At 42.4% G+C, this 138,705-nt stretch overlaps 3 protein-coding genes across 3 annotated transcripts; all 3 read right to left on the bottom strand.

Moving 5' to 3' along the window:
* Positions 1-8,986: 8,986 nt before the first annotated feature.
* LOC134640841 (alpha-2-macroglobulin-like protein 1) lies at positions 8,987-20,188 on the bottom strand. The gene is made up of 28 exons (XM_063492845.1): positions 20,107-20,188; positions 19,912-20,021; positions 19,664-19,828; positions 19,312-19,539; positions 18,862-18,925; positions 18,621-18,766; positions 17,726-17,875; positions 17,431-17,574; positions 17,250-17,337; positions 16,995-17,163; positions 15,938-16,163; positions 15,637-15,763; positions 15,343-15,468; positions 15,185-15,232; positions 14,946-15,029; positions 14,475-14,651; positions 13,780-13,855; positions 13,391-13,547; positions 13,055-13,129; positions 11,686-11,833; positions 11,405-11,592; positions 10,971-11,231; positions 10,316-10,440; positions 9,870-9,960; positions 9,712-9,780; positions 9,525-9,630; positions 9,256-9,291; positions 8,987-9,072 (listed from the first exon to the last, which is right to left on the bottom strand). Exons 1-27 carry the CDS (start codon positions 20,186-20,188, stop codon positions 9,257-9,259), a joined length of 3,465 nt encoding a protein of 1,154 aa, XP_063348915.1. The 3' UTR covers positions 8,987-9,072; position 9,256.
* Positions 20,189-20,738: 550 nt separating this feature from the next.
* On the bottom strand, positions 20,739-23,468 carry LOC135933780 (alpha-2-macroglobulin). The gene is made up of 9 exons (XM_065471954.1): positions 23,383-23,468; positions 23,060-23,243; positions 22,620-22,776; positions 22,328-22,380; positions 21,991-22,011; positions 21,567-21,732; positions 21,407-21,491; positions 21,159-21,321; positions 20,739-20,753 (listed from the first exon to the last, which is right to left on the bottom strand). The coding sequence occupies exons 1-9, from the start codon at positions 23,466-23,468 to the stop codon at positions 20,739-20,741; spliced, it is 930 nt and encodes a 309-aa protein (XP_065328026.1).
* A 21,542-nt stretch (positions 23,469-45,010) lies between these two features.
* On the bottom strand, positions 45,011-101,110 carry LOC134641556 (chloride channel protein 2-like). The gene is made up of 24 exons (XM_063494032.1): positions 101,060-101,110; positions 95,798-95,933; positions 92,514-92,645; positions 91,049-91,177; positions 84,253-84,386; positions 83,507-83,581; positions 81,897-81,975; positions 81,295-81,420; positions 80,345-80,429; positions 69,515-69,616; positions 65,238-65,322; positions 62,818-62,973; positions 60,863-60,932; positions 59,623-59,733; positions 53,645-53,858; positions 52,859-52,992; positions 50,727-50,923; positions 49,928-49,988; positions 49,550-49,614; positions 49,122-49,160; positions 48,542-48,646; positions 47,735-47,821; positions 45,404-45,523; positions 45,011-45,112 (listed from the first exon to the last, which is right to left on the bottom strand). Exons 1-24 carry the CDS (start codon positions 101,108-101,110, stop codon positions 45,011-45,013), a joined length of 2,595 nt encoding a protein of 864 aa, XP_063350102.1.
* Positions 101,111-138,705: the final 37,595 nt, after the last annotated feature.

The following is a 138,705-nucleotide window of genomic DNA, read 5'->3' as shown; positions in this document are numbered from 1 at the left end:
TATCTTTAATTGGTCATATTAATAAACTAAAAATGTCAATTTTGCCAAAATATCTTTACCTTTTTCAGTCAATACCTCTCTCTCCACCAAACTCTTTCTTTTTAGATTTGCAAAAACTGTTCCGAAACTTTATTTGGAATAACAGAAGACCAAGACTCAGAATCTCATTACTATACCTTCCTTATGAAAGAGCGGGTTTACAACTTCCAAATTTAAAGTGGTACTTCTGGGCTGCTCAAATCAGAGCGGCAATGTTTTATTTAAGATAAGATGACCTTTATTAGTCCCACACGTGGGAAATTTGTTTTGTCACAGCAGGAAGTGGACAGTGCAAAAGTTATGAAGCAAAAATTAGAATAAAATAAAATAAGAATAAATACAGTACACAACTGTACAGAATAGAATAAAATAGAATACTATATACACTAGAATAAAATAGAATAAAATATACAATAAGATAAAAATGCTATATACAACTGAGTAAAAATACAACGATGCCAGAAAAGATTATTGCACTTAGTGTTATTGCACATTTGTGGATGTGTGTGTTTGATCAGTTAAAGTCTTTGTTGTGGAGTCTGACAGCAGTGGGGAGGAAAGACCTGCGAAATCTCTCCGTCCCACACCGTGGGTGCCGCAGCCACTGAAGGAGCTGCTCAGTGCTGTCAGAGTCTCCTGCATGGGGTGGGAGATGTTGTCCAGCAGGGATGACAGCTTAGCCACCATTCTCCTGTCACTCACCACCTCCACTGGGTCCAGAGGGCATCCTAGAACAGAGCTGGCCCTTCGGATCAGCCTGTTCAGTCTCTTCCTGTCCCCAGCAGAGATGCTGCCGCCCCAGCAGACCACACCATAAAAGATGGCTGAGGCCACCACAGAGTCATAGAAGGTCTTCAGGAGTGGGCCCTCCACTCCAAATGACCTGAGTCTCCGCAGCAGGTACAGCCTGCTCTGCCCTTTCCTGTAGAGGGCGTCTGAGTTATGAGTCCAGTCCAGTTTGCTGTTCAGATGAACACCAAGGTACCTGTAGCTGTCCACAGCCTCAATGTCCATACCTTGGAATATTTATTTTTGTTAATGAGCAAACTCCAGTTTTTACTCAGCCGACAGGAAGACACTAAATAAGCAAACTAAGAGCCCCTTTTTAAAAAACACTATAATGATCTAGTTTGAAACACATAACTACTTGGGAGAAATGTTACAACTGTCTAGGTTTACTCCGATATTTGGAAATAACAGCTTTCCTCCTGGTAGTGCGGATGCAGGTTTGAAATTTTGGTTCGGTCAAGGTATAAGAAAAGTGTCTGATATATTTAGGAATAATACTCTTATGTCTTTTGAACAACTTAGAAGTACTTTTTCTATTCCTGTCAAACATTTTTTTTAAATTTCTTCAATTAAGAAATTTTATCTTAACCACACAAGGTAACAGCTTAGAAATCCCCACCTACTCCTCTCTAGAGAACACAGTTATAAAGCATCTAAATGGGAGAGGCCAAGTTTCTGCATTGTACAAATTATTTATGGAAAATTCCAAAGAATCAACACAGTCTATTTTAGAGGCATGGAGGAATGATTTGCAAATGGATATATCTGATGATGAGTGGTAGTGGTGCAACGGATCACGGTTGATCCGAAATCCGAACCAATCCCACTCCACGGTTCGGTACGCACGTGATCCGAAGATTCGAAAAAGAAAAAAAAGTATGTGTATGGTGCGCGTGGTCAGTCTGTCAAGCGGTAGTTATGGCCCGCGCTAGCGGTCCAAGTGGAGGAGCAGAGGAGTTTGCGGTATTTAAGCAGCCCTTTGCTGCCCAGTCTGACCGGGCTAAAGCTATTACAAAAGCTATTGGGGTGTTTAGTTGCAGACGGGAGGCTGTATTCCGTTGTGCAAAACAAGGGGTTTAAACTGTGATGAACGTGCTTGAGCCACGCAATGATATCCCGTTGCGCGTCCACTTCAGTGTGACAAGATCGTTCCAAGCATGCATGAGCAGGAAAAGTTTAAAGTTATGGCTGAACTGTCCCAGGCATCTTCTGTTGCTCTAACTACAAATGGGTGGACCTCCAGGGCAACGGAAAGCCACGTGACCGTGACCGCTCGTTATATCAAAGCCCTGTACTGCCCTATAGATTACATTAGATTAGATGAAACTTTATTTATCCCTCCTGAATTTCCCGGGTTCCTCCAGGAAATTCAGTTTCCAGTAGCACAGCACCGACAGAAGTTGCAGAATGTGAGCAGAAATATACCATATATACACATATAAATACAGAGAATACAAAAGGGATAAATAGAGTAAATAGGAATAAGAATACAAGGGAACGGCACATTTCAAGTATTGTGAGTCTATTACACCGTTGGATATTAACAAATCACTTCCGGCGCCCCCCGTGTGCGGCAGCCTCATTCCGAGTTTCTTTCTTTCTTATCTTTTCTTCTCGTAATTTTTCTATAACTAACGTATTAGTAATTAGACTCTGCAACCATGTTCTACCGTTTTGTGCTAGTTCTGGTCGTTTTTCTTAGTTTTTTTCTACTTTTTTCACCCGTGTGTGGGGACCCAGAGCAGGGATCCTTTGTTTACAGTAAGGATCAGCTGTTAGCGCTGCGTCCCGCAGCGGTACTGCCGGCGGACAGACCCGACATTCCCAGCGAGCTGAGGAGGAAAAGACGGGGGTGTCGTGCTGGGAAGGAGCGCCGTCGCCCGAGAAGGAGACGTTATCGACCATCTCTTCCTTCTGTAATTATTGGAAATGTACGGTCTTTGCACAATAAATTGGATGAGCTCACGTCGCTAACCTGGTCACAGAGGGAGTACCGGCAATGTAGCATCATGATGCTAACGGAGTCGTGGCTAACACCGCTAACTCCGGACACGAGTGTGACACTACCGGGATTCCAGCTGCTGCGAGCGGACAGGACGAGAGACAGCGGTAAGAGGAAAGGAGGGGGACTGGCAGTGTTTGTGAACGACAGATGGTGTAACCCTGGGCACATCACTGTAAAAGAACAACACTGCAGCAGAGACATTGAGCTGTTAGCCGTTAGCATGCGTCCGTACTACCTGCCCCGGGAATTCTCGCATGTTATCGCGATAACAGCGTATGTCCCCCCCTCGGCCAACGCGGATGCAGCCTGTGACACTCTCCACTCAGTGGTCAGCAGACTGCAAACACAATCTCCGAGAGCCCTCCTCATAATATCAGGGGACTTTAATCATGCCTCACTGGACTCCACACTGCCCACCTTCACCCAGTATGTGACCTGCCCAACCAGAGACAATAAAACACTGGACTTACTGTATGCCAATGCTGAAGAGGCATACAGTTCATCACCTCTCCCTCCCCTGGGCAGATCTGATCACAACCTGGTGCACCTTGTCCCTGTGTATGAGCCCTTAGTGCGCAGGGAGCCACCAGCCACCCGCACAGTACAGAGATGGTCGCAGGAGAGCGAGGAGGCTCTTAAGGATTGTTTTGAGTCGACTGTGTGGGAGGTGATCTGTGACGACCACGGAGAGGACATCGACAGCCTTACTACATGCATTACGGACTATATTAATTTCTGTGTGGATAACACCGTACCTACCAGGACTGTACGGTGTTTCTCCAACAACAAACCTTGGATTACCCCGGAAATTAAAGCTGTCCTCAAGCAGAAGAGGAGGGCCTTCAAATCCAAAGACAAAGAGGAGTTGAAAAGGGTGCAGAGAGAGTTGAGGGGACTGATAAGGAATGGGAAGGATAGCTACAGGCAGAAGATGGAGAACCAGCTTCAGCAAAATAACGTTGGTGAAGTCTGGAGAGGCCTCAGAACCATCTTGGGCCACAAACATCAGAACTCTCTGCCTGGGAGGGATGTGAGGTGGGCAAATGAACTGAATCATTTCTTCAACAGATTTGATTCAGCCATGAGGCAGTCTCCAACATCGGCTGCAGACTCAACCACCCCCACTGCTGCTGTTCCACCTCAGACACTTCACACCTCCTCTATTCACCCTGCTCACTCCTCCCCACCCCCAACAACAGCATCCAATACACAATCAACACAAGGCTCCAGACTGTCTCTCTCAACCACCCAGGTTAGGAGGGAACTGAGGAGGATTAATGGCAAGAAGGCAGCGGGTCCAGATGGCATCAGCTCGAGGGTCGTCAGGTCCTGCGCGGACCAACTGTGTGGTGTGATGGAGCACCTCTTCAACCTGAGCCTGAGGCTGGGAAGAGTCCCACAGCTCTGGAAAACCTCCTGTGTTGTACCAGTGCCAAAGACTTCACGCCCCAAGGACCTCAACAGCTACAGGCTGGTGGCTCTGACATCCCACCTGATGAAGACCCTGGAGCGGCTGGTCCTGGCTCAGCTTCGGCGCCTTGTGAGCTCATCACTGGACCCACTTCAGTTTGCCTACCAGCCTGGCATTGGAGCGGATGATGCCGTCATTCACCTCCTACATCGCTCCCTCGCTCACCTGGAGACCGCTGGAAGCACTGTGAGAATCATGTTCTTTGATTTCTCCAGTGCCTTCAACACTATTCTTCCCTCGGTTCTGAAGGACAAGCTGGAGAACTCTGGAGTGGACCATCACCTCACTACCTGGATTTTGGACTACCTCACCGACCGACCACAGTATGTGAGGACTCAGGGCTGTGTGTCGGACAGGGTCGCCTGCAGTACGGGGGCCCCACAGGGAACGGTTCTGGCTCCGTTCCTCTTCACCATCTACACTGCAGACTTCTCCCACAACTCCACCCAGTGCTTCCTGCAGAAGTTCTCTGATGACTCTGCTATAGTCGGCCTCATCACTGATGGGGACGACAAGGAGTACAGAGGACTGACTCAGGACTTTGTGGACTGGTGCCAGCTGAACTACCTCCTGATCAATGCCAGTAAAACCAAGGAGCTGGTGGTAGACTTCCACATGCACAAACATCCTCCACTGCAACCACTGAACATCCAAGGTATGGACATTGAGACTGTGGACAGCTACAGGTACCTTGGTGTTCATCTGAACAACAAACTGGACTGGACTCATAACTCAGACGCCCTCTACAGGAAAGGGCAGAGCAGACTGTACCTGCTGCGGAGACTCAGGTCGTTTGGAGTGGAGGGCCCACTCCTGAAGACCTTCTATGACTCTGTGGTGGCCTCAGCCATCTTTTATGGTGTGGTCTGCTGGGGTGGCAGCATCTCTGCTGGGGACAGGAAGAGACTGAACAGGCTGATCCGAAGGGCCAGCTCTGTTCTAGGATGCCCTCTGGACCCAGTGGAGGTTGTGAGTGACAGGAGAATGGTGGCTAAGCTGTCATCCCTGCTGGACAACATCTCCCACCCCATGCATGAGACTGTGACAGCACTGAGCAGCTCCTTCAGTGGGAGACTGCGGCACCCACGGTGTGGGACGGAGAGATTTCGCAGGTCTTTCCTCCCCACTGCTGTCAGACTCCACAACAAAGACTTTAACTGATCATACACACACATCCACAAATGTGCAATAACACAAATGTGCAATAATCTTTTCTGGCATCATTGTATTTTTCACTCTGTTGTATATAGCATTTGTATTCTATTTTTATCCTATTGTATATTTTATTCTATTTTATTCTACTGTATATAGTATTCTATTTTTATTCTATTCTGTACAGTTTTGTACTGTATTTATTCTTATTTTATTTTATTCTAATTGTCCTTCATAACTTTTGCACTGTCCACTTCCTGCTGTGACAAAACAAATTTCCCACGTGTGGGACTAATAAAGGTCATCTTATCTTATCTTATCTTAAAAACTATTGCACAGTGAAAAGGCACTACAGCTTACTTGTTCCCCCCTCCTTTGTCCCCGTTTCCCCTCCCTCTCCCCTCCAGCGAGGAGTTAAACAGTTTGATGGCGTGTGGGACAAAGGACTTTTTAAGTCTGCTGTCCTTGACTTTGGGAGAAGCTACCTGTCACTGAACAGACTCCTCTGGTTGTTTATGGCCGTGTGCAGAGGATGCAGAGGATGCCCAGCATGGTCCATAATGTCCATATTGCACCTTAATTTGTTTTTATATAAGTGAGTGGAATGAGTCTTCTGTTGAATGTTTTTTAATAGGCAAAAAATACTTAAGTAAATGGCGAGTCGAATTTTTGTCTTTTTTTTTTTCTATTTTTGCTGATCCGAAAATTGATCCGATCCGTGACTTAAAACCGTGATCCGATCCGAACCGTGAGATTTTTGATCCGTTGCACCACTAATGAGTGGTATAAATCAGACTCCTTGGCCCAGAGTAAGACAATTAATGTGCAATCTAAACTACTTCAATATAAATGGTTAATAAGACAATATCTCACTCCATCAAAAATGCATTATTTTAACTCAAATATCCCAGACACCTGTATTAAGTGTGGAGTGAACAGGGGCACTTTATTTCACTGCATATGGGAGTGTCCACATGTGAAAGTCTTTTGGGAAAAGGTAATAAATCTGTTGAGTCAAATTATTGGTGATGTGATTCCACTTCATCCTAAAATATGTATTTTAAATATATACCCGAATAATTTTGTACCTGCTGCAAACAATAGAGCTCTGTTAACGATTGGATTTTTGGAAGCCAAACGCTGTATTGCTCTGTGCTGGAAAAATCAAAAAATCTCAGTGGCTTAATGGACTGATATCTATACTAACTATGGAGAAAATCACTTATGCATTAAGAAATAAACTGGACAAGTTTTGGGCTACATGGTCAAAATTCTACAACTTTCTGGAGAATTGCAACGTACACGCTGTGTCACGGCGAGTGAGAAGAGCCGTGTGGAAAAGGGAAAAGGAGGATCCAAACGCAGGCAGTCGTGAAGGTGATTTATTGAACACACAAAATAGAGAGGCAAACGGCAAAAACTGAGAACTAAACTATACTGGGACAACTAAACTACTGAGCACGAACAAGAACCTGAACATAAAGGAAGGAAGACGATGGTACATGATGATGACGGCAGGGAACACACGCATGAAACATGGTGGATACACAGACGGACCAGCAACTACAAACACAGAAGACGCGACTTAAATACACTGGGTAGTAATGAGGGAATGGGCAACAGAAGGGAGACACAGCTGGGAATAATCAACAAGACGAGACAGAGGTAAAACTGAACACACTCACATGAGACGCAGACCTTCACAATAAAACAGGAAACGAGAACACTACACAAAGACGCAGACCTGACACTGAGAGACAGACAGAAAATAACAAATGGAACCTAAATGCTAACATGAGACACAAAACCCGAGACACAAATAAACAGAACATGGAACTCTAATAATAATCTATCATCATAATAATCATCACCACCACCACCAGTATAACAGTGAAAAATCCATCATTCAAAACCAAAACATAACTCAAAATACTGGGTCACACCGACCCAGAACCGTGACACGCTGTGGACTTAACGGCCTGAAACTCTAACTTGATTTGTATATCTGCTCTTCCCTTCTGCTATGGTTTGCTTTGTTTTTGTTTCTATTTCTATGTTGTTTTTGTTGTTGTTGTTGTTGTGGTTTTGTTTTTATTTTTTTATTTTTTATGTTCACGGTGCACCATGTAAAACTGGTTAAAACCAATAAATAAATGTAAAAAAAAAAAAATCTCTACTTTCAAGATTAGGCTTCAAACTTTCCTTTTTGCTAAAGCATATAGTTAGGGCTGGACCAGGTGACCCTGAATCCTCCCCTAGTTATGCTGCAATAGACGTAGGCTGCTGGGGATTCCCATGATGCACTGGGTGTTTCTTCTTCACTCACTATGTGTTAATAGACCTCTCTGCATTGAATCATATCTGTTATTAATCTCTGTCTCTCTTCCACAGCATGTCTTTATCCTGTCTTCCTTCTCTCACCCCAACCAATCACAGCAGATGGCCCCGCCCCTCCCTGAGCCTGGTTCTGCTGGAGGTTTCTTCCTGTTAAAAGGGAGTTTTTCCTTCCCACTGTCGCCAAAGTGCTTGCTCATAGGGGGTCATATGATTGTTGGGCTTTTCTCTGTATCTACTGTACAATATAAAGCGCCTTGAGGCTTGTTGTGATTTGGCGCTATATAAATAAAATTGAATTGAATTGAATTGAGGTGTAACATTGCAAAGACTGAACGATTTGAAGATAGGGGTTTGGTCTTGACTTGGACTGGAGGTTTGCAGAGTTGAGTCTTCTGATTTGTGTTTAGTTTTGTGAATTTTTTTGTATTGGTTTTACATTTGACAACAAACTAAAAAAGAAAATCCACTGCAGATGTACTCATTGTTTTAATGTTTATAGTGTTATGTCAAACCACATGGATCCTCTGGGCATAGGCATAAAAGACACCTGATACCAAAGTTGCAGGTATGAAAACCCTGTACCAGACGTGAAAAACTAGGTGGCTGTAGCTCAGGAGATAGAGCAGATCGTCTGCTGATTGGAAGGTTGATGGTTCGATTCCTGGCTCCCCCAGTCTGCATGCCAAATATCCTTGGGCAAGATACTAACCCCGACTATGAATGTGTGTGAGTGTAAGTTAGTTAAAGCACTGACAAAACCTATTGTGTGAATGGGTGTGTTGTATAGTGCTTTGAGTACTCCAGGAGAGTAGAAAAGCGCTATGTAAGATAACGGTACAAGTTAGTAGCATGTTTGTACAAACACTGCAAGTTGACTGCAACATAAAAAAAAGTTAGCACCTTACTCCTCTTGATGAAAACTCAGGAAATAACTGCATTTGTACTTTCCCCAATCCACCAACTTGCACCAATGGGTTTATTGGCGTATGGATTAAATACATGATGTGAAGCTGTCACAGCTGATGAGAACATGGAAGAACAGAGACCGCTTTTAAGAGCAGGATTCAGATCAATTTATTGTATTTCCATCATGCATGCATTTCATGCTGAATATGTGCAATACATACACAGGTGTATGGTAAGTGTGGCACAATACCAACAACATGCTATTTGTATAAACACAAAAACATATGGTAATAGCCAAAGGATGTGACATTATATCTGAAGTTTGTGAAATTATTCTGAAATTGATGATGACGTCAGGGTTTCTCTCTTCAAGCTGCAAAAGAAGCAAAAGAAGCAATAATTTAGTGAAGCTACAGTAATCATTTGTTGCTTTTTCATTTACCTGGAAAACTGTATTAAAATATCAGGTTATTGTCAAATTGGTGCACATTTGTTGGACAGGCAAAAAAAAAAAGGCTTCCTGTAGGTGTTCCTGTTTGTAGTTCTAAAGTATTACCTCACGGGTAGAGGTATTCCATCTCAGACTGCTGACCTTCACAGTGTGGATAGAGGTATTCATCTTCAGCCCGGTCATCTGAGAGAAAAAAAGAGCCTGTTAAAAGACTGAGGCTGACTCTCTTTACATGTCCAACACATTTAAAACTTCAGTGCTTTTTCTTTTCTTTTCACACATGTGAAAACAGTTCAAGTCCTGTTAACTGCTCAGTTTGTTGTACAGCTCCACTAAGGAGCAACATGTGTTGGTGTGCTGTGCTCGAGTTTTACTTGGCTCATAGTAGTCATAGAGCATGACCACAGCAGGCTTCAGGTTGTCCACTGGGAACTCCTCTATGAGGTCCAAGCTGTGTTCTACGGGTGTGTCCTTCACTAACTGCACAGGAAAAGACACAACGCACTCGTTAACAAGTACAAAGATCACCATCTGGTATTTCCCACTGTGACGTCCTCTCACCTCTCGTAAGTACACCAGAACATGATCTTCCCTTTGTTCAACACGATCCACCAGCAGGGCACCTTTGAGCTGTGAGGAGACAATGTTTAGTTCACGTATCTTCACTCTCACTGTGGGAATTCTTACAAAATTCCTGTGAGTAAAACGTCATAACTCACCTTCTTCAAAGACTCTGGGTCTGGGACATGTCCAGAGAGCAATTTGATATCCAGGATCACCATGTTTGTAGTGCTCTGCTTTCCAGTGTATCTGCAAAGAATCACTCATGTTACTGACTGGTGCTAAGCATAGGCTATCTGCTGATTTAGCATGCTGCTAAAACAATAGCTTACCCTACTCCCTGGATAGGTTTCCAACAACTACGCCACAGCAGTCAGTTACACTTGCACTTTAATGTGCATCAATTTTACATCTGCAGGCTGCTGTGTGATCCGTTAGCATAACTGAGACTAGCCTCGCCCTCCAGACCAATCACTATGTTTGTGATTGGAAAGGAAGGTTGTTGTTGGGGTTTGGAGTAGAAACTACTACATTTCTCAGATGCACATCCAGCAGGCCCTTATATTCCTCTACTGTAGCAGTAATGTGCTTATTGAGTACTTACCGGGACTTTATCAGCAGAGTGAGTTTGGGTCGGGAAGACTGACTGCTGTGGTTATACTGCACGTTAACCTCCACGCTCAGAGTTGAGGAATCATAAGGATTTGGGATGTTGTACCGAACAGTAATCTGAAACAAAGTTAACCAAGAAAGACTTTATATTAGGATTTCTGCTCTATTTTCTTATAAAATATGTTAGAAGAAACATGGGACAGTATGTAGCATAGATTAGGTGGCTGTGGCTCAGATGGTAGAACAGATCAGCTACTGATTGGAAGGTTGGTGGTTCGATCCTTGGCTTCCCCAGTCTGTATGCCAAATATCCTTGGGCAAGATATTAACCCCAAGTTGCCCTCCGATGCGTTCATCAGAGTGTGAATGTGTGTGAATGTAGTTTAGTTTGCACTTGAGTTTAGAAGTGCTTGTATGAATGGGTGAATGAGGCATGTTGTATACAATGCTTTGAGTACTCTGGGAGAGTAGAAAAGCGCTATATAAGAATCATTACAGTAATACATAGAGTAAACTTGGCTTAAAAGAAAAAAAATCGCCATTGGCTGCAGTTTTGATTACGCTAACATTTATTTATTTAATTTAAATGAAAAGTGAATAGTGACTTCATCTGTATTTGGAACAACCAGGTTGATATGGGCACTGACCTGCACAGAGACACTTGTGCTGCCTTTCATCTCCACGATGTACTTCCCTGCTATGTTCTCCACTATTATCTCCTCCTGGTAGAGCAGTCTGTTGTTTCGATTGACGTGGAACGTAACCTGGCCACCAGGAGTAGCAACTGCCACTTTGCTTGAACCACCTGTGCTTGAGCCTCCTTTGCCTGAGCCGTCTTTGCTTGAGCCCTTAAAACCGAACACTTCAGTGGAGTAGAATGCCAGAGCCTGAAGAGCCACCACTGTGTCCTATATAAGATGCAAATACAAAACAGAAACTACTTTGAATACGGTATATTCATATTAATGCGAACATTCTCTCTCTCTCTCATACACACAGTAAACAATGGACTGAACATCATGGGTCAATGGCTGACCTAACTGAGGCTATCTTTTATATACACTCTATGGGAGTTCACTACCTGTGTTGAGGAGAAGCCTCCATAATAGTTCTGCTGCTCAGCCAGCCACCTCACGATGCTGGAGGCATAAGCCAGCTCTTCATTGGTCGGGGAAGCACTGATTTGGGCCAACAGCACGTAGGAGCTGATCTCCACTGACAGGGAGGCGGACGTTTCTGTTGATTTCTGAGTCCAGTAGATGAAACTGCCTGAGAGCCGCAGACAAACAGACACAGAGACACGACGTAAGCTGCACTTCTGATGACGAGGGATTTATGGGTTCCTGCATGAGGCACCTTCACCTTGCTTTACTGCAACCTTGTCGAGGTACTCCAGAAGGTGAGCGCGGGTCTCCACGTCTCCTGCCAGGGTGAAGACGTACGCCAGCAGAGCTGTAGTGTAGGTGTTGCTGAGGTCATTCATGGAGTCCTTGAGGCAAGCCAGGCTCTTCTTCACCACAGAATTCTTTAACAATTTTCACAATTAATGTGTCAGAACAAAATTCAGTATATTGATCACAACCACAGGAACAAGTTTCAGAGTTACATGTCAGCAAACATGGTCTTATCTCCTTGCAGCAAAAATGGACAGATGTTGATGTCTTTTATGTGCATAATAGCAGTCAGTGAGAGAAAGACTTTTTAACCCTGGAGAAACCATGGGGTCAAATCTGACCCCATGGTTTCCCTAGAAAACCAATGGGGTCGGCTCTGACCCCATGGGTTCTCCAGGGTTAATTATCACAGTGAAGAATGAAAGTGTTTTTGTTATAAGATTTTTATTTTTAAATAAAGCTTATAGTTGAGGCTGGATCAGGTGAGCCCTGCTGGGAGCTTCCCATGATGCACTATTACTCAATCAGTTTCTTCCCCGGGATGTCTTTTGGTCTGTTTTCCTCCCCATGCCCATCCGTTTAGGGCAGATAGCCAACCCTCACTCAGGCCTGGTTCTGCTGGAGGTTTCTTCCTGTTAAGAGGGAGTTTTTCTATCCCACTGTTGCCAAGTGCTGGCCCATAGGGGGTCATCTGATTATTGGGTTTTCTTTGTATTATTGTAGAGTCTAAACTAAAACTTAAAACTAGATATGAAGGAAGCAATGTAATTAACCAAACTAAGAACAACAACAACAACAACAAAAAACTAAACAAGACTAGAAAACAAGGAAAAGTAACTAAAATACAATTAAAGAAAATACATACTGTAGTAGAACTGATTTTATGGATTTAGCTTTTTTTTTTTTTTTTAGATTTTAGTCAAATGTGGTCAAACACAAAAGCTTAATGACATATTGCTGCATATGTTCAGACTGTGAAATTAGATTGGGATATTTGATTGCACCACTGTCAGCCAGCTGTCTTCAGAAAGTATTGCCTTGATCTTATACTTTCTGTTGTGAACCTCTTAAAACGTCTTCCATCATACTGCTATAAAAAAATAACCACAAATTAACAGAAAAACAAATTCAAATTACACATAAAAAGACTAAAGTCAAACAGGGGGGGAAAGCCCCCAAAAGACAAACGCAACACGCCACGGTTCTCTGTCCACAGATGTCAGCATTATAAACCTGTGGTGTGACCTAGTGAGCTTTTCAGTTCAGCAGGATACGTCGTCATCTCCAAAGGAAGAGCACACACGTGAACTCTTTGAGCCACAGGGGCGTCTACTTACTTTTGCGTATTTCTTATTCTCCAGAAACGTCGCAGTGATGTACGCAGTGAGAGTGACTTCGTCCGACACGCCACCCTGTGGATAGAAACCATCAAACAAACTTTATCATCAATGTGCCTCCAACATGCAGGGATGTGAATTTCTAACCTGCACATATTGTAGACGGTGTGAGTGTCGTGTTTCAAAAATGTGTCCTAAATATTCTAATAAATTTAACTTCTATCTCCAGATCCAGTCATTATTTACATATTGTAATGTGATCTAGGCTGGTGTTATTTATGGATTATTCTATGAGTAATAGTTTTCTAAGTTCTGACAGGCAGTTTCATGCTATACCTTCATGCCAATGTGAATGAGTCTCCCTGATATTTTAAAACAGCCATTTTCCCGTTGTTGATTTTCCAGCCATGTCTTAGACTCTTCAATGTTTCTGGGATCGATGTGAATGAATTTCTCAGCTCGTGCAAAACATTTCACCACAAAAGCAGTCAGCCTGAAGACAAGTAAAAACACACAAATAAGCTACAGTTTTATTACAGTTTAAAGGTAATTTAAATATTTTTGGAAATGCGAGTGAGGATGATAACAGGATGAATCACATTTCATGAAGAGGCAACAACCTCACAACAATTTCTCCTGTGTATGAAAAGTTCTCTCGTTTAGGTAAACAGTGTCTTAAATGTGGGACACCATATAACTGTGTGAATGACGAGTAATGTTCTCACCAAGTGCTTCCTTCCCCTGTTCCAAATGCACTGTAAGAACCATCAGTATGTTTGTAGTTCAGCTGATTTTGGTAGCCTGTAAAAGAAAAGAAAACTGATGTACGTGACAGAAAAACAAAAACATGAGCCTCTTTGGAAAACTTATTTTCTTATTTTGGTTTAGAAATTCTTATCTCACTGAGTGGATTACTTCATACTAGAAGTGAGGAAAAGCAAAGCCCAAATGTAAGTGAAGGAGGGTGTAACATGGAGATTTCCCTGCACACATGCTAACAGATATCAGGTTTAAACTGTTTTGATGGGCTTCAGAAAAAAGCACGGCTGATTGCGCAGGCTGGTCTGTGCAGAGTGAACAACATCAGACTCCATCTCGTTAGTCCGGTGAACAACCAGTGCACAAATGATCTACAAACCCTGACATTATTGCAAGTAGGTGAATTCTCCCATTTCATGTGTTCATCTTCATCTAGTTATGAGCATGTGTGTGATTTGTATATAGAAAATCCTAATGATTGTCTCTGTAAAATATCTTTAGCTTTTAATTTGGTTCACGAAACTTCAAGATTTTATTTTCAAGATTTTCTACTTAAAGTATGTTTAACTCAGCTGGTTAAACATACTTTAAGTAGAAATGTCCTGACCTAGGCATGACTTTCGCTTTCCTTGCTTTAGCTTTAGAGAAGTGCTGCACTCACCAGTGATTAGATAACTGGTAGCCTTTTCCTCGATGGTTGAGGTGAGCTGCTGTGTGTCTTTCAGGTACTCGAGGATGAAGATGTTGGGGGCGAGGAGAGCCATGTTCTGCTCTCCACATCCACTTGGCAGCTGCAGCAGACTGTCGAGGTTCTTCAGAGCCCGACCGAGAATGTCACCTGATGGAAAAAAGACTCACTAAAGCTGAACATGTAACTAACCCAACATCTAATTTCAAATGAATGAAAACATGCCAACAACCTAGAAAAATACCAAATGCAGTACTTTGTTGTAATCTGATGGTACTTTGAGTATGCTTGCTAAGCTTAAAATCTACTCATGAACTTCTAATAGAGTAACAGGTAGCAAAAACAGCCTCACAGCATTGTCTTTTAATATTAATTGAAACATTATTTATATATCATGTATAATTTTGCATGTATTATTATTTCAAAATAAATGATCAGGTTTACCCAGGACTGATATGAAAGCACGGGCAGAATCTTCAATCACATTGTAAGGAAGTTTGACCAGAACTTCCTCCCTCACAGTTTTTCCTGCGCACAGACAAAAACAGCCACATTACATGGGGAAGAGTACAAGTGTGGTCAGTTCTTCTATTAGTTTAGTGAAATAAGTTAACATTTATTGAAATAGTGGTATTAAAAGAAAACTGCTCTACTAGGCGATAGCCTTAGAAAACCATGCTGACCTTTTGGGAGTAGTAGCAAGTTGAAGGTCTTTGTCACCTCAACTCCCTCTGGCTAAGAGACGTGACGATATGGCATTAACATTTATACCAAGATGGATTGACTTTCTCCCCCCCCAAAATAAGGTGGTGAACACGTTAACATCTTGTGTTTATGGCACCAACCTTCACTATGAGGGATTTTGTCACCACGTCGATGCGACCTCTGTCTGGAACAGTTACGGCCCCAGAACCACATAAATCCATTGAAGCCACTGCCTCAGCAGACACAGTCACATTCACAACCCCTAAAACACATCAGCGAAAATGACTTTCAAAATCCTGCAAATGATCAAACCCTCGTTATTCAAGGGATCTCAGTGTCTAATGATTCAAAGGAGAAGTGCTGGGAAAAGGGGCACATGGCTCCCTCACACAGATGCCCTCTAGCATTTGCTCCAAAGCTTGACCCTCACCTAAGGCCGATGGGGTCATGCTCCAGCTGAAGGTCTTGCGCTCGCTGGCACACAAACAAGATGTGGTTTGGTCACCAAACAGGGGGGTGAGGGTGTAATGTGAGGAAGATGCTGGTGTTACAGTGATCTGTTCCAGGGGCAAACAATACATTTTAAATATTGACTCTTTTGGGGAACAGGTCAAAATTTCAATTTTAAATGTGCTCAGTATTTTCATTCATCTCAGAATTACTAAAGTTTTTCTTTAGTAATTCTGTGATTCTTTGCTGCTCGTCAGAGTTCATGTAGCAGCACAGATTACCATCATGCAGCTGGTCAGGTAGCTGAAGACAGTCGCCTTCAGTTCAAAGAACTCCCCACGGATGATAGAGTAGGGCATGGTGAGCTCGAGGAAGAAGGGCTGGAAGACTTTCAAATCTTCACGAGGAGCCAAACCAAAACCGTCAGAAGACAAGCAGAAAGCCTCCGTCTCCCAGGTGGTGATGGTGTCTGGGATGGTGAGGGTCATTTTCTCTGTGCCCGAATCTCTGAATCAGCCCAAACACACGAGAACATTCTGTCAGGGGCTAAAATATACTCAACAAAACGTTTTTTTGCAGTGTGTTTTAAATGATGCAGTATTGGACACATTTTTGCTGAAGAACTTCTAGCACAACAGCACAAATGTTTAACTGAAGCTACAATTCCAAATCCCAACCATTGATTGTTAATTTATTTCGAACATGTAAACAATATACAGGTACATTTAGAAAAGAAAATAAGAGAGAAAAAAATACTATACAAAAGTCAGTACATTTCAATGTTGCTACCGTTCTGATTCATTTACATGTTGAAAGGGAGCGGGAAGAAGTACACACTTATTTAATCCCACCCCTTTGCCATAAGTTATCAGTTAATATTTAGTCAGCTTCCTTGCTGATATAACCTGTAATAAAAATAGTGAACAGATTTCTGATATACTATATACTATACTATCACATCATGATTTTTTTAAATAGAGACATTCACTTAATTTCAATATTTTCCCTTTCTTTATAGTTCGAGAAGATCATATTTTTATAACTCTTTTTGGACTATTTTATGTTTGGACGTTGCTTTAATTCCATATTCAGACTGTTCTACAGTTTCACTCCATGAACAGAAACACAAAAGCTTTTTCTTGTAGTACGGACCTTCCCTGTTTTGAAGTTGCAAAAACCCCTTAAATTATAACTTCCTTCATCATCAAAAAACAAAATGCACATAAAAATACTCCAAAACTTGATGGCAGAACTGGTGAATCTTTGGGTTCATTATGCAGTCAAAGACATTTCTCAAGCACTTAATGTTTATCAAATCAATTTACAACACAAGCTCACCTAACGTCTACCAGATCCCATATCCAAGTCTCTGGGAAGAAAGTACGGACTGTTTTTATGGGTGAAATGTCAGGAGGAAGTGCCGGAGCACCAGCGGCAGCTGCAACTGGCATTCTCTCTAATATGTCCAACTTGTACACTTGATAAGGACCCTTCCTAAAGCACTGGTCTACAAAGAAAGCAGAAAAAGAGATTGAAACAACCATAAAGATAACTGCTTCATTTTTCTTTCAAATGATCAGCATCACTCTTCACAGTCACCTTGATAGTATTCTCTTCCTTTGTACTTGAGGCATGAAGGCAACTGAATAACCAAGTTGGTTGCCATCTTCAGTCCTACATTCTACATAATCCAGCACAGACAAATAGTTCATTACAGGAGAAACAACAAAAAGCTTTTTACTGAATATGACTTACAGGTACGTATGCAGATTACCTGGAAAACAGTGTGGGCATCATTTTTGCCACTCTCAGGAAACGGCAGAATCGATCTTTTTGGTCTCACTTCCATGCACTCTATAGGATCTTGAACCTCATATGGGACAGAGGTTGCTTTCCTGATAGGAAGCAAGTCATAAATCTGAAAGAAAATATATATGTATGATCTTTCTACTGTACACTCTTACTCTTTCCAGCTGTTCAAAAGAGAAAAGGAGGGGCTGTGCATTTGGTATTGAGCCTTCAACATCCAACATCCCACCTGACCTGGTGGTCGTTAAAAACGCTGTTACCTTTTCAGCATTCAGAGTCTTCCCTGGCTCCTTGATGAGGACACTCTGGTCGATGGCACTCACACCACACAGAGAGTGCGGCAGGGCCGTCACCTGGAAGTTGGTCTCATCTCCTGGGACAGCCGAAGGTGGTACAAAATGTACCGACACCTGATGCACACAAAATGAAACCATCCAGATGTTAATATGTGAGGTGAACTCAGGATATCCAACGGTACTGGAGTTTTGGTGGCAACTTTGAACAAATATTTGGCAAGTAAAACCACGTGATACAAATGAATCTGATTGTTTTCTGTATAAATAAACACCTGTAACTCTAAATGACCTCAGCTTTTGTAATGTTTTGTAAAATCTAATCTAAAATAATGGACATGGAAACATTACAATGTGGTATAAAATGGTAACAAAAATCTTTTTGAGTTAAGGTTACTCACTTTGCAAAGTACTAAAAATTAGTTTTAGTAAAATTAGCAACATTTCAATTTCAAAAAAATCTATTTTAAGTTGAAAACAAGATAATTATTTATAGATTTTTTTTTATCATTGTAATTTTCTGTTTGAATACTTTGAACATTGAGCTGGACAGGTGACCGATGGATAAGTACAGAAAACCGTATAATGGCCCGTGTGACCATGGTAACATGAAAACACCAATTATGCTCCAAACAGTTTTGGGAGATTCGTTTTTGTAGACAATCCTGACTCACTGCTTACTCAGTGTGTTGCTTGCTTGTGGAAAGTTAACTATTTAAACATTCATGGCCAAATCTTTAACTATGACATGAAAGAACTTCTGCTGGTACAACTACGAGTAAATGTTATTTCAGCTTAGCCTTATTGGCTATCTTGATATTGATCATTTTGTAAAAGCATCCACTAAGTAATATTTGCTGACCTTGTTAGTGAAGCACTTCTCAGTGGAGAATTCAGCACTGTGAGCGATCACATTCTCACTGGGGAGGACAGCGTAAGCCACAATCTGGATGTCTGGTGTCATCTCAGGCGATACAGTCAACTTCAAGGACACCTCGCCCTCATTCACTGAAACACAGAGCATCAAAAGCTACTTTACTGGGAAAATTTGAAAGTTATACTGAAATTCCTTGAAGTCAAGATCAAAGCCATGTTTAACACACCTGTTTGAGATGTTACTTTAAGCTCTTGATGTCCGTGAGCGGAAATAACTCCTCTGGACAAGACCTTGATAATTTGGGAGAAAATGACACAACGAAACAGTCAGCAGCAAATATTCATTTCCTTTCTTTTTGTTGTTCTGCTTTGGTTCCTTCATGTGACTTGATTGAGTAAACTAACGTGACTGTTAAAGCTACTCATCTTAAGTTTTAATGAAAGCACCTACACATTAAAAAACAAGCTTTTTTCAATGGTGTGACTTTGATTTTCTTGGCTTACAAATGATGAAACCTAAATAATACCAAAATGTTACCATACAGGTTCTTATCGTGGTGTAACAGAATGTTCTGCCCATTCTGTCTGACCATGGGCTCATTGGAACTACATTAAAACGCCACGCTGTCATTAAATAACATTAGGGCCCTTTGACATGCATCTTTCTATTTTCTCACCAGATACATCAGATCCACAGAGCCTGGGGCCTCTCCCACGATCGTGTACCGGATAGATATGGCTTCTTCTGTCTCACACGGAAGAGGTTTGTCCCTCGTCTTTACCTCCAGGAAGCTAACTGTTTTATCATCAGGAGAAGACGGTTTGGCCATGGACAAAGTGTGAGTTCCAACCTCAAAGAAAGCAGTTCTATATCCAGCGTAATCCAGAGTCGGCGTCAGGCTTGCCTGGTTGTAGAACAAAACATAAATGAACGGAGGAGTGGAACATTTGGACAGTTGCAGAAAATTTTAGCTGTTCATGAAATGACAGCTGTTTGCTTTGCAAATGTCAGTGCAGCTTTTCACTTACATGGAGTTGGACGTCCCCTTTTAATTCGTTTGTGCTAAGTGAGAACACAGCAACACCTTTCCCGTCAGTTTTTACGTTTTGTATTGAGCTCGGAGAAATGTCTCCCTCAAACAGGTACACGATGTGGTCAGGAATGGGTTTACCATTATGATAAACAGCTTTGACCTGTTGAAAGGAAAACAATGATGTGTGGATCCACAGGATTTCAGCTGTATTACACAATGATGATAACTGAGAAAAACACTTACTTTTACTTGCACATTTGTTCCTGGTTCATAAATGTCGGGAGTATCAATAAAAGAAACTCTTCCAAGGACATAGGAAATCATTATGCTTTGCTTTTGTGATATCGAAACACCTGAAAAAAAGCAATAGATATGATATATTGTTACAATTCACCAAAGTGCGTCATTACAATAAACTAAATATGAATATAGCCTTGCCTGTCCCCTCCTCTTCCATTTTAGCGGTGATGTCCAGGATATCGTTCAGTGCTGTTGAATCAACTTTGGTGAAGTTTGACATATTGATGGTAAAAGTGGTACAGCCTGCCTTCTCTGCCTAGAATATATCGTGAAAACAAAATAAAAGCTGATATTAGCCGTTTCTCAGCGTGACACCCATGGTGATACACGTCATCCGAGTTTGCTCCGTGAATGCCAAGAGTTTAGCAAAGCAAATCATTCAGATCTGACACAAACATCACATATATGCACATTTAAAGCAGTGGATCAGACAGTCCTCAGACAAAACAAGCCTGGTGATTAGAATAAATACAAGTCGGCCTTACACTTACTATTACTACTACCTTCTTTGCTTTTCTTTGAGGCTGGGTTAGGGTTAAAGTAATGACTGATAATATCTAAACACTACTGGTCTGTGCACACTTACAAGGACTGGTTTGACAAATGACTCGTTGAAATTTGCTGCTTTTTCTTTCAGTGAGTTTGAGTTTTGCTTTGGGCTGTTGCCGTGAAGTCAAACAATTCAAAAAGGTCAAAACAAAAAATGTTATTAATATTTTTACAAGGTTTTCAGAGATTAAAACATTTTAATTTGAAATGTGACCGACAATTTAAGAGAGTTCCCTCTGAAACACGGAAATACTGAAGAAGGCACAAAATACTCGGATACTTGTAGTCTGAGAGTGAGTTGTAGCTTTGCGGGGATACTCCAGTTTACGTTTTGTAACATTGTAGTGGTTGTATAAATTATGCATATAGTGACTGTGTAGTGCAGGAGTTTACACATTCCCAACAAGAAAATGTTCCTGGTTTGCTTCCAGGAGGAGACATGCATCTCTTTGGGATCGTGCCAGGAAAGGGCCTTTGAAACATTACTCAACTAAATCAAACGTTTGTGAATAAGGGAGCAGTTGTAATTCCTGCCTAATTTATTTTAATCGCACAAACAAACTTGAGCAGAAATTTGTAATAAAGAAGAAAACACCCTCTATGCGAACTTTGTTTCTGCGGTGATGAGACTGAACCTGTACCTGCTTCGTCTCTGAGTGACACACAGGATTTGTGTCATCATGTGAATTACTCTCATCAATGTGCGCTGCAACTCTGATTAGAGGGGAACCATGAAAATGTCCCAGAGGAGGTCGGCACACACCTACAGTGACCCTTCCTGGCACCGGCTGCTTAAATGTGTACCTGTTAAAATTAAAAATAAATACATAAATAAAACAAATAAGAATAAAATCTAGTAGACATCTGTCAACAAAGAAATTTGACTTACTTTGAACATACTTGAGCCTCAAAGCTCTCATCTCCAACACTCACTTCGTCAGGCACTTTTATAGTTACATCGAATTTGGGCAAAACTGGGGACAAAGTGTCCGTGTCAGTGTTTAAGCTTCACTGCAAATGGGAATAGTGTAACAATAAGCCCAACTTACCATACTTCTCCACTGTGAAAGTGTAATATACTTTGGATTCACCCATGGTCACAGTGATTTTGTATATTCCCTCACGGGCCTCAGAACTCAAGAAGTACGAAAGCTGCAGTATTTTGTTATCTGAATTTGTCTTGAGCCACTGGCCGATCCTGTTCCCGCTCGGATCCTGTTACATGCAAAATGAAAGAATATAACTAATAACCAAATGCGTGGGTCAAAGAATTATCACTTCTGTCAATTTGACTTTGAAAGGTGTTAATCATATGTATATATTATATGTATTCACACATTAAACTCTTTAAATTAATGCCATCATTTGTTAATAACAACAACAATAATAAAAACATGAATAAAATAAACATAGTACTATGACTTGTGTGTTCATATTGTTTATTTTTTTTTAAATGCACTACTGTGTTCTTACCTCCAGTTCGATGATGTCATACTGCAACAAAGGAAGGGAAAAAAGTTAGGTCAAAGAGCACAATGGTTTCATGTCATCTTGATCATGCAGTGTTACAGTTATTAGACTTTTTGTGAGTGCACCACACTTTAAAATGATAGCAGCTTCAGATGAATTCAGATGAAGATTTATGTAAGCTACATAATGACAGCTGGGAGGCAGAAACCGCCTCTTAAGACTTCACTGGATAAGTAATCCAAAATTCATGGAAGTAACTCATTTTTAAGGGCACCCCCGGGCATTTATTCAAATACATAAGCTGTCCGTAAATGGGACCTAACAAAGTTTAAACACTCACCAGTTTACTAGCAGGTCTCAGCTTGGAGTCCAGTGTGACAACTCTGAAATGCACTTCAAGACATATCCAAAGAGACTGCGTGAAAAATGATCTCTAGCAGTGTCACAAACCCTAAAGCCTAAAGCTCATTATATTAATTATTAATTATATTATATTCCCACTAATGAACCTCTGGGCATCTAATGGCTTCTCTGAGTTTAAAACTGTTGATGTTTGGGGATACATTATTTATACTTCCATATCATGCTTGTGCTGCACTGTTGGGATAGATAGCATGATTGCTCATTTTTACCTTGTTGTCTGGGGAGGTAGATGGGTTTATCTGTTTGGACGAACGTCTGCGGTTTGTAGGCTCTGATCAGGACTTTTCTGACTTCTTCTGACTGAAACCCGCTTCCTTCAACTTTCACCTGAAAATCCATCACCTCTTCATTTGTCACAACAGGAACCTGGAAGCACAGGATATTTGTTTGGCTATATGTTTTAGCCAGTTGCTAACTGGGCACATGTTTCGAAACTAACTTGGACCTCACACATTTTGCTCTCCAGCTTTTCTGTTAAAGTCATTTTCATGTGGATGATCAAAAGAGAGAAAAATTCTTTCAAAAACAAACGGGCTAGATATAAAACCTGGACCGACTGCAAATTGATGCTAGGAATTTAAAGAAAGTTTCTTATAATCTGGAATGCTTGGAATGTTTTCCCAAAAAATGCTTCTTTTGGGAAGCTCACCGAAAAAGCAATGCAGGTATGAACATCTTGAATGCACGTGTGCAGTGACATTAGGGTTGCGCTCTTCGCTGTTGATTTCAGGGTGACATTCACAACCACGGGCTCAGTGAGCTCCAGAACGCTGACACAGAATTTGGTCTCAGCTCCAGACTCAAGAACTGCAGGAACTGCCACCAGATATTGCCTGCAGACACAGAGATACACACATACAGCAGTTACCTCTATGGATGTGAAAAAGAAAACATCTCAAATCAGAATTCATGTGCACCAGTTACAAATTTCACAGGACATAAAAAAAGAATCGATCATAGAGGCAAACTTACGGTCCAGGTCCTGCTTGACCCACATGTGCCCAGCTGACAAAGGCGCACAGCGCCCATGTCCAACTCAGAGTCCCAGGTTGACCCATAACTGACTATGATGCTCCTCAGAGTCAGCGTCTGTTAAATAGCTGCCGATGCAGAGGCCCAGCCCAGCTTCAGCCACACCACAGACAGCACACACCTTTGTTCCCCGCCCAGTTTGAGTTCCAGGAAAATGAAAAGTAAATAATTTACAGATTTCATACTGGTTGACGTGTGCCTCCAACTTTCAGTGGTTTAAATAGAGTTTTTAACTTTTTCATTTGTGCCTTATAAAAGAACTGAAAGAGATCCAGGAGACTGTTTTCTCTGTTTACCCTCTATCATAATTTATATCATACATTACCATAATGATAACTAAGTGATTTGTATATATCATATTTGTATATATTAGAGCTATTTCATACATTTGTAAAATCTGTAACATATTTATAATAATAATACATTTTATTTGAAAGCGCCTTTCAAGACACCCAAGGACAATTTACAATAGAATAGAACACATAATAGAACAATAACAAAATGAAGAACAATAAAAACAAAAGCACAAGATAGAATAAACAAACAATAGGTTCACAGTGAATATGCAGATTTGAATAGATGGGTTTTGAGTGGGGATATTGTATTGTTTACATAGTTTAGTCTGTTACTGTTACTGTCCTGGAGCAACTGTAACCCACGTAATTTCCTTAGGGATTAAAAAAGTATTCTGATTGTGACCTGGCTCAGAAATACAGGTTTACCACGGAGTTTACCTGACAGACCACTGTCACTACATCTATTTTTAGATAGATGAGTGATGATTATCTGCACAAAGACAAGAGGAAAGAAAGCCAAAGAAAGAGACGCTTTTCCACTTAAGCACTCAAAGCATGCGTCATTCACCCGTTCATATGAGCACTTTTTTCTACACCTGAGTGTTTTCTGTTTAGCATTCACACGCATTCACACTCTCAGCCATGCGAACTGGAGACTGGAGCAGCCAGAGATTGAACCGTCAACCTATTTTAAAAGATACAATTCTTAAATGCATTAATGTGTATGCATTCTCATTTAAAAAAAGAATGGAATTACACAAATAGTCATTGGATTGAATAATTTTCTGCTCATTGATCCAATCTAAACACAGGGACGTTCCCTGGATGTCTGGCCTAAACAGAAGACTTTGGGCTTTAATCGATGGGACAGTCTTAAGCAATGCTGCAAATGCAGCAGATCAAATTTTCTCAGAAGTGAGTCTGAAGAAAGGATTTGCAGTTATCCCTCCATCATCATCGCCCTTGGAGTTGTCTGATAAATTCACATAAGCTGTGCAGAGTGCACAAGAAGAAGATACCAGAACGTCAGAGGAACCAAAACAAGAGTGTGACAACAACAAGGACACTGCTGGAGTTTGGCAAAAATAATGATCTACTTCATTCCCCTTAAATGTCAGCCGCTAAATAATAATTGTGAGCAGATAAGAATGGAGCTCAGCAGCCATCATTATCAATCTCCAAGGCTAAGCATGGGCTGTCTGACAGGGCGAGCCACGTGGAGGCACCAGTGTCTGGCCCTTTTAGTGAGACACAACAACAACATCAGAGCCCAGTTTCCTTGACTCTGTGTCAGCATCTCTGCCTGGTCATCTGAGGCTGGCTCAGAATATGCAGGCTGCTGTCAGCTCCCTTTCAACTCCAGGTGTGATTTCAAGGGTCTAGTTCCCAAACCACCTACTTCACTTCCAGCTTCACTCCTGACATTCTCATCACTACGTACAGCAGCAATAAAAGAGACAAAGACACTCCCTGAAGGCATTCAGAGAGCTGGCCTACAGAAACAGTCAGTGGTGCCAAGGGGGTGGGAGGTGCAGGATCACAGGGGATAAGCTCACCTTGACATTAATTCATTGAACAAAACAAGATTTTTAAAGTGACACAGGAGAGAAGAAAAATAACTTTGTGAGATCTAATTTATCATCAGCAATGATCCTAAACCTAGTCCAAAGCCCTTAAACCAACGTCTTTAAGAAAATCAAACAGGACTTTATTTTACCTTCTTTCTATTTGTTTAGAAGAAAAACCTATAGCTTTGCATAAGTTAGTTTTTTTTAAACGTCCATAGTTTCTGATAGCATAGAGTTTGTTATAATTTTACTCCAATGCAAAACTTCTGAAGCCGTCTTATAAAGCACTATGCAAGAGTTTCTTATTTTCTTTTAGAAGATTGCTGGCGTGCTTACTCATTTTAAAGAGGAACCATTCTGTTTGCTGCCATTTCTGCATTATAACTGCTGGGCTCTGTTTGCATTATTTATTTTTCTTGCCTTGGTGCAGCCCTGCAGTTCAAACTGCCTGTGAAACAAGCTGTTTTAGCTCTGATCACCTTTAGGTCAGCTTTCTTCAGATTGGTTGGCCCACAAAAACAAAAAGTCTGTAAAATCTTACAGCCAGAGACGTCTCTATGAAACGACCACATTAGCAGTCTGTGCTCTCACTGACATAATTCAGAGACAAGAGCAGTCAGAATTCAAAGAATTTGCAATACAGATGAATTTACATACATAAATAATACATAAAACCCCCCAAATAGAAATTAAGCTTTGTATCATCTTTGGCACACTAATGCCAACATTCATCACAGGAAAGATCTTTACAACTACAACTATCATAGTGGCAGATGTCTTCCTCGTTTTACTTTATATGAGCGTCACCATATAGGAACATAGCATTGTCAGTAACATAGCTGCACATGAAATAATAAATTAAATAATCACTGAAGACAAACACGATCAAAGAGGAAATCAATCCTTTAACCTTCACTGAACTCACATAAAGTGACAGGCAGGACTACGCTACACTTCAGAGCCATGCAGCATTATATATTTCTGAATGAAAGTGTGCTGGCTTGCTTTGTGCCTGAATTTCTGGCCTCTCTACACTGGCTTCCAATTCCAATAGGATCCATTGTAAAATCCTTTTACTGGTTTTTAAATCACTAAAAGGTCTGGCACCTGTATATTTGTCCGATTTGCTGAAGCCCCATGTCCCCCCTCGTTCACTCTGGTCAGCTGAGCAGCTGTTCTGAAATCACGGCTGAAACTGAGACTGAGCGTTCTCTGTTGTTGCTCCGAAGCTTTGGATGATCTTCCTCTTCACATTAAGCCGTCTACATCAGTGGTGGTTTTTAAATCCAGATTAAAAACATATTTTTATCCACTGGCCTTTGACTCAGTGGGTAACTGACAATTTTACTTATGTTTTATTGTTATTATTATTGTTATTTGTTTATTGTATTTATTCTTATTGTACCTCTTATATTTATGTTGTTCAGCACTTTGGTCAGCCATGTGTTGTTTTTAAAGTGCTAAATAAATAAACTATGCTATGCTATGGATTTATCGTTTTCCTGTCTGTATCCAAAGGTTGATTCTGTTCATCTGGACGTTTTCAGTGGGAGAAACGTTTCATCATCATCCAGGTGACGTCTTCAGTCTCAGCTGACTGCAGGTTTCCAACCTTATAAACAGGATATTTGCATAATGACTGAAACCAGCCCACTGAAGGAACAATGGGCTGGGAGGTCAGCTCCTTCATCATAATTATGCAAATTCTCATGACCACTGATCAACAACCATGAGTACCATTCACAGAGGGTCCCACTGAAAACGTCCAGATGAGCAGAATCAACTTTTTGAGTTTTACTTACCTGGATGATTGGGAATGCATCAAGACGTTTCCTGTCTGTGAATAAAGATTCTGTTGATGCAGTAAGGCACACACTGGTATATAATCATTTCATTTATTGCAGGGGAGTAATATACATGCTGTGTGTGTCCAAGTGTTTGGTTTACAGGTCCCCAGAACACTGAACATGTACGTGTGTAACTTGGACTGACTTTATTTTACTGTATCTAAGTGAAAAAGTGTCCATGACCGGATCCTTTGTTAAAAATTGTTTACGCAAACTGTGGCACACTATGTACGAGCCCAATCTCAGCTTTCTCGGTCAAGCTGTGCACCTCCATTGCCATCAAGATCTTGGCCTTGGCTGATAAGTTCTTTAAAAAAAATTATTTTTGTCAACCCTGGACTGTCTACCTGTTCAGGCTGTACAGCACCTCTGTCAGCTGGGATAAGTTCTGATAAGCTCGGCCCTGAACTGGAGACGAGGCTGGATGGAAACTCAGATCTGTGAGTGTAAGAGGAAACAACCAAACACCGATGCTCTGTTTGAGCAGCAGCTTCCAAAGACTTGAAGTGTAAGTGTAAGCAATGCTAAAGCAGTCTGTCAAACAACCGAGTAAAGGGTGAAGAGCAAAAGAGTAGGATTCAAATACAAACTTGAAATGACATTGTTCTCCTCGTCGAACTTCTCTGTAGGCCGTCAGTTTTAGCACTATGGTGAGCTGCTTCTTTCTAACAGGTGTTTAAAGTTTGAAAAGTCTAAATTTGGGCCTGAGCCATAATTTTTCAGCCAACTAAGTAGTTTTGGTACCTGAACCAAACGGAAGAGAAAGCAAAAATATAATAAAATTAATGTATGTACGTCATATAAGTCATATATGATCTCACACTTTGAGAAATAGAAATAAGGAGAATAGGGCTATAGTAAGGGCGCCTTTCTTTCTTAACAACTACAATCTACACAAAATACTCCCAGGGCAAATTCTTGGGCCTCAAAATAAATATGTTTATATTTTGACAGCCAAAATGGTACATATATGTTCCCTTTCAACAGAGGGGACACATTTTGCACAGTTTCTTCTCAATTTGCAGAAGCAGAAACATTCCTTTGAGTGTCATTAGTTAAATAGATAAAGCTTTGATTATGCATATATTATCGACTATGAACAAAGTTTAATAAAAATGGTCAAGGTCTTAATCATAACTGCACTTTGCTGGATGTGAATGAGCAGTGAATCAGTCAAATGCTGATTGGTTGAAAAGTGGGCCAGAACAGGGAGGGGAGTGAGAGCTGAGTTCATGAAAAGGAGAAGAGTGAAAAGTGATCTCTGCTGGTAGATGCAGACTGCCTTTGCACAAACGTCACTCGAGATCATGCTGGATTTAGTCATCATTTATTTGAAAAACTCTCTGAAATACAGTAGAAGATCACATTGTGTGCTTCAGTAGTGATTCTGTGTACAGTACACACTACTACAGTACAGTAAAAAGAAACTATACACGCAGGAGGTCCATAAATGTTTGGACAAAGACATCTTTTTTTCTAATTTTGGTTCTGTGCATCACCACAGTGCCAAACTTCCTGTTTCCACTCACAATGAATTTAAAATTAAACGACTCAGATGCAGCTGAAGTGCAGACTTTCAGCTTTAATTCAGTGGGCTGAACAAAAAGATTGCATTCTTAATATAATCCCTTCATTTCAGGGGCTCAAAAGTAATTGGACAAATGAAATAACTGTAAAATAAAATGTTAATTTCTAATACTTGGTGGAAACCCCTTCAGCAGCCTGAATGAACTCGTGGACATCACCAGATGCTGTTCCTCCTTTTTAATGCTCTGCCGCGCCTTTACTGCAGCGGCTTTCAGTTGCAAGTTTAGTCTTCATCAAGTAAAATGAATGTTCAACTGGGCTGATATCAGGGACTGACTTGACCATTCAAGAAAATTCGTCTTTGTTTGACTGTGTGTTTTTAAACCGCCATCCAATCAATGTGACTGCATGTAGCTGGATGTGAGCAGACAGTCTGTCTCTGAACACCTCAGAATTCACTCGCCTGCTTCTGTCCTGTGTCACATCATCAGTAAACATTAGTTTACCAGGGCGCCAGTGAGCCGATAATGGCGTAAGACGCGTTGGACTGCGCTCCCGCCTGGCTAGCTTATAGTTTAACAATTTCAAGCACCTTTCAAAAGCTTATTTAAACCGTCACTCCTCATTACACATGTGACCAATGGAACAAAACGGACCAGTGGTTGCAACTGAAATGGCGTCTAATTGGCAATTCTGTTCTAGACATGTGAAGCTAGAGACACCAGCAACCATAGTCAAGTGTCTTCCTGTGGCCAGAGCAGGCGACACTGAGGGAAATTTAAAACTGCTGGCTAAGGGTAAACGCAAATTCAGTAAAATCATAACTCATGTCGGCAGTAATGACACCCGGTTACGCCGATCAGAGGTCACTAAAATCAATTTTTTTTTTTTTTCTTTTTAAACCTGTCCCGTTTGGTTCTTTTGCCATCAGAATTATTGTCTAAAGGCGAAGAAAGATGCCCAACGGATTTACTTTACCAAATGGACCATCCCAGCCTTGCCGTAATGGTCCATTTGATTTACCTTTTATTGTTTATTTTATTATTATTATTTTTTTTTACTTGCTAGATACGGGACAGGGGAAAAGAAAAGGGAGAAAGAAAGAGGGGAAAAAAAAAAAAACAGCGGAGAAGAGGGACGGGGATAAAGGGCAAAAAACAAAAACCAACAAAATAAGCAGACAAAAAATACATATATCGATCACCTGGATCACCTGTTGAGAAAGAAAAAAGAAAACAAGCAGAAGAAAACGAGAGTAATAGAATAAACAACATCACAATGATATATGGGAATATAACACTACATACTTAATATTAAACATTATTGTGCAGCACGTAAGATCGACAGCGCACAGTGTGCTTTGAGGTAGGAGCCAAAAAGGGTGTAGTTTGTGTGTGTGATCACCCGTGTGTACACCTGTGAGCGTGAGCGCGCTTGTTTTTAAAAGGTTCCTTCATGTAATGATCTGCTAGAGGGTGTGGGGGGCCACAGTCCCATCCTCCAGGGCATGAAGCAGGTATGGAGGAGATCAAAACTCCAGACATCCAGAGGCCCCCAGAACACAAGAGACCAAGGAAGACCAACAGAGGGGCAGCCGCGCCACTGTCCCAGAAAGAGCTGAGGAGAGTCCCAGATGAAGGATCACTCAGCAGCCGCGGAGCAGAAGCCAGGGGGGGTTGCAGTGACGTGCCCGTGAGCTCCGCCGGCAGCCAGCTGTGCCAGAGTGACCGAGCCCCAGGCCGAGAGGCCGAGGGCACCCCACCCCCGAAGTGGCCCGAGCGAGCCCCAGGTTCCAGGCCCCGATAAGCAGCCACCAAGGAGTGAGCCGGTGTGTACCCGGACGCCCACCCCCGGACACAAAGAACCACCAACGCACCGATGTCTGAGGGCGTCTGCCACCGGCAGGGGAAGTGGTGGGGGGAGATAGGCCTCCAAACCTTGGAGGGCCTGAGATGTCCCCAGAGAGGTGGCGTCTGATACCCAACCTGACATATAGACACAGACATACAGGCACACTCAAATACAAACATCCATTCCCACCCTCATGCTCTCATAGGCAATTCCTCAACACTCAACCAACGTGGAGACAGACATAAAGAGACGCTGTACACACAATCACACCCCCCAAGCGTACTCTAAGAACCGGGTCTAGGTACCCTTGCCCCTGGAGGGGGAAACTGCACCCAGACCCAGGTGGTGTTACCCTTTTCCCTGCAGTGGGGAGAAGCAGACTGCCCCGACTCTGCAGCAGCAGGGAGGCCCCACACACCAGACCCCAGTCGGACGGCCAACTCCTCCTCCTAGGCCCCCCGCTCCAGCAGGCCGCAGAGACCGGGGGTGTGAGAAGACTCCAAACCTCCCTCTACCCGCTCATATGTAGTGTTGATGTATATGTGTTCTAAGGTGCAATTAAAACCCAGGAGGGCATGGAGCTACCTGCCAGAGAGCAGCAGGTAAGCGCATAGCCCCTCCTGATAGCCCTCAATGTCTACGTGTATTTAAAATTGAGAAGTGGGCAACGACGCCAGGGGTGAGGTGTACACCCTGATGGTAATTTGGAGTCCGTGTTGTGAGCCCACCCCCAAGATCCTATATGTATGTGTTATGAGAGTGTGAGTAATGTGAATGTCTAAGTTGTGAGATAAAATTGAGGCACAGGCAGCCAGAAGGGGACAGAGGGGGGGGATGCCTCCTCTGCACCCTGGTGACACACCCCTACCCCAAGGCCCTGCATGTGTGGGTGATTGTGGTGGAGCGGGAAGAGGGAGGCAGCTGGAGATGGGGAGGGAAGAAAGGGAGGGGCAAGTGACCCCTCCCTGGGGCCAGCTCCCCCGCTGACCCCAGTAGGCACCCCCATACTCTGCAACCCGCCAGGGAAAGGGGGCCCAGGCCCATCCGGACCAGGGCCCAGTGCAACAGCGCCGCCCGGCCCCACAGAGCCCAGGACAGCCCACCCGACCCCACTACAGAGAAAACTGCACCCACCCCATCATCCACTCATCTTACAGACTACACAAGACAATAGACGCCCAGGCTGAGATCTTCCTCCACCTCTCCTATATCTCCCCCTCCTGCAGAGAGAATTCCTGAGGAGAGGAAAGCTCCTGCAAGATGTGACAACCTCCCCCACCAGTTGAAGAGTCCCCCAGGTGGCTCGATGCACTGGCGGCACCCTGCGCCAGGGCTGGGCCCCCATATACCCACCTGCCTACAACCCCAGCAACACACCAACCAGGACCCGAGCCCCCGAGGCCCGGCCAGGGCCCCAGCCCAGAGACGGAGCGCCCCCAGAACCTCACGCCCGTCCCGGACCCACCCAGGGGCAGCCAGGCTACCAGGTCAGTAACCCACGTCCGTCAGCACAGACCCTCCCCTAGCCCCGCTGCACGCAGCCACGAGGAAACCGTCACCTAAGAGCCAACAGAGCCCCTAATTGGCCATGACCGCTACCCCGGGTTGAGCCCCCCAAGGAAGATGCTCCTGGGGAACCCCCCGATGCCCTAAGCCTGTCCCTACCCCCACACCAATCACAACAGTGAAGGTGGGACCAAACTATGACCCCCCACCCCCACTAGGTGATGGAGCTGATCAAAGGAGCCCAGAGCAATTGATCTGATGTGGTGGCAGAGGCTGTATCAAGACTAATGTAATCTAATAGATAATTTCTATACTGGTTAGAATTAAGATTATTTTTATTTTTCCAGTTCATGAGGACTGTTTTCTTGGCTATGCATAGGGCAGTGAAAACCATGTGGGCTATATTCTTTTCTGAAGTGACATTATCTAAGCTGCCCAACAAACACACTAAAGGAGAAGTTGGAATGTTACATTTCAGACACTTCGATAAGTCTTCACATATCTCACGCCAAAACTTCTGAACTGGTGGACAGAACCAAAGAGCGTGGATATAATTGTCCAGTGAATTGGTTTGGCAGTGTGAGCAGTTGTTGGTAGACGTAAAGCCCATCTTGAACATCCGATGACCTGTATAGTGCACTCTATGTAGTATTTTGTATTGAATTAATTGAAGACTGGGATTTCTAATTAGATGAAAGGTTTTTAAGCAAATCTGAGACCAGAAGTTTTGGTCTAAGTTAACTGATAAATCCGCTTCCCATTTTGCAATAGGAAGTGATATTGATTCATCTATTTTAGAAAGCATTCTGTATATTTTGGATAGTAATTTGGGGGTTTTAAGAGAAAGAAATTGAACCACACTTGGTGGTGTTTGTAGTTCAACTTGACCCGGTTTAAATTTCTTTTTTACTATGGATTTAATTTGTTGATATTCTAAAAATCTTTTCTTGTTGATCCCATATTGTGTAACTAGTCTGTCAAATGAAATAAATTCTGTTCCTTCTAGTATATGTTCTAAATATTTGATTCCTTTACCACTCCAATCTGAAAAGTTTATCATATTATTGTTTTGTAATATGTCAGGGTTATTCCAGATAGGTGTACGTTTGCATGGGATTAATGAAGACTCTGTCAACTTCAGAAACTCCCACCATGCTGTCAGAGAGGAGCTAATGTTGACGCTTTTGAAGCATTCATGTCGTTGAATGTTTGAGCTGATAAATGGTAGATCTGAAATCTCTAGATTATTGCAAAGTGCTTGTTCTACATCTAGCCAAGGTTCATCTAAGAGGGTATGTTTTAGCCATCCTGAAATAAATTGGAGCCTGTTGGCTAAGAAGTAGTGCTGAAAGTTAGGTAGTTCTAAAATCAATATTGAATCAGTGTGTAACTTTGCCAAAAGTCAGAGCTCTGTTGAGCCAACCATTCCTTTAACATTAACTAGTAATGACTTCATGAACTTCTTCACAAACAAAATGTTAACAATTAGAGAAAAAATTACCAATAATCATCCCACAGATGTAACATCATCTACAGCTACTTTCAGTACCATTGATATTCATTTAGAGTCTTTGTCTCCAATTGATCTTTCTGAGTTAACTTCAATAATTACTTCCTCCAAACCATCAACGTGACTTTTAGACCCCATTCCTACAAAACTGCTCAAAGAAGTCCTGCCATTAATTAATTCTTCAATCTTAAATATGATCAACCTATCTCTAATAATCAGCTATGTACCACAGGCCTTCAAGCTGGCTGTAGTTAAACCTTCAATTCTGTTTACATTATACATGCTTCCCTTAGGCAGCATCATTAGAAGACATAGCATACGCTTTGACTGCTATGCAGATGACACCCAGCTCTATCTGTCCATGAAGCCAGATAACACACACCAATTAGTTAAACTGCAGGAATGTCTTAAAGACATAAAGACCTGGATGGCCGCTAACTTTCTGCTTCTTAATTCAGATCAAACTGAGGTTATTGTACTCGGCCCTGAAAATCTTAGAAATATGGTATCTAACCAGATTCTTACTCTGGATGGCATTACCTTGGCCTCCAGTAACACTGTGAGGAACCTTGGAGTCATTTTTGACCAGGACATGTCCTTCAACGCACATATTAAACAAATATGTAAGACTGCTTTCTTCCATTTGTGCAACATCTCTAAAATTAGAAATATCCTGTCTCAGAGTGACGCTGAAAAACTAGTTCATGCATTTATTACTTCCAGGCTGGACTACTGTAATTCCTTATTATCAGGATGTCCTAAAAACTCCCTGAAAAGCCTTCAGTTAATCCAAAATGCTGCAGCAAGAGTCCTGACAGGGACTAGAAAGAGAGAGCAGATTTCTCCTGTATTGGCTTCCCTTCATTGGCTTCCTGTTAAATCCAGAATTCAAAATCCTGCTCCTCACATACAAGGTCTTAAATAATCAGGCCCCATCTTATCTTAATGACCTTGTAGTACCATATCACCCTATTAGAGCACTTGGCTCTCACACTGCAGGCTTACTTGTTGTTCCTAGAGTATTTAAAAGTAGAATGGGAGGCAGAGCCTTCAGTTTTCAGGCCCCTCTTCTGTGGAACCAGCTTCCAGTTTGGATTGAGGAGACAGACACTATCTCTACTTTCAGGATTAGGCTTCAAACTTTCCTTTTTGCTAAAGCATAAAGTTAGGGCTGGACCAGGTGACCCTGAATCCTCCCTTAGTTAAGCTGCAATAGGTGTAGGCTGCTGGAAACACAATGCATCATGGGAATCCCATGATGCATTGAGTTTTTCCTTTCCAGTCAACTTTCTGACTCACTATGTGTTAATAGACCTCTCTGCATTGAATCATACTTGAATCTGCTGCGACTAGCAGATGGCCCCGCCCCTCCCTGAGCCTGGTTCTGTCGGAGGTTTCTTCCTGTTAAAAGGGAGTTTTTCCTTCCCACTGTCGCCAAAGTGCTTGCTCATAGGGGGTCATATGATTGTTGGGTTTTTCTCTGTATCTATTATTGTAGGGTCTACTTTACAATATAAAGTACCTTGAGGACGCTGTTGTTGTGATTTGGCGCTGTATAAATTAAGTAAATTAAGTTTGTTTTTTTGTTTTCTTTCCATCCTAATGTTTCCCCAATGCCAGCATTTCAATGTGTGGTCTTGTTCAAATGGGGTTTCCGCGTCACTGGCTTCCTCATTGTGACAGGGTTTGGGATACTGCCAGAAATTTCAAAGGCTTGGGATGCCTACACATTCATAATGTTGTTCTTAACTCTATAGCTGCTGCCAATAAACAGGTGAAAGTTACTGGTTACGCAGCTAATTTTGTAAATTGGAACATTAAGTCTATGAATCACACTGTTTAGCACAAAAAAGTGCTCACACACCTCAAAAATCTAAAGGCTGATATGGCTTTTCTGCAGGAGAGTCACTTTTGAATAGCACGCCAACATAGACTGAAGACTGGTTGGGTTGGCCAAATATTCCATTCCAACTTTAACTCTAAAACAAGAGGGGTGGGCATCCTTATTGGTAAAAACATCCCCTTTGCTGTATCAAGCATTTAAACTGATCCTATGGATCTTCATATTATTGTGGTTGGCCAACTTTATGGACTTCGACTGAATTTAACCAACTATTATGCCCCAAACTAGGATGATGAAACCTTGTCTGTCAATTTATTCTCCCAAATTGCAGATATGACATCACACAGTTTCATTTCGTTCGGCGTTTTTATGACCCTTCCTCAAGGGCATACTCCTACCACTCTCCTGTCCACGTTCTGTCGGACAGATCACTTTTTTACAAATGTGCCCTTCCACTGGTTGAACTTAAAACACATCATGCTCCCTTAGGGATGAGAATGCCAATCACAATACCGCCCTTGGAGGTTTCTTTTTTTACTCTCTAATGAAACATTCGTGAATTTCACAAAATCTGAAATTAGAGACTTTCTTGAACGAAACCAGACCACTGGGATGTCATTTTCAGTTATATGGGAGTCACTGAAAGCCTATCCTTGGGGCCAAATTATCTCATTTTCCATAGCAAGAAAAAAAAATTTCAGTTGTTACAGACGGGACAGACATGGCTGGGGGATAGGAAAGGGAGAGAGAAAGAGGAAGGAACAGAAAAACAGAGGGGAAGAAGGATGGTGAGAAAGGGCACTTAAAAAGAGAAAAATCTCCTGGATCGCCTGTTGAGAGAGAGGAAAAGAAAAAAAGAGAAAACAAGCAAAAAAAAAAGCAACATAATAAACACAGCACCACCACATTAATCTAGCTAAATATAAATAACAATAAATACTAAATATTAAATGTTGTTGTGCAGCATGCAGGACAGACAGCGCACAATGTGCTTTGATGTAGCAGCCAAGAAAGATGTAGTTTGTGTCTGTGAAAACCTGTGTGCACACCTGTGTGGATCAGCAAGCTTGTATTCAAAAGGTTTCTCCATGTAACGATCTGCTAGATGGTGTGGGGAGCCATAGCCCCGTCCCCCAGGGCATGAAGCAGGTATGGAGGAGATCCAGGCCCCAGAAATCCAGAGGCCCCAGAGTACGAGGACCCAAGGAGGACCATCGGAGGGACATCTGTGCCACCCTCCTGGGAGGAGCTGAGGAGAGCCCCAGACGAGGGGTCACCCAGCAGCCACGGAGCAGAAGCCAGAGGGGGCTGCAGTGACGTGCCCGCGGGCTCTGCCGAGCCCCAGGCCCAGAGGCCAGAGGCCTGAGGCCCCCCACGCCCTGGAAGAGGCCCGACCAAGCCACAGGCGCCAGGACCTGCCAAGCAGCCACCGGGAGTGTGCCCCCATACCTTGGAGTCCCTGAGATGTTCCCAGAGAGGTGGATAAAGACCCTCCGCAATGCAGCTCATACCAGCCGATTTCACTGCTAAACACTGATGCAAAGATTCTTGCAAAAATTTCCTCACAGCGCTTAGAGCAGGGCTCTAGACTAACTTTTTGACATGGGCGCACCGGCACAAAAGTTAGGCGCGCTCAAATTTTTCAACCGCATCGCCTAACACCGCAGTTTTACATGTGCACTTTTTTTGGGGGAAGTTGCAGTCCATACAGACAATATTCATTTCTAAATCATTAACTAACAAACTTGTGCTTAAAGTGCTTTGGCAGTATTGTAGAAAATGTTAAACTTAATCATCATCTCGGCTCCTCTGACGACCTGTTTGCTGCTGCCTGCTGCTGAAAGGCAGTGGGGAGAGAGGACACTTGGGCAGTGCATTTATTGCAGCATATAATGTGTTTCCTGGATACACTGTGCTTTTTCAGCGTTCAAAGATTGATGGCACCGTGTCAGAGCACTGGCTATGAATTTCAGACGGATCAGGCCTTAACACAAAAGTTATCAATAGTTCTTTTCATCTTTTCTTATTACCCACAGCTACATCCACTTCTGTCGGGCCTAGGCTGCTCACTAGGGCTGGGTATCATCACTGATTTCTATAATCCATTCGATTCCGGTTCTCAAAGTCCTGATTCGATTCAATTTAGCCTCAGACAGTCAGAAATATTATAATTCTGATCATTTATCAGTACTGATACACATGAGACTTCATCAGAATTGTGAACATCACAGCAGATGCCTTTGTGTGAAAGTAACTGAGAATAAAACACAGAAAAACATGAAGGAGATTTTCCTGGTCTGGCTTTTTATAGCAGATAACCTTTAAAATATTCTGCAATTTTGCATCATTTTAAGAAGTTTCAATTTCTTCAGTATTGAACAGCAGAAACTAGGCTTTCTTGTCCGAGGTCATTTAAGTGAAAAAAGAAAAAGAAAAGAAAAAGACAGCGGCCGACAGCGCTGTAAACAACAGTAGACTGGTGGGTAATAAGCGAATGAATAATGCAGAAAACAGATTTGAGACGGGAAACTGTTCTTGAAGTACAGAGAGAGAGAGAGAGAGAGAGCTGTGCATGAAGTGTGATTTTTATCGTGGTGGAAGCAAAACAGCAAAAGTCAGAGGGAATTCATGACGACATTGATCAAATGTGAAGCGTAGTTTGCTGCTTCTTTTGCTGCTGGCTCGGTGAATTTTGGTTGGAGAGACAAAACCTGCAGCTCAGAATCAGCGCAAAAAGACGGAAACAGCGCGGACCCGACGCATCAGAATCGCTGAGCTCCGACAGAGTGTCTGTGTTCGGGCCGTCGGGTGAGAAAGCCGAGAAAGCTGATTGTGATGCGTCGGGTCCGCTCTGTGTTTACGTCTTTGTGTGGAATCCGTTAATGAATTGATATCTCTTTATTCAAGCTACTCACCTCTCTCTTCCACCTGTACTTTCAACTGGACCACGGCCAGTCAGAGAGGTCCCACCCCTGACTATCTCTGATTGGTTTAGTCCACGATAGGGGCATAATGTGTGTCTGTTGTTGACCACATGGAGAGTTGCAGAGATTTTTTTTTTTTTTTTGTTACCCGAACAGTTGGTCGCACAGGTGCGACCAAATATTTTTTTTAGTCGCACCACTGAAAAATTTGGTCACATTTGCGACCAAATTGGTCGCTCTCTAGAGCCCTGGCTTAGAGGTAGTGTTACCAACAATCATTTCCACAGACCAAACTGGCTTTACCAAGGACAGACATTCTTTATTTAACGTTAGATGTGCCTTAGGTATAATTTATGACTCTTCCTCAACCGATACACCTGATGCCCTACTGTCACTTGATGCTGAGAAGGCCTTCGATTGGGTGGAGTGGAGCTACCTTTTCTATACTTAATTTGGCTTTGGCCCCAGATTCATATCGCTGGTTAAAACTCTACAACTCACCACTGCCATCTGTGTGTACTAATAATATGATCTCTTCTTATTTTAAACTCCATACGGGCACTAGGCAGGGTTGCCCCTACCTCCACTTCGGTTTGTCATCAGTATAGAGCCCTTAGCATTAGCCATACGACAAGATACCAGTATCACGGGAGTTGTCCGAGAAGGGCAAGAATACAAAGTCTCACTTTACGCAGACGATCTATTGCTTTTATAACTGACCCCACCCTAAACACCTCGAAACTACTAAGCACTCTGCAAAGGTTTGGTTCAATGCCTGCCTACAAAATAAATCCTCAGAAAAGTGAATTCATCCCAATCAATGCAGCTGCAAAAAATATCCCATCGAATCTAATACCACTCAAAATCAATAATAAGAAGTTTAAATATCAGAAATCTGGATCTCCAGCTATTATAAAGATCTTTATAAAGTAAACTACCTGCCAATGTTGGCGAGTCTGAATAAGGACACCCATTGCTGGAACTTATGATCCCTTTCTCTCTGTGGGACGATTAACATAATTAAAGTGAACCTGTTGTTAAGGCTCCTTTATCTATTCCAAATCCTCTTTATATATCTGACCAAACATTTCTTCAGCTCTTTAGATAAGTTAATATCATCCTTCATCTGGAACAAGAAGAAACCACATATAAGAAAGAACATCCTGCAAAGGCCACGCCCACAGGGTGGACTGGCTCTGCCTGACCTTCTGTTTTATTATTGGTCAGCCTGTCACGGTTCTGGGTCATTTTTGACCCAGCTTTTTCTGTTTTGGTGTTTTTCTAAACTATGATTTGTTCCGGTTTTTGAGTTGTGCTGGTTTGATTTTGTATTAAGGGTTATTCTTGGTTTTGTTCTCCTTACATTATTTGATGTTCTGGCCTTTAGCTTAAGTGACTGCCCTCTCTGTTTTATGTGTCATATTCTTTCTGTCTACCTCCCAGTGTCAAGTTTGCGTTTTTGTGAATTTTTTCTGGTTTCCTGTTTTACTTTAAAAGTTCATGTCTCATGTCAGTGTGTTCAGTTTTACTTCTCCCCTGTCTCATTATGGTAAATAGTAAATGGCCTGTATTTGTATAGCGCTTTACTAGTCCCTAAGGACCCCAAAGCGCTTTACACAGTCATCCACCCATTCACACACACATTCACACAGCCTAATTTCTCCCAGCTGTGTCTCCCTCCTGTTGCCCATTCCCTGATTACTCCCCTGTGTATTTAAGCCCTGTGTTTTCCTGTGCTCTCTGTCGTGTTGTGTCCTCAACATGCTGTGTGTTTGTTATGTCCAGTTTTCCTGCACCTTGGTTCTAAGTCTTGTTTTGCTTTTGTGAGTTTTATTTTATGAGTAAGTTTTACCAGCAATAAAGCTGCATTTTGAGTTCCAGTCCCGTTTTGAGAGTCCTGCATTCTGGGTCCTTTTTCCTGCCTGCCTGCCACACAGCCAACCATGACACAGCCAATACCAGGCTCCACTGGATGCGGGACACTGATCATTTAGTGGTTCCAAGCTGACTCCTCCTGACGAACTCATCCTGTGGACAGGTGTCTCTGCCAGCACTGCTGTGCACCGAGATCCCTCAGTCAGGCCAGTCTCTCACTATACTTCTACTCCAGCTGTGATAAACTCAGTTTGTATTTGGAATCAGTTTAGGAAAACTTTCAGACTACATAGTCTTTCTCTTTTTGCACCAGTTACTAGAAACCATATGTTCCCTCCCTCCTTGTCAGGTGGAGGCTTTCAGTTCTGGTGTAAAAATGGTATTCTGCCAATAAAGACCTTTATATAAGAAACAAATTTTCCTCTTTTGAGCAGCTGGTGAACAGGTTTTCCATACCCAAATCTAATTTTTTTTTTTTAGAAATACAATACACTTTTATTTATATAGCACTTTTAAAACCAGGGGGCACACCAAAGTGCTTCACAGTAAGGAATAACGGTAAATGATTACACTGAACAGTAAGTCATTAAAACAAATCACAACAACAGTCACCTCAAGGCGCTTTATATTGTAAGGTAGACTCTACAATAATAGATACAGAGAAAAATCCAACAATCATATGCAGTGGGAAGGAAAAACTCCCTTTTAACAGGAAGAAACCTCCGGCAGAACCAGGCTCAGGGAGGGGCGGCCCCTTCATGTTCACAATGGATTACAGAAGTTGTGCATGTTAAACTGCAAAAGATGAGATGCTCCCTCAAAGGATCAACGTCCAGCTTCTACACCATTTCTGACATTTATTGAGAAATGGAAAGATGAACAATAGCTGCCTCTGCACAATTGGCTGCATGTGTACGTCTATAAATGTCAATGTTTTTTGTCAAACTGCCTTGTTCAACCCACCCGCCCCCTCTTCTGTTTTAATCTGGCAGATGGGAGGGTGGGGTTTCAGTTTATAAGCAGTATGCTCTTTTGCTTGTATGTTTAATTTGTTGTTGTGATTGTATAAAAATCTCTTTCAATAAAAAGACGATTGCCACTGGCAGCCATGCATGCCCGAGCCATCTCTCTGCCTCTGCCGTGTTTTACAGATGATGTATGCTTTGGATCATGAGCTGTGCCACACCTTCTCCATACTTGTTTTTCCAGAACTGTGTTGGCCTTTTTAGATGTTTTCAAAGTCCAGTCTAACCTTTCTATTCTTGAGGCTCATGATTGGCTTGCATCTTGCAGTGAAACCTTTGTATTTACTTTCATGCAGTGTTGTCTTTATAGTAGACTTGGATATTGATACATCGACCTCCTGGAGAGTGTTGCTCGATGTTTGGCTGTTGTGAAAGGGTTTCTTATATCCATGGACATTCTTAACAGTAAGTTCTTTTACCTTCAGGGACATCTCTTCCCTTTGACCACATGTTGTCTGTTCACAGCTAACCCTTTTTCATGCATGCACCACCAAGGAATAGCCCGCACCTGCTAATAAAATAGGCTTTGATTCAATTGTCCAATTATTTTTGGCCATTTAAAAAGAGTGGCACATGTTAAGGAGCTGGAACTCCTAAACCCTTTAGCCAATTGAATTTGGATACCCTCAAATGAAAGCTGAAAGTCGTCTCGTGTCAGTGTCCAAATATATATGGACCTAACTGTACCTTGGCTTCATTTGAAGCTGGTGATTTCTGAGGACTCAGGCCTGCTGGACATCATTGAAAACCTTGAAACCGTGGTCAGCCTGAATTCTCAGTCTGGCCTCCCTTACCGTTAATCCAAAGACTTATCACATGGTAGACTTATTAGGCACAAATTTCCTTTGAGAAATGAAGTTCTCTTCCTATTAGTACATATCCTTCCCCTCTACTGTTACCTATCTTCTTCCTTGATCTGCACATCCATGTACTCTCCCTCTTCCTCTGATGGCTTCCATTATTGTTGACAACACTTTCCCCATATTAGATTAAATGTGAGCATGTCTACAACAAAGTCACTACCTTTCTGTACAGCTGGTGTTTGAGTTTAGCCAGTTCACAGATGTAGTTAACCGAAAGACAAGTTGTTATTCAATGTTGTGGTTTGGAGCACATGCTACCTGTTTTGATGTGTGGCTCCTCCCATTGGTGTGTGTGTGTATTTTCTATCTCCTCCCTACAGGCTGTGTGTGTGGGTGTCTTGGTGTTGGCAGATTCAAACAGGCTCCTGAGGTTGGGGTTGGATGATTGACTGGACAGCAGACTCTTAATTGAATAAGCAATTCATTATATTTTGGTCTCGACCAGGCCTTCATTCATCGTCTTCAGATGGTCCAAAATGCAGCTGCTCGCCTGCTAACTGGTACCAAACGGAGAGAGCATATAACCCCAGTTTTAGCTTCTCTACACTGGCTTCCTGTCTCCTACAGGATCCAATTTTAAAATTTTACTTTTTGTTTTTAAGTCGCTTAATGCCCGAGCCCATTCTTACGTGTCTGAGCTCCTTTCTGTTTATGCTCCAGGAAAAACTACGAGGTCTAGCTCAAAATTAATGCCATCCATCCCGGACTAGTCTCACATCTCGTGGCGATAGAGCCTTCTCTGTGGCAGGTCCCAGACTCTGGAATAGTCTCTCCCTAAATATTAGATCGTCTTAGTTATTGTTTTAATTCTTTTATTGTCCTATCATTGTTTGATATTGTTATTATTGTTCTACATTGTTTCTTTTTAATGGCATTTTTATATTGTTAAGCACTTTGTGCAGCATCGTCTATCTGGAAATGTGCTATATAAATTAATTTGACCTTGACCTTTGACCTTAACCTCCAGCTTACAGCCACCTCGCCCCTCTCCTTGACTCCTCTACCAACAACTAAGTGCCAGCTGGTTCTCTGTAGTTTTGAGCTTTTGTGTGAAAAACCTGAGCTGCAGTGTTTTTGTAAGGTGTGAGCTGTCAGTAATTGAGACGGCTTGTGTGAAGAGCACCTTCTGAAAATAGTTGTATAACCATTGCTTGTAATTTTGTGTTCACTGTACATATTGAGCACTGCAGCAGATTCAGTAGGTGTGACAAGGCCTTTTTGGTTGAACCCTTTCCCCCATGTTTTTGATAGGGGAGTAGGTTAGAAATGGTCTTGTTTGCTTTTGTTTTAATAGGGAAGCTTTGGGAACATCAAAAACCTTTTTGTCGTCTGGATTTTTTTTTGTTTTGTTTTTTTTTTGGCGGGGGGGGTTTGCACAGCTCACGTCTGAAGTAAATAATTTGCTGCTAGCCCCTTCAGTTACCTTATTGCTGGCCTCTCTTAGGAGTGGTTGGAGTGGGGAGTTGCAGCTTCATGTTCAGTCCCTGTTACCTCTATGCTGGGTCGTAACAGACAGAGCAAGGAAGTGACATCAGAATGTAGTCCAGTGTCTGCACATGTGTGTGTCTTTGGTGACTTGCAAAAAGTGTGAGCTGACAATCTGATTATAGTTGTGCACGTCTATAATCAGGTGTTGTGTTATTCCTGTGCATTACAGGTCAAACTTACACTAACTGAGGAGTACTTTTGCTGTCATGTTGACAATGACAAGGCTGCCTCCCAGTGGCCCCTAGAAGTTCTGCTTTACAAGGAGAGAATGCTGCAGGAAAGTTGGAGCAGCCACAGATGTGCACCAGTGCACATGCTGCAGAGTAAGAACTAGTTCATGATGCAGTTTTTGTTTTTTCTGTGATATTTACACATAAAAAAGACTCTTCTTCTATGGCTGTGATCATAAGAGACAATTTAGGGACTGCTTAGTGTTATACAAAGTGGTTTTCGCCACAGTGTTGTGGTGTAGGCATTCAGTTAGCAAGTGAAAGGTTGCTGCTTGAGTGTAGCCAAACAGACTGTGACAAAAATAGCATGTAGTGTCTAAAAATCCAAGTCAAGCCTGCTGAACTCTCTGTAGTCACCGCCTGCAGCAAGGCAGCTGTTACTTATTACAAGCATAATCCTTTAATATTGCAAAAAGTAATGAACAAGACATTACTGAAAAAGTAGTCCTGCTTTGAATTACTTTCAACTTTTGATTTACTAATGTACAATTGTTTTCTTTCAAAATTTTGCAAAAGTGTGAATGACTGCTGCAAACATGTATCAGCAAATGTTTTATACATAACACATTTAAACTCATCTGAAAAGACAAAAACTTCACTCCAGCTGTTACTACAGGGTAGAAAGAGGGCAGACAGATGAGCAGCTACAGAAATCCTGATGAAAATGTAGAGACAGAAAGAACTCTTAAACAAAACAGAGGTTTGTTAAAATGTCATGCATTTATTCACTGTTGATTGACAACACAATGTCTGATTTTTGGTGTGAAGGTGAGACAGGTCAGGATATTGTTCGACTCGGTCTGGTTGGGTGAGGGTTAAACTCCACAGAAAAAGAAGCAATTTTTACCCTCAGTAAATATGAAGCAACTATTTTGAGTCATGAAACTGAAAAATATCACATCAAATTTTTTTTAATTCAAATCCTTCATCTTTTAAACTGTTACAATTTCATTAATCTGAACATAGTACGTGGAAAATTCACATGTGGTTAAAATTTTAGTACAAGTGGAATGTGGTCAAACTGACTCCCCGTGCCCCTGCACTCTACTGGGAAAACCTCACCTACGCCCCACACACACACACACACACACACACACACACACACACACACACACACACACACACACACACACACACAATCTCTGCTTATTCCTGGTGATAAAGAAGAGGAGGCACTTGTGAAATGAGCATTTGGACTACAATCAAGGTGTGTTTCTATGCCTGTGAGAGCTGTGGCGACAGGATGAGATTAGCTACAGGTGCCTCCATCACTGGCAGGGAGCACGTCTGCTTGCACAGGTTCAGCTCTCGGCCTGACTATTAAGACATAACCACTAATACATGACAATTAACACCTGACTATTAGGTCAGTGAAGAAGAAAGGAATGAGAGTGGAAACAGGAAAACACAAAAGCTGAGGCATCTGCCCCCTCATGTACAGACCTATACACATTGCACTGTCTGTATTTGATTTTTGAACGTGTAGCTTTGGGAGATGAAAGACTTCAGCACTTTGACACTTCCTCCTTCTCCTCCCGAGACTTGCCGTTGGTCACGTCAGCAGACGTGCTTTGGTGCATCAGTGGCGTGCTCTTCTGGTGGTCTCACAGCTTGGAGATAGGTGGTCTCATTCTGGCTGCTGCTCAAGCTGCTGTTCCTGAAGGTGGCCATAGGGGGAGCTACCTTCACACCTTTCAGAGTCATTGAGCCATCTATGGCTTTACGGAGCTAGATGAAGAAAGAAGGCAGGAATTGTTCAATTCCAGGTGAGCAACATCCCAATAAAGTTGTTTGTGCCATGCAAACACAAACATAACTCAACATAACTCTTTAAGCTCATTACTTTAGATTGCAGTACATTCAGTTCCATTTCAGTTTAATTTATATGGTGCCAGATCACCACCATAGTCTTATAGCATTAAAGAGAGAAAGAAACGTAGTAGTAGGAGCCAAGTCAGCTGCATGAAATGCTTTTTAAGGCTCAGATTATTTTCTCAAGCCTGAAGATTTTTTTATGTACAGCAAATAAAAATTCATATCTAATAAAAGCAATGACGTATACATTTTATGTGCAAATTAATCTATTATCCCTGCATTAAAGGAACATGTGTAATGTGTCGTTCTGTCAGTACATAATAATAATAATAATAATAATTATAATAATTAATAATAATGCTTTTTTCAGCTAATACTGTATAATTTCTTTATTAAAAGGGGTGTACCTCAATTTTTTAGTCTTTCAGAGCTTTTCCTTTAATTGGCTTCTTTTAAATATTGGATGTTTTGGCTGTTGTGAGTAAAAGTGCTGCAGATCCTGTCAATGTGCTCTGAGAGTTTAGCTGTCTGTGGACCAGAGATGTGACAGTGTGTCTGTGTGAGAGACAGGCAGACTGGGAGAGGATGGGTTTATCTGCCCAGACTGGGTTTGTGGTTTTTCTTGCTGTTGGACAGAGGTGGGACGTAACAAAGTACAAATACTTTGTTACTATACTTAAGTACAATTTTTAGGTATCTGTACTTTACCAGAGGAGTTATTTTTCTGACTACTTTTTACTTTTACTCCCTACATTTTTAAACACATATCTGTTCTTCTTACATTTTCAAAACAGGCTCATTACTTTTGCTGTAACAGATATGAGTTATTATTTCACGTCACTGCAAGCCTCCACACACCAAACTGGAGTGAGTCTAAACAGAAACACATGAAAGGATGTCTGTTTGTTTATTAATCACAAGGAAATGTCATAGAGAAGTCAGGGCTTAAAAGTGGGACGGTGATGAGTTTTTGGTTTGTTTTTTCCTTTCAACATCGGAACGACTGCAGGTCCATAATTTGCGGTTGTGATAGTTTGGCATCTAGCTAGCCCTACAGAAGAGGAGCGAGCATAAACTTTTTTTTAAATTGTGAGGTAATTATGACATTTCTATCAGCTTTACAAACATCAGCAAACACACAAACTGTGTGCAGTTTGTCTCACAGTGTGATGCAGCTAAAGTGCAGCTGCTGGATTTCACAGGGAGAGAAAAGAAAGAGCTTCACTCAGAGATGGAGAAAGATGAGAAAGACATCAGACTAACTGTTATCACTCGCAGGTCAGTGCAGGATAAACAGGTTCGTTTGCTGCACTGTGATGGATTTAAAGTAAAGAACAGTGTGTGACTGCTGCACAGCGGCTGTGTTTCATGGTCACAGTTAGCTCACAGTGTAGCACAGATTCATTCACTGAATTCCACCTTCACACCAACTTCATCCAGTCTAACGTAAAGGCGGCATAAACAGTGTAGAGTCAGTGCAGAGGATGGAAATCATCCAGGACAACTCAGGAAACATCTGGTTGAATCCAGGTGTGTCAGCAGCTCAGCTGATCACAGCCTGTACACTAAGAAAATCTACTGGAAATTAATGAGTTTGATTCTTTTCCCCACACTGAACCATTACAACCCGTTTAGTTTCCCCCACCTGCTGAATCCACTTTAACCTCTGATGGTGCACATTTCCCTGTTTACAGGCAGAGTCCCCAACTATGATGTAGGCATGAGAAAATAGAGCTGCTTTTTATTTACTTCTTTTTCTTCTGATTCAAGCTGAGAATAATTAGAATTTAATAAAGTTTGTATTAACATCTACTGATATTATTTTAATATTATGCTAATATAGCACAAGGTTCAGTTAGCTTTGCACAGAAACAGAAACATCCTCCAAAGAGCTACTTTTTATTTTCTTTGAGTGCTTTTCAGAGCCTGTAAGTTTTTACTTTTACTTGAGTAAAGAAGTTGATTCTGTACTTCAACTTTTACTGGAGTATTTTTTAATAGTAGTATTTGTACTTCTACTTGAGTACAGAATGTCTGTATTTTTGCCAACTCCGCTGGTGGAGCGCAGCTGATTAAGTGATCAAACCCATACACCCCAAAGGTCCTGTAAAGAGAGACTATTACTTCTTTGATGGAAACCACCCCGATGAGGCGTCCGATCCTGGTGACGTAGGCGTGGTCGAGGCCCAGCAGAGAGAAGATGGTGTAGGTCTGTAGAAAAACAGCAGAGGTCTGTTAGTAAAAACTTTCTTCTTACTTAAAGTCCAGTTTGGAAAATGCACCATTGAGCTTAATTATAACTAGAATCTGTCGTGGTCACGTTTGTCTATAACTAAGGGCTGTTAGCAGACAGTTAAAGTGGCAGCTCGATGAGGACCATTAGCACACATCTGTGAAGGCACTAATATTGGTGAATGACACATGCTGGTTTTGGAGTTAGTAGTAGTTTTCGTAAGGACCTTGCTTTTTCAGCAAAACAATAGTTATTCTTTTTCCTTTTCTTTGCAGTTGATCTGTATCTGAGATGTATTTGCTTTTCCTTTGTTTTTTCACTTTGCTCTTATAAAATCAAATCTTTGTTTTTCTCAAATTGATCATTGTTAGGACAACGCTGAGCCATCACCCAGTCGTTTAATAATCATATTTGCCACAATTGCTTTGTTATGGAATACATTTATTTTGAAAGTAACAGAAATGGTGCAGTTTGAAATTTCAGTGTGTATATGTAGACATGATGTAATGTACGTTTTGTTCTGTCAAACTGTGGATCTTTTCATTTTAGGTCACCTTGCATTGATTTATCATTTTAAATCTTACGTACGTTCTTTAAAGGATCAAATACAAGTCAACCTCTGTCCCCTAACCCTAAAATACTGCTGTCATTGTGACAGACACATACAGACTGACTGTCGCAGTATTCAGAATTCAAACCTTATGCAGTGATGTACACTCCAGCAGCTGGACCAGGGTGGGGTTAATCTTGCAGTTGTTGAAGTTGACCCTCTCATCAAGTTGCCTTGCCTCCCAGTCTGTAATCTGCAAGTCAACAAGAGTGAAAGTCCTTTTCAGCATCCCGTGTCGGATTGATCACTTCATAGCAGTTAGTGATCTACATTATTTCCCTTAAGATGACTTTAGTTTGTAATAAATGATTCGCTTACAGTAATACAGCCCGTCATTCTTGGCCTAAAGTGTATTTTTTGAATAATTAGGCCTCATCTTATCTTAAACACCAACAGAGCAATTTGCTGTCACACTGCTGGCTAAGACAATCTGAAAACAGTTCCATCACCTTCTTTCAAACTCTTGTTTTTGAAGATGTTTCGCCTCTTATCCAAGAGAATTCCTCAGTTCTAAATCTGAAATGAGGAATTCTCTTGGATGGGCTGGGTGGAAACTTTTGTAGTCCGCCCATTTTCTCATGTCCCAGAGCAACGAACACTCTGCTGCGACCGCTTGTGATCTGCTCTCATTGGTTGTTCTGTCTGTGTGGATTGTCTGAACATCTTACCTCACTAGTGGGATCTTGAACATCTCGATCATCTTGTACCTGAGAAGCAACAGAAAGCAACGATAGTCAGCATGTACACTGAACCCAATAACACAACTCAGTGTGGATGCCACAAACACAGGTAAAGGCAAACAACAGCCCTCAGCAGGTTGTTACCTCCATAAACATTTAGCACTATATCTGTGCACAGAAGATGGACAAAATGACAGGAGTCACTGAATGAGTGACTACAAGGACATCAACATTGCAACTTAAAGCTGATGCTGTTTGATGATGATGTCCAGTTTCAAACTACCAACGCTGTGCTTTGCAGTAATCTGCCAAAAATACTCCAGAGGTCTGAGTGAGACGGAGGCTATGTTAGGACATCTTTCTGCAGGGTGGAAGTGTGGGTGTGTGGGTGTGTGCGTGGGATGTCACTCTCTTACCTCTTCTGCATCTGAGCTGGCACAGAAAATGCTTCTCAGTGTGACTCCTGATTCATCTTGTGAGCCTGCATCAGAGACACACAGACCGCAACATAGTCAGGAGGTCCAGCTTAGTGAGCTCAGGGAGTGAAATTAGCTGGTTTGTCTTGTATTTTTAATCAGTGGCCACAAAGCAATCATTTAAAGTGTGACCTAGAAAAACCGGTGTGCTTTATTTATACCTATTTAATTCAAACAGTTTCAGGAGCTGCTCGTCACATAAGGAACAGAGAGAGCAAAACCCACACTTCTATTGAATTTCTATTTCCTTTTGTTTCAGTCTGGTCTTCTGAAACTCTGCTGTGTGCATGTATTTGCACAGGTAAGTGTAGTTCTTACTGTTGGAAAGCTCAGTGGGTCGCTCCACCACAGGGGGCGGGTTCAGCTCCTCATTAGTGATCTGCACACACAAACACACACCGATTTAAAAAAAAAAAATCACAATCATGTGCACTACTGTGGGCTGATGCAACAGAAACAAGAGCACACGAATGAAGAGAGCAAACCTGCAGGGTTCAGAGCTACACTAAGAATTCTCATATTAGCCTGGCCTCAAATGTATGACCTCAGTCAATCCCCCTGCTGACTTTCCTTTCCCTGACAACATTTTCTCTACATATACTGAGGATTTTTGAAATGGACAAAAAAAAATCAGGTTTTGCCAAGAAAATATGCTTATCAACATATCAGACAATATCAAATCAAAAGCAGACAGCACCACAGCAGACTGCTCGACTTCCACATCCATGAGTGAGGACGCTCTGCTTAGCCACTCACTCATGTTTAAGCAATGCAGTGCAGCAGCTGCAACTAAACATCTTTCATCTATAGACATCTATCTTCAACCTGTCTGCCAATTTCAGCTTATTTCCTCTGTAAACACAGAAATGACCTCGTACATTCATTCAATTCAACACCTTGATACACAACAATTGCTATGAGCAAGCAATGGAGCAGATGGGGTGGGGCGAGAGGAAGAGTGAGACTGAGGAAAAAAACAATGAAGCATGAGCAGGTGAATGGGTGGACATAACAAACATGCAGATAAGTCTAAAGTTTCAGGTGAAAGAAAATGTTGAATCTGTCACTCATATTTGAGCTCCTTTCACAAAGCATGTGTCCTCCAGTGACCTCTCACCTGGATGTGGCCTTCCTCCTGGCCTGTCTGCAGGCTGCTGTTGTTATTGCTGGGTGGGTTTGACTCAGTAGAGAGGATCTTCTTCTCCTCAGCGCCTCGTTCTTTGATGCACTGCAGACGTCTGGCACAGCTGAGCTGCTGCGAGAGCAGCGACTGGAGCTGGGCACGCTCAATGGAGCCCAACAGGGTCATTGACTCTGGGAGAGGAGGAAGAGGGAAGATGAGGATAAAAAGGGGCGAAGGAGCAGTTTTTTATGTGAGATAAGGGAAGAGTGTGTAAACTTGTTTTAGAAATAAGGAGTGAGCTAACTGTGGCGATCCCAACCATGTCCTTAAGGCATGTCAAAAAAAATAATATAGGTCACACTGTACACCATGCAGGATACTCCAGGTTTTTGGCTCTGGTAGATTAGAAAAATACTATTTTATGTTTGTTAAACTTTGGCATTTTTTTCACAGCAAGTAATATGGGAAAAAATGATATGTTTTTTTGCAACAGGTTGCATAAAGCCAGTTAGAGACTGTGTACATTTTTTTTTAACAAGGACGGGCGTCAGTGGGAGTGGGAGCTGTGTAGGAGTTAGTTTTCAACTAAAACGTTTAACTATGATCAAAACTGAGCAGAAGCTCCAGTTCTCTGTCACCTCCATTAGACTCTTTTATTCATGTTATGAAAACTGCTGAATAATGGTAAATAACAATGAATCAAGGTTATTCTTCCTTATTGTTATTTAGTTGTGTTGGTCAGTAGCATAAAAGCACTAGAGCTGTGGTCTTGAATTAGAACTATGTGCCGCAGAGTTATGAATAAATGAACCCTGTAAAGCCTGACACATTTAGTCACAAACTTAAGGTTCAGTAAAATTTGGTAAACCTAGCATTTGAGGTTTTTACTTGTTTTTGGTCCACTCAGTTGTCGCTGTGGTCCGCACATTACCATCTGTCCAAAGAGACCATTTATACTGTCATTTTTAATTCACACGCTTTGAACCAAATATTAAAATGATGGAGTTTTAGGTTTCTTCATATCAAAGGAAACTGCTGAGTATATTGCAGGTTTTATCATAAAATGCAATATGAATATGAAGTATTAATGATGTTGTTTTGGGGCTACGGCTAATAGCCTGTTAAGCCCAAAGGGCTTTCTGAGGTTCTTGCTTGAAAATGACATGCCCAAAATGAATGGAGTATTTCTCTGCAATTACAAACTCTGTGTCAAGAATCTTGGTATCAAAATAAAGCTAACACTTGTGAGATTTCGTCAGAGGTAATAATATTACAGGAGATGTTACTGTGTAAAAGTTACCGAGTTACTATAGAAATATTCAGGCGTTGTGCATTTGTCCATTTTTGGCACACTTTGGACACCAGTTGAATTTTTTAGGTATTATACAGCAGACATTATTTAATTTCATTTACATGCCTAAAAATGCTTGTTTTTTTGAATATTATTGAAGAATTACCAACACAGTCACATAGAGCGGGCCCATTCTCCGTGCACCACAGACAGTTTAAATGGCCTCTGGCCCTTAAAACTATGAGGGCCTCTAGCTTCGGCTTCTATTGGCTGATTTGCATGATCGACACCTCTTTTTAATCATTTGAGCCAATAGAATCACAGTAATGGTGCCACGTTCACGTCACTTCCACTAATCAGAAGTTGCAAGGCCAGACCCCACATGGCCCTAAATTTACAACACGTGGCGTCCAGTCACATGTCTTTAACTGGGTCAAAAATGGCAATTGTGAAGGAACTGGCTCTGATGCATCATGTTAGCACTCCTGTTATGAGGAGCCACAGCGGCTATCGGCTACCGATGAAAAACAACAGAGGTCGATGTCGATATTTGAATAAAAGACTTGACGTCACAGAGGGTTAAACTGCTGTTCATCCTCTTTGCCCCCGGTACCAGGGGCACGGGGGTCAAGAGGATGGCAAGCAACTTTACACAGTGGTAGCTTTAGGTACTCCTAGAAAGCCACAGAAAGAGAATGATAATATTAAAAAACACGATTCTAATAGATAAAGTCATGTTAAAAACAGACGTATCTATTGTTCATGTATGTGTTTATTCATGGGGGTAGTGAGTTATCACTTCATATGAACATCACAGTGTGTAGCAGTGACTTACCAGCTGATTTGAGCAGGGGTAGAGCCTTTAGTCGACTTTTCATTAGGATGTTTAGCAAGTCTCTGTAGCTGCAGCTGAGTGTGATGTACTGCACGTCGCGCACCATAATGTCCTCCACACGAATGTTATACACCCTGAAATGAGAACGGGGAGGATTATTAAGTTGCCGTAGAGAGGAAGGACTCGCGTGAGTAGGAAAAAAATGAGATTAAAAAGGAGGATGGAGCCATGAACGTAATTTTAAACATTTTTCTTTGAATGGTTTGCCCTTGCCAAAGACAAACTGTCAACTTCAGGTGGATCTATAACCACTCCCCTCCAAATACAACACTGAAATCACATCAGGATCAGGATCAGCTGCCAGTCAGTAGATTCTTGTTTAATTCCATGCAACTCCATTTTAATGGGAGGAGAATCGGGCCCAGTGAGGAGCAGCCAACCGCTGTGACTGTTGGTTTTCATCTGACCGGCTTCGACTTGAACATCGAACAAGACAACTTTATGAAGTTTGTATCATTTCAGTCACCAAATACCTGATCAGATATTAACTTAGTATTGTTTATGTACATTGATTTCAAGCATTTCCAAATGTTCTTAATTACCTACATAATATGTTTGTGTTTTTTTGTGTTTTTTTGGGGTGGGGTGGGGGGGCAGTTATTATTAGCTTTTTGTTTAACAGTTAAAATTATTCTTGTTTGATGTTTCCCACTTCTAGTTTTTCAAAAGGCCAAAACCTATTTATCATGAGGGTTGTGTGCTTGTGTTTCTCCAGTGTATACATACTCGTGCTGACCCCAGCCCAGCTCTGGGAGGTAGGGAAGCTTCTTTATCTTGATGATGGAGTCATAGATGGAGGGCTGCAGGGACTGGGCCACAAGGTTGGCCAGGACCACTGCTATCAGGGCCGGCAGAAGGTGGGAGATCTGTCCAGTCAACTCAAGCACCATCACCACGGTGGAAAATGAGTGGCTGACTGCTCCGGACAAAGCTGCAGCACCTTTCGTTGGGAAGAGGAACAGCGAGAGAAATTACTGCTTAAATGTGTTGTTTTCTTTGTCATGGTTCTGGGTCTTTGACCTTGCTTCTTGTGGTATTTTTGGATGCATGATTCTTTTCATTAAGTTGATTTAATTTCAGGGTTTTTTTTGTTCAGTCTTGAGTATTGTTTGGTTAGGTCTCTGAGTTTATTTGTTTTAGTTTCAGTTTCACTTTTTATTTGTCATACGCACACACACACACATACATATATATGTATGTATGTATGTATGTATGTATATGTATGTGTGTATATATATATATATATATATATATACACACACACATATACAGTCAGGTCCATAAATATTGGGACATCGACACAATTCTAACATTTTTGACTCTATACACCACCACAATGGATTCCAAATGAAACGAACAAGACATGCTTTAACTGCAGAGTGTCAGCTTTTATTTGAGGGTATTTACATCCAAATCAGGTGAACGGTGTAGGAATTACAACAGTTTGCAAATGTGCCTCCCACTTCTTGAGGGACCAAAAGTAATGGGACAGAATAGGAACCATAAATCAAACATTCATTTTTTAATACTTGGTTGCAAATCCTTTACAGTCAATCACAGCCTGAAGTCTGGAACACATAGACATCACCAGACGCCGGGTTTCATCCCTGGTGATGCTCTGCCAGGCCTCTACTGCAACAGTCTTCAGTTCCTGCTTGTTCTTGGGGCATTTTCCCTTCAGTTTTGTCTTCAGCAAGTGAAATACATGCTCAATCGGATTCAGGTCAGGTGATTGACTTGGCCATTGCAAAACAGTCCACTTCTTTCCCTTCAAAAACTCTTTGGTTGCTTTTGCAGTATGCTTTGGGTCGTTGTCCACCTGCACTGTGAAGCGCCGTCCAATGAGTTTTGAAGCATTTGTCTGAATATGAGCAGATAATATTGCACAAAACACTTCAGAATTCATTGTGCTGCTTTTGTCAGCAGTCACATCATCAATAAATACAAGAGAACCAGTTCCACTGGCAGCCATACATGCCCACGCCATGACACTTCCACCACAATGCTTCACTGATGAGGTGGTATGCTTAGGATCATGAGCAGTTCCTTTCCTTCTCCATACTCTTCTCTTCCCATCACTCTGGTACAAGTTGATGTTGGTCTCATCTGTCCATAGGATGTTGTTCCAGAACTGCGACGGCTTTTTCAGATGTCGTTTGGCAAACTCTAATCTGGCCTGCCTGTTTTTGGGGCTCACCAAAGGTTTACATCTTGTGGTGAACCCTCTGTATTCACACTGGTGGAGTCTTCTCTTGATTGTTGACTCTGACGCACATACACCTGCCTCCTAGAGAGTGTTCTTGATCTGGCCAACTGTTGTGAAGGGTGTTTTCTTCACCAGGGAAAGGATTCTTTGGTCATCCACCACAGTTGTGTCCCGTGGTCTTCCTAGTTTTTTGGTGTTGCTGAGCTCACCAGTGCGTTCCTTCTTTTTGGGAATGTTCTAAACAGTTGTTTTGGCCACGCCTGATGTTTTTGCTATCTCTCTGATGGGTTTGTTTTGTTTTTTTCAGCCTAATGATGGCTTGCTTCACTGGTAGTGACAGCTCTTTGGATCTCATCCTGGCAGTTGACAGCAACAGGTTCAAAAAGCAAACAGCACACTTGAAATGAACTCTGGACCTTTTATTTGTTCATTGTAATTGGGGTAATGAGGGAATAACACACACCTGGCCATGGAACAGCTGAGAAGCCAATTGTCCCATTACTTTTGGTCCCTTAAGAAGTGGGAGGCACATATACAAACTGTCATAATTCCTATACTGTTCACCTAATTTGGATGTAAATACCCTCAAATAAAAGCTGACAGTCTGCAGTTAAAGCATGTCTTGTTCGTTTCATTTGGAATCCATTGTGGTTGTGTATAGAGCCAAAAATGTTAGAATTGTGTCGATGTCCCAATATTTATGGACCTGACTGTATATACACACATATACACACATACATATGTATGTGTGTGTGTGTATATATGTGTGTGTGTATGTATGTATGTATATATATATATATATATATATATATATATATATATATATACACACACATATACACACAGAAATCAATTATTTTTGTAGAATATTTAAATAGATTCAACATCTTTCTTCAACAGAATTGCAGACTGCACAGATGGTACCTTCCCAAAGGAAAAAGTACTATTGCTTACTAGGGTATATTAGACTTAGTGGAGATATCATCTGAATTTCTGGAGCAGGACCACTCCTCCTTCACGCCCATCAGATTAAAACTTTGATTGTAAGATTCATGTCACGGTTGGACGGTCCTCCCCAGACGACCTGCGTGTTTATTTGTGATGTGTGTGCGCCTTCCTCTCTTTCTCTCTCCCTCCCTATTCTGCGGGTCTGGCTATGCCTAGGAGCGGCGCCTCTGAGAGAGTGAGAATGGCCGACCTCTGACCCAGAAGTGTAATCTTCAGCTCCAGCTGCCGCTAATCATTCCTCACAAAGCGTAGGTATTTAACGGTGTGTCCAGACGGCAGTCGACGCTGGATTGTACTCGGAGCTCGGTAGCTAAGTGTGCTCGTGATCTTGTAACCCGCATAGCAAGGCAAGCCTTCTTATCCGCTGTTGTGTTTGCTCGTCTCTCAGGTGGAGAAGTACGGGACGGAGGAGTGGAGAAAAAGGATTCACTGGTGTTTTCGGGAGGAGGAACTCACACGGAAGGAGTGCACACAGACCTCACGGGGAAACTCACCTTCACCACTTTTGGGAATTGAGAGAAAGGACATTGTTGGATATCACGCTGTTTAAAGACTGTATTTCAAGCACTGTAAATAAACGCACTGTCTGCTTCAACCCAGAACTCCGCGCCTGAGTCCATACCTTCCATTAGCCGTGACAATTCAGATAATTATTTATTAAAAGTTTGCAGACTTCCTGCTTCCTGCCTTTATGACCTTTTTTGGGCAGGAGGTCACACAAGTGCACCCCCAAACACAAACACAAACACACACACACACACACATACACACACGTGCTTACACATGCACACACATACACACATAGCACCTTATCTTTTAGAACCATGGGGGGGGGGAGAGGGGTTACAATGGGTGGTGCTTGTGTGTACTGTATGTACTGGTGTGGTTTGTGGAGCTGAAAGGACACAGCTGGAACGCTTTGGAAAGAAGAAGTGTCTGGAGCACAGAAAATCATTTTTGGAAAAGTCCAAGCTATGTGCATCAGGTCCTTTGTGTGCTACAGTTGTGCCAAAAACCCAGTTGCAGCATGGCAGACCCACAACTAGCCTAGCCAGTTGAGGCACTAGTTCAAATGGTGACCATACAGTGTGACTTTCGTGGCCTTCTGCAGGACTAGTCCAAGTGCCAGATGGATGTGGTGGAGAGCCTAGCTGTAGGGTTGGCTCCTTGCTGGCACCACCACTACTCCCAATGTGGAGGTGACCCTATACCACATGGGAGAGGGTGCACTTAAGGAAGACTGGACACTGTGGCTGCTGCCTCTGCTGATGAGGAAGCTCAGCTGGCGGCTCTCAGCTCACTTGTGATGGCAAGGGGTTGTTTTGCAGATGGCCAATGGGAAAATGTTGACCAGCTGGAGCTCACACTGAAGGACCACTGCCAACGATTCACAGGAGACTTGACGGGGCATAAGGACCGGCCGTACTCTTATGCCAGACGGCTTGTTAGGCGCGGTTGCCAGGTAACTACCGCTCTGTAGCTGTAGCACAGCCCTGGCTCTGGTGGAGACGGGGGTGCTCGAACACTTTGTGGAGGGGCTCCCCGCTCGAACATTGGAGTGGGTCTGTAGCCAATATTTCCATTGAGACAGCCACAGAGCAGATCAGTTTTCGGCGGAGCATTTGCAATGGAAGTCCACAGTCCTGGAGCGCCTGAGGCAGGTGGGGCTCTTAGCCAACCCGAAGATGTGTACAGTTGGACAGAGGTACAGTATCTATCTGCAGGCAACCTTCAGATAGAGAAAACAACAGCCATCGTATCCTGCCCATGTATGTTGCAAGACCACAGAGGAGGTGAGGTGGTGTTTGGGGAATGCTGATTCTACCGCTGGTTTGTTCCTGGTTTTGTGGATCAAACTAGCCCCATTAACTGATCTCACCCAAAAGAGTGGCCCAGATCTGGTCCAGTTGATGGTGACGCACCAGGTAGCATTTTTGCAGGTAAACAAGGTTGCCCTGCTGCGCACTCCTAACCTTTCCCTTCGATTTATTCTGCAGACTGATGCCTTAAACCAGGGGTCTCAAACTCGCAGCCTGTGGGCCATTTGCGGCCCACGTCACCTCTACTTCTGGCCCGCATATTGATGTGAAGAAATAATTTTAAAAAGCGACTATACGAAAAATGATTTAATACGATGGCAGAGTGTTTAAGGCATGGCCCTTTAAGACTGTAGCCTCGTGGGCGGTGTAGTCCTTGCTGCAGGGAGAACGTGTGGGACCGCCCCTCCCGCTGTGTGAGCGTGAGGGAGGGAGAAAAAGGAAAGTGAAAAGTACGAGGTGCTACTGAGCAGAAACGGGAGCTGGAAGCATGTCAATATAAAAATAACCACTGCAGCCAAAAAGAGTGCCTGACGAGCCCAGTAAGCTATTAAGACTCGACTGTACACTGTGTTCGTGTTTTCTGTTGGAGCAGCCTTTCAACGCCTCTCTCTGTCTCTCGCTAGCAAGGTTGACCCAGACAGTAAAGCTAGTTCCCGGCTACGAGCCCGACACGGAACCCGAGGTATTAGCCAGAGGTCTCCTTACCATGGTTCGGAGCCGCGGACCTGGCCGAGGTAACAAGAGAGTGCAAACATGTTGAGGGCTGTGTTAGTTCAGTGAGAGATTTATTTGGAAAGAAAACAATTTTCACTTGCAGTCGAAAACTAATGTGTACGCTTATGCCTGCATTTTTATTTTGTTAAATACAAACACAATTGTAGCAAAAGTGCTGCCACGTGTCTGGCCAGAAAGAGCTGTTTATTTGGTAGTTCAGTGAAACTACTGTACTATACTGTACTATACTGCTGAGTGACCGTCTGCTGCTCGTCAAATACATTTCATTGCAATGTTGACCCTGCGCTAACTTGCATATGACAAATGAAACTGAAACTGAAAGGCTTCAGATAGTTAAGAGTGAGAAAAAAATTGCGTTCATGTTTGCAATTTTGTCTTGTTACACAATATTTGGGATTAAATAAAACAAACAAAACACCACATTTTAGGAAATATTAGTGGGTGTTTTTGTTTTTTTGTACTACTTGGACACTAAAGTGGCCCTCCAATGAGATGACGGTGCCAGAAGTGGCCCGCGGCTCATTTGAGTTTGAGACCCCTGCCTTAAACAGATGGTTGGGGCAGCTTTGTCCCAGCAGGTGAGGGGGCTTGACTGTCTGGTCATTTATATAAGCCAGAAGCTGTCTGAGCGGGAAGGTAGATACAGCTCCGTGGACTAGCAGTATCTGGCAATACAGTGGTTGGTTGACCCTCTTCATTACTACCTCCTGGGCGACCCTTTTTTCCTCTGTTCAGATCATGCGCGACTACAGTGTCTCCACTGGAAAGCAAAAGTGTCTGAAACATTCACGAAACTCCCGAGGTGTGTGCATAGGGTTCTTTGTGAGCTACAAGAGTCTTCCAAAACGTTAAGAATGTTATTTTATTTACTTTGTACCAAAGAAAGTATTTGTCATTTTAAGTAGAATGTAGTCAGGAGAGAGTCGCTAACTTACCCACCACGGCGTAGCCTCCTGGCACTATGGGATAGATAGCATGACCTGCATGAATGCCTTCTGGGAACCAGAATGCCATGCATTCTCCAACCAGACGCCCCAAGCCTGCCCCTGAAATGTGGAAGGAGATAGAGATTCACAATCAGTATGTGGCTGTTTATCAAAATCAGCAGTTCTTAGACTTGCAAGAATTTTCAAACATGTGAAAATGAAGGAGTTCACAGATTTTAGTCTTGGAAAAGGCTGACTGGGGAACCAAGAACTCAGTCTCTACAGGACTGGAAACAGTGAGTTAAGTGTCACCAGGCTGGTGAACAGAAAACCCAGTGATATATTCTGCTGACTCAAAGACCTAAAAGTCACCTTGAACATTGTCCAATTCTGAGACAATAATTTCACTTTGCTGTCAGCTTCACAAACACCAAAATCATTGAAATAATCTCAGCTCAAAAACACCCATTTGCACCCATTTCTGTTATTCAGGCGGGGACAGCTGACGCCCAGCTGTTGCCAGTGCTTGTCCTGTCTTCCAATGTGAGGGCAGCGGTAACCCAGCCTACTCCTGCACCCGCACCTACTCGGGTGGGATTGCCATTCAGTCTGCTCCAGTACCCATGCTGGTCCCCAGGGTGAAGCCAGCCAAGACACGGTTGCCTATAGCTTACCCCTCAGCTTGAAATGACGAAATGCAATATCCCAGAATCCATTTCGTCCAAAACTCAAACGATGCAGTGGTGGAGGAACACAGAGTGGCAGAGTTTTAAATATTACTCTTTCTGGGTCACAAAATAAACTTTTAAGATATTTTCATGCAAGAATGGTGCTGTGTAAACTTCTAATATCTGCTCGATTTATCAAGACATCACATATTTGCATAAGTGCTCTAATGTTTTCGGAGATGCCTGTTACCCACCAGCTGATGCATAGCTGTACTGGCCATCGCCCACCGGGTGATTTTTCATTTTTATGTTTGTTTTTGTAATGGTATTGTATGTGTATGTATATATATATATATATATATATATATATATATATATATATATATATATATATATATATATATATATATATACACAACTACAATTTTTATTTATTAATCTCTGGCTGTCTTCAGCTGGGCCTTTTATCCTGTTTCTCTCCCCTCACAGTCATGGCAAATGACTGTTCACCCCTGAGCCTTGTGTTAACCCCTTCAAATGTGTTTCATCTGTTCTTCTTCACAGAAAAACACACATCTTACCAATGACAAGTACTGGCATGAAGGCTCCATAGGGCACTGGCATGGTGATGGCCAAGGCACACATCCAGAACTAAAAGAAGAAGAAGACGTCAACAGAAAGAATAGGGTGACATTTCAGGAGCTGCAGGGTATTATCTGGTGTGTTTCTAGATTCCAGCTCACCACAAGGCAGACCGCAGTCTAAAACCAGATGCTATTTTATACAGACCTTGATCTATTTGATTTCAATGCGCGATTTCTGTTTTACTCTGCTCAAAGTTTTTTAGATTTACTGTAGGGTTATTTCAATTTGCACTGCTTTTTTCTATAGGCTTATTGTAGGCAGTGTGTGCACACAGGAGATGCACAAATTGGTCACATGCATTGTAGCTTGCATAGTAAATTGACTGAGGAAGTTTTCTCTGACCAGACATCCTTAAATTTCAGTTGAATAGCCTTGGTCTAAATCACGGGTCGGCAACCGTTCTGATAATGAGTAACATTATCAGAACGTTTCCTCAGAAGTCAATGTGCCATATCAACCATTGCATTAGCAATCATGCTCAACAGTTCCACGCTATATAGAACAACTTTATAGAACTATATTTGTTCGCAGATGTTGGCAAAGTGCAGATCAGCTGTTTTAAACAAAAAGCAAATAAAAAAACACTTTTTATCCAAAACAAGAACTCTATAACAGCAAGGGAACTGTACAACAGAAAATACAAATGCTATTTATGGTCTACTCACAACAGTGATAAGGAAAAATACTAAGGCTTGTTTGTTAACACATGTTATTGTGGTCTATGGTCTCCCACTCAGAGACACAGGTCTCCAAGTGTCCGGCCGCCAGACGGCTACGGGAGGCGCTGAGAACATTATTTGTGTGATAGAAAGTCTGCTCACACAGATATGTGGAGCCAAATACTGTCAATAAGGCCTGTGCAATGCTCTGAAGACAGTTAAACTTGTCAGGTAGTGATGTCCAGCAGGTGAAAATGCACGAGACAAATCCAGCTGCCCATTAAAGCTTTCTGGTTTAATCAGAAAAGAAAACATTGGTCCATACACCTGAAAGCCCAAAAGATGCATTGTGAATTCGTGGTGTTGATGCTGCGCTGAGCAGACAGCTCCTGTACGTTTGAAGTGTTGGAATGTGGAAGTGGCACAACTAATGTAAGCTAATTAGTGATGTGCACCAGTGGCCCGGCCATAGATTATTTTTTTCATGCACCTTCTCAGATTAATTCACTGTGTGCCGTGCCATCATTTAACCCTTTGCCCAGGGTTGCCGACCCCTTTAGAGTCAAAATGAAAGCCTAGTTGGATCATCTTCTTATGTTAAGATGTTTGGAACCATTAACCATAAAATAATCATTCAAAGTTTCTTATTCAAAGACAAGAATGCAGCTTATACATTTAACATTGACATCAGCTCACTAGCAAGATCGGTGTGACAGAGCCAATATCAGTGTGCACCTGACACTCCTACACCATGATAGAAAATCATGTCCTACCTTCAGTGTTCTTTAAATGCATGTGTGCTGCACACACAGCTTTCAGACCAACCCTAGTATCATAGCAAAGCGTGTAATACATAGAGTGGTCCACTGTTTCCATTTCACACTTTGCCTCTCCAAAGCATGAAATGGACATGCATGCAGTAGTTGCAGTCGCAGTAAGCTGCAGCACCAGCAGAGGGAGATATTTTCTTTCCAGCAAATAAAATTGTCATGGGAAAGCTTTTAAAAAGACATTAATAACACATTCACATGTAAATAAATGTGGACCTCTGGATTAAAAAGGGGGGATAGCACCCCGTGTATGTATAATAAATCTTGTCAGGAATTGTGTATGAATTTAACATACTTTACATAGAATGACAAATTCATTTTATACATTATGGAAACTTGCAGACAGACACATTTACTAGCATAAATCAAACCTACAGCTTTGTACATATATTTTCACCTTACCCTCATTATGGTGAAAAGGGCCAGTGTGCCGAAGACGGTGACTTGTGGGTGCATCCAGACTCGTGCGTTTCCAATGTAGTCAAACTCTTCAGCGATGCCGTCTTTAGTCCATGTGCGGTTGTCCAGTAATGTCACCAAAGCCTCATTCTGTGTCAGCTGGAAAAATTGGAAAATTAAACAAATGAAAAAAATACAATTACTACGACTGTGACTGAGTCGGAGCCCTTTCACAGGTAATAGAAACAGAAACACATAGATTTCCATGTTTGAGCAACTGTCATTCGTGTTTTTGTTACTATTTCATTCAAAGTCTAAGGAGCTTGGAAAGAAAAGCGTCTGGACTTCTTTGGGTTGCTTGAAGACGTTTCACCTCTCTTCCGAGAAGCTTCTTCAGTTCTAAGGTCAAATGGTCGAGAGTCCCAGATTTAAACCCAGTGGGAGTTTCCCCCCAAAGAGGGACAAAGGACCCCCTGATGATCCTCTACCTAATCACATGAGCCAAGGTGTGAAAGTGGGTGTGGGTCCCAATCAGCCAGGGTTTCAGGTGTGCTCATTGTGAAACCTGGCCCCACCCTATCATATGATGTCCTGAGGTCAGATGGCCCAGGATGTGAGTGGGCGTTAAGGCGTCTGTGAAGGATCTCAAAACTGGATTATAGATGGCAGACAGTTGGTGTCATAAACCACCGCCTCTGTTCAAAGATGGTCGCTCACAGTGGACATAGATGGCCTCTTTCACTCCTCTTTCAAACCATCTGTCCTCTCTGTCCAAAATGTGAACATTGGCATCCTCCAAAGAGTGACCTTTATCCTTAAGATGCAGATGGACTGCTGAGTCTTGTCCTGTGGAGGTGGCTCTTCTATGTTGTGCCATGCGCTTGTGAAGTGGCTGTTTGGTCTCTCCAATGTAGAGGTCTGGGCACTCCTCGCTGCACTGTACAGCATACACCACATTGTTAAGTTTGTGTTTTGGAGTTTTGTCTTTAGGGTGAACCAGTTTCTGTCTGAGTGTGTTGCTGGGTCTGAAATGCACTGGGATGTCGTGCTTGGAGAAAACTCTCCAGTTTCTCTGATACACCGGCTACATCGGGGATGACAACGTTGTTGCGTCTGTCTTTCTTATCCTCCCTCGCTGGTGTCTGACCTTCTTTTCTGTGCATCTTTGCTGACTTTATAAATGCCCAATTAGGATAACCACATGTTTTAAGTGCTTCCTTTACATGTGTGTGTTCCTTCTTTTTCCCTTCAGGCTTAGAGGGAACATGTTCTGCCCGGTGGTGTAGGGTCCTGATTACTCCAAGTTTGTGTTCCAGAGGGTGATGGGAGTCAAAGAGGAGGTACTGGTCCGTGTGTGTGGGCTTCCGGTAAACTTCAATGTTGAGCCATGCACATTGAAGAGAATGGCAACCTCAACATTGAAGTTCACCGGAAGCCCCCACACACACGGACCAGTACCTCCTCTTTGACTCCCATCATGGTTTGAAAGAGGAGTGAAAGAAGCCATTTACGTCCACTGTGAGCGACCATCTTTGAACAGAGACGGTGGTTTACGACACCAACTGTCTGCCATCTATAATCCAGTGTTGAGATCCTTCACAGACGCCTTAACGCCCACTCACATCCTGGGCCATCTGACCTATGGACATCACATGATAGGGTGGGGCTAGGTTTCACAATGAGCTCACCCGAAACCCTGGCTGATTGTGACCCACACCCGCTTTCACACCTTGGCTCATGTGATTAGGTAGAGGATCATCAGGGGGTCCTTTGTACCTCTTTGGGGGGACACTCCCACTGGGTTTAAATCTGGGACTCTCGGCCATTTGACCTTAGAACTGAAGAAGCTTCTCGGATGAGAGGTGAAACGTCTTCAAGCAACCCAAAGAAGTCCAGACGCTTTTCTTTCCAAGCTCCTTACACTATGATGACCTGGATGACTGATAACCTTCACAGACCCATTTCATTCAAAATTCAGTGTTTGGCTTGAAACCCTAGAAGATAATTTCTAATGGTTTCAATATTATCCTTTTATTTAACATTAGCATTTCCATGATGTGTAATCCACAGAAAAATGGCAATTTTTAATTTTTTGAGTTAGTTGATGATGTATTTTATTATACAATGAATGACTTTAATTTAGCAAGAACGGGCTGAATTTTAAGTCTTATTGATATATCAATAATTTGGTATATCAATAATTAAACGATTTAAGGTGGATGAAGACTGTTTTTAAACCATACAACATGTATGATATGTAAATCATCTTTAGATACATTTCAAAATTAGCTTAATTAGAATAAAGAGAAAAAACCCTGCACATTTAAAAAAAAATTCTTTGATGTAACTCTACTGTAATAACTGTAGAGTGATGAGTATATGTAATAAAAATAATATATGGCTAATGGGCTTTGTGAACCTACCTCTCCAGCCATAAATTGTCCAAAACCAGAAGGAAACAATAGTGACGAAATGAGGAAAGAGACGATTACTGGATACACAAGACATCTAAGAGCATAGATATATAACAGAAAGAACAAGTAAGCAAGGGTAAAACAATAAAATGCTTTAAAACAATAACATAAAACAATAAACAGGGAATAATGCATGTCTAACAATTACTGAGAAAACCATAGTTATTTACGCATCAGTGAAAAAGCAACGTAAAGCCAATCACTATATTATATTTATTTTTATAGGTACATTTTTCCTTTATTTTACGAAAGTTTGTTTAACTTAAAATAATACACTTACAGGCCACCTTGTTAGGTATACCTATGAAAATTATTTTTAAGGCAAATCTCAAATTATCCAGTCGCATGTGGAGTTTAGAGCTTTACCATATCATTCTGTCAATCTATGATTTGTCATTTCTTCCTTTTAAATGAATATAAGAAACTGGAATTTTGTGCACAGGTTTGAATGTGTTTTGGGTTTGCTCTAATACACATAGGGTCGAAAGTATGCAGAGAGGGACACAAATATACATATGCCCCTATTACAGTTTTTCTCGATTGCTTAAACACTTTTCTTGAAACTATGACTCGTATTCTCAAAACAGTAAACACAAATCCATAACGTCTCACCCAATTTCCCAAACACTGTATTTTCAGGTCAAAATGAAGCTCTACACTCAAAACCATTCACTCTTGCTGAAAAAACAAACTTTGCCCACAGACATCACACACAAGGCCTCAAAAACACACACACTACAACATAGTCTTACACATTGGTGCAATAAATTTAAAACAATATTTCAAAAACTGGCAAGTTATGTTGCTTGTGGTTCTTCCCCTCAAAAACCTTTTCACATCATGAACACAAAAGATCCAATGTACATACAGTAGCACATTTTTATTCATGTACCATACAGTACAACACACATCAAAAACATTATTCCACCTCAGCATCCTGTCTGTGGTCTGGGTCAGGCCCGGGAATCTCATCCACATCACAGGCTATATTGGCCCTGGCCAGGCAGCGGGGGTAAAATCCTCTCGCATGCCTGATCCACCACTGGCATGCATCTACTGATATGTATAGGCAGGCTTCTTCCACGACCCGGAGGAGGTGAACACGGACATAAGGTTCTCTGTCATACACTTTCTACCGCCACGCCGAAAATAACTCCTCTATTGGGTTTAGAAAGGGAGAGTATGCAGGCAGAAAGATGTTAGAAAACCTTGGGTTATTGGTAAACCAGTCATGAACCAGAGCAGTGTGATGGAAGCTGACATTACACCAAACAACAGCATAGTGAGGCTGCTCTGGCTGTGCTGGTTCACTGTAGTCCAGCTGGAACATATGTTGTCTTAGACCATCAAGAAAAGCAAGGAGAAGCATAGTGTTATAGGGTCCTAGAATGGCATGGCGGTGGAGTACCCCTCGTTGGCTGATGGCTGCGCACAGAGTGACATTCCCTCCACGCTGACCAGGGACATTTACAATAGCCCAATGGCCAATTATGTTCCTCCACCTCCTCCTTGGTGTCCTAGACCTCCTTTTCCTCCTCAACCTCTTCCTTTGCATCTCTTTGAATCCATTGTTTCAAACCTGAATGAGTTTCTGATTGATGTGTGATAAATTTTGACTCGTAGTGTTTCCACTTGGTTAATTGTGTGCTAATTGAGCTCAAGCTGTGCTGACTTAAGTTAACATTATTGAATGCAAGTGCTTTCTAAATGGCCACATGGTGTAAGCACTGAAAAATGTAGGGATTTGTGTGTAGAGTTTTGCAGTAACAGTTCACCACATCTGACTCATGTGTTAAAGCAGGGGAATAGTGTTTATAGTTCAGGGAAACGGGTGTGGTTTTTGAAAAATAGCATTATGGTTTTGAAATTTTAGTTCAAAAGATTGGTTATAGTGTTTAAGCAATCGAGAAAAACTGTAATATTTGGTCGAATGTGTTTTAACAGTTGAACTTCGACTAGACTCTTGGTAGCTTAACTGAAATCTATAGCTTGACCACATGGACAAGCCAAATGCCCTATGGAGAAAAGCATTAATGTCTGATGACCAAACATTGAGCTGGCTGGCTATAATGACAAGCGGTATGTTTGAAGGAGTTAATGTGAACGGCACCAACTGTCAAACATGCCCTGGGTCTTTTTTGCTGCCAGTGGTACTGGCACATTATACAAAGTCAGTGGAATAATGAAGGAGGAGGACTACCTCCATATTCTTGAACTTCACCTGAAATCAATAGCCAGATGTATGAAACCTGGATATAGCCCGGTGAACACACATCAACACTCGTTTGGAATAGGTAAAGTGGTCTATCATTAGAAGGCTTCAGGAAATGCTTTCCTAAAGTCTCAACCTATGCTTCAAAGTTGGGTCCATTTTATTATGTCTGACTGTGCTGTGCAGGCTTCTAGAGTTACATGGTTAAATTAAGAGTAAATTATAAGTGAAACTATAAAATGCATTTTCTGAAGAAATGGAAGTGTGGATGCTGATAGCTGAATGTTTTAAGCTGAAAGAAAATAATTGCTGAATGTTAAGTTAAAAATGTTGAATGAGCTGGAAAATACAGAATTTTTCACCTGAAAACAAAAGTGCAGAACTGTTGAAAGTTGACATTTACACAGAAGAAGTTGAAAAGTACAGGGTGGGCCATTTATATGGATACACCGTAATAACATGGGAATGGTTGGTGATATTAAAGTCCTGTTTGTGGCACATTAGTATATGTGAGGGGGAAAACGCCTCAAGATGGGTGGTGACCATGGTGGCCATTTAGAAGTCGGCCATCTTGGATACAACATTTGTTTTTTCAATAGGAAGAGGGCCATGTGACACATCAAACTTATTGGTAATGTCACAAGAAAAACAATGGTGTGCTTGGTTTCAACGTAACTTTATTCTTTCATGAGTTTTTTTTTACAAGTTTCTCTTTGTTCACAGCCATTGACATGTCGAAGAGGTTAACACGTGAGGAGCGGATCGTAATTGTGTTGATATCTGGTGAACGTAGATTTCAATGCAAGACACCTTACGAGACCACCCATCTCCCATGCTACAGTTAGCAAACTGCTTGCTAAGTTTCGTGAAACTGGTTCAGTGTTGGATTTGCCAAAATGTGGACGCAAGAAAACTGTCACTAATGAAGAAACGTCAGTGGCTGTCCTAGCTTCATTCAGCAAGAGCCCACAGCGTAGCATTCGCCGCATGTCACTGGAGAGTGGCATTAGTCGAACATCCCTTCGGCGGATATTAGCTACTCACAAATGGCACCCTTACAAACTCCAGCTACTGCAGCATCTCAACGAGGATGACCCAGATCGGCGCACAGACTTTGCAGAATGGGCAAAACAAAAATTGGAACAGGACCCTCAGTTCACGCAGAAGATTTTGTTCAGTGATGAGGCAAACTTTTATGTGAATGGTGAAGTTAACAAACAAAACCACCGCTATTGGTCTGACACTAACCCACACTGGATGGATCCCTCCAAGACTGCTGGAACAACAAAAGTGATGGTTTGATGTGGTATATGGGGTACAACGATAGTGGGTCCATTCTTCATCAATGGAAACCTCAAGGCCACTGGATATTTGAAATTGCTACATTATGATGTGTTCAATAAAGTTACGTTGAAACCAAGCACACCATTGTTTTTCTTGTGACATTACCAATAAGTTTGATGTGTCACATGGCCCTCTTCCTATTGAAAAAACAAAAGTTGTATCCAAGATGGCCGACTTCTAATTGGCCACCATGGTCACCACCCATCTTGAGGAGTTTGCCCCCTCACATATACTAATGTACCACAAACAGGACTTTAATATCACCAACCATTCCCATGTTATTACGGTGTATCCATATAAATGGCCCACCCTGTAGTTGAATATGTTTAAAATATACATTTGAAATATGTTGAGTAATGACAAAAGAAAATTTAGAGTCAGAAAACATCTAAATGAATACTGAATTTTTTTTTTTTTCAAAATTCCTTGAAAAATTTTGACTGGAATGGTCTGAGTGTTTCAGAAACTGCTGACGTAATAGAACTAGCCCACACAACCATCTGTGGGGTTCACAGAGAATGGTATGAAAAAGAGAAAGGTCTACAGAAAAACATGTTGACTGCAGACTGAAGCAGATGGGCTGCATCAGTTTTCCTGACAAGTTAACATGCTTGTCATAAATTTGCAACAATGCTTTGCACTGCCTCATATTAAAAAAATCCCAACTTACTTTTTCATGAGGAATGTGTTGAAGAGCTTCTGTTTCTTGATGAACAGGGCAATCCGTCGGTTTAGGTAGACAAACAAAGCCCCACCAAAACCACTGATAATACTGCAGAAAAAGAGAAAGAAGTTAATGCCTTGGAGACATTAAGAAATATGATTTTTATATTGAGGGACTAAATCTTGTTCTGCGGTTTTGCAGAACCTCTGCCCATCTTCACATCAGAGAAACTGCCTGGATGAGATCTTTTAATTCTTAATCTAAACTAATCACTTGCTTCCAACCAAGAGAATTGAGAATTATCGCTACTATCAACTTCAACATAAGCTATTGCTTAGCTCCTCCATAACCAATGGCTAAACAACACACCAATAAACACATTAAATGCCATTCTGAGTTGTTTGTTCTATTAATTTAACCATTACACTGTCCAAACCATGAATCAGTATATGGGATACAAAAGACCCAAATGCACAGACTGCACAAACATACCAAACTACAAACCAACAGAATGCTGCACCAATTATCACACCAAATTGCGACATCAACCCACAGAATCAAACTGCAGTCAACGGAAGGTTTCACCCCATGCTCACCCTATCTTTTTCCTCATCAAACACCAGGTGAGGTGAACAGGTGAGTGCACCCACATGTACTGCGTAATACCCACCCATGAGTCATGCCTCACCAGTGTTGAGGAGTAACGGAATACATGTACCGCCGTTACGTATTTAAAATACGTATTTAAAACACCACGCTAGGAGGAGGAGTTGGCCGTCCAACTGGGGTCTGGAATGTGGGGCCTCCCTGCTGCTGCGGAGTCGGGGCGTAACACCACCTAGGTCTGGGTGCAGTTTCCCCCTCCAGGGACAAGGGTACCTAGACCCGGGGCTTAGAGTACGCTTGGGGAGTGTGATTGTGTGTACAGCGTCTCTTTATGTCTGTCTCCACGTTGGTTGAGTGTGGAGTAATTGCCTATGAGAGCATGAGGGTGGGAATGGATGTTTGTATTTGAGTGTGCCTGTATGTCTGTGTCTATATGTCAGGTTGGGTATCAGACGCCACCTCTCTGGGGACATCTCAGGCCCTCCAAGGTTTGGAGGCCTATCTCCCCCCACCACTTCCCCTGCCGGTGGCGGACGCCCTCAGACATCGGTGCGTTGGTGGTTCTTTGTGTCCGGGGGTGGGCGCCCAGGTACACACCAGCTCACTCCTTGGTGGCTGCTTATCGGGGCCTGGAGCCTGGGGCTCGCTCGGGCCACTTCGGGGGTGGGGTGCCCTTGGCCTCTCGGCCTGGGACTCAATCACTCTGGCACAGCTGGCTGCCGGCGGAGCTCACGGGCACGTCACTGCAACCCCCCCTGGCTTCTGCTCCGCGGCTGCTGAGTGATCCCTCATCTGGGACTCTCCTCAGCTCTTTCTGGGACAGTGGCGCGGCTGCCCCTCTGTTGGTCTTCCTTGGTCTCTTGTGTTCTGGGGCCCTCTGGATGTCTGGAGTTTTGATCTCCTCCATACCTGCTTCATGCCCTGGAGGACGGGGCAGTGGCCCCCCACACCCTCTAGCAGATCATTACATGAAGGAACCTTTTAAAAACAAGCGCGTTCATGCTCACAGGTGTACACACGGGTGATCACACACACAAACTACACCCTTTTTGGCTCCTACCTCAAAGCACACTGTGCGCTGTCAATCTTACGTGCTGCACAATAATGTTTAATATTTAGTATTTACTGTCATATTCCCATATATCATTGTGATGTTGTTTATTCTATTACTCTCGTTTTCTTCTGCTTGTTTTCTTTTTTCTTTCTCAACAGGTGATCCAGGTGATCGATATATGTATTTTTTGTCTGCTTATTTTGTTGGTTTTTGTTTTTTGCCCTTTTCCCCTGTCCCTCTTCTCAGCTGTTTTTCTTTCTCCCCTTTCTTTCCCCCAGTCAAGTCTGTCCCGTATTCAGCAAGTGAAAATAAAATAAACAATAAAAGGTAAATCAAATGGACCATTACGGCAAGGCTGGGATGGTCCATTTGGTAAAGTAAATCCATTGGGCATCTTTCTTCGCCTTTAGACAATAATTCTGATGGCAAAAGAACCAAACGGGACAGGTTTAAAAAAAAAAAAAGAAAAAAAAACAAAAACAAAATATGAGTAACTGTATTCCGTTACAGTTACCGTTTAAAAAGGTGGTATTTAGAATACAGTTACTTTGTTGAAATAAATGGATTACACGGCGGTACTTTCCTGTTTCATATTGTCGCGGGTCAGGTCTGTTTGGGTTTTGTTTGACAGCTACGCTCTGTTGTTCCAGGCGGCAGCGTTACGGTTACCATGGTTACAGGGTGACGCGCTCTCTCTGCATGTTTCCTGGGTGAGAGAGAGAGAGAATGGACTGCCATACACGTTATGTGTCTGTGAGCGTGAGGAGGGAGAAAAAGGCGAGTAGAAAAGTACGAGCTGTCATCGAGCAGAAACGGGAGCTGGAAGCATGTAAATATAATAATAACCACTGCAGCCAAGAAGAGTGCCTGACACGCCCAGTTGTAAGTAAGCTATTAAGACTCGACTGTACACCATGTTCGTGTTTTCCTCCGAAACAATAAGTTCCGTTGGAGCAGCCTTTCAACACCTCTCTCTGTCTCTTGCAAGCAAAGTTGACCCAGACAACAAAGTAAAGCTATTTTTCGGCTACGAGCCCGACACCGTATTAGCCAGAGGTCCCTTTACTACGGTTCGGAGCTGCGGACCTTCAGTAATAGTAATAAATCACACAGCAATAGTACATTCATGTAGCTGTAAAAAGCATGATAATATATTAAGTAATCCAAAGTATTCAGAATACGTTACTCTCGTTGAGTAACGTAACGGAATACGTTACAGAATACATTTTGGGGGATGTAATCTGTAATCTGTAGTGGAATACATTTTAAAAGTAACCTTCCCAACACTGTGCCTCACAACCGTTTACCCATACAGTGACACCCAAAAACCAACCACCCAAAAAAGAAAAAAACTGTCTCATACATGAGCTAACATGTTTCATGAAATATTAACATATATACATATAATATTTGATATCTTTCAATGTTATATTGTGAATAAAATATTGATTTGAGATTTGCTAATAATTGTATTTCATTTTCATGTGTATTATACACAATTCACAATTTGAAAAGTGTCTATTAGAAAATGTAAGTTTTTAAAATTCAGTTTATATATTTTTGGAAACACTAATACATTGTGTGATTTTGTTTTTTTTTTTCTTCATATGGGTTCAAATTCAGGTCATAAATATTTTGTACCTGTAAATCAGACTGTGCAGTTGTGAACTGAAATGTAAACCAAAATATCTAAAAGTTTTATCTTTATGCATAAAACTTCAAGTTTTATGCACAAGTTCCTCACTTGACTGTGTTTGGCTGTCAGAGGGGTGCCTTACTGAGCTTCAGACAGCAACAGTGCTTCCGGGGCACAGGTAAGCATTACTTTATGGTTTGGGAATCAACTGATTTTTTTGTAACCGGTTAAAAATGTTATAAATAAATATTAACCACATTGAAATCCATGTTAAAATGTAAAACAATAATGGTTAAAGTATTTAGAAAGAATTTGTAATTATTCCCAGAGGAGTACAATGTGTTTAATATATTTAAAAGTGCATTTGCTTTATGTATGGTTCATTTTTTATTTAGTAAGGTTGTTATCCTGTTTTATTGTGAAGAACTGTGTAACAGGAAGCGAGTATGTTTGTGATGGAAGCAGGACTGAGAGACGTTGTGACAGAAAGTACAAGAAGTTTGCAAGTGTATATATAACCATGACTATCTGACTGGGAATCTTTGTCGATGTGCACATTTGTAAACTGGCTGTAAGAAGCTGGGGATGTTTCTGCTCCTAATCCACCACGCAGCTGCACACTTTCTTCCTTCCTTTTTTTCCCCTGTCCCGTTTGTTTCTTTAGCTGTCAGAATATTTGTGTGAAGGCCAAGAAAGATACCAAACGGATTTACTTTACCAAGTGGATCATCACAGCCTTGCTGTATTGGTCCAATTGATCGACATTTGTTATTATTACTTTATTTTATTTTATAGTATTTTATTTTATTAAGTTATTACAGACGGGACAGACATGACCAGGGAATAGGACAGGGAGAGAGAAAGAGAGGGAGGCAAAGAAAAAACAGAGTGGAAGAGGGACAGTGAGCGAGGACACTTAAAAAAAATCACCCGGATCAGCGGTTGAGAGAAAAAAGAGAAAACAAGCAAAAAGAGAGCAACATATTAAACAACACTACTGCAACCCACTTAGCACTTAACCTAGCTAAGTGTAAATAACAGTAAATACTGAATTTTCAATGTTTTTTGTGGAGCAGACAAGATGGACAGCGCACAATGTGCTGTGAGGTAGCAGCCAAGAAAGATGTACACTGTAAAATGTAATATTGTGTTTAATTAAAAATATTAAATAGGCTGAACTCCATTTTTATCAATTTGTTATTAGAACTCAATTTAAATAACTTACCAGTACTTTTTATGCAAAAACGCTGATAAACTCAATTAATTTGAGTTGTCTTAACTTAGAAAAACTAAGTAAGCTGGAAGTTTTGCTTCTCAGTGCGGAAGGATGAAAGATGTGTTTTGAAAATGCCACGTGACTACCGTCCTCCTCCCTCTCGGATCAGTCTGCATGTTCATGGTGCATTTGTTATGGAATATGCTGAGCAAACCTGGAGAACCGTCAGCTCAAGAGACTATTGTTGTCATTACTGTGGATCTTTACCTGATACACTGACTTGGTGAGTAAATATTTACTCTTATTCAAACTGATTTGTGGCTTCTCTTAGTTTAGCACCAGGTTTCTAATCTTGCTAGCTAGTTAGTGTTAGCCTAGTGTTGCTGCTGCCGCTGGGCTCATGTTACTTAAAAATTAACACCACAGCCTTAAAAACCTTATATAAAACTATGTCGGTGAAATTTTCTGTTGATTGTTTGAAATAAATAAGTGAGATAAGAGCCCAGACAAAATTCTTCGGGAGGTGCAGCCGTTAGGGGTGGGGTAGGTGTGGGGTGTGGATAACAGAGCTCTCCGAAAACGTGGAAGCACTTTTGCAAATATGTGATATTTTGATAAACTAAGTAGATATTTGAGCATTACACAGCTACATTCTCGCCTGAAAATATCTTAAAAGGTTATTTTGTGACCCAGAAAGGGTAGTCTGGGGAAAAGGAGGATCACATTTGTCGCCACGGTTGTCGGAGCCTGTGCGTACTTGTAAGCGCGGCAATGGCGGAGGAGCGCGGCTGAAAAACTTATTTATTTATTTTTCAGGCGAGAATGTAGCTGTGTAAATTTCAAATATCTGCTCGATTTATCAAGACATCACATATTCATCACGTCCATTTTTTTCATGCTTTGTGGCAGCTTTTGAACATCTGTGGCATCTATTAATGTCAAATCTAGCCTTTATTTAACAACATAAGCAAACTCTATGTTACAATGATTGCACAGCCATTAAGGATCAAATCAGTTTCTGAAATATGTTCTGTTTTTTCTCCCTCTGCTTGCTTCTTACTGTCTTTGAGGCTCGGGACCAGCACTCCTGTTGTTGGACAGAAAGACATCAACTCAGTGGTAAGTGTTTTGGTTTTCCAATATATTAGCAACTGTCAGTGACATTTATATTAATCAGGCTGAACTTTAACCATACTTTAGATCAGCCTGTTTTACTTATTGTTTTATTTGTGCTTTGGTTTGGGGAAGTTGTTTCCTTACTGGGGCCCGTTCTTCGTACCTCGCTTACTACATCCAAGATCAAATCATCGCGCTAACTTTGATCTCGCTAATCCGGTTCTCCGAACACACCTGTTGTTGACGATTAGTATAGCTGGATGAAGTAATCTGAGATCACTGGGTGGCTTAAAAGGGGCTACGCATCGATAGTAGAAACATTGATCGGCAACCCTGTGATTGGTCGGCGAAGATGTCGAAGGAGCGCGCTCAGTATTTCACGGCAGCAGAGCAAGAACTCTTGATTGAGGGATTTCAGGAGTTTCAGAGTTTAATTAAAACGCAAGGGAACACTGCAAATGCTGCAAAAGCAAGGAGAGAGGGCTGGCAGAAAGTTGCTGACAAATTAAACTCGTAAGTGATCCATGATACTACATTATATCATGTGATATTATATTATACCACATTATATATATTACATCATATCCTCTTTCACATTAGAGCCACAACAGGACCCACTAGAACATGGGAACAAGTAAAAGTGAAATATAAGAATATTCTACAGAATGGTAATATTTAACACTTTCAATTTATCAATTTATCATATTGCTTTTAGTCTCTTGAAAAGAGACCCTGCAATAATCTGTTTGTTTGTTTATAACAGCAACCAAGAAAAGGGCAGAGCAAATAAAGACAGGGTGGTCCTGCACCCCCTCGTCACACCCCGGCTTTTTGTACCGTGACATTTATTGACATTGTGGGTTTTTTGTGTGTAGTTTTACATAACACTCCATCACTTTTACCTGTTCCCATGCAAGGGGTGACTGAAGCATGCACAGTGAGTTGGGAGATCTATCTATCTATCTATCTATCTATCTATCTATCTATCTATCTATCTATCTATCTATCTATATATATATATATATATATATATATATATATGTAGAGAGAGAGAGAGAGTGTTAAGTAAATAACAAAAAAAGCGATATCTCTCTATGAGCACACTGTCGCGCTGAGCTAAAGGATCCTGTCTATCCCGCAATATACGCTGAATTCTGAAAACTCTCCTTATCAATCTTGCACCTTCCGCAATGGGTTGCTCGCGTACAAACGGACAGGACATGGCTGCGACAGACTTCCCAAATCCACCTTCGCTTTTATAGCCGTGGTCTCTCATCTTGATTACACGAAGTAATTTACTATTACTACCCTAAAATATGAATTACATCTGAAATAATCAAATACATGAAATAGAATGATTAATAGTACATTTCCCTTTTTTTGGGAAATGACCTGTATGTATCTGTATGGAATCAATAAAAGAATCAAATGCTGCATTATCTTTAGTTACATTGATAATATTTATTTATGGAAAAACAGTGGGGAAATATCGCTGTTGCTTTCGTATAAATGCAGCGGACATACCTGAGTGGCCGCAATCTAATCCTGTTTACATAAAGTAAGCCTGCTCCCGAGCAGGTTTACGCTTACGGATCTGTTGCTATGACAGCAAGTCCCGGATGAGCTTCGGAGAACCGAATGATCCAAGATCACGCGAAATCGTCAACAATCAAATCCGGCTAACTTACTTAGCGAGGTACGAAGAACGGGCCCCAGATCTTTTCCTGTCTTCTGTTATTAGACTTGAGATATGACTGCACTATGCTGTTGCTGGTGACTCCAGTTAATTCTACAAGACATGCTGTGTAAGTAAACAAACAACAACAGTTTGGTCTGCATTTCCTGAAAGATCACATCCCCCAAACTTAGTTTAGAGGGTCTACACTGTATATAGTGAAGTCTGCAAGTTTTCTAACAGCAAAATCTGTTTTGTGCCCAAAATCATTTTGCACATCATTAGAATGAAAGTTATTGGCCATGTTTGCATAGCCCTTTTTAAAATGATGCTTTCATGACATTATTGTATGTTGAGTGGTGGTCACGGCTATCCAGACTGACAATTTGGGACATTGAATGTCACCTCTCCGGTGGGGAGGGAGCCTGAGATTGTCTAAATTGGAGTCTGTTTTATACCAAATGCAGAAAAAAATGTTTTAAGAAAGCAATTAAGTTCATGTTCCAAAAAAAAAATATGATTGTTTGCTTGCAGGACACCAGGAGAGATGAGTCCTCCGTCACAGATGGTGTGGTCAGTGAAGATGGTCGCCTGCAAGTTCAAGCTCATTGCATCTCCAACCCACATCCACTGCCACTGTACTTAAGGGAAGTTAAAGACTTTCTTTTGCACCTACATTTGGATCACCTCGATCCATGACAGTCATTCAGGCAGTAACGCCTGGACTGGAAACAAGCCATCCTTAAAATATTACAACATTCCAGCTCCTGTGTTGGAATGAAAAACAAATGTGTTGTTTAAATTAGAGACTGCACTTGTGACAGAACAACAAATATTTTATTTTGATAATATAAGTAATGTAAGTACAAAACAAACTTGTGGTAGGCCTAAACTTATTTTCAGAATAATTACATCTGAGACTTTGTTTCATTGTAAGATTATAACAGTGATGGCAATATAATTGTTTGTTGTTCAGCAGAACAGTGTCCAGTATGTTGGCTGTTGTACTTTGTTGTGTTTGAAAATAAAAGTTGGGCTGATTTTAACATCATTACAAAAATTGTTGTTAATTATTTTTAATCATATTCAGGTTACCACAAATTGTTTTTTCATTTAGTTGAACTTGAAATGTTTGTCAGTAGGTAAACAATTAGTATTGCACAGTCAGAGATATCAAGTTATTCTTAATACTGCAGACTTGCAATGTATAAGTTGTCCTAACAGTCATCTTAAGTAAGCTTTACTTAGTTTTTTTGAGGCAACGAGTTTCCATAATTTTTTTGAGTTCTGGGAACTAACACGGCTGTACAGTGTACTCAAAATGAGTAAGTTGCCCTAACTTGGTCATCTTACGTAAACTTGATCCAATTTTTTTGAGTTCTGGGAACAAATGAGTTTGTACAGAATACTCAAAATAAATAAGTTGTCCTAAATTAGTCATTTTTAGCTAAGCTTTACTCAATTTTTTTGAGGCAACGAGTTTCCATAATTTTTTTGAGTTCTGGGAACTAATTAGATTTTACAAGTCAAGTCAAGTCAAGTTGGCTTTATTGTCACTTCAGCCATATACAGTTTGTACACAGTGAGGCGAAACAGCGTTCCTCCAGGGCCAAGGTGCTACATGCAACATAAATTTACAACATAAATTAACAGAAAATCACTAAACTAGCTAACTAGAGACAGGACAGACTGACCTAACATAAATTACAACATAAATTAACAAAAACTAACTATCTAACTAAAAACTAACTATTCTAACTAGGTAGGTAGTGCAAAGGAAATTGTAAACATACTTGGTAGGTAGGTAGTGCAGTGTAGTTGTGTACACCTGTGAACTGTGAACACCTGAGTGCACACCTGTGTGGATCAGCACGGTTGTATTCAAAAGGTTTCTCCATGTAACAATGTGCTAGTGGGTGTGGGGAGCCATAGCCCCGTCCCCCAGGGCATGAAGCAGGCATGGAGGAGATCCAGGCCCCAGAGTGTGGGAGCCCAAGGAGGAGCTGAGGAGGGACATCTGTGCCACCCTCCTGGGAAGAGCTGAGGAGAGCCCCAGACGAGGGGTCACTCAGCAGCCAAGGAGTAGAGGCCAGAGGGGGCTGCAGTGGCCTGCCCGCGGGATCCACCGGCAGCCAGCTGTGCTAGAGTGGACTGAGCCCCCCACCCCCAGTTGGAGCCTGACCGAGCCACGGGCGCCAGGCCGGGAGTGTGCCCCCATACCTTGGAGAGCCTGAGATGTTGCCAGAGGGGCGGAGTCTAAGACCCGACCTGACATATAGATACAGAAGAACAGGCACACACAGACACAAACTTGCATTCCCACCCTCATGCACACATGTACAAATACTCAGCACTCACCCAACGTAAAGACAAATGGACACTGTACACACAATCACACTCCCCAAACATACTCTATACCAGGTACCCTCGCCTCTAGAAGGGGAATCCGCACCTAGACCCAGGAGATGTTACCCTTTTGTCACGGTCCGGAGTTTCTGGTGCGAGAAAAGAGTAAATGACTGGTGAGACGCCAAGAGAGACTGAAGAGGAGCGATATTGATCCCCTGCCTTTCCCTGTGGATTCCCTGGAGCCCTAATCCCTGCACGCTTGTATATAGCACTTAGTCACTGTCACACACTTCACCTGGTGTTTGTGAATAAAACCCTCTGTTCTTCCTTTGAGCAAGGAGTCCTGCGTTTGAGTCCCCCCAATGACCGTAACACCTTTTCCCTGCGGTGGAGACATTGGACATGGCAAGTAGCCCCTCCCTGTATGCTGATCACTCTGCATTCAAAACATAACTGTTTCCCTACAGAAAACATGCCTCTGAAAACATGTGACTACAGAGCCTATGCATGTAGAAATATTAAACAACGTCTAAAATTAGTCTTAGTTTTGAGTTGAAAAGATGTCCACAGGAACCACATTTGGACTATAAATAGCCCGTATACTGAGGTCTTACTGATGTCACACTAAAAGTATAATAGACATGAAAAAAGGTCAAAGCCTGGCATTACAAAACAAAGCCTTCAGTGGACCAAAAATGGAAGTCCAAATTTACTTATAAAAGATGTCTCTTCAACATCACTTTATGCTCTCCCCTCACCCCCAAAGAGTCAGCAGGAAATGGCTGCCCCTCTCTGAGACTTCAGGAGGTTTCTTCCTGTTAAAAGGACGTTTTTTCTTCCCACTCTTGCTGGCAGCAGGTCATCTGATTGCTGGGGTTTTCTCTCTGTTAATGTAGGGTCTCTACCTCATAATATAAAGCACTTTGAGGTGACTGTTGTTGTGAATACATAAATAAAACTGAATCAAATTTACTTAAGTAGTGCTCCTTAATAATATCAGAATATATGCGGCAATCATAATACGTTGGAATATCTGTCAGAACAAATGGCTTTTAAATGATTGCTAAAAAACTCAGTCAACAAAAAGTATTTCGTATGCACATCTTTTTCCTGATGCTTAGCTGATGAGTTGGAACTAGTGGGTATTTTTCAATTTTACTATTTTTAATGGTATGGAAACTTACCCAAGCAAAGCGAAGGCAGGAATCTCCTTGAGGTCAAAGGGAAAGTCTACCTGGAAATGGGTTCTAAAAAGGGCTGTGACGGTCTCTGGTGCGAGAGAAAGCAAAAGGAAGAGGACAAGCTAGTGCATCACTGAATAGTCATCAAAACCTCGAGGTGCAAGTATCCAAACTTTAGCAATAAAATTAAGTATTACAGATGTTGAATAACTGATGGAAAATGGAGAGTAAAGCTAGTTTCAGCTCCTCCCTTATTCAGTAGGGCTGAGCATAGTGAGCAGCTCTCCATGCTTGATTTAGAAGATGTTTAAAATGGATGTCCTTTCTGATGCAACAGGAATGTGGTGTATGTCTTGTCCCCAAAACAAATTAGGTAATCTATCATTTGTTAGGTGAATGCATAAAAAATGATCCTGCTGAAGTTTATTGAGAAAGTACTGAGCAAACCTCAAAACCTAGCCATGATTGATCATACTACACAAATAAAGGGGGAAGAACACTAGAAACTGAAACTTGCAGCTCCACTGTGATTCATTTTGCTGCGTTTACTTTAACCTTGTCTCTTAAATATACTATCAATATACAAATCACAGCTACATGTATTAGTAACGTGGAGACACATCTTCATTTGTTTACGCGTTCTGTGTTCAGGGGTCTGGTGATTTAAATGCTTGACTACTTTTTAAATTGACATTTTTTAAAGAGACTACATCTGTCAAATTAGGAATTCACACCAAAGTTAGTAACTCCCAACAAGCTTTGAGTCCACATTTTCCTGAATTCATAACTGCAAACAGCCTACAATTTAATTCAACATAAATTAGCGCTGTTGTATCTATGAAAGCAGTAAGGTTTCATTTAATGATCAATGCTTTTTTTTTTAAGTATTAAAAGGTGTGACACTGTGAATTCCTTAAAACACCTGGTAAAAACATCTGGCCACACAATCATACCTTCGTCTTTGTACCACACAGCCAATACCCTGAAAAAGAAGGCAGCGATGGTGACAGAAAAGAACCCTCTCCAATAGCTCCTCACAGCAAAGAATGTGAATGTTACTTCAATACTGAAGAGCACACCTGAAACACACAAACAATGCAAGGCATGAGCATTGGAACTGACTTTTAAAATATTCAGAAAGTTACACTGACTTTTCAAAATCCCGTCTTGCACTTGTGTAATGCTGATAAACAATATTTTCTTTTGTCTGTTGAATTTGCTAGCCAGCATCTTCACTCAGATCTCAGTGTCATTTACTTCCAGCTCATCTTGGATAGATTTGTTCATGGCGAGCTGTATATATACATGACTTAACAAGAGAGGCTCAAAAAAATCTTGAAGTTGAAGAAATTGGCACTGATACATAGGCGTGAAAAAAGAAACCCTCAATTACAAGATAGCTTGTGAAACATTACTGAAACTGCTCCACAGACTTCAGCAACATAAAGCTTATCATATTACATGTTATATTACACTGCTCAACTTAAAGCCTTAACAGTGTTTACAGATTTAGCTTACTTCGGAGTGTTACCACGTCACATTTGATGAACCTCACCTCCTACGGGCGCAGCAAGAACGCAGCCCACTCCCACAGCACAGGCTGCTGCTAGCATCTCTCTGTACCTGGACTCATTCTGAAATCACATGGAAGTGATTACATTTCAGCTTCAGAATAAATAGATGTGGAATACAGAAATAAATAACCTACTCACCATTTAGGCAATATTGAATAGATTAGACTACATTAAATTAGCTACAATTACAATGTAACTGTAAGAAGGTGGAAGATCATTTTAAGTGTTTATTATGAATAGCGGTAATTCTCTGCTCAAAGATATACTGTATGAAATTGTATCTTCTTTCGCTTTGAAGGTAAAAAGGTTCGAAAAATAAAATTGTAAAATATGATAATAATAACAATAATTCTTTATTTAAAAGGGACAATGGAGTTTAACATAGTCCAAGTATAAAACATGAAACTGATGTACTGCACACAAGTTTATAGCCATAGTATGTTATACTTTCTTACCCCCACATAATGAAGCTTTTTTGGCACATCTGTTTGTCATGATCGTGGCTTTTCTCCCAGCTGTTTTGAAATTGCTCTTGTTTTTTGTCTGGATATACTTTTGCCTAGGTTATGTTTTCATTTTGATCTTGTTAGTTATTAACTTTTTCTTGTCCTCCTATTTCTCTCAGGTCTAGTCTGTGTTTCTCCTGTGTTTAGTCAGTTTTGTCATTGTGGTTTTACCAAATTTGTCAGAATCTCGTGGTGTTCCAAAAAAGGCATTGGAGCTGATCAACACTTGTAGATTAATTTATTCTTCAAAGAGCAAATTATAGCTAAAATCTTCACCAAACCATAGATTGCTTCTGAATCAGTTTTCAGCTTATACACAGACTATGTTTCCTCAATCATCATCAGAAATTCATCACAACTTTGGAAGCTACACTGCTGCTTGTATTCTTTCATATTGTGCGCGCAGTATGAAATAGATATGAAATGCTTTTGGATGTAGCCCCTGTGTACACTGACCGATGAATCAAGTCAAAGTTTATTTACATACCATGTTTTTAAACAACAAAAGGTTACACAAAGTATTCATTAAATAGAAACAGTCACTAAAGCCAGTGTATGGAGGCCAGCATAGCTGCAATATGATCACACTGCTTCTTTCCCGTGAAAAGGCGAGCTTCTGCATTTTGATGGACTTGGAGGTGACGAGGTAAAGATTGATCAGAGCCAGCATGTAAAGAGTTACAATCATCGAGATGAGAGCAAATGAAAGCCTGAATTACTGTCTCTAAGCCGTGTGGTTGGAGGCAGGCCTTCACCCTGCTGAGGAGACTCAGTTGAAAGAAACTTGTCTTAACAACAGAGCTGATCTGTTTATTACATTTTAAAGCACAGTCAAAAGTCACACCAAGCACTGTCATACCCGTCAAATGGGTTGGGATGCCCAAATAAAATAATTTCTCTCCATAAGTTTCTCTCCAACCATAATTGTACATCTCTGAGACAGTTCACTAGTGCCTGAATAGAAATATGACTGTTGGTTTTTATAGGCAAAAATATGTGTAGGACATTTGCAAAGCGTTAAAAAAATAAAATCAACAGTGGATGAATTCAATAAAACATGAGAAAGAAAAAGATGTAAGACTCACCTCATAGATTCCTCGAAACACAGGCAACTTGCTGAGGAGAGCTCCACACAAACTGGCGATGTGTACAAAGGGAGCCTGACAGAAGGAAAAAATAAAGGCATAAAACAGGTTCTCTAGCTGCTTTTGACAGTCTGTCAACAGTGAGATGTAAATATTCACAGGAAAACAGTCTTCCTCAACATTTTACACATGTTGCGGTTTTTATGCCAGTTGCAGAATATGAGAAGTGATCTCAGGTGAAAATCTAATTTAAATAAAAGAAATTTCATATCAGCACAATGGTGTTCCAACACTTTGCTTTGATTTACTCTGTGTGGGTTTCTGAGGACCAGATGTGGTCCGAGTGTAAGCCCGTCTTCTGAGGGATCTTTACTCTTTATTTGGATATTTTAAAAGCTGTCATTCCATATTAAAAGGGCTGTCTCTTCGTGGTGGTGTCTCAATGCTGTGACTCACTGAAACCGTGCAAGTCAACAGCAGTAGAATGTGGATCAAAACTTCAATTTTGTTGGAAATCAAAAATAAATGGGATTTTGCCCCTCGAAAACTCACTGATAAAGACATGTAGCTCTTAGAATATTAGATCCTTCAAACTACTGAGTAATTATTCCCAATTTGATGGTTTAGATGGTGACTGCAGACAGACACAGAAAATGGACGCCTACCCACAGCAACGTACAACAGTACATGTACATGAAGACATTTAAAGAGTGTGCAGCTGATTTGTGTGTATGTATCTATTTTACCTCTTTGCCAAGGGGCATACCACTACCCAAGGCAAAAGCGAGACTGATGACTTTAGCCACGAAGGTCCTGAAGGTGAGGTATTCTTTCAGTAATACTCCTCGTAGAATGGTCTTCATTTCCGAAATCCCTGAACCTGTGGGGGACAACAACGGGCTCTTACAGCTGGCTGAATGTCAAAACTTTCTGTTAGACCCCAAAAGATTATTGTTTACATTACAATGAACAACAATGGACAAGAATTACAGATGTTATTTTAATGGAAAAAGTACTAGGTAATTATTTGATAATTTTAACAATTACATTAAGATGAAAATGACTTTGATCAAAATGTTAACAAATTGACTAGGTTATGGCAAAGGCTCCGGCCTCAGAGATCTTCTGGCAGAACTGAGACAGTGTTTGCAGAACTTCAGCGTCTAGCAAGCTCTACTGAGGAGGAGGAGCCACAAAGGGAAGTGGCAGGTAAATCAAATTCAACGTTTCTATCAGTTGAACAGACATTAGCAAACACACATGATGCCAGGTGTCTCTTGAAAATGAATCTCAATGAGATTTTTACCTGAATAAAAAGTGTATGTGTGCAGTTTGTGTCATGGTCCCTGTGCCTCACCAGCTGATCCTGTATTAGGCAACATGTGTTTTGTTGATTTTTTTTTTCTCTCTCTCTCTCTCTCCCACACACACCTGCCGGGGCGGCGCTTGTTATGGGATCCTGGCCCACGCACCTGCTGCCGATCTGGATGATCACAAGGCCTACTTAAGACGGCAGCACTGCATTACTCGTCGCTGGATCGTTGAGCTATCAGCATCTACCCCGGACCTCTCCCTGCCTGCCTGTTTGGACGAGTGATTGGACTTGTGTTGCCCCCGTGTGGAGAAAGGAGAGAGAGCGTTTGGAGTGTGTCTGTTTCAGCCTTCCCCTTACATTCCCCGGAGCCCTGGACCCCCCTTTCCTCCCTCCAGCACGTTGTAAATAGTTTCACCTGGTGTCGTTTGTATAAATAAACTGACTGTTACCCCTGCAAGGATCTCCGGTCTGCGCCTGAGTCCGTTAACTAAAACGTGACAGAACGATCCAGCCAGCATGGACTCAGCAGGTCCGGACCCAGCCGCTCAGGACCCTGTCGCTCAGGCACTCATCGCTCAGGGAGCTGCTCTGGCCCGACATGAGCAAATGCTCGAGCGGCTCCATCACGAAATGGCGGCGCTCACGCAGGCGGTCGCTCGCTTAACGCCTCTGGAAGGTAATCCCCAGCCGGCAGTTCCTGCCCCCCAGGAGCCTCCACCTGCCGCTGTCGCAGCCGCTGCGAGTGCACCTCCGCCACCCTTGGACGGACCCCTCCCCACTCCGGAACCTTTTATGGGTGAGTCGGACAAGTGTGCTGGTTTTCTGGCTCAATGTACTCTTGTGTTTCGTGAGCAGCGGCGCTTTCATGATAACGACGGGGCCAAAATAACCTTTTTCGTCCAATTGCTGCGGGACCGGGCTTTAAAGTGGGCTCAGGTCGTGCTTAGTTCGGACCCCGGGATTTCCTATTCTGATTTTCTGTCTAAGTTCCAGACCGTGTTCAATAAGGGCTCTGGCGCTGAAGCTGCCGCACTTCGTCTGCTAAACTTCAAGCAAGGTAAGCGGAGCATGTCTGACTATTCCATAGATTTTTGGATTCTGGCTGAAGAGACAGGCTGGGGACAGGAGGCCTTAAGGAGTGCTCTGCTTAACAACGTTCGCGAAGAGCTGAAAGATGAACTCGTTATGCGAGATCTCCCTGACTCTCTTACCGAGTTAATGACTTTGTGCATTAAGGTGGATGACCGACTGCGAGCTCGTCGTCTGCCGCGACACTACAGTTCCCAGGAGGCCGCGGGGCAGTGGAGGGCTGGCTCCCCATCGGAGCCCGGCTCCTCCCGGCAGGCAGAGAGCGCAGACGGAGGAGAGCAGCCCATGCAGATTGGAGGCTCACATCTTTCTGCCGCGGAACGCCAGCGCCGCATCACTGCCGGTGAGTGCCTCTATTGCGGTCACAAGGGACATGTGGTCGCCTCCTGCCCCTCTCGAGCAAAAGGTCGCGCTCACCAGTGGCAGTAGGAGTGCTGGTGGGCGGTCTCATCCAGGACAAATCTCCTCCACGGTTAGTGCTATCTGCCAAACTCTCAGTCAACACTAAATGTCACATTCTCTCGGTTTTGATAGATTCAGGGGCGGAACAGAATTTTATCGACTCTGAGTTAGCTCACCGCCTTCAGCTAGAGCAGGAACTGCTTCCCCACACCCTGCATGTCACTGCCTTATCCGGCCAGCGCCTGCCTGACATTACTCACGTCACCGAGCCTGTCGTCCTCACTCTGTCGGGCAACCACTCCGAGGAAATCTGTTTTTTTGTCTTCAAGGCCGCCCGGACCCCGCTCGTTCTTGGGCACCCTTGGCTTTGTCAACACAATCCGAGCATTAATTGGCTTAAGGGATGCGTTACGGGGTGGGGGGAGGAGTGCCATATGACCTGCCTTAAGTCCGCCTCACCGCCTCACACGCCGGCCTCCTCTGCAGAGCCACCCACATCCTCCGATTTGTCCAAGGTACCCCCTGTTTACCATGACCTCGCCGAAGTGTTTCGCAAGGATAGGGCCCAGTTGTTGCCTCCCCACCGACCTTACGATTGCGCTATCGACCTGCTCCCTGGTGCGCCATTGCCTACAAGCCGTCTCTACAGCATCTCGCTACCGGAGTGGGAGGCTATGGAGTCATACATTAATGAGTCCCTCGCCGCTGGCTTAATCCGCGCATCCTCATCGCCCGTAGCAGCAGGGTTTTTCTTCGTCGAGAAAAAAGACAAGTCTCTCCGCCCGTGCATAGACTACCGTGGATTAAACAACATAACCATCAAGAACAAATATCCACTCCCGCTTCTTACCTCAGCTTTTGAGCTGCTCCAGGGGGCAACAGTTTTCAGCAAATTAGACTTGAGGAATGCATATCACTTGGTTCGCATCCGAGAGGGTGATGAGTGGAAAACCGCTTTCAACACTCACCTTGGCCACTTTGAATACTTGGTTATGCCGTTCGGCCTCACTAATGCTCCTGCAGTTTTTCAAGCACTCGTCAATGATGTTCTGAGGGATTTCATCAACAGGTTCGTCTTCGTCTACCTCGACGACATCCTGATCTTCTCCAAATCTCTATCTGAGCATGAAACCCACGTCAGACAGGTCCTGCAACGCCTGCTGGAGAATCGGTTGTTTGTTAAAGGTGAGAAATGTGAATTCCACTTGTCCACCGTTGCCTTCTTAGGTTTCATCATCGAGCGGGGAGACCTACGCCCTGACCCAGCTAAGGTAAAAGCGGTAATGGATTGGCCTGTACCCCCCAACCGACGGCAGCTGCAGCGGTTCCTCGGCTTCGCTAACTTCTATAGGAGGTTCATCCGGGACTATAGCAAGGTAGCCCTGCCTTTAACACAATTAACCTCTCCCAAGGTTCCTTTCCAGTGGAACAACGCTGCCCAATCAGCCTACCGGGAGCTGAAAAAACGATTCGCCTCGGCACCCATTCTGGTCTAGCCCGATCTAACTCAGCAGTTCGTGGTGGAGGTGGATGCATCCGACACGGGAGTAGGAGCGGTCCTCTCACAACAGAGGGATGGTAAACTTCACCCATGTGCCTTTTTCTCCCGTCGTCTCACCCACGCAGAACGCAATTACGACGTCGGTGATCGGGAACTGCTTGCCATCAAGCTCGCCTTGGAAGAATGGAGGCACTGGCTGGAGGGCACCGCTCAACCGTTTATCGTCTGGACAGACAATAGGAATCTAGCATATCTGCAATCAGCAAAGAGACTTAACGCCAGACAGGCAAGGTGGGCTCTGTTTTTTACACGATTCCACTTTTCAATCACTTACAGGCCGGGATCTCGCAACGTCAAGCCCGACTCCCTGTCCCGACAGTTCTCCACCTCGGAAGGCCCGGCGGACCCAGCACCCATCCTCCCGGCCACCTGTGTGGTGGGTGCCGTCTCCTGGGAAATCGAGTCGACCATTCGCGAGGCACAGAAAACGGAGCCGGATCCAGGAGGCGGACCGGCGGGGCGCCTGTTCGTTCCCCAAACCGTCAGGTCTCAGGTATTACAGTGGGCACACACAGCCCGTTTCTCCTGTCACCAGAGAATTTGTCTCCGCTTGTACAGTCTGCGCTCGAAACAAGGCTTCAAACCAGCCACCCTCGGGTCCTCTTCATCCCTTACCCACGCCCACCAGACCGTGGTCACATATTTCTCTGGATTTTGTGACCGGCCTACCACAATCTGCAGGTAATACAGTCATACTCACAATCGTCGACCGTTTCTCTAAGGCTGCTCACTTTGTCGCTCTGCCCAAGCTACCTACTGCATTGGAGACTGCACGACTACTCACCAACCACGTCTTTCGCCTGCACGGCATTCCGGATGACATCGTGTCTGACCGGGGACCCCAATTCACATCCCGAGTGTGGAAAGAGTTCTGCGCCTCATTTGGATCTAAGGTCAGTCTGTCCTCGGGATATCATCCGCAGAGCAACGGCCAGTCTGAACCGGCAAACCAGGAGTTGGAGGCGGCCCTGCGCTGCGTCGCCTCTTCCAATCAGGCAGTCTGGAGCGAGGAGCTGCCGTGGATCGAATACGCCCACAACAGCATGACCTCCTCCGCCACGGGCCGGTCGCCTTTCGAAGCTTCTCTAGGATTCCAGCCACCTCTTTTCCCCTCCATTGAAGGCGAACACTCTGTGCCATCGGTCCAGGCACATCTGCGTAGGTGTCGTCGGGTATGGAAGGCCACCCAGGCTGCGTTATTGCGCACCAAGGACCGCAATAAAAGCCTTGCTGACTGCCGTCGGTCCTCAACCCCCGCCTATGCTGTCGGACAAGAGGTATGGCTCTCCACACGCTTCGTTCCTGTCAGGGCGGAATCAAAGAAGCTCTCTCCCACCTTTATCGGCCCGTTCAAGATCTCTGCTTTGGTGAACCCGGTGTCCGTGAAGCTCAAACTACCTCGCAACATGAGAATACACAACGTCTTCCACGTGTCTCAGATTAAACCTCTCCAGTCCAGTCCTCTGTTCCCGCCTTCCAGGCCCCCTCCTCCCCCCCGGCTCGTGGATGGTCTGCCTGCCTACTCTGTCACCCGTGTCATGGATTCTCGGCGCCGGGGGCGTGGCTACCAGTACCTGGTGGATTGGGAGGGCTACGGCTTGGAGGAACGGTCCTGGGTCCCTCGAGCGGCCATCCTGGACAGGCGCATGCTGCAGGAGTTCCACCGCCTGCATCCGGGTAAGCCTGGTGGGTCGCCGGGGGGCTCCCGTTGAGGGGGGGGTACTGTCATGGTCACTGTGCCTCACCAGCTGATCCTGTATTAGGCAACATGTGTTTTGTTGGGTTTTTTTTTCTCTCTCTCTCTCTCTCCCACACACACCTGCCGGGGCGGCACTCGTTATGGGATCCTGGCCCACGCACCTGCTGCCGATCTGGATGATCACAAGGCCTACTTAAGACGGCAGCACTGCATTACTCGTCGCTGGATCATTGAGCTATCAGCATCTACCCCGGACCTCTCCCTGCCTGCCTGTTTGGACGAGTGATTGGACTTGTGTTGCCCCCGTGTGGAGAAAGGAGAGAGAGCGTTTGGAGTGTGTCTGTTTCAGCCTTCCCCTTACATTCCCCGGAGCCCTGGACCCCCCTTTCCTCCCTCCAGCACGTTGTAAATAGTTTCACCTGGTGTCGTTTGTATAAATAAACTGACTGTTACCCCTGCAAGGATCTCCGGTCTGCGCCTGAGTCCGTTAACTAAAACGTGACAGTTTGTTTCACAATGTGTTGCTAGCTAGTCTTTTAGCTAGATGTAGGTTACATCAAGTATAGCAGAGATGAATTTGAATTGAAGACGATGATGCTTAGAGTCACTGAATTCCAACTTTATACCAAACCTTGTATAAAAAGTGGAAGCAGTACAGTGTCAGTGTAGGGGAAGGACATTGTTTTGTTTGTCTCCTTATTTATGAAGAACGAGTCCTTTATGATCTGCGACATACTTTTATTAACCATGCTTGGTAAGCCGGAAGAATAACAACGTCACCTCTTAGCTCTCATGCCCCATGCTCTTTAGAGATGGTGCCACCTTGTGGTATGGCATGAAACTACGTTAACTTACAGCAACAGCTGCTTATCATTACAGACATCAGCCAAGATCCTGTTGAATTCAATTGTGTACATCCACAAAAAGCAGCAGTTCAGCTGTACACTAATAAAATCTGAAGCTTACATTAGAAATTATTGACAGTTGTGATTCCTTTTCATATGCCGAGACACTACATAGATCCCAGTGTTCCTCCACCTGTTGAATCCCACTTTAACCACTGAATTTTCTTATTTTGTTGTGTAGGTGTGGAGGCAAAGTTCCCCGCCACCATGTGGCCAACTGAAAATATATATAGATTTTTTATTTCTTACATATCAAACTAACCACAGTCAATGGAAGTAGAATTTAGCTTTGAATAGTATTTGTATTCTTATATAGTAGTATTGTTTCATCAGTATATTAATATAGCACAAGGTTCAGTTACCTTGTACAAAAATGGTTAGTAGAATTATCCTTCAAAGAGATACTTTTACTTTCTTCCTTTGAGTACATTTGAGATCAAGTACTTTTTCACTTTTACTTGAGAAATGAACTTTTTTCAGTACTTGAGGAGTTTTTTTTTTTTTAATTTTGGTGTCTGTGCTTCTGCATAAGTAAAGAAAGTGTGTACCTTTGCCTCATCTGTTTACATACCAGCAGCCTGCGGGGAGACGATCTGGGTGAAGCCGGCAGAAAACACGATGAGAGCAACAGAATAGCCGACCCAGCCCAGGTACTGCAGGAACCCATTACTGTCCAGTCTACCATATATCCACTTCTGTCCTGTGGACACACAAACCAGGCCCAATGTGTAAAACCGTCCTCACAGATTTACAGTGCAGTTACAGACTATAGACCTATACAGCAAAACTGGAACTGACAGGTTGAGGTTAGTTTCCCTTTCTGAAAGTATAAGGGAAATGTCAAATCTCAACCTGTGAGATTTGACATTTCTGATGAATTTCAAAAGTTCAGGTGTCTAATTTCCACTTTCTGGTTTGCACAGTTTGCTTACTTATTATTCCCTTATCCACCTCTCTCCTCCCTGGTTATTGTCCCCTTTGCTCTCATCTTCATTACTTACTTACTTCTTTACACCAAACTTTTTTTTTCCTTTTTACACTTTTAAATACCTCTTTTAAAGCCCCCCCTCCCTCCCCCCACCCCCGACTGCTGAGTTTCTGCATTTTGATCGACTATGCCCCCCCCCCAATGTGAAAAAAGGAAATGCAGAGATGTATATGTCAAAAAATTGAGAGGAGATTTGGCTGATGTGATGGGGAAAACAAAGGTAGTTACATCATGTGTGCAGGAAACCAGGTTGAAGGCCAGGCTAGGTACACTGGAGGTGGAGTCAAGCTGCTCTGCCATGGTATTGGATGGTAAGGAATTGTAATACTAGAGGAATGTGATACTGAACCCCAAGTTGCTCCTTTGATGCATTTGTCTGAGTGTGAATGTTACACATAGATAGAAAGAACTTACGTGTAGGAAAAGAAGCGTGTGTGAAACGTGTTGTTTAAGGTGCTATGAGTGCTCAAGCTATATAAGAACAAAGTTTTTTACCATTTATTTGTGGTTTCTAGTTTCTCTCAAATGCTTACCCAGTCTGGCTTTGCCCTAGCACAGAGCTTTTTCCCCAATGCATCTACTTGGACGCAAAGTTTCCTGCCAGGCATTTGTCAAATTCCAAGTTTTTTTTAATGTCAACTTGGTTTAAGATTGGTCTCCATCACTAAGAAGTAAATCTAAAACCTTTCCAATATGTGCCACATCTGATGGTTTGATCCAGTGTCTAATTCCATTGTATATTTTTCTTAATTTATTTTCTGTTTTCACCGTCCGATTTTAAAATTCTGAATAGATTTGTATACATTTGCATACATGTGTAGAACTAGAATGTGAAAGACTTCAAATAAATTCAGCCCTTTTCCATTCCTCTTACCTCACCCTTCACCACTACCTCCATCCTATCAACTCATCTTTTCCTCTCGCCATCAGTTTCCTGTAGTTGTTAGATATTACTTACCTCCTTCCTTCCCGAAATGTGTTATTATGTTAGTGTGTAGTGATGCTGCATTCTTAAAAACAAACAAAACCAACCCAGTCTCTCCCTCACCTTTTTGGAGCATGATGATGCCCAGTTCCATTGCCCAGCTGGTTAGGCCCATGAGGAGCCCCAACAGGAAGAAGAAGATCCAGTCCTCCCCGATCAATGAGATCAGGAACTTCAGCCAGCGAAATGGGCCGACTAATGGGATATCAAGAACACAGCATAATACATTAGGACTACAGCACCCAGAGATTAGTACACGTCACTTTATTCTACATTTTCCAATAACAGCTGTGTTTCATCCCAATAGCTTTTGAAATATTGAACAGCAATAAACATGTTGTTAGCCCAAAAGACCACTGCTTCGTACTCTATAGCATTTTACAAGTTAGTAAACCAGAGATGCAAAAGTTTGTAATTTATCCCACATTTCTTATCTTTGACCCAAATATAAACAGATCCAATAACAAAGAAGTAGATTAGATAAAACTTTAAAAATCCCTCAGGTGCGTTCCTCCGGGAAATTCAGTAATTATGAATTTGTTTTGGGGCAATTTTTGTAAAAATAAAGAAGACATTTTCAGAAGTTTCTATTCCTGGTGAAAACCATTTCTCTTTCTTTCTTTCTTCCCACCCTTATCTTACTTGCAGGAAAAAGATGATTGAGTGCAGTCAGTCGGAGCCTCACACTTTGCTTTCATCTCCCTGCTTCCTTTGTACACTTGAGCTTGTAGAACAAATGCCGATGTTTTAATACACCAAATAATCGTGTTGTGGCCGACTTTTATGGCATTCAGCCTTTTCATTTAAGCATATCCAAGAATTCCCTGTCAAACATTTATTTCAAAACCTAACTTATTAGGTCCTTCATTTGCTTTTCGAAAACTGCCCTGCATCAGCTGCCGGTAATTAGAATCACAGTTATTCCCAACACTGCAAACATATTGTTCTTTCATCAAATCAAGAACTGAAGGTAATAATAAGTGTGTGTATGCTGGCTGAGAGCATTTAAATGGAGGAGCAGTCCATTAACTGTACAAGTTACTTATTTGTTAAATGTAGTCCACACTGAAGTAAAGGGCATCTTGTATCACAATCCAATTGCCCACTCTCTGGTACGTTGCCTTGATGATATTTGAAACTTTTAAAATAACTAAAATGGGGACACTGGGACAAAGTCAAAGATGCAGGAGACGTTAGAGGGGAAAGCTGCAGTTAAATATGTTCAGGTAAAGGGTCATTGTGAACCACACTGAACACACTGTTATCACTTTGATGTGTTTATGCCTCTGTGTGCTCTCTGAAACCTTTCCCCACTACAGAGCCCCGCAAGGGACATGGGAGAAAAAAAAATTACGATGAACTTTTGCGAGATCTCGCAAAACAAACTCGGGATCTCGCAAAATTTGAATTCCAACAATGGCGGCAGCTACTTAGTTGTAATATTACTCTTTCTGGGTCACAAAATAAACTTTTAAGATATTTTGAGGCGTGAATGTAGCTGTGTAAACGTAAAATATCTGCTCGGTTTACAAGACATCACATATTTGCAAAAGTGCTCCGACGTTTTCGGAGACGTCTGACACCCACCATCTCGAAGCTAACGGGAGGTCGAGACCTATTACAGCTGGGAGGAACACCGCTCTCTCGGCACATCGTGCCTCGACCTCCCGGTCGGCTTCGAGCTGGCGGCCTCCGAAGAATGCGGGTAAAACTTTTGTGAGATCCCGAGTTTGTTTTGCGAGATCTCGCAAAACTTTTGTGAGATCCTGAGTTTGTTTTGCGAGATAAGACGGACTTTTGTGAGATCTCGCAAAACTTTTGTGAGATCCCGAGTTTGTTTTGCGAGATCTCGCAAAAGTCCGTCTTCATTTTTTTTTCTCCCATGTCCCTTGCGGGGCTCCGTACCCCACACACTGATTCTATATTATTTATCCACTACGTTACATGTTGCTTCTCAAAATTACAGAGAAATGTAGCTGTGGTCACCTTTTTGGGCACAGCTGCATATTCTGAGTTTGCATAAATGTCTGTGTGAGTGCTGGGAGACCGCAGGAGTTTGTGATATCAGCAGTGAGAGAAAGAGACAGGAGAATTGAAGACCAACTGGTTTCATAGACTGACACATGGCTACAAAGATGGAGACAATGGAAGTGAAGTGAAGGGAACACAAGTGATGAGGAGGTGTTGGGTGGGTTTCCACTGCCATATACAGGAGGGAGAATTTTGCAATAAGTGTGGAGGAGTGGAGAAAGGTGGATTAAGATGTTTGTATACAACATTATGATCTAGTGAGAGTTGGGTGCAAGTGAATAGTGAAGCTTTAAGCATTAGAAACAGAGAAAGTAGATGACTTTGAATACCTGGGTTAACCATCCAAAGGAATGAACAATGTGGTGGCGATAAGTGAGAGAAAAAAAGTAGAAAGAGTGAAGATGAAGCACTAACAAAAAGACAGGAGTCCAAGCTGAAGATGCTTAGATTCTCTTTGGGAGTGAGCAGGATGGACGGAATTAGAATTAACTACAACAGAGAGACTGCTCAGGTTGAGCAGTCTCTCTGTTGAGACATCAAAGTGATTGTAGTATTACATTTTTAACGGAAAGCTAATGTTCAAACAATTTCTCTCAAGGCTTGGATTCTGAGCAATTCATGGAGTATGTACTCTTTGTATTTTTTCTCTGAACTGGACTCACAACGAAAAGAAATGATTGCCCTGAGCTGTTCCATTGCCAAAGACTGCTTATTAATCTTTTATGTTTTTCTACCACTTAAAATCCCATATGACCATGTAATGCATATTTGATAACAATGGAATTGTTCCATACTAGAGCTGTCAGTGGGGTTTTTTGGTTCAGTCTGAGAGCCATCCAGTCAGTGTGCAAATGGCCAAACTATAGTAAAACATGACCATGTCCAATGATGTTTTCAGTACTATAGGAGGCTCAGTTCAGTGGTCAAAAAGTAAACCTGAACAGTTAAGTCTTGAGCCTCATTCAGTGGTAATGCCAATATTCAAATGGCGAGCTACACGGTGTGGATTTCTACCATATACAAATTGCTATGGTGACTCTGCTCTCTACCGCTACAGCAATTTAGACTGTGTGAACACTTTTGTGAAAGATAAAAAGGTCCAAATTTTAATAGGGTTTAGAAAATCTGTATCACTGCACTTTTTTTCTTTAAACTAATTTTGTTTGTTGTGGTGTGAATAGGCATTTGTCCATGACATGGTTAGAAATGGTAAGAAGGTTTTCTATAAAATAACGAAACGAGCACTAATTTCAGAAACAGGAATAATAACACTTGCTGCTTGTCCTTCATATTCCATGCTGGCTGTGTGGTTTGACTCTTACACTTGGCACAGCGTCCATTGTCGTGTTCCAGTGTCCGGCTTCGCTGGCTGACCTTCTTCTCACTTTCCTTCAGCCGAGTGGCCTCGTCTTTGGCATACACCCCGAGCTCCTGGGTGTAGCGCCCATATATCTGCGAAAAAACACCGGCATCCATTTAGCTTTCAAAAAACAAACACATTAAACATGTCCCAAAAATGGGCGGTGTGATGTAAATCAGAATTGTATCTTTCTTCTGACTTTCTGTATCTTTCTTCGATCAGCAAAAATCCATATTTGGCCCCCTGTGCGTAGGGGCAGTGGCGGTTTTTGATATGGGCGACATAAGCCGTTGCCCGGGGCGGCATCGTGGTGGGGGCGGCATCATGGGCATCAGCAAAAAAAAGTTGCTCGCACCCATGTTGCCCTGACATCATGCCAAAGCATTTTGAGGACTGCATAGGCACCAAACAGTTTTCTCTTGCGGAGAGTAAAGGCGCCCTCTGTTTGCGAGGTGCACCTGCTGCTTGCCACACAGGAAGGAGAGAGTGGGGCGGCATTCTCTGGTTGGCTGGAGCGGCATCTAATAACCAGCTCACAAAACTAAACTAAACTAAAATAAACCAACAAACTAGGGCTGTCAACGTTAATGCCGTCATCATGATTACAATTTTTAACACAATTAAACCATTTGGAGCGCAGAATGACTCAAAATCTCTGAAATGTCTCTGTCAACGCATTTCAGGCAGTTTGTCCAAAGTTTGTCCCTTCTGTGCTCCAGATAGGTTGATTGCGTTAAAAATTGTAATCACATTAATCCTGATGACGGTGTTAATGTGTTAACATTGACAGCCCTACAACAAACACAAAAACTGAAGACATTATGATACAGACTTATAATTTGGACTAATGTGTTTTCTAAATTCTATCACACACATATAATTGAGAAGTGAGCGCGAAGGCCCTCGCTGCGCCTGCTGCTGTGCTGAAGTCTCACACACAACCTGTCAACAGGGGAGGGGCGGGCTGCTTCCAAATAGACCACATTTCATTCATAATGCTGCAAATCCAAGCCCATTATGTATCAATTATTTTTCCTGGGTTGTGTGAAATCCCAGAAAAAAAGAAACACTATACAAGGCGTAGGCCTATTAGTCTATTAGTTTATGTTGTGGGGTTGGGTGTTGATACTGGAGTGCAAAATTACTGATGAAAGATGGACAAGAAAAGGTCAAAGCAATCAGGTCCTCAGTTTAGAAAAAAGAGAAAAGAAGAGGAGAAACGGGCAAAAGATACAGGTAAACAGATGAGTCTTTGAGAGGGAGTGTTCAACCAGGGCACCAAACAGGCTAGGACCGCGCCTGCATAGGGGTAGGAGGTCCCCTTTGCATGGAGGTGTAGGTGGTCCCAAAACTTTCCACAGGAAAGCATATTGAATATTGAATTAAAGCTGGGTTGCAAAATGACATACACATATGCAGCATATAAGGGCATCCTGAAGCAGCTTACATAATGTGTCCTTATATGAGACATTTCAATTAATGCATAGAAGTTGTGCTGAGCTATCAGATGTAAGTCAATTGGTGTAATGTATTTATTGGTGTCAGTGAACAAGGAACGATAGTTGATTGTGGTGGTTAAGGTGGTCAACACTTCACTAGCCTAAATAACAAGAACGATAACTGTGTAACTATTTGAAAATGTAATATAGTGAAAGTGGTACAGTAGCTGCAGGATAACTAAGGGCCTGAGTCAGAGTCTGCTCCAGGCATTATTTGTGTAATATTCCCCCACATGCTTTCTCTGCTAAAAATAATCCAACCTCTAAGAACCCCAAAGAACCATAAATTTCATAACCATCCAGCAAGCTCATAATAAATATTTTCCTATGAAATATTTTGTGGTAGTTGAACTACATAGCACGTTTTTCCTTGAACTCATTACATTCTGGCTCCTAGAAATCAGAAAAACAAAAACATGAAGGATCGATCATGACCTTTGCACAGTACTTTATATTGCTGATCACTCCTGACAATACAGATCTGACTTATGTTCAAATTTGTCTATAATGCTCAAACCAGGGTTGCCTGAAATTTATAATGACAATTCAGGTAATTTAGTCAAAACTTAATAGATTTAAGTTTCACAAGTGTGTAAAACTCACTACAACCCTGTTTGTGAGTGGTTGTGCATGGGAACATTGAATATGAAACAAAGTATTGGCTGGTGTGGCAAAACGATATACAGAACTTTCCCATTTACTCTGTGGCTGTCATGGCTGCATTGTGTGTTAGTTTGGCTTGTTTTAACAACTGAATGCAGAGATTTAAAGTATGTACTTAGTTTCTATACTTCTGACAGAAACGAAGTACTGTACCTGTTAAGCAGGTTACACATTTTTGGAAAGTGGGTTGTGCTCCTTCACAGAGAGGTTTCCCTTGATAACATACAGGACACAGCATGCACGTTAACTAACACACACACAAAGTTGTGTTTTCATATCTTGTTGGGGACATCTAATTCACATAAAGCTTTCCTTACCCACCTACCTTAACCCTAACTATCAGCAATGAATGCCTAACCCTAACCTAACTGTAGCCCTCACACTGAAACCACATAGTCCCCACAGATATGTAAACATGGCACACACACACACACACACACACACACACACACACACACACACACACACACACACACACATTCATTCATGAGTGTGCTTTAACCACAAACACACTCAGGTCATTTAGTTCAAAGAAGCAATGGCTTTGAGTCACATTTGTTTGTTGACTCAGGTCACATTGTGTCTATTGTTACATTCGTGTCAGGAAAAAAGTTGACTCCTGCTTTTTCTCCTCACTACAAGCTGAGAAATCTTGTGCAAGTCCTGTTTATATCAAGGTTAGCCGCTATTGCCACATAGGTTTTGTCACTAAGTTCAGTAAAATTCCAGGAGGCTCAGTCATGTATGAAAAATGAGTGCCAATTGCGACTTGATTCAATGGATTTGGAATTGTGTAGACATGACCGATTTAGAGTATAAACCATTTCTTAATGTCCTATCTTATACCTGGAAATGTCTGTGTAAGGCATCGTGTTTCAGACCAATGACTCGATGCAGTTTTTGCTGGGGGTCACATTCACTGAGCTAGAAAGATGGGAACTGTAGATTTTGTTCTGAGCTGATTCTACAGTGCGATCTCCGCATAACTGACAGCTGACTGATTATAAAGTGGTGCTTTTAATTACAAAGAAAAAGTGAACTACTAACTGGGAATTGCATAATTGGAAACCCATCTGCAGAAGAAGCCTATAACAGATATCGACTTGCACATGCGGACTTAAGTGTGTCGCAGAGTGATAAAAGAGCAGGAGAGGTGGAGAATAGGCAAACATTTAAAAGACAAGACAGAGTTGACACAATTTGAAAGGGATTTGGCTTCTAGCTAAGACTCTTTTCTTTTCTTTTTTTTACTATTATGTGGTTACATATTTACATTGTTCATTTGAAGTTTCTAATTTTTCTATAAACATACTGCAGCAGTAATAAATACTCCAACAGTAGCACATTGATTCCTAAGTGGTTTTTGAAGAAAGAAATAATCTAGGAAAATAAATTTATGTTAACATTGTATTTATTTTGTTTATTTATAAGTGAGCAGCAGAGCACATGATGCACTGAATATAAAACATGTATTATTAGCTAAACAGGTCCAGATGTGTGCCCGGCTCTGCTACACAGTAGCACTAATGGACTAACATCCAGTCCCTTTCAGTCACATAATATAAAGTGTATGACAATCTTCAAATTACATAACTGTGTGTGAACAGTGTTAGTGTCAGCAAAAACATTTTGCAAAGATTTAATTAGCTTTGGTGAAATTATGAGCAGGCATTAGTGTTGTAGCTGCAGTCTCAGCTATATAACTTGAAAATATGTTCACAATGTTTTTTTCTTCTGTTTTTCAGCTCCCGAAAAGCAAGTCCACAGTAAAAACTCTGTGACATAACTGTCTCTGGGGCCCGGGCAGATATTTTTTGGGGCCCCTCTCTGCCACATTGTACAGGAGCAGTCACGCCATCTTACATTCTCTCCATCATTCTCTCTCTCACTCACATTCACACTGTAAGAGCAAAAATAAGATATAGCAGTTGTCATCATTCAAGCTTTTTATCAGCACCTCAGTCAGAGGTTGCGTGAACGGACACCTTTATTTACTCTTATGCTCTTAAACTCACACAGTCTTCTTCAAATAGGCTACCACAAGCCTAAAACAGGTTGAGTCTTGCTAACAAAACAAACTGATTTCTAGAATTCCTCATTCAACAGTCATTTCCAATTTACCAACTTGTCGACATATCACATGCATGTATTAAAATATGAGTGCATATTTTCAACATGAACGGTGCAATGTTTTAGTCCTTTACAAAAACACAAAGATTGCTACTGCTTGCCAATCAGAACTTTGTAACGTTGGGCCTTGCAACACTGCTCAAATCCATACACCTGGTGGTATCCTCATCCTGCTCTCTTGTCTCTTTACATTTTTGAGAACCACTTTTTTGCTTTGGTTTGATAAACATCATTTTTAATGTCACCGCACCAACAACGTAGGCTGTAAGGCACTTGCTGGAAATGAAATTGCTGCATAGTTGATGTCAACAGGAAAACTTTTTAGAAACATTACCTATTTCAATCAAATTATTTAGATAATCTATTAAAGTAAAAACGAATAAAGGAATATTTGCAGGGCTAAAACTGATTTCATAAGAAAAATATATGCTGCTTAAACAAAGTTGGGCTTTTGGTTCAGAAGATAGAACCTAGCCCTAAAGATATTAATGTCCATTTTAAGGTAATGCTATGGATATATGCATACTCTCTAATGTAGAAGGACTCTTGTTTCTTCTGGCTCCTGGGCCATTTTGGATGTTATGCCTTTGATCCATTTCACTCTCACTAGTTAATCAAAGACCAGTTAATCTGAAAAAATGGACAAAATGGCTCCACAGACTTTTTACTTGAAAGCCAGAGGTAGAACATCATTTAAAACTTATATTTTCTCAAACATACAATCACCCAGAAAAGTTGTCAGAATCACACAGACAAAAAGTACATGCATATACTTATTTTTCATAAACTTACATAAGTTACGCACCACAATTCACTCATTACATCTCTAGTCCAGCTTTGCTCACACTTTACTCACGTTTTACTCATAAGTGGACGCACTGTGGGAAAAGTGAACAAAGTTCATATGGTGACAAGTGAAGACTTACAAGACTTTGTTCATACTGCAGCACCCGATGATCTGACCGGTCTCCTGCCATGGTTCTGCTCGAGATTTACAGGTTGCAAGTTAGAGAAAAGCTCAACAATGCTATCGTATGAAACAATGCTGTGTTCTCAATAATTAAAGCATTTGGCTAACTTTACTTGTAAAGGAGATCACCAAGCAAACTTAAAGAGTGTGTGCTTATTACAGTTTGATCCTTCTTTTTATAGCCTGAAGTTAGCCTCAAGATATAAAGACTGAGGCGGAGCTTTTTGGTTCGGTAGCTCAGGTGGGTGTGTCAGGCAAGCCATATGAATGGCTTACTTGTCATGGCTTTTTATTCACATTTCTTTTACATTTATCTTTAATTCTTCGTTGTATTCACTTAAAAAAAATTAATGTTATTTTGATATCTAGATTAATGTTTTTGTTCTACATACAATCACAAATTCATCCAAGGTCAAACAATATGAAAACATTTCATATTTAACCCTTCTGAGCTCTTTAATGACTTTTTTCTTTTACAATTGTATGCTACGTATCTTCTTTGTCTTCTAGAATTATGCAACCAATATTTCTGTTATTCTAGCTTATGTAAGAAATGGGAACAATATATGGGGAACTACAAGATGTCTACCACCAATGTTTGTTTTTTTTGCATGTTTTTTAAAATGTTTCTCAATCAAAAGTCACAAAAATGAATATGAAGTGGTATGAGTCTACATACTGTGGCTCAGTTGAAAAAGAAATAATCTCAACAAATATAGTCTATACTCGAGTGCCACTGTCTCTACATAGATTGTTTTATTGTGAGCACATAATGAACAAATGACTAAATGATCAGCCTCAGGTCAATCAGGTCCCACACCTGCAGACCCACTAACAGCTGCTGCTCCATTCACACTGTTAACAAATACTACCCCCCTCACCCACCCAGCTCACCTATCTGACCCATGGTCTGAGTAACCATCATCACTGAGGCTACTCACACACGGACTCAGACCAAGTCCTTTTGCACTGTTTCCAAGGACTTTCTAACCTGTTCTTGTGTGCCTTTGTCTTGTTTTGTTTATACTCCTCCTGTCTGTATATATCTATTTTGTTTATATTTATATATATATATATCTCCTGTTTGATATTTATCCCTGCTATCTTACTATTTATATTTTATAGCTGCACAGTTGGTTTGGAGCACCCACAATAAGCAGCCATTCTATTCTATTCTATTCTATTCTATTCTATTCTTCCTCTTTTATTATTTTGTTCATTCACTCAGTAAAAAAAGTCAGTTGAAATGTAACCAGGCTAAAAACATGTTTCTCTTGGTGGACATTCTTAACCTCTATCCTAAAATAAATTAAAAATTAAATAAATACATAAAATAAAATACATAAACAGAAGCTGAAATAGTGTGGTGGCTCAAAAAGTAGACAATAAAATAAAACTAAAATAAACTAAAACAAAAATAAAATTACAGAAAAAATGGTTGAGGGGGGAAGTTGTGCTTCTTCCCTTATGGCAAACACAGTTCAGGTTTGAGGAGACAGATGATTGGAAATGTAAACAGTGGGGAAAATAAAGGATAAAGCAGCAAAAGTGAGAGCAAGTTACATAAATGTGGATGAGCACATGTAATTAGAAAAAGCTGAAAAACATGAGCAAACTAAAATAGAGGGAAAAATCTATGTGAGGCTGCAAGATGATTACTCAAGCCCCCTCCAGGCCTAAGTCTACATCCTGCCCCATACTGTTGCAGAGAACAGCCATCAGCACCCCTCTTAATAACAGAGGAACAAACACCTGTCATGGAGCCGACCATGACAGTGAATACATTTTGAGTGAATACTGAGATCCGAATGCAGACACGGTAGGAGATGGAACTGAGATTAAACAAAAGGCGAGCCGTTTATTTGGCTTGGCAAAATGTGAACACAAAAACATACCAAGAGCGAACTGGGCAAAACCTAACCTGACACCTAAACTGGGAGATAACTAAATAATAGGGGTGCAATGATACACAAACTTCCCGGTTCGGTTCGGTTCGATACTTTGGTGTCACGGTTCAATATTTTTTCGATACAAAAAAATGTTCATGCCTTTTTAATTTGTCATTTATTAAAATTATAAATATATATTTTAACTCAAAAGTACAGTTTTTAAATGTAATGTTGCTGAAACAACAAAATAATAATAAAAAAAATCGATCTGATCGAGAAATCACTCATCTTTGGAAAAGAGAGTTTATTACAGAGAAATGGCTCTTTCCAAAATAAAAGCTATACTATACGCTTCTTCTGGGGTATACTCTCAGCAGCATATTAAACATATCAGGTCCCCATAAGGAGAATCATGTGCTAACGGCTGTCTAAATGACTCGGGTAAAGTTTGTAGCATGCGTGCTTGTTGTTTTTGTCTGCTTCCACTTGTCTTTGCACTAGGATGATGTCGGAGTAAATGTGCAGTCATATTCGTTGTGTTCCCACTAGTGCTGTCAGCGTTAATCTCGTTGAAATGACGTTAACGCCACAACACGACAAATCTCCGTTAACGAGTTACCGCGGATCGCTACCATCAGGGTCATACTTCACATGAAAACCAAGATAGTTCCAAACGCCAGATCTGAATGAGGGTGGGGGAGGTTCAGTTTGGGGTAGCATTGAGGCAGTTGCCATGTTGCAACGAGCTTAGCTTCTGTCTTGCTAGCTTGTGCTGTGCTCAGTGGATCTGCGCTCGACAGTGCAGCCTAGGCGGAGTAGTCGAACGCAGATCCACTGAGCGCTCAACACAGACAGCATCGTCAGAAGAAAAGTTGATAAAATAAATTAAAAATTTTGTATTGTTCGATACACATGCGTACCGAACCGAAAGCACTGTATCGAACGGTTCAATATCGATATGAGTATTGTTGCACCCCTACTAAATAAATATGAAAGCTGCAACAAAAGACCTGGACATGGAACTGAACAGGTACATGTGACTATGGAACTATGAAATAAACCGAACATGAACCTGAACCTGATTAGTAAGAACTCTGAGACCTGATGTGGCTGGACATGAAACCAAACAGACGACCTGAGAAAGACTGAAAGAAAACACAGACTAAATACACACCGGTGGTGATCAGAGGAAATGGAGACACATGGGCAAACCAGCTGAGTGGAATGACATCATGACACCACAGGGAAAAGTAACACCAAGCACGATGAACATAGAAACATGACTTTCAAAGTAAAACAGGAACAATGGCACGACATGAGCTTGACAACACAGGACATGCAGACATGACACGTGACAGGTTAGAGGAGACTTAAACATGGTGGTGATGAAATAAAGGGATCTAATAAACAAAGAACTATAACTGAACAACGGAGCTTAAGATGACTAAAGGAACTTAAACATAAACAATGAATATCTAAATACAGGGAAACTCAAAACACTGGGTCACATGACCCAGGACCGTGACAACACCTATTTCCCCATTGCATCTATTTCTTCCACAACAATCTCTACTCCTAGCAGTAAGTTGTCTGCAGTCGATATAGCCACCATCCCACATCCTGCAATACAGACCACTTTGCCAAGACAACTATTTCATTTCTACCAGGCGTAGAGGCAGGCCTGGCCAAACCAAGGATAGGGCTGGAAGCTGCTACAACTGCGGCAGACGTGGACACTGGGCAGGGGACTGCGCAGAAAGGACAAAGGGCATGGGGGACGATGACCATCTGAAGTGTTGTATGTGCAAAATGTACGTGACAACAAAAACAGTGTATATAGACCCACACAACGTCCTGAAGGATTCATTACCGAGTATTTCTCTGTAAATGTCTGATTAGGCATGTAGGCAGTGTAGGAAGGAGCGCTACCGCAGGTCATTCTTACCAGCAGCTGTCAGACTCTATAACACAGTTTAACATGGTTATCTCACTCATCAGCTTGTTTGTTCACTGTACATTTCACCAGAGTCATTCACCCCCCCCACACACACTTGTGTGCATATCTCTGTACTATTTTTATACATATTTCTGTACATTGTTATCTGCATATAACAATTTCAGTTGCTTATGTATAAAGGACCACCTTGTTTCTTCCTTCTATATTTTATATTCCCCTTGCTACAAGAGCTGTGTAACACCCACATTTCTCATTCGTGGGATAATAAAGGTTTATTCTATTCTATTCTATTCTATTCCATCAGTAATGGGCAAAGCAGGACTTTGTGAAACACGTAAACATTTGATGCTTTTGTGTAAAATTCTAATTCTGTTTTGGTCATCTTATTCACAATAAATCAATTTATATTCTTTGTGGTGGTGAATTATGTAACGGTTTTAACTGTTGAACATGAGGAAAGAAAACTAGAAAGCAGACCGCGTCAGAGCTGAAAACTACACTATAAGTTTACAGCACAGTGTTGGCCTCCCTCTCTCTGCTGAGATCAGTCAGTGGAGCTCATTCTGTGTTTTATTCCTCACTTTCTCTCATCTATATGACAGCAATCATTCAAATAAGATATTTGTGCATTGTTTATATAATAATTAAATAAAAATATAAATAATATACAATATTCATTTGATTACACTTGGAATTATGGTAATTAAGTTATTATTGTTAAAATGTGTGTAATGAATAGAAGGAGAGGTATCAAACATTCATTCAGTAATTACAGGGCCCAGCACAAATGACTCTGCTTGTACACATATTGTATAATTCCCTGCTCTCCCCTGCAGGCGGTCTGTCCTCCAAGTTCAGGTCCTCTACCAGAGGCCTGGGAGCTTAAGTCCTGTGTAGTATCTTAGCTGTTCCTAGGATTGCTCTTGTGGACAGAGATCTCCAATGTTGGATCTGCTGGAGCCACTCGCCCAGCTTGGGTGTCACTGCACCAAGTGCTCCGATTACCACTGGGACCACTGTTAACTTCACCCTCCACATGTTCTGGAGCTTTGCTCTGAGCCCTTGGTATTTCTCGAGCTTCTTGTGTTCCTTCTTCCTGATGCTGCTGTCATTCCGAACCGCTACATCTGTCACTACGCTGTCTTCTTCTGTTTGTCTACCACCACTATGTTCAGTTGGTTAGCCACCACCATTTTGTCCGTCTGTATCTGGAAGTCCCACAGGATGCAATGTTGCCTTCTGGTAGTTCGATCCCCTCAGTTCTGACTACCTTCTCTCTGTTATTATCCGACTACATTTCTCCATGTCATTGCTGTATATCCTGGTGTTTTGGATCAGTGAATCGATGTCTCATTCACTTCTGGCATACAGCTTGATGTCATCCATGTACAGGAGGTGGCTGACAATTGCTCCATTTGTCAGCCACCTCCTGTACATGGTTTGGAGTCTTCTCACACCCCCGTTCTCTGCGGCCTCCTGGAGTGGGGGGGGGGGGGGGGGGGGGGGGGCTAGGAGGAGGAGTTGGCCGTCCAACTGGGGTCTGGAATGTGGGGCCTCCCTGCTGCGGCGGAGTCGGGACGGTCTGCTTCTGGGTCTGGGTGCAGTTTCCCCCTCCAGGGGCAAGGGTACCTAGACCCGGTTCTTAGAGTACGCTTGGGGAGTGTGATTGTGTGTACAGCGTCTCTCTATGTCTGTCTCCACGTTGGTTGAGTGTGGAGTAATTGCCTATGAGAGCATGAGGGTGGGAATGGATGTTTGTATCTGTGTGTGTCTGTATGTCTGTGTCTATATGTCAGGTCGGGTATCAGACGCCACCTCTCGGGGGACATCTCAGGCCCTCCAAGGTATGGAGGCCTATCTCCCCCCACCACTTCCCCTGCCGGTGGCAGACGCCCTCAGACATCGGTGCGTTGGTGGTTCTTTGTGTCCGGGGGTGGGCGCCCAGGTACACACCAGCTCACTTCTTGGTGGCTGCTTATCGGGACCTAGAGCCTGGGGCTAGCTTGGGCCACTTCGGGGGTGGGGTGCCCTCGGCCTCTCGGTCTGGGACTTGGTCACTCTGGCACAGCTGGCTGCCGGCGGAGCTCACGGGCAAGTCACTGCAACCCCCCCTGGCTTCTGCTCCGCGGCTGCTGAGTGATCCCTCATCTGGGACTCTCCTCAGCTCTTTCTGGGACAGTGGCGTGGCTGCCCCTCTGTTGGTCTTCCTTGGTCTCTTGTGTTCTGGGGGCCTCTGGATGTCTGGAGTTTTGATCTCCTCCATACCTGCTTCATGCCCTGGAGGACGGGGCAGTGGCCCCCCCACACCCTCTAGCAGATCATTACATGAAGGAACCTTTAAAAAACAAGCGCGCTCACGCTCACAGGTGTACACACGGGTGCTCACACACACAAACTACACCCTTTTTGGCTCTTACCTCAAAGCACACTGTGTGCTGTCGATCTCACGTGCTGCACAATAATGTTTAATATTTAGTATTTACTGTCATATTCCCATATATCATTGTGATGTTGTTTATTATGTTGCTCTCGTTTTCTTCTGCTTGTTTTCTTTTTTCATTCTCAACAGGTGATCCAGGTGATTGATATATGTATTTTTTGTCTGCTTATTTAGTTGGCCTTCTTGTTGGTCAGCCTAGTCTTGCAGTCTCAGGGGACTGCTTTGTCTACCAGGAGCTGGTGTTTTGTGCCTCTGGTGATCTTGCCAATGCCTTTCTGTGCCATGCTTATGTATTGAGTCATGTTCCTGTTCACCTTTGCTACTAGTTTTGCCGTCAGTGTGATGTTGGATCTCGAAGATTCCATAGGTCACTCATCATATTCATGTAACCCCTTCTGCTGGGGTTACTACTTGTGTAGCGCACTCCAACAGCGCCCTATTTTTGTCTCTTGCCCACCGATGCCTTCTTGTTCCAGTAGCCCACTTCTCATCAGTCAGTCATTTTTTGGTGGCTGACAATTTAAAAGAAAAAAAATTGTAGATTAGATTAATTTTCTTTATTATAATCAACAGAGATTACTGAATCACCCTCGGGATCTAGTGAAGGGGCTCTCTGAACAACTACATGCAACTTCTCTGATGACTTAGCAGAATAGAATGGCATTAGATAATGTTTCTGGCAGCAAAGGGTGGCTGATGATGAATTTACTGAGCACTCAGGGCTAAGTGACCCACTCAAAACTTATATGGAACAGTTGGTGGAGTGGTTTTGTGTCTTCGGGACATGATAGAAAAATTAATACAATTATGCATCACGGTCCAAATTAAAACTATACAACAATTTACAGCAAGCTGAAGAAATATAACCATCATCACTGAGGCCACTCACACACGGTCTCTACACTCAGACCAAGTCCTTTTGCAGTTATTCCAAGGACTTTCTAACCTGTTCTTCTAATGTGTGCCTTTGTCTTCTTTTGTTTATATTTCTCTTATTTTGTATATATTCCTATTCTTATGTTTATATTTTTTATGTATATATCCTGTTTAATATTATTCCTGCTATCTTACTATTTATATTTTATAGCCACACAGCTGGTGTGGAGCACCTGAAATTCCTTCGTACAATGACAATAACCAACTGTTCTATTCTATTGTAGAACACAGTGCGAATTTTCTACAATTGGAACAATAATGTACTTAATGATATCACTGGCTCAGCCAGCTCAAATACAGTACTCCACATTTTTTATGTTGATCACAATTTTACATTCACTAGACTAGACTGTGTTTGTTATCAGTGAAAAAGTACAAGTAAATAAATACAAGTTATATAAATACAAGTTAAAATACTTTCTAATCACTTTAAGATAAGATAAGATGACCTTTATTAGTCCCACACGTGGGAAATTTGTTTTGTAACAGCAGGAAGTGGACAGTGCAAAAGTTATGAAGGACAATTAGAATAAAATAAAATAAGAATAAATACAGTACACAACTGTACAGAATAGAATAAAAATAGAATACTATATACAGTAGAATAAAATAGAATAAAATATACAATAGGATAAAAATAGAATACAAATGCTATATACAACAGAGTGAAAAATACAACGGTGCCAGAAAGATTATTGCACATTTGTGTTATTGCACATTTGTGGATGTGTGTGTATGATCAGTTAAAGTCTTTGTTGTGGAGTCTGACAGCAGTGGGGAGGAAAGACCTGCGAAATCTCTCCGTCCCACACCGTGGGTGCCGCAGTCTCCCACTGAAGGAGCTGCTCAGTGCTGTCAGAGTCTCCTGCATGGGGTGGGAGATGTTGTCCAGCAGGGATGACAGCTTAGCCACCATTCTCCTGTCACTCACCACCTCCACTGGGTCCAGAGGGCATCCTAGAACAGAGCTGGCCCTTCGGATCAGCCTGTTCAGTCTCTTCCTGTCCCCAGCAGAGATGCTGCCACCCCAGCAGACCACACCATAAAAGATGGCTGAGGCCACCACAGAGTCATAGAAGGTCTTCAGGAGTGGGCCCTCCACTCCAAACGACCTGAGTCTCCGCAGCAGGTACAGCCTGCTCTGCCCTTTCCTGTAGAGGGCGTCTGAGTTATGAGTCCAGTCCAGTTTGTTGTTCAGATGAACACCAAGGTACCTGTAGCTGTCCACAGTCTCAATGTCCATACCTTGGATGTTCAGTGGTTGCAGTGGAGGATGTTTGTGCCTGCGGAAGTCTACCACCAGCTCCTTGGTTTTACTGGCATTGATCTGGAGACAGTTCAGCTGGCACCAGTCCACAAAGTCTTGGGTCAGTCCTCTGTACTCCTTGTCGTCCCCATCAGTGATGAGGCCGACTATAGCAGAGTCATCAGAGAACTTCTGCAGGAAGCACTGGGTGGAGTTGTGGGAGAAGTCTGCAGTGTAGATGGTGAAGAGGAACGGAGCCAGAACCGTTCCCTGTGGGGCCCCCGTACTGCAGACGACCCTGTCCGACACACAGCCCTGAGTCCTCACATACTGTGGTCGGTCGGTGAGGTAGTCCAAAATCCAGGTAGTGAGGTGATGGTCCACTCCAGAGTTCTCCAGCTTGTCCTTCAGAACCGAGGGAAGAATAGTGTTGAAGGCACTGGAGAAATCAAAGAACATGATTCTCACAGTGCTCCCAGCGGTCTCCAGGTGAGCGAGGGAGCGATGTAGGAGGTGAATGACGGCATCATCCGCTCCAATGCCAGGCTGGTAGGCAAACTGAAGTGGGTCCAGTGATGAGCTCACAAGGCGCCGAAGCTGAGCCAGGACCAGCCGCTCCAGGGTCTTCATCAGGTGGGATGTCAGAGCCACCGGCCTGTAGCTGTTGAGGTCCTTGGGGCGTGAAGTCTTTGGCACTGGTACAACACAGGAGGTTTTCCAGAGCTGTGGGACTCTTCCCAGCCTCAGGCTGAGGTTGAAGAGGTGCTCCATCACACCACACAGTTGGTCCGCGCAGGACCTGACGACCCTCGAGCTGATGCCATCTGGACCCGCTGCCTTCTTGCCATTAATCCTCCTCAGTTCCCTCCTAACCTGGGTGGTTGAGAGAGACAGTCTGGAGCCTTGTGTTGATTGTGTATTGGATGCTGTTGTTGGGGGTGGGGAGGAGTGAGCAGGGTGAATAGAGGAGGTGTGAAGTGTCTGAGGTGTCAGAGGTGGAACAGCAGCAGTGGGGGTGGTTGAGTCTGCAGCCGATGTTGGAGACTGCCTCATGGCTGAATCAAATCTGTTGAAGAAATGATTCAGTTCATTTGCCCACCTCACATCCCTCCCAGGCAGAGAGTTCTGATGTTTGTGGCCCAAGATGGTTCTGAGGCCTCTCCAGACTTCACCAACGTTATTTTGCTGAAGCTGGTTCTCCATCTTCTGCCTGTAGCTATCCTTCCCATTCCTTATCAGTCCCCTCAACTCTCTCTGCACCCTTTTCAACTCCTCTTTGTCTTTGGATTTGAAGGCCCTCCTCTTCTGCCTGAGGACAGCTTTAATTTCCGGGGTAATCCAAGGTTTGTTGTTGGAGAAACACCGTACAGTCCTGGTAGGTACGGTGTTATCCACACAGAAATTAATATAGTCAGTAATGCATGTAGTAAGGCTGTCGATGTCCTCTCCGTGGTCGTCACAGATCACCTCCCACACAGTCGACTCAAAACAATCCTTAAGAGCCTCCTCGCTCTCCTGCGACCATCTCTGCACTGTGCGGGTGGCTGGTGGCTCCCTGCGCACTAAGGGCTCATACACAGGGACAAGGTGCACCAGGTTGTGATCATATCTGCCCAGGGGAGGGAGAGGTGATGAACTGTATGCCTCTTCAGCATTGGCATACAGTAAGTCCAGTGTTTTATTGTCTCTGGTTGGGCAGGTCACATACTGGGTGAAGGTGGGCAGTGTGGAGTCCAGTGAGGCATGATTAAAGTCCCCTGATATTATGAGGAGGGCTCTCGGAGATTGTGTTTGCAGTCTGCTGACCACTGAGTGTCACAGGCTGCATCCGCGTTGGCCGAGGGGGGGACATACGCTGTTATCGCGATAACATGCGAGAATTCCCGGGGCAGGTAGTACGGACGCATGCTAACGGCTAACAGCTCAATGTCTCTGCTGCAGAGTTGTTCTTTTACAGTGATGTGCCCAGGGTTACACCATCTGTCATTCACAAACACTGCCAGTCCCCCTCCTTTCCTCTTACCGCTGTCTCTTGTCCTGTCCGCTCGAAGCAGCTGGAATCCCGGTAGTGTCACGCTCGTGTCCGGAGTTAGCGGTGTTAGCCACGACTCCGTTAGCATCATGATGCTACATTGCCGGTACTCCCTCTGTGACCAGGTTAGCGACGTGAGCTCATCCAATTTATTGTGCAAAGACCGTACATTTCCAATAATTACAGAAGGAAGAGATGGTCGATAACGTCTCCTTCTCGGGCGACGGTGCTCCTTCCCAGCACGACACCCCCGTCTTTTCCTCCTCAGCTCGCTGGGAATGTCAGGTCTGTCCGCCGGCAGTACAGCTGCTGGACGCAGTGCTAACAGCTGATCCTTACTGTAAACAAAGGATCCCTGCTCTGGGTCCCCACACACGGGTGAAAAAAGTAGAAAAAAACTAAGAAAAACGACCAGAACTAGCACAAAACAGTAGAACATGGTTGCAGAGTCTAATTACTAATACATTAGTTATAGAAAAATTACGAGAAGAAAAGATAAGAAAGAAAGAAACTCGGAATGAGCAGAGCTGCTGTAACAGGCTGCCGCACACGGGGGGCGCCGGAAGTGATATTTACTATAGCAAGATGTGTGCCTGTAAAAAGGGCCAATGGTGGGATATAATCAAGTGATAATAAAGTTGAGTATATGATTGAGAATAACACATCAGAAAAGAGGAAAATAGATCAGGTGGTAATCACAGTTGTTGCTGGCATAATTTACCTTCAGCCCAAAGATGAAGCAGTGCGACTATGGAGGATCTGGGAGAGAAGACCCGGACTAAGAAAAGGGAGAGGAGACGTGCCCTGATGGCTTGCCTTTTTAACTCAGTACATTTTTCTAATTAATGGACTGACGTTTAGGCCAGCACGGTGGAATAATGGTTAACATGTCTGCCTCACAACTTTGCCTCCCAGTAAAGAGGCTCCCATTGGCCACCCACCACTTTCTCCAGGTTACTCCCACAATCCAAAGACAGGAACTTAGTGGGGTTAGGTTGATTGGTGAGCTTAAGCCGCCTGTAGGCGTGAATGTTAGTGTGAATGGTTCTGTCTCTCTGTGTCAGCCCTGTGAAAAAATAACATTTTTACTTTATTGATAGGGACAGTGAAGAACTGACAGGAAAGCAGAGGGAGACAGAGGAGAAGACATGTGGCAAAGGGCCATGGGTCGAACTCAAGCCTGCGGGTGCTGCGCCCACATGCTCGCTCAACACAGTGAGCTAAACCAGCATCCAGCTCTGTGGCAGACGGGGGTCCACGGCATACCTTGTGTCTTGTCCAGTGGTAGCTGAGAAAGACTCTAGCCACCTGCAAGCACCTGTGAGTCACACATACAGGTTTGACATGTAATTCTGTGCTGAGAAAATACTTTTAAAATCAGTCCTGCGTCCTTAAGGAAATATTATTAGCAGAGGTGGGAAGTAAGAAAGAACAAATACTTTGTTACTGTACTTAAGTACAATTTTGAGATATCTGTACTTTACTTTTTACTTTAGTCCCTACATTTTTAAACAGCCATCTTTCTACTCCTTAAATTTTCAAAATAGGCTCATTACATTTGGTTTAAAGGCATTTGAGGAGACTTACTTATTTGTCACTCTGGGTCTTCAAACATCAAACAGATTTGAATGTAAACAATAATGCATGAAAGACAATACTGTTAGCACATTAATCACCAAGAGGTGTCACATAAAAAGAGATAAAGGAGGCAAGACTGTTTGCCATAGTCACAGGTTACAGTGGGATGGTGTTTTTTTGGGATGGTGTTTTTTTGTTGAGGTCACTAGCCCTACAGAAGAAGGGTGAATATAAAGTGAACAATATTTTTTGTGAGCAATGTTTCTACCAGCTCAACAAACACACAAATTGTTGCTATGCAGTTTGTTGCACTGTGTATCTGCTAGCGAAAGGTTCAGCTACTGTATTTTACACGGAGAGAAAGGAAAGAGAGCAAAGTTCACTAAGTTCTAAGTTCAGTATGTGTGACATTGTTTTTTTTATATCGTTAAACATTCTGCAAACCAAACTGAGGCAGTAACTGTGCAGCTCTGCAGTTTAGTGCATGATAAACAGGTTAAACTTTATGTAACCTGTTTATGCTGTCTTTATGTTAGACATGCAGTTGGTGGATTTCAGTGAATAAATCTCAGGATCATCAGCTTAACTTTAAATTCATCTCTGCTACCCTTTACATTGCCTAACTCTTAACATTTATGTGTGCTTGTGTGACAGACTGTACAAAGAGGAGTGTGTGCGTGTAACCCCCCAACCCTGCAACGCTCCCCTTGATCACTGTTTATATGTATATCTAACGCGGTGTTGTAAATAAATTCCCTTTTTGATTACACAGCTCTGAGTCGTGCCAAATCCTGCATGACTTGAGGGTTTAAGGTAGTTATAAAAATAGAGGTAAGTTTTAAAAACATGTTTTGCATGGCAAAATGTAAATGTCTTGAACCAATTTATTTGTTTTTGCCTGGGAAACGGGAAATAGTTGCAGTGATTCATTAAAATATGCAAACATATATGGAAATACAGTATAAGACAAAATCAGAGTCTGTCCACGTCTAATTACTTTGAATGGTAAATTGCCTGCATTTGTATAGCGCTTTACTTAGTCCCTAAGGACCCCAAAGCGCTTTACACTACATTCAGTCATCAGTGTTGGGGAGTAACGGAATACATGTACTGCCGTTACGTATTTAAAATACAAAATATGAGTAACTGTATTCCGTTACAGTTACAGTTTAAAAAGGTGGTATTTAGAATACAGTTACTTTGTTAAAATAAATGGATTACACGGCGGTACTTTCCTGTTTCATATTGTGGCGGGTCAGGCCTGTTTGGGTTTTGTTTGACAGCTATGTTCTGTTGTTCCAGGCGGCAGAGTTACAGTTGCCATGGTTACAGGATGACGTGCTCTCTGCGACTGTGTGTTTCCTGGGTGAGAGAGCGCCTTTTTGTTGTTGTTTTTGTGCTAAGCTAATAGGCAGAATGCTACAGGCATAGCTCTAAAGAATGTAGCATCATGGGCAGTGTAGTCCGTGCTGCAGGGAGAATGGACTGCCATACTCGTTATGTATCTGTGAGCGAGGGAGAGAGAAAAAGGAAAAGTCCGAGCTGTCACCGAGCAGAAACGGGAGCTGGAAGCATGTAAATATAGTAATAACCACTGCAGCCAAGAAGAGTGCCTGACGAGCCCAGTTGTAAGTAAGCTATTAAGACTCGACTGTACACTGTGTTCGCGTTTTCCTCCGAAACAATCCGTTGGAGCAGCCTTTCAACGCCCCTCTCTGTCTCTCGCTAGCAAAGTTGACCCAGACAACAAAGTAAAGCTAGTTTTAGGCTGCGAGCCCGACATGAACCCGACGTATTAGCCAGAGGGTAATCAATCACACAGCAATAGTGCATTCACGTAGTTGTAAAAAGCATGATAGTATGTTAAGTAATCCATAGTATTCAGAATACGTTACTGTCATTGAGTAACGTAACGGAATACATTTTGGGGCATGTATTCTGTAATGGAATACATTTTAAAAGTAACCTTCCCAACACTGTCAGTCATTCACACACTGGTGATGGCAGCTACATTGTAGCCACAGCTGCCCTGGGGCGCACTGACAGAGGCGAGGCTGCCGGACACTGGCGCCACCGGGCCCTCTGACCACCACCAGTAGGCAAACATGGGGTTAGTATCTGCCCAAGGATATTTGGCATGCAGCCTGGGATCGAACCGCCGACCTTCTGGTTAGTGGCTGACCTGCTCTGCCACCTGAGCTAGAGCCACCCGATATACAATATTCAATATATAAATATTGAACTCAATATTTGTCCTGCGCACCTTTATTCTTCGGCCTGAACTTTCTGAGGTGGCTTTCGGCTCGACTTTGTCAAACATTTTTCCACAGTTTTTGTGTGCTCAAACTGTGAAATGTACACATTTAATTTTGATTCACAACTTTTAGCACTTAAATTCACCCCATCACAGAACAGAAAGCAACAAAAGAAACAGCCAGGTGTTTCGTTTAACCAATATGTAATCTCTACAGCAGTAGTTCCCAAACTAGCGTAGCGTACCCTACATTTTGCATTTTTCTTATGTTAGTTATGTTATTTCTTAGTTTCTTTGCAACCTGTGATGCTTTTATCACCTACGACAGACAAACTCTCCTGGACATTCGACAAAACTCACAATCCGGACCTTCACAAACCAACTTTTTTGTGAATGGTGGTGACTCACCTTGGCTACCTGGGCAGAAGAAACGCTGGAAAAAAAGGGAAAAAAGAGCGGGGATTCTGGCTGAGGAAAAGACAACATTGCACCCCACTTCCCAGCATTCTTCTAGCGAACGTCCAGTCCTTGGAAAACAAGGATGGACGAACTAAGGGCCAGGATAACTTTCCAAAGGGACATTAAGAACTGCAACGTCTTTGTTTTCAAAGAAACATGGCTAGACCCCTCCGTCCCTGACATGGCCATTGTCCCTGAGGAGCTCTCCATTCACCGCCGGGACAGAACAAGGGACTCGGGAAAATGTAGGGGAGGTGGCGTGTGCGTAATGACCAACAAACGGTGGTGTACTGATGTACAGACAGTTCTGTCGGGGTGCTCTCCTGATCTTGAACACCTTATGATCAGATGCAGAACCTTTTATCTGCCCAGGGAGTTTACAGCAGTATTCTGTACCGTTGTTTACATTCCCCCCATGCTGAAACCACATGGGCACTGGACGAACTGTCTGACATTATCGGCCGGCAGGAAACGTTACACCCGGAGGCTGCTTTTCTCGTGGCTGGCGACTTTAATAAAGCCAACATGAAGATAGTTCTGTCGAAGTTTTACCAGCACGTAAACTTTCCAACACGTGGTGATAACATCTTAGACCATGTTTACACTCCATACGCACATGCCTATAAAGCCCGCCCCTGACCGGCCTTCGGCAAATCAGACCACTCCTCGGTTCTGCTGTTGCCAGCCCATAGGCAGAAGCTGAAAAGCGACCAGCCCATGACGTATTCAGTTCAACGCTGGTCCGACCAATCAGACAGCGCCCTGCGTCACCGCTTCAGCATCACAGACTGGGAAGTCTTCAGGACTGCCGTGAACAACAACATCAACAATTATGCCAAGTAGGTAACAGACTTTATTCATAAATGCATCAATGAGGTCGTACCGCGGGCTATTGTACAAACTTACCCCAATCAGGAGCAGTGGGTAAACGGAGAGGTCCGCGCAGCACTCAGAGCGCAGACTGCAGCCTTTAAATCCAGAGACCAAGGTGAATACAAAACATCCCGGTACGCACTCAGGAAAGCAACAAAGACGGCAAAGGGACAGTACAAAGAAAAGGTGGAACTCTGCTACAGCAACTCCAACACCAGGAACATGTGGATTGGTCTGAAGACCATCACAGACTACAAGGGAAACAGCAGCAGAGTGAGGGAGGTAACTGCTTCTCTACCTCACAAGCTTAACACCTTCTATGCACGCTTTGATAATCATATATCTCAGGAGCTTTTGCTGGAAGAGGACAGCTGCCCTCTTCAGATATCTCAGGCAGTCGTGTGTAAATACTTCAGGAAAGTAAACACTCAGAAAGCTCCTGGATCAGACAACATTCTAGGCCGTGTTTTCAAAGCGTGTGCCCAGGAGCTGGCAGATGTCTTCACAGACATTTTTAATCTTTCCCTGCTCCAGTCTGCTGTCCCAAAATGTTTTAAGAGGACCACCATCATCCCTGTCCGTAAGAAAACTAATGTGAGCTGCCTAAATGACCATCGCCCAGTAACACTCACCTCCATTGTCATGAAGTGCTTTGAGCGCATAGTCAAAGCTCATATCACATCCTTACTCCCTGCTTCACTTGATCCGCTACAGGCCCAACAGATCTACAGATGATGCAATAGCAGTTGCACTTCACACTGCCCTTTCTCACCTGGACCAGAAAAACACATATGTGCGGATGCTGTTCATCGACTATAGCTCCGCCTTCAACACTATCATACCATCCAGACTCGTTATGAAACTCCGTGACCTGAACTTTAGCTCCTCCCTGTGCAGCTGGATCCTGGACTTCCTGACAGACAGACCTCAGGTGGTTCGGATCGGCAGCATCACCTCATCCACACTCACACTCAGGACAGGTGCCCCCCCAGCAATGTTCCCTCTAAGCTAATTGCGCACTGCTGGCACGGTCTCTGCACACAGAAAAAATCTGCGTTGAGCACAAAAAAAAAAAAAATCTAACCTGAATTGAAATTAAAGTAAATACTTTAACAATTCTGTTTTGCAGTGTTAGTCAGTAAGTGACTGGCTGTTCCTGTATGGGATTAGAACGATGCCACCTTATCCCATAGCCCAGCCAATGATGCGATTCACATTCATATATACGCAGCTAATCAACGTGGTTGACAGGCTATGACAGCGTCCTTATGTGCCGACACCGGTGTTTTAGCTAGCAAAGCGGCGTGGCTGTTGTGGAGTGAAGCCACGTTAATGACAACGTGTACAACCATTGGAGATGTGAGCAGGACAGACGGAACAACTGACGGAAAAAGTGTGGACTTTATACCAGTTTTTAAATTGTGTTGATCGGCCACGTAAAACCAGAGTTGTGATATAAAAAAAATGCAATGTTTGGTTTTCTTCCTGAATACTGTCATTGTTTATATTTACTGCGGGAAGAAACGGTAAAAGCGGCGTTTTATAAGGAAAACGCTCGAAAGTACTCCCCACCTGTGAGCAAAAACAACACCAAAAAACCCCCCACCCTTTCCTATTGGTGGAAAAATGTACCATGTTGACCAATCAAAACATGGCATTTGTTGTTTAGGAAGGGGGAAGTTTTAGGAGTGACAGCAGTGTTTGAGATGTGAGAGATTTGAGACGTTTAGCACAAATTTATTTATTTATTTATTTTTAGAAAGAGGGGCAATACATATTAATGAACATTTTAATAAATGTAAATATGCCAGATTATAGCCTTGGGCTAATTTCCATCTGCAGACCCTCTGGCAGGTTGGTGTTAAACACAAGTTAGTAAAAACATACAGAGACACTACTAACAGGTCATGTAACAGAGACAAAAACAGTCATCACATTATACTAGAACAAACAAATGACAAGAAGAGTGGACACAGAGGACAGTATAGATAACAATAACGGAAACGCATCAATTATATTGCACAAACCCCAGTATTGCATATGCCCTGACTGTCGTGATATTGCGTTCACCCATTGCACTAACAGTTGTTTCCCTTTTTGTAATACACTAACTCTTTTTCCCGTCCAATATAAAGCATGATTATTAAACATGATCACATGTTTGTGTGTCCCTCAGCCGCCCTTTTAAGTGACTCTTAAAGATGGGTAGACTTGTACTTTCCCTCACTGACAGTGGAAGACTATTCCAGAAGCTCACTCCCTGGTATGACAGAGCATTCTGTGAAAAGGTGGTCCGCCTGAATGTCAGTTCACAATCACCTCTAACAGTGGCTCGAGTCAGTCGAGACCCGGCAACACTGCTAGACTTTTGTTTAATAAAATCACTCATTGGTGGAGGCGCCAGACCATGTATAACTTTGTATATTAGACAGGCAGATTTAAATAATTTGAAATTAGTAAAATTTACAAACTTGTATTTATCTAAAATTTGACAATGGTGATATGAAAAAGGTTTTTTATCTAATATTTTCAATGCTCTTTTGTAGCACACTTCAATTGGCCCAATAGCAGCAGAGCTCGTATAGGACCAACTTGTAATACAATATTCAATATGAGCCAGTATCATAGAATGCAGGAATGTAATCGCTGCTGTGTCTGTTAATGATGTGCGGATATGTCTAAAGTTCTGTATATTAACATTTACAGTTTTCACTACTTTTCTAATGTGTTTTTTAAAGGATAATTTAGAGTCTAGTAGCACTCCCAAATACTTAAATTCCTCAACATTAATTAATTCTTGTGCACCCAAGCAAACTTTTACTGCAGCCACGGTTGTTTTAGGTTTACTAAAAAACATTGATACGGTCTTTATTAAATCTTGTGTAGTTAGTGTGTAGTTAGTGTGTAGTGTAGTCAATAGTTTTGTTGTGTGTGTGTCAGAACAATGAGGTGACTGCTGAATGTTACAGGTGTTACAGGAGTGATACATCTCCTGTTGTCAGACCTGCAGGTATCAGGCTGTTGTTCTCCTTTATCTCATAGTGGACAGAAATTATTTTTGGGAGTGGCACAAATAATTTGTGTGGCATCAAATTTGATGCAGAACAGCTGATTGTTCTGTAAATAGTTTGAAATGTTTATTTAAAAAACACCTTGGCTGCATTTTTAGGTAAACAGCTGCAAAACACTTTGTTGTTTGCAAAACTCAGTTACTTTTTTGAAGAAGTAACTATATGATTAATTGCCCAACATTGGTCATTATATACTGTATTTTGCAGACAGAGAGTTACAGGACTCTCTCCCAGACCACAGACTCAGACTCATAATACAAGTCAGAGCTTTATAAAAAGAAAAAAAAAAAAGAAAGTTGTGTTTTCAATAGTGTTAACATACCACACAGGTCATGAACAAGATTGTTTTTAATTTTCATTGTAAGTGGGCTACAGCAGTTAATTAAAAGTAGTCTAACATAAAAGTAAATGCTGTAATTTGATTACTTTAATAAACCATGTAACTTGGATGGATTGGATGCTGGTGTGACCACAGTGCACACGTCTGCTGTTGCTCACAGTGGTCCAAGGGACGCTCAGTGTGTTCGCTCAGACACATGAAAAATTAGAGGGAACATTGCCCCTCAGGGATGTGTGGTTTAGCCCCCGGCTGTACACCCTGTTCAACCACGACTGTACAGCAACACACAGCTCCAACACCATCATCAAATTTGCAGACGACACCACCATCATTGGCTGCATTTCTGATGGAGATGAGACGGCATACAGGGCAGAGGTGAGAGCCCTGACATCATGGTGCCACGACAACAACCTGCTCCTAAAGTCAGCAAAACCAAGGAGCTCATCGTGGACAGTGTTGGGAAGGTTACTTTTAAAATGTATTCCACTACAGATTACAGATTACATGCCCCAAAATGTATTTTGTAACGTATTCAGTTACGTTACTCAATGAGAGTAACGTATTCTGAATACTATGGATTACTTAACATACTATCATGCTTTTTTACAACTACATGAATGTACTATTGCTGTGTGATTTATTACTATTACTGAAGGTTACTCGCCATACCAATACCAACTAGATATTTAAATCTTAATATAAATGAGTAACAGTAGGTGGACATTAGGTAAGGCTGCACTTTTTGCAGCGATCTCGTATAGAAAACTATTCCGCGCGTATATAAAACAGGTCCGCGGCTCCGAACCGTAGTAAAGGGACCTCTGGCTAATATGTCGGGTTCGTGTCGGGCTCGTAGCTGAAAACTAGCTTTACTTTGTTGTCTGGGTCAACTTTGCTTGCGAGAGACAGAGAGAGGCGTTGAAAGGCTGCTCCAACGGAACTTATTGTTTCGGAGGAAAACACGAACAAAGCCGAGTCTTAATAGCTTACTTACAACTGGGCTCGTCAGGCACTCTTTTTAGCTGAAGTGCTTATTATTATATTTACATGCTTCCAGCTCCCGTTTCTGCTCGGTGACAGCTCGTACTTTTCCACTCGCCTTTTTCTCCCTCCTCGTGCTCACAGACACATAACGGGTATGGCAGTCCATTCTCCCTGCAGCACGGACTACACTGCCCATGATGCTACATTCTTTAGGGCGATGCCTGTAACACTCTGCCTATTGCCTTCATATTAAATAATTTTTTTAAATATTTCTTCACGTCATTATGAGGCACGAGTTTGAGACCCAGGCATTTGAGCCTCTTAATGCGTGTTTTGTTTGGGTTTCCACCGGAATTACCAAAACTGGAGAGGGGAGAGGCTAACATATGAAACAGGAAAAGACCGCGTGTAATCCCTTTATTTCAACAAAGTAACTGTATTCTGAATACCCCCTTTTTAAACGGTAACTGTAACGGAATACAGTTACTCATATTTTGTATTTTAAATACGTAACGGCGGTACATGTATTCCATTACTCCCCAACACTGAACGTGGATTACAGGAGACTGCAGAGAGGAGCCCACACCCCCATCCACATCGAAGGAACAGAGGTGAAGAGAGTCAGCTGCTTCAGATTCCTGGGCATCAACATCAGCGATGATCTGAGCTGGTCACACCATATTGGTGTGATCACAAAAGCAGCAAGACAGCAGCTCTTCTTCTCGCCTGAGAAGATTCGGCATGAACCCCAGAATACTTACAAACTTCTATCGATGCACGATTGAAAGTATTCTGACTGGCTGCATCACCACTTGGTACGGCAGCTGTAATGCTCTGGACCGCAAAGTTCTGCAGAGGGTGGTGAGATCAGCACAGCGCATCACCAGGACTGAACTGCCAGCCATGCAGTATCTACAGACAGCGCTGCATGAGGAAGACACAGCGGATCCTCTCTGATCCCAGCCACCACAGTCACAGACTCTTCACACTCCTGCTGTCCTGCAGGCGGTTCAGGATCATCCAGACCCACACTACCAGACACAGGGACAGTTTTTACCCACAAGCCATCAGACTTTTGAACTGCTGACATCCCATACACACCACTACACACTCACTACAATTACAGAACTGTCACTTCAACAAATGCTACTTAAATTCTCATTGCACAACTTTGTACAACCTGCAGATACTCTTGCACAAACTTATAAATACCAACTTGTCTTAAATGTAAATACCAACTAAATTCTCTAATATTTAATACTTTTTCCACTCATTTTTATAGTTGATATTATTATTATTATTTTATTACTACCACTGCTTTTTTCTGTTATTTTCTTCTCAATATAACTGCACACTCTCTATATGCTAATGTAAAGTTGAGGAGCACGAGCCAAAGAATTGCTCTGTCAAAATACATGGGCGTGACTTGCCCAAATGACTGACACCTAAAAGTTGAAGTTGCCTCCAAGCATTCAGTGCAGCGCAAAAATGGACAAATGGTTAACAAGAAAAAAAGGCCCTACCACAGAGCCACTACAACCAATCAGTTCATGTCTGAAGATGCATTTTCCAGTGACCAGGTGATTGTTCAACAACAGTGTATTTGTAAGATTGGGATGCTAGCACGGATGTATCTGTGTTTATTAGCCAAGTGGCTAGCATAGCTGGAGACAGTCATGTGGAAAGTGATGAAGGGTCTGATGCGGAGCATCAAAGTGGGAGAAAGCATATCAGCTCAGACTGTAAAACAGCCTCATCAAAGAAGCGCAAATATGTTGGCAATTATATTTCGGTGGGGTTCACGTGTATAAATATTGGTGGATTTTCCCGGCCACAATGTGTTATTTGTGCAAAAGTATTGTCTCAGAACTCAATGAAACCTTCACCTGCGCAGACATTTAGAGACAAATCATCCTCATTTGAAAAATAAACCAAGAGAATATTTTGAGCGACAGCTAAAATCACTTTCAACAAGTGAAACCTTCATTCACGTGCCAGATCTTATGAATAAAAACAGACTACAAGCATCTTACATGGTCAGTTACAGAGTGGCTAAAACCAGCAAACCCCACACTATTGTGGAGGACCTCATTCTCCCTGCTGCTTTAGATATGGTAGGGACAATGTTGGGTGAAAAGTAGGGGTGGGTTTTAATAATCGATCTATCGATTAAAATCGATTCTGGCTTGGATAACGTGAAATTGATTCATTAAAATCCTGAATCGATTTTTTAATATAAATTTATTTTGCCCGAAACGCCAGAATCTCAGGTTAAACCTCACAAAATTTCAACAACCACCAAACAGCTAAGACAGTAAATGAGAGCAGGTACACGGATTCTGCACAAGGACGTAAACACACAGAATCAGTGAGATGTCGCCTTTCTCACCTGATGGGCGCTGCAGCTTTAAGCGGCTGCGTGCGCTCCCGCGGACGGCAATCACTTTTTGGCACAACAGCAGCACGGACACGGTTGGGGCTGAAAGCCGACAGCTCGCTGATTCTGATGTTTCGGCGGGTTCGCGCTTTGTGTTCACGCCCTTTTTGCGCTGATTCTAACGGTGTGTTCACACCGAACGCGATAGAGGCGGCCAGAGCGTCAGTTTTACATGTAAAGTCAATGGAAAGAGCGCGATGACACGCGATTGCGCGTCCGGCGAAAATTCGGAGGCAGATTTGCGTCGCGAAAACGCCAAAACGCCTGAAACGCGCGTCAGTGTAGCGCGTGGGGCGCGTTTGACTCGCGAAAAAAACCACGCGCGTGAATTTTTTGTGTTGCATTTTGTGCATACGCGTGTTTCGCCTCTACCGCTCGAGTTGGAAAATCTGAACTCCAGCGTCAAATCGCGCCGCGACAACCAATCAGGAGCCTGGTGACGTGGCTGTGACCTAGGTCAAAGGGGCAGATCCAGCCAAAGCCCTTCATTCTTCAATGGAGGGAAGGCTAATCAATGCCGTAGCAAACAACCCGGAGCTGTACGACACCAGCTGCTTTGTGTACCGAGACAGGAATATAAAGGACCGAGCTTGGAGGAAGAAATGTGAAGAGATCGGGCAACCTGGTAAGTTCATTCATTTCTCTTTTTACATTTTTCACTGACCCGGGGAAGCCGCAAAAAAGCTAGCAAGCCACCGCTATTTTCCCACTGATGTACAAATACCGTTCTGCTTTTATGCATGTTGTCATATAGGATTATATTTTGTTTATTAATAAACAACACACAGTGGTCCTGCTCATCCGTCACTGCCTCGCTTTTTCGCTGATTTTTTTTTTTGCACAGTACAGCATTGCATTCTGCAGCCTGATTGACAAATTGACAATTGTCAAATTTATCATGTTTTGTTTTGATAACCATCACATCCAATAGATAAAACAGCACAAAAACACCCATAACTATGACCCTCATTCGGAAATACACACCTGCACCGCGAGGGAAAAAGCCGCACGAAAGTGGCAGGCAGATGAACACAAAACACTGCATAATAATACTTTTACGTTTTACAATCTACAAAGGTTTGCACTTTGAGAAACAACTTGTGAGAACTGTGACTAATGTTCATGTGTGTGGGGAAAAAAAGTGTATAAAGTGCATGGCGAGGGCTAGTTATTCTGACAACCCCTGCTGCAATAAATGAGGGACCACTGTATATACTTTCTCTTTGACTATTGTTTAAAACCTGTTAACATTTAATATTGTCTTGATAGAACCAGCTGATTCTGCAGCAGAGCATCCCCTGTTGCTTCTCTTTGCTCCCCAGTCCCTGAGCTCCTGCTGCTGCACCCACAGGTATGTAATTGTAGCATCAGATGTACAGCACGCACTGATAACTTTTTACTCGGTGGGATTCCCTTGTGATCACCTTTACTAAATATCTACAACCAATCTGTTTATATCCTGTTTTTTTTTCTCAATGTTGAAATTAAAATCTAGCATCAGCCTTCTCATTTCTTTGTGTTTTGTGCTGTGTTTTACACGCCCAGAGAGGAGGACAGCTCCGAGGCAGATGAGGGACTGGTCCCAGGACGGTCCATCGGCGGTGGAGCTGGCCATCCTGGAGTTCCTGAAGAGGCCACGCCAGTCTCCAATGGAGCATTTCCTCCTCAGCCTTGTTCCTGCTCTGGAGAGCTGCTGGGTCCTTTTTATTCCTGTCTCTCTTTAAATACTTATATTTTATATATTTATGTTTAATGTTTTTCTGTTTGAGAATTGTAATATTATTTCAAATAAATTTTTATAATGACTAATGTCTCAGTTCTACTACACACCAAATGTTGGCACACGACTTGAAACATGTAGAATTTATTTCATATTATACTAATGACAAAATATACTAATACAGTGGGATGCAAAAGTTTGGGCAACCTTGTTAATAGCCGTTATTTTCCTGTATAAATCATTGGTTGTTACAATAAAAAATGTCAGTTAAATATATCATACAGGAGACACACACAGTGATATTTCAGAAGTAAAAAGAAGTTTACTGGATTTACAGACAGTGCAATAATTGTTTAAACAAAATCAAGCAGGTGCATAAATTTGGCCACCACAAAAAAAGAAATCAAATAAATATTTAGTGTATATCAATGTGTGTGTCTCCTATATGATATATGGGGGGGCCTTTGTCTGGACGTGCTTCCCATCCAGAGCTCCACAGCAGAGAGGGAAGTTCCAGCGCTCCTGGAATCCCTCTGTGATGGACCGCCAGTCTCCAGGTGAAGGCACAGCCATGAAGTCGTCCACTAGACAGTCCCAGATGGCCGTCGCTGCCTGGGGGGTGATCTGGCACACTGTGGACACACCGACTCTGAAACTGAACGCGATGGTCCTGAAGGATTCCCCGGTGGCAAGGAACCTGGACAAAATTGTTCAAAATTAGTATTATGTGTACTGCAGTTACAAAATACATTATTCAAATTCCAAAATACTTTTCTGATGTCAGATTTAAATCACAAAACATAAATCTTACATAAAACATTTTGTAATTATAAGGATAATTACATAATATATATTAGATATAATATAAAACAGTTGTGTTTTGTTTTAACTTTAACATATCATAATTTGATTGGTAGCAACTTTTACCACTACAGTGAGCCAATCACTCATAATCCCTCAACATTAGTCAGGTAGGAATGAAGTAAGACATTAATAGAAATAAAGAGTTGTATGTTGACATGTAGCCCTTTCCTTGCTTAAATCATTGTTGATATTTTTGAAAAGTTATCCTGTGATAAGACATAGCATATCAAGATAGAATATGCTAGATAGAATCATATAACTAAAGATGAACCAAACTTCACAATTTCATCTAGCTCTCAGATTTAAGAAAGGCTGGTGACCCCTGTTATAGAGCCTGACAGCTGCAAGGATTATATACAAATATTCAACTATACCAGAATTAAACCAGGTTTAAATAAAAAAAAGAGTGAGTATCACTACAAAGATTAACCCACAGTGGTCCTCATACCACAGTGTGATATCAGCAAACACAGAGAGCATACACTGATAGACACCACAGCCATGCTATCATTGCAACCACTGATAACAGCATAAATCGAATTAGATCAGGACTTGATGAGACCTTTCGAGTATCACTAGAAATATTATAAACAGTCATCTCCATACCACAGTTTGCTATCAGTAAACACCGACGGCATTCACTGTTAGCATAGCACATCCATGTTAGCAGTGTATAAACGGATGGTTTAGCATATATTAGCACAGGTATCAATAAAGGACTACCGTATTAAACACTTTTACTAACCTCAGGCAGATGGACAGGCGCTCTGCAGGTGGGATTGAGCGCCTGTAGTTGGTGTCTAGGCGGGCGATCCTGGGACCGACGCGGGACAGCAGGTCCTCAAACTGGGCAAGTGAAAGACAGTGATATCGCTGTCATCGCCGTCATCCAGCTCCTGGAGCAAGTGGTGAAACTCACCAAACTGCTCACGCCTCTGGAGGACCGGACTCAGGTACGGCGCGGACGTCCTTAACGCTGCTGCTCTGCTCTCCACAGTAAATAGAGAAGGGGGACTCTCTTTTCAAGCGCTAGCTCGACAGCTGCCATCTAGCAAAGATACCGTCTGGCACAACTTCCTCCCACATCCCTCCCACATTTCCGGTTCACGCGCGTGAGACGATGCAATTTTGAGGCGCGATGGATTTCTGTTGGACACGCGTTGAGGTGCGAATGTGCACGCGTCAAATTAGGGGCGTTTGGGGCGTTTTCGCCCGCGCCTATCGCGTTCGGTGTGAACACACCGTAAACCTGTTAGTTTTATCTCTCTCCAAACAATATTGACCGAACCGGCAGCAAAAGAAGATCCAAACTATGCTTCACATAAACATCGTCATGAAATCACTCTGACTTTTACTGTTTTGCTTCCACCACGATAAAATCACACTTCATGCACAGCTCTCTCTCTCTCTCTCTCTGTACTTCAAGAACAGTTTCCCGTCTAAAAATCTGTTTTCTGCATTATTCGCTTGCTTGTTACACACAAGTCTACCGTTGTTTACAGCGCTGTCGGTCGCTGTTTTTTTTTTTTCGTTTTACATGCTTTCGAAAAGAAAACCTAATTTCTGGCGTTCAATACTGAACAAATTTAAACTTTTTAAAATTATGCAAAATGCAAAAAGCTTAGCCGTGTCTCTAATAAAACCGCTGTAACGTCAGAGGTAACGTTCATATGTTGATTAATGGTTTTCTTTCGTTTTTGATGTACTGCAGAATATTTTTATAAAATCCCAGGCCAGGAAAACCACCTTCATGTTTTTCTGTGTTTTATCTTCAGCTACTTTGACACAAAGGCATCTGCTGTGATGCTCACACCTTTGATAAAGTCTTGCGTGTGTCAGCTTCCTTTGTATAGATACAAAAATATGTAAATGCACTGATCTGAATTATAATATTTCTGACTGTCAAAATTTCCCAGATTCAAATCGAATTTAATTGAATCGAATCGAACCGAATTGAATCGAATCGTGGATCGAATCGATTCGGGACCTTGTGAATCGGAAACGAATCGATTCTAGAAATCAGTGACGATACCCAGCCCTAGTGAAAAGGCAAAAAAGACCATACAGTCCATTCCATCACCAAACAATACTGTCTCACGGTGCATTAATGCTACATCAGAAAATGTTCTACAGCAGCTGCTTCTGCGCATACGCCACAGTGAATTTTATGCAATACAGCAGGACGAGTCCACGGATATGGCTGGGCTGGTGCTAGTTCATATATCATGAAGGAACTATCAAGGAGGACGTGCTATTCTGTAAACCGCTGGAAGGAAGGACAACTGCCGCAGATATTTTTCAAAATCTGGACACATTCATGAACACACATGGACTCGTGTGGGACAGATGTGTTGGCATATGTACTGATGGCGCATGGGCCATGACTGGGAGACATGGAGGTGTGGTTTTGCGTGCGAAAGCAGTCTCGCCAGATGCCTATTGGGTACACAGCAGCATCCACAGAGAGGTTCTTGCTGCAAAGGGAATACCTGTCCGTCTGAAACATGTTTTGGACACGACTGTAAAAATGGTTAACTTTGTGAAAGCCAGGCCGCTGAACTCCCACTTATTTGCTGCATTGTGCAATGAGATGGGCAGCGAGCATGAGATATCATTGCTCCATACAGAAGTTCGCTGGCTATCTAGAGGGAAAGTGCTGACTTGTTTATTTGAGCTGAGAGATGAACTTAAAGTTTTCTTCAGTAACCATCCCTTTGAGCTGTCTTAACATTTGCATGATGAAGAGTACCTTACGTGCCTGACTTATCTGTGTGATATATTTTCTCGTCTGAATGAGCTCAATCTCGGATTGCAAGGCATTTCTGCAACTATATTCAATGTTCAAGACAAAGTTGAGGCCATGATAAAGAAGTTAAACCTTTGGAAGAACTGCGTGGACACAAACAACACAGAAGTCTTTCTGTCTTTTCTTGCTGCACGATTTTCTGTTTAGTGTGATCTCACACTGTCAAGACTCTGATGCTTTTCACCACCACATACTTATGCAAAAGGGGATTTTCTGCGTTAACAATCATTTAAACAAAATATAGAGCAAGATTTTGTGTGGAAAACGATTTAAGACTCAACCTTTTCCAAATTGAGCCAAACATTGAAGAGCTGTGTGCCTCTGCCCAAGCACATCCATTATATTAAATAAAGTTCTGTTTAATGAAAGTTCATATCTGGCCTTTATGCACTGTAAAATGTAATTCTAGATGTTTGTTATTGTAACATAATATTCTATATCAGTTTGACAATAGATTACTGAAGTTGTTGTTATAACATAGAATTACAAGTTAAAAACTTCCCAATTACACCAAAAAAAAAAAAAGCTAACGTGAAAACTTATGTCCATCTAAATCAGCAACCTATGTGAACATGACAATGTGGGGAAGTTGAGCACAGCAAGATTCAAAACTGCCTCACGTGACTGCTATCGAGGTGCGTCATGGGGAATTGGCGGTTAACGACACGCTCACTTTACTTGGACGTTTAATGTTAGTTTTTATCAGATAGTCCTCCAGTGTGTTTATTTCTTGCACTAATTATATTGTGCAGTTATTTCTTTACCTGAAATGCTTTATGCTTAACAACAGCTCCATTTTGACTTATTTTTGAACTCTTGTGATAAGTATGACCAAATTGTGTGAGTTTCAATACTAAAAGAGCTGTAGTGATAAAATAATTGGCATAAGAGACACTGATTTTTGGCATGGTACACTGAAAAAAAGGCCATGTTGGATTTACTTGATTCAATGGTGGACATTGGTTGCACACTAGTGATGGGATTTCCGGCTCTTTTTAGAGAACCGGCTCGGCTCACTAAAAAGAGCCGGCTCTTTCGGCTCCCAACCGGCTCTTCAGGTTGTTTTGTTGCTTTAATTAATTTATTATTAACAATAATATAAAATTATGCACAAAAGGAATTACTAATGTAAAAAAGAAACCCGTGGTTTTATTTATATATGTTTATATATAAATATATGCGGTGGCCCCTAGAGACAAAGCACGCACAAACTCCAAAACACATTTCTAGCGTTAACTGAACTTCCAAAACAGAGCTACCTAGATCACTTAAATTACACAATTGAAAGCATATGTGTGTTGTTTGTGTATTTATACACAAGCACTCATATATATTCAAATAATTTAAAAAAATGTTCATTTACCTGTTACTACCACACACCAAATCCGGTCATTGGTACTTGCTGGCTTGTGTAGCCACTAGGTAACAAAAACTCAACACTGTGCCTAGCATCCTGGAGCACTTCTGTTGTCTTTTGTACGTGCTTTGTCTCTAGGGGCCACCGTAAATATACTTTTATTCATTCACTCCACATAAAATGTAATAAATAAATCATATAATACAAAAACCAACTATTTACATTTCAACTTTTAACTATTTAAATTTTCAGCTTTTTCCTTTTACAAATTTAAAGTGAAACAACACAAAACACTGCAAACTACAACACAGTTAAATATAAATTAAAATATGAAAACAAAAAGAAGATGCATATTCTCTGTCATATGGGCCTGCATGAATAAACTTTCTGAACCCTTTATCATCTGCAACTGAAAATAGTTGTGGATGATTACTATACCTTTCTAATGTGACGTTGTTGTCCCTGGCTCTCTTTCTCTCTCTCTCCCTCCCGCTCTGTTCCTGTGCTACTGAGGCTACGTCCAAACGTACACGTTTTTAGAAATCTCCGTTTTCAGTGACCGAAAACGCCGTTTACGTGTGGACGAAAGGTGCAAACGCATAGAAAAATCTCCGTTTTCAAAAATACCCGGGTACGTGTGGACGGAGCCTGAGTGTAACTACCGCCCCTCCCCCCTCTGCCCAGCGCAAAGCACAAGGCTCGCGTGTGGAGTGAAGCGGAAAAAAAGTGCGAGAGAGAGGGTGAGAGAAAGAAAAAAAACCCCCACGGCTCGCGATAAGGAGCCGGCTCGCGTCGTTCACGTCAAAGATCCGGCTCTAAGAGCCGTTTCATTCGCGACCGACACATCACTATTGCACACAAATGTTTTCCTTTGGCAGAAACTTAAACAACTGAGTTAAATCAACACAACTTTTTTCATATTCAGTAAACCTGTGCATTTTGTGTTCATAAAACGCGATTGAAACATGTTCAGATGAAGTAAGTTCAGCTCTTGGAATATTTTAATCCTTCACAATTTTGTCATTTTATTTCAACACTATTCAGTAACTTTTACCCCAGTACTACTTGGTCACTTAAACACTACATGTTGTCTTCATATTACATAATGTTCAACAAAGTCTAGATCCTGGTTGCCATAAAAATTGAATGGGTCTACAACAACTACCATCCTCCTATCTTTATCCTGGTTGCAGGAGGCTGGGAAATAACCCTGAAGTGATAGGTTACAAGGCAGGGTATACCCTGGACAGCTCACCAGTCTATCACATAGAAACAAACAACCATTTACACTTACATTCACGGGTAATTTAGAATCACCAGTTAACCCTAACTCTAATAACTGCATGACTTTTAACTGTGGAAGGAAACCAGAATACCCAGAGAGAAACCAGTGCAAACTAGCCAGAATGTGGATTTGAACCCAGGACCTTCTTACTGTGAAGCAACAGCACTAACCACCATGCCAACAATCTAGGAAATACAGGAAAGCTGTGATTTCCTGTACGAGCTATGATTTCGTACAGGAAAGCTATGATTTCCTGTATTTGATGCAGAAGTTTTATGTTTTTGTCCTTGACAGGTTAATCCACAATAAATAGCAATAGCATGCACTTGGTGTGTGTGTAGTTGTCTGCCTCTTATAACTCCAGTGATTTTCCTGCAGTTTGAAATCTTGTGCGATCTTGTGAATTTCATGAGTTCAGCTTTATTGTGATCTCGGGTGACTTCAACCATGTATCACTGGACAATACACTTCCAACATTCAGACAATATGTGGACTGTCCCACCAGGGGAGAAAAAATTCTAGACCTACTGTATGCTAATGTCAAGGATGCATACAGCTCCTCCTCCCTCCCCCCACTTGGTAGGTCAGATCATAACCTGATTCACCTCACCCCCCGCTATGTGCCAATTGTGAGGAGGGAACCTGCGACCACGAGGAGCGTTAGGAGGTGGTCAGAGGAGGCCTTAGCGGAATTACAGGGCTGTTTCGAGGTGACCGACTGGGAAACACTCTGTGAGCCTCACGCCGAGGACATCAATGGGCTTACTGAGTGTATCACAGACTACATAACTTTCTGCACCGACTCCATTGTTCCAGCTCAGACTGTTCATTGTTACCCAAATAACAACCGGGGGTGACTAAGGACATCAAAGCCCTCCTCAACAACAAGAAGAGGGCTTTCAGAGGGGGCAATAAAGAGGAGGTGAGGAAGGTCCAGGTGTTACTAAAGGACAAGATCAGAGAGGCTAAGGACAATTACAGGAAGAAGCTGGAGTGGAAACTCCAGCAGAACAGCATGAGAGAGGTGTGGAGGGGCATGAAGACCATCACTGGATTCAGGCCAAGCAACAGCAGGGGAGCTGAGGGAGGTGAGAACAGAGCTAACGAGTTGAATCTGTTTTTCAGTAGATTCGACACCACAGTGTCTGCTCACACCCCCACAACCTCACCTGTAGTCAGCCTGGAATCCAGAGCCACACCACTGTCCCAGCCTCTCTCTTCACATGGCGCTGTTGCCTCCTGTGAGATTCCTGACACCCCTCCCCCACCCATCACCTTCACTCAATACCAGGTTGAGATGCAAATGAGGAGACTTCACTCAGGCAAGTCTGCTGGACCAGACGGAGTGAGTCCCCGCGTCCTCAAGGCCTGTGCCCCCCAGCTGTGTGGAGTATTTCATAAACTGTTTATGCTGAGTCTGAGTCTGCAGAGGGTACCAGTGATGTGGAAGACATCATGCCTCGTCCCTGTACCAAAGACGCCACGTCCCAGTGGCCCCCAGGATTACAGGCCCGTGGCACTGACCTCCCACATCATGAAGACCCTGGAAAGGCTCATCCTGGACCAGCTGCGACCCATTGTCAGACCACATCTGGATCCCCTTCAATTTGCCTATCAGCCTCGTCTCGGAACTGAGGACGCCATCATCTACCTGCTCGATCGTGTCTACACCCATCTGGACCAGCCAGCGAGCACTGTGAGGGTCATGTTTTTTGACTTTTCCAGTGCTTTCAACACCAGCGGGCCAACCCTCCTGGGTGATAAGTTAGCAGCGATGCAGGTGGATGCTTCTCTGGTGTCCTGGATTGTTGATTACCTGACAGGAAGACCGCAATATGTACGTCTCCCACAGTGTGTGTCTGACAAGGTAATCAGCAACATAGGGGCACCACAGGGGACTGTCCTCTCCCCCTTCCTCTTCACCCTCTACACCACAGACTTCAGCCACTGCACAGAGACCTGCCATCTTCAGAAGTTTTCTGATGACTCTGCAGTGGTTGGATGCATCAGCAGGGATGATGAGACAGAGTACCGGGCTGTGATCGACTCCTTTGTCACATGGTGTGAGCAGAATCATCTGCAGCTCAACGTGGGAAAGACCAAGGAATTGATAGTGGACATCAGGAAGACCAGGAAACACTTGACCCCTGTTTCAATCCAGGGGGTCAGTGTTGACATTGTGGAGGACTATAAATACTTCGGAGTACACATTGACAATAAACTGGACTGGGCTAAAAACACCACAGCACTTCACAGAAAGGGCCAGAGTCGTCTCTATTTTTTGAGGCAACTGAGGTCCTTCAACATCTGCCAGAAAATGCTCAGGATTTTCTACGAGTCTGTTGTGGCCAGTGCGATCCTCTATGCTGTTGCATGCTGGGGGAGCAGGCTGAGGGTCGCAGATGCCAACAGACTCGATAAACTGATTCGTAAGGCCAGTAATGTTGTGAGGATGGAGCTGGACTCCCTCAAGGTGGTGTCGGAGAGGCGAATGTTGTTCAAGATAAAGACAATGTTGGATAACACCTCCCACCCACTCCATGACATGCTGGTCAGTCACAGGAGCACGTTCAGTGAAAGACTGAGATTACCAAAAAGCACCACTGAACGACACAGGAAATCATTCCTGCCTGTGGCCATCTCCCTGTACAACTCATCCACTTAACACACTGTTTACTGCAACAGCAGTACTGCAACATGCTTCTTTTTCAGATATTTATTAATAAGTGACTTTATGTATATATATATATGCCTGTATATATTGTGCTATTCTTAGTTAGTGTATTGTCTGTCTTTGTTAATGTTTGTTTGTAATGGAGCACTGTAACAAAAAAATAATTTCCCCTAGGGATCAATAAAGTATTCTGATTCTGATAAACTGAGCAAGGGTACTGAACACTGATACGAAAACACACAGGCATAATTTGATGGTACGACACGACACCGAGCACGGGAAAACACAGGGCTTATATACACAGGGTAGTAATGAGGGAATCGGCAAAGGGAGGGAGACGCAGCTGGGAGAGATCAGGGCTAACGAGACAGGGGGAACAAAGCTGCACACACTAACATAAGACAAAGACTTTCACAATAAAACAGGAAACATGAATCACTACTCAAAACCCAAGCAAATCATAATTCAGAGAAAACCAAACATAAGAACTAATCTCTTAACAAGAATAACTGAAACATAGATTATAATAATAATCAACAAAGCACAATCCATCATTCAAAAAATAAACCAAAATATAATAAACTCAAAATACTGGGTCCAACGGACCCAGAACCGTGACAGATTCTGTGGCTGGCTGGAGCAGCATCTAATAACCAACTCGCAAAATAAAACAAAATAAAAACAAACCAACAAACACGAAAACAGCAGACATTATGATACAGACTTATAATTTGCACCGATGTTTTTTCGAAGTTCTACACGAAAAGTGAGCGCGAGAGCCCTCGGTGCGCCTGCTTGCTGCTGAAGTCAAAGTAAACTTTATTGTCATCTCCGCTACATACAGTCCAGTATATAGAGAGATGAGATGACGAGGCTCCAGTTACAGCAGTGCATGTAAACAAACAATATATATAAGAAGAGTAAGAAAATAAATATACACTTTAGGACCAGGGGTAAAGGGATCAATAACAATTTAAAATTTATAATTTACAGTTTGATAATTTAAAGTCTCACACACAACCCGTCGAAAGGGGAGGGGCCGGCTGCTTCCAGATAGAGCACATTTCATTCATAATGATGTAAATCCAAGCCCATTATGGATTCATGATTTGAATCCTGGGTTGTGCAAAATTCCAGAAATAAACCCTAGACAAAGTGAATCTGTGAACTAAGGTGTAGGTCTATTAGGTTATGTTGTGGTGATTCTCGGGTTGGGGGATTTGTTTTCATACTGGAGTGCAAAATTAAAACCAAGATAGACAAGAAAAGTTCAAAGCCATCAGGTGCTCAGTTTAGAAAAAAGAGAAAAGAAGAGGAGGAGAAACGAGCAAAAGATACAAGTAAGCAGATGTGTCTAGATGGACCGATCCGATATTATGTATCGGTATCGGTCCGATACTGACGTAAATACTGGATCGGATATCGGAGAGAAATAAAAAATGTAATCCGATCCATTAAATATCAAAAAAGCACCTCACAAAACTTGCGACATGGCATAACTCGGCTCATAACCGTAGCACGTATGCCTCACCTGATAGAGCGGCTGTGTGTATTTGTAGCCTCGCTACCAACCCGGCATTTCATCTCCGAGGAAGTTATCCCAGAGAGAAGTAAAGCAAGTGTGTAAGTTCATCTCTGAATGTTTGCAAAGCATTTTAGCGTTAAGCTTAACAACCGATATATGGAGCGACTGCCTCTTCTCTCCCCCTCCCTCTCCTGCTGCTACTTCAAACGTGAAACTGATCAATGATCAACTGATCGGCTCTTCTGTCGCGAGTCCGTCTCTCTTCTTTGTTTATCGCCCACTTCGCGCCACAAAGAGGAAACCAGCGGCTGAACAACAGCAGCACGTTTAAGCTTGATAATCTGTTGTTAGAATTTATTTAATATTACTTTCTACACCAGGATCTTTTTCTACTAGCTGACGACTGGTAACTGTGCAGGGGCGGATCTAGCAAAGTTTAGCCAGGGGGGCCGATAGGGCAGGGAAGGGGGGGACAGGGAAAAGGGGGGGCACAAAGACATACTTTTCTTTCTTATTCTCATTTAAAATATCTAGCTTTTAATAATTAATTATCTGAATCTTACACCCAAAGTTTTAATCTGATGTAAAAAGTATAGAAGTCCATTACTGTATATAGTAACTATTAAGTCTAATATACCCTAGTAAGCTACAGTACTTTTTCCTTTGGGAAAGTACCATCTGTGTAGTCTGCAGTTCTGTTGAAGAAAGATGTTGAATCTATTTAATTATTCTTGAAAAATAATTGATTTCTGTGCATTTTTTTCACACTGTATCAAATTAAAGTTGATTACGTCGATTAAGCATCATGAGGTGGAGGGTGGGGGGTGGTTCCCTATTTTTTTTTTTGCTGGGAGTTTGCAACCCTATTAGTTAGGTTGCTTACTCTTTAAAATACCAGAATGGGGAGGATGGAGTAGGTTTAAGTTTATTAGATTGATCAGTATTGCTGAACTATGAAATATTTTGGGTGCAGTGTATTTTTTGCATACACGTATAACAGAATAGCTTTAGTGTTTTGTTTTTTTTTAAACTTGAGTTTGAACTTATACAAAATGCAGCAAGATATTATAAAAAACAGTTTTATTGATTGAAAAACACACTATATCGGATTCATATTGGTATTGGCCGATATCCAAATTTATGATATGGGTATCGGTATCGGACATAAAAAAGTGGTATCGTGCCATCTCTACTACAAAGTAAAAAACCCCCACATGCACACACTCAAATAGACAACAAGAGCTAAACAACTAAAAGACGTGTCTCCAGACAAATGAGACTCTTATTAATAATGTTTTCTAACCATTTTTTAAGATTCAAAGCGTTTATTGTCATCTGCACAAAGAAATGCATTTTTCTGTGCAATGAAGTTCTGTCTTTGCTGTCCACACACAGTTCCTCGGCTAATATGTACAAATAGAACAGATAAAATACAAATAGTATAAATAAATGAAGGCAAAATGTCAGCGTGAGGTAGATGTATGTATGCAAAAGAGCTATGAGCTTAATATGTAAGATGACCTGATTAAAAATTATTACTGTTAAAAATGATTAATGTTAAAATAGGTCAGCTGTTCAGGAGTCTGATAGCAGTGGGGAAGAAGGAGTTGTTGAATCAAGATGTTCTGGATTTCACACTTCTGAACCTCCACCCCGAGGGCAGAAGTGTAACCAGTCCGTGTTGGGAGTGTGTGGGGGTCTTTGAGGATGGAGGCAGCTCTCCTCTGGACTCTGCGATGGTAGATGCTCTGCAGAGAGGGCAGCGGGGTCCTGATGATCTTCTCCGCAGGTGTTATCACTCTCTGCAGGCGTTTGCGGTCCATAGCAGTAGTGTTGCCGTACCATGCAGTGATGCAGCTGGTCAGTGTGCTCTCCACAATGCAGCTGTAGAAGCTGCTGAGGATCTTGGCCGACAGACCAAATTTCCTCAGCCTCCTCAGGAAATACAGCAGCTGCTGAGCCTTCTTGAACAGCTGTGTGGTGTTCAGTGTCCAGGTGAGGTCCTCAGAGATGTAGACGCCCAGGTACCTAAAGCTGCTCACCCTCTCCACTTCAAGCCCATTGGATAAACAGCTGCTGGTGAGGCCTCTTTTTCTTCCTCATGTCCACTATCATCTCCTTATCAGTGTTGAGGGTGAGGCTGTTGTCCTCACACCATGACACCAGACCGGCTACCTCTCTCCTATAAGCCGCTTTGTCCCCTCCAGTGATGTGACCAATCACTGCAGTGTCATCCGTGAACTTCAGTATGGTGTTCTCTTTGTTGGAGGTGACACAGTCGTGGGTGAACGGGGTGTAAAGGATTGGGATGAGGATGCAACCCTGTGGGACGCCAGTGTTTGTGATAATGCTGCCTGAAGTCCTGTTGCTGATCCTGTTAGACTGTGGCCTGCCAATCAAAACTGATAGCAGAGCAAGCAAATACGTCTGCCTCGAGGGCCATGATGTTGTGAACATGCAGTTAGTTCATTCAACAAGAGTCACACTTGTTAAACAAAGTACATAATATTTGATATAACAAGGCAAACTTTGATTGCTCTGAAGTGTTGGGTTAATGCTGATTACATTAACACAAATTTAATATTTAATTTAATATTTGTCATTCAGCTCACAAATCTATGTCCTTGTCATATAAGATAAATTAGGAAAAAAATCAGTAGTAATAATTTCCACATAATACCTAATTGTCTCCCTGTGCTCTATTTTCCCCCTTTTTTCTTCGTTTTCTTCTCTTCTCCATCAGCCTCAACCAGTCACACCACTCAGATCGTTGCTCCTTGATTGCAGTTCCTCAAACTTTTAAATTTGCTTAGGTTATCAGTTCTGCTTGCCAGAATAGGAATGGTATTGCTTTCTGTGGTCAATAATGCCTTTG

The sequence above is a fragment of the Pelmatolapia mariae genome, linkage group LG14 (assembly GCF_036321145.2).
Source record: "Pelmatolapia mariae isolate MD_Pm_ZW linkage group LG14, Pm_UMD_F_2, whole genome shotgun sequence".
NCBI lineage: Eukaryota > Metazoa > Chordata > Actinopteri > Cichliformes > Cichlidae > Pelmatolapia > Pelmatolapia mariae.
Note: the sequence above shows the minus strand (reverse complement) of the source record. Positions and strands in the feature narration are given on the sequence as shown.

Excerpts from the sequence above, each read along its gene's own strand:
- LOC134640841 (XM_063492845.1), bottom strand. The coding sequence starts at position 20,188 with ATGTCAAACTTCACCAAAGTTGATTCAACAGCACTGAACGATATCCTG. Across the intron at positions 15,030-15,184 it reads CTTGCTACTACTCCCAAAAG|GAAAAACTGTGAGGGAGGAA; the intron begins GTCAGCATGGTT and ends GTCTGTGCGCAG. Across the intron at positions 9,961-10,315 it reads ACTCTGCTGATAAAGTCCCG|ATACACTGGAAAGCAGAGCA; the intron begins GTAAGTACTCAA and ends GATTCTTTGCAG.
- LOC135933780 (XM_065471954.1), bottom strand. The coding sequence starts at position 23,468 with ATGGGTCAACCTGGGACTCTGAGTTGGACATGGGCGCTGTGCGCCTTT. Across the intron at positions 22,381-22,619 it reads CTACCTCCCCAGACAACAAG|TGCATTTCAGAGTTGTCACA; the intron begins GTAAAAATGAGC and ends TATGTCTTGAAG. Across the intron at positions 21,322-21,406 it reads GAGGCTCAAGTATGTTCAAA|GTACACATTTAAGCAGCCGG; the intron begins GTAAGTCAAATT and ends TAATTTTAACAG.
- LOC134641556 (XM_063494032.1), bottom strand. The coding sequence starts at position 101,110 with ATGGCAGGAGACCGGTCAGATCATCGGGTGCTGCAGTATGAACAAAGT. Across the intron at positions 92,646-95,797 it reads ACGCTGTGCCAAGTGTAAGA|TCGGCCCATTTCGCTGGCTG; the intron begins GTCAAACCACAC and ends ATATCCCATTAG. Across the intron at positions 48,647-49,121 it reads TTCAAGATCCCACTAGTGAG|ATTACAGACTGGGAGGCAAG; the intron begins GTAAGATGTTCA and ends GTTGACTTGCAG.